The 144,179-nt window shown below is 42.9% G+C and overlaps 4 protein-coding genes across 5 annotated transcripts; 2 read left to right on the forward strand and 2 right to left on the reverse strand.

The window, feature by feature from the left end:
* Positions 1 to 12,530: 12,530 nt before the first annotated feature.
* NEK3 (NIMA related kinase 3) lies at positions 12,531 to 36,157 on the reverse strand. Its single transcript, XM_063444853.1, has 14 exons — positions 36,019 to 36,157; positions 34,441 to 34,562; positions 33,147 to 33,240; positions 31,301 to 31,398; positions 30,145 to 30,228; positions 29,388 to 29,455; positions 25,433 to 25,519; positions 23,993 to 24,047; positions 21,126 to 21,326; positions 20,167 to 20,245; positions 18,034 to 18,159; positions 17,474 to 17,608; positions 16,652 to 16,781; positions 12,531 to 13,695 (listed from the first exon to the last, which is right to left on the reverse strand). Exons 2-14 carry the CDS (start codon positions 34,555 to 34,557, stop codon positions 13,602 to 13,604), a joined length of 1,368 nt encoding a protein of 455 aa, XP_063300923.1. The 5' UTR covers positions 34,558 to 34,562; positions 36,019 to 36,157; the 3' UTR covers positions 12,531 to 13,601.
* Positions 36,158 to 70,112: 33,955 nt separating this feature from the next.
* Positions 70,113 to 84,693, reverse strand: CKAP2 (cytoskeleton associated protein 2). The gene is made up of 9 exons (XM_063444854.1): positions 84,390 to 84,693; positions 80,970 to 81,057; positions 80,368 to 80,443; positions 78,096 to 78,850; positions 76,229 to 76,478; positions 75,651 to 75,821; positions 74,501 to 74,570; positions 72,757 to 73,021; positions 70,113 to 70,683 (listed from the first exon to the last, which is right to left on the reverse strand). The coding sequence occupies exons 1-9, from the start codon at positions 84,445 to 84,447 to the stop codon at positions 70,416 to 70,418; spliced, it is 2,001 nt and encodes a 666-aa protein (XP_063300924.1). The 5' UTR covers positions 84,448 to 84,693; the 3' UTR covers positions 70,113 to 70,415.
* Positions 84,694 to 84,975: 282 nt separating this feature from the next.
* Positions 84,976 to 105,639, forward strand: VPS36 (vacuolar protein sorting 36 homolog). The gene is made up of 14 exons (XM_063428887.1): positions 84,976 to 85,122; positions 89,062 to 89,130; positions 91,168 to 91,238; positions 93,550 to 93,664; positions 94,296 to 94,385; positions 95,457 to 95,543; positions 98,401 to 98,433; positions 98,524 to 98,601; positions 100,370 to 100,504; positions 100,840 to 100,905; positions 102,707 to 102,771; positions 104,298 to 104,382; positions 105,138 to 105,214; positions 105,299 to 105,639. Exons 1-14 carry the CDS (start codon positions 85,027 to 85,029, stop codon positions 105,390 to 105,392), a joined length of 1,161 nt encoding a protein of 386 aa, XP_063284957.1. The 5' UTR covers positions 84,976 to 85,026; the 3' UTR covers positions 105,393 to 105,639.
* Positions 105,640 to 106,744: 1,105 nt separating this feature from the next.
* THSD1 (thrombospondin type 1 domain containing 1) lies at positions 106,745 to 120,971 on the forward strand. 2 transcript variants are annotated; one of them, XM_063444855.1, is made up of 5 exons: positions 106,745 to 107,071; positions 108,590 to 108,745; positions 110,297 to 111,268; positions 118,053 to 118,211; positions 119,331 to 120,971. In XM_063444855.1, exons 2-5 carry the CDS (start codon positions 108,655 to 108,657, stop codon positions 120,692 to 120,694), a joined length of 2,586 nt encoding a protein of 861 aa, XP_063300925.1. In that variant the 5' UTR covers positions 106,745 to 107,071; positions 108,590 to 108,654; the 3' UTR covers positions 120,695 to 120,971. The 2 variants fall into 2 exon arrangements, with proteins under 2 accessions (XP_063300925.1, XP_063300926.1); XM_063444856.1 differs by having other exon boundaries at positions 106,745 to 107,067.
* The last annotated feature ends 23,208 nt before the right edge of the window (positions 120,972 to 144,179 follow it).

The raw sequence follows: 144,179 nt of genomic DNA on the forward strand, positions 1-144,179 counted from the left end.
AATTGCTGGCATGAAAGCAGGAGGAAAGAAAGCCATTAACATGTCGAAGACAGTTGAGGTGATTCAGAAAAGCGATGAAGCACCCAGTGTCTTTTATGACCGATTATTGGAGGCATACCGCTTGTATACCCCCTTTAATCCGGAAGACGCAGACAATTCCCGAATGGTTAACTCCGCCTTTGTCAGCCAAGCATACGGAGATATTAAGCGCAAGCTACAAAAGTTAGAAGGGTTTGCAGGTATGTCCATCACCCAACTAATGGAGGTAGCAAATAAGGTCTATATGAACAGGGATACAGAAAGTAAGAAAGAGGAGGAGCGCAAGATGCGTAAAAAGGCTGATATGCTAGCGGTAGCGATCGCAGGCGTAGATAGACGGGGCCCAGATAGAGGCGATAGTAAGTGGAATGAGGAACCTCTAAGTAGAAATCAGTGCGCTTACTGTAGGGAAGAAGGGCATTGGAGAAATGAGTGTCCGCGAAGAGAACAGTCTGAGAAAGACAGACCTAGGACAGGTTATGGAAATTTTAGAGGCAGAGCGAGAGGTAGAGGAGGCCCCGGAGGGAGTAATGGTAATAGAGGGAGTAATGGGAACAGAGGAAGTGTTAGGGAAGATAGATATATTCCAGCAGCGCAAAGGTCCCGCGATAGAGAAGGTAGGGACTTCGTAGGATTGGCTGACACGGTCATGGAGGACTATTGATACCGACCGGGCTCCATCCCCCTTGGTCGAGCGGAGCCTATGGTCGATGTATCAATAGGGGGGAAAAGGAGTGCGTTCATGATCGACACTGGTGCCGAACATTCAGTGGTGACTAATCTAGTTGCTCCTCCATCTGGAAGGACTATTACTGTGATAGGAGCAACTGGAAGAAGTGCTGAAAAACCGGTTCTTAAAAGTCGACTCTGTACATTGGGAGGCCACGTAGTAAAACACCAATTCCTTTATATGCCTGAATGTCCAGTCCAATTGCTGGGACGTGATATGCTATCAAAATTACAAGCGCAGATTACGTTCCTACCAAATGGAACAACATCTTTAAAGTTTAATGGACCTTCAGGTATTATGACTTTATCCGTACCAAAGGAAGAAGAGTGGCGACTTTATACAGTGTTGACTAGCCAAAACCCTAGGAGTGATGAGACATTGTTTAACATACCAGGAGTTTGGGCAGAGAACAACCCACCAGGACTGGCCCGCAATATTCCACCTATAAAAATTGAACTGAAACTTGGGGTTTATCCAGTAAGCCTAAGACAATACCACATCCCACAGAAGGCTAAGAAGAACATCCAATCCTATCTGGATAAGTTCATACGGTATGGTATCCTAAAATTCTGTACTTCCCCCTGGAACACCCCATTGCTGCCTGTTCAAAAGCCCGGTACAGATGAGTATCGACCTGTACAGGACTTAAGAGCAGTCAATGATGCGGTTGTTAGTATACATCCAGTTGTACCCAATCCATATAACCTGCTTGCTTTAATTCCGGGCGGGGCTACTTACTTCACAGTCTTAGATCTCAAAGATGCCTTCTTTTGCCTCCGAATTGCCGCAGAAAGTCAATGTATTTTCGCTTTCCAATGGGAGAACGCTGTAACGGGCTCAAAACGCCAAATGACTTGGACAAGACTGCCCCAAGGGTTTAAAAATTCACCTACCCTATTTGGTTCAGCCCTAAGTCAAGATTTATTGGATTTCGAGTCTATCCCAGGAGAATGTGTATTGTTACAATATGTAGATGACTTGTTGATAGCAGCAGTTACAAAAGAAAAATGTCAGCAAGCAACGCACGATCTACTACATATTCTCTGGAAGGCAGGATACAAGGTGTCTAGAAAGAAGGCTCAGTTGTGTTTGCCAACTGTCAAGTATCTGGGATTCCATATCTCTGAAGGTCAAAGGATTATGGGGCCAGAGAGAAAAGAAGCTGTCTGCCAAATACCAATACCCAAGAATAGAAGACAAGTGCGAGAATTCTTGGGGGCAGCGGGCTTCTGTAGGATATGGATTCCCAGCTATGCGATACTAGCAAAACCTCTGTACGCAGCCATCAAAGGTACAGAGCACGACCCCTTCTTATGGACCCAAGAACAGCAAACGGCATTTGAAGATGTGAAGAAGGCTTTGATGAGTGCCCCAGCATTAGGTCTACCTGATCACACACGACCATTCTACTTATATGTACACGAGCAAAGAAGAATGGCTGTGGGAGTATTGACACAGTACTTGGGATCATGGCAAAGACCTGTTGCCTACATGTCTAAGCAATTGGATGCAGTGGCCAGCGGACTTCCACCTTGTCTAAGAGCCGTAGCTGCAGCCGCCCTGCTAGTAGCTGAAGCCGATAAACTCACTCTGGGTCAAGAACTTTATGTACGAGTTCCACATGCAGTACAGACGTTGTTGGATTACAAAGGAAATCATTGGTTTAGTAACAGCCGTATGACCAAGTATCAAGCAATGTTGTGTGAAAACCCAAGAGTGCATTTAGAGACTGTAAACACCTTAAATCCAGCTACCCTTTTGCCACAACCTGCTGAAAGTCAACATGATTGTTTGGAAGTAATGGATGAAGTATTCTCAAGTAGACCAGATCTTCGTGATTTTCCCATCCAGAACCCCGATGTTCAATATTATACCGACGGCAGTAGTTATGTGAAAGAAGGGATCCGCTATGCAGGATATGCAGTAACAACAATAGACAAGGTGATAGAAGCCCGGCCACTGGCGAAAGGAACATCAGCACAAAAGGCAGAATTAATAGCACTAACACGAGCGTTACAATTGGCTGAAGGTTTAAGAGTAAATATCTATACGGACTCTAAGTATGCGTTTTTAACCACTCATGCCCACGGAGCTCTGTATAAAGAAAGAGGACTACTGAATTCAGAAGGCAAAGAAATCAAGTACGCAGCTGAAATCCTACAACTATTGGAAGCAGTGTGGGAGCCGAAAGAAGTCGGTATTATACATTGTCGAGCGCATCTGAGAGGAGATGGTGATGTAACTAAGGGAAATCGGATGGCAGATAGTGCAGCTAAGCGTGCTGCTGAATCAGGAAGACAGGAGTATGTGGGGCATATAGCTGCTCTAATACCAACCCCACTGTCTCAATGGACTCCAGTTTATACAACTCAAGAAGAGGAGTGGTTAAAGACTGAACCGGGAAAGTATTTGGAGAACAAGTGGTATCAGCTAGAAGATGGGAGAATAGTTATACCAGCATCGCTAGCGGTAGAAATTGTCCAAAATTATCATAACGGGACACATTCTGGGAGAGACAGTACTGAAGAATCTCTCCGGAAACATTTCTACATACCAAGATTGTCCAACTTGACTCAGGCCATTGTACGCAGATGTGTAACGTGTGCTAAGAATAATGCAAGACAAGGACCAGTAAAGCCACCAGGAGTCCAGTTTATGGGGGGACTCCCCATGTCCGATCTACAAATAGACTTTACAGTGATGCCTAAATCGGGAGGACATCGTTACCTGCTGGTAATTGTGTGCACCTATTCAGGCTGGGTAGAAGCATGTCCTACTCGTACAGAGAAAGCAGGAGAAGTTGTGAGATTCCTGCTACGAGAAATAATACCCCGATATGGACTACCCTGTTCTATAGGATCGGACAATGGTCCAGCTTTTGTTCACCAGTGCCTACAACAACTGACTCATATGCTTGGTATAAAGTGGAGGCTTCATACTGCATATAGACCCCAGAGTTCTGGTAAGGTAGAGAGAATGAATAGAACTATTAAGAACCAGTTGGCTAAAATGTGTCAGGAAACCCAACTTAAGTGGAACGTTCTCTTACCTATAGCTCTATTGCGAATCCGCAGTACCCCTACCAGAAGGATGGGCCTCTCTCCTTTTGAAATTATGTATGGGCGACCACCTCCCGTACTTGGTAACTTAAGGGGGGATTTGAGTCAGTTGGGAGAAGGAATTACCCGGCAGCAGGTTGTAGAGTTGGGTAAGACTATGGAGGAGGTACAGAAATGGGTACAAGATAGATTACCTGTGAATATTTATCCCCCTGTTCATAATTATCATCCAGGAGACCAAGTGTGGATTAAAGAGTGGAATAATGTACCGTTAGGGCCCAAGTGGAGAGGTCCTTATGTTGTTCTTTTGTCTACCCCTACAGCGATAAAAGTAGCAGAAGTGACTCCGTGGATACATCACTCCAGGGTTAAACCAGCAGCAGTCGATTCTTGGCAAGTTACAGCAGATCCAGAGAATCCCTGCAAGATCCGGTTGAAACGCACTACTCAGTCGGAGTAACGAGGAATTATTGTGGATTACAAATTTTATTGTTACAGGTGTAAGTGAGAAGGCCATAATAAAGCCTGTCCTCTTACCATCACATAGTGTATAAGCCAGGAAAGTCCCGAAGGGACACCTGTGAAGACGAGCAGAACTCCATTCCCTGCAGCCCTCACATCCTGGAAGCTGAGGTTCCATCGCACGGACGAAGACTGAGGATGACGGCGAAAGATGTGCTTTTGATTGTGTTTATTTACATGTGTTTTTATATTCAGGAAGGTAGAGGTACCGACACTCCTAGCTGTGAGGTATGCATTAAGACTACGAGAACAGGTAACCATATTTCCCAAACCCTAATTTGGCATTCACAATACGAATGTAAAGGAGATGTATCAAGATGTAGATACTTAAATATAGACTATAGTGTATGCCATTTAGGAGTAGGAGAACCTAAGTGCTTCAGTCCGGAGTATCAGCCTCGTACAATTTGGTTGACTCTCAGGAATGGAGATCCTCAGGGGACCCTAATTAATAAGACGGTGTTAGAATCCGTATATTCTTCGGGTGTTCTGCTATTTGATGCATGTAAGGCGATATCAAGTGGTAGAAAGCCGTGGAATGTATGTGGGGATCTTAGATGGGAGAGGACGTATGGATCTAACGATAAATATATTTGTCCCAGTAGTAAAAATAAATATGTGAGTCCTAGATGCCCAAATAAAGACTATAACTTTTGCCCATATTGGTCTTGTGTGGGGTGGGCGACTTGGGGACAGACAGTAGATAAAGACATGATAGTGACTAAGTTGCCGACTAGCCCATATTGTAAGTCTATGGAATGCAACCCAGTCCATATACTTATTAATAACCCCGACAAGTTCCTAGATAAGTATGGCAATTTATTTGGGTTTCAGATATACGGGACGGGTTTAGATCCTGGGACATTATTGTTTATAGGGATAGAGACTGATACGGTATCCTCCCAGACTCATCAAGTATACCACTCCTTTTATGAAGAGATGAGTATAGATAATAAGATCCCCCATAGCGCTAAGAACCTGTTCATTGACCTAGCTGAAAGTATTGCCGGTAGTCTTAATGTTACCAACTGCTATGTGTGTGGAGGTACTAACATGGGAGACCAATGGCCTTGGGAAGCAAAGGAGGTAATGTCCGGTTCTGAGGCAGTTGACCAACTAATATCTGCACCAGCCGATTATCATTTGAGTGTTAGAGGTAAATCTGAGTGGAGATTAAAGACCTCCATCATAGGTTATGTTTGCATAGCAAGGAAAGGAATAATGTATAATACTTCTGTAGGAGAATTAACTTGTCTAGGGCAAAAAGCTTATGATGATGATACAAAGAATACAACTTGGTGGTCGGCTTCAAATGTCTCAGAACCATCTAACCCGTTTGCTAGATACGCCAATTTAAAGGATGTGTGGTTTGATTTATCCATCACATCTACCTGGAGAGCCCCAGCAAATTTGTACTGGATCTGTGGTAAGAAAGCCTATTCGGAGCTGCCACAGGACTGGGAAGGGGCATGTGTGTTGGGTATGCTCAAACCATCCTTCTTCTTGTTACCGATTGAAACAGGTGAGACTTTAGGTGTTAAAGTGTATGATGTGAATCATAGGAAGAAAAGGGGGCCCTTAGAGATAGGTACCTGGGAAGATAATGAATGGCCTCCCCAGCGTATCATAGATTATTATGGGCCAGCCACGTGGGCTGAGGATGGTACCTTTGGTTATAGAACCCCTATTTATATGCTCAACCGTATTATAAGATTACAGGCGGTGGTTGAGATTATCACAAATGAGACATCACAAGCGCTCAATCTTCTAGTGAAACATAATACCAGGATGAGGACAGCAGTATACCAGAATAGATTAGCCTTGGATTACCTTTTGGCAGTAGAGGGAGGTGTATGTGGGAAGTTTAACCTAAGCAATTGCTGTCTTCAAATAGATGATGAAGGGCAAGCAATAGCTGAGCTTACTAGCCATATGGTTAAACTAGCGCATGTGCCTACTCAGGTATGGAAAGGGTACAATCCAAGTAGTTGGTTTGGTAGCTGGTATGAGTGGTTTGGAGGGCTTAAGGCAGTGGTAGGTGGAGTCCTACTGATTTTACTGTTGTGTCTACTCCTGCCGTGTCTTATACCCTTAGTAGTTAGGTCTGTGCAAAGCCTGATAGGAAGTATAGCAGAGAGGAAGGCTGCTGCACAGATAATGGCGATATATAAATATAAGGCTCTAGATCAGGGAGAACCAATGCAAGAAGATGAATGTTGAAGATTCACATCATAAGATAAGTCTGGTCTGGTTCAAGGTAACTTGCGGTGTAAGCAAACTAAGGTTATGTGATGCCTCAAGTAATTGTAAAATATCAAGAGGCATCAAAGGGGGGAATGTGGTGGAATCTCGGTAAAAATAAATTTAGTAGGCCGAGATTACCACGTGGCATGTGTACGTGCATATGCTGACGTATCGATCAGTTGGTTGCACGAGGCAAGATACGATCAGTAGTGTACGGAGCATGTGCAAGAATACAGGATATAGTATTCCCCCTCCTCCATTGTGCTGGACAAGCCATGCGGTCAAACAGGAAGTTAATTCTTATTTGTATTGATTGGTTAAGAGAATGTGCGGGTGGAGCTTAATATGGGAGGAGTTATATGCCTATATAAGGAGCCTGCACTATTGTCCGGGGCTCAGAATTTGCTGTATTTTGGTGACGCTAGTCCCTCTGAGTCCCGATCGGTGATCCAATAAAGAATCTCTTCCTTCCTGAAGAAACCTGTGTCCATCTCTCTGTGCTTGGCTTCCGTCAGTTTCTCCGGTATCAATATCAAACATTAGAAAAGCATCTACAAGTATGCATACTTGCTAACACATCAAATCCAGGATTTAATGAAAATACAATAACTATTATAACCATTAACATGCCCCCCTATTCCAAATGGAGAAAGAAATACACAGAAATTTTAGGTGACATACATTTCTACAACTAACATTATTTTAGAGCAAAATTATTTCCTATTTACACTAACTGATTTTTAAATACATTTATTGTACCCCTTAAGGACACATGACATGTGTGACATGTCATGATTCCTTTTTATTCTAGAGGTTTGGTCCTTAAGGGGTTAAAGACATATTACTGTAAATCTTCTTATTGCTGTGAAGCTCTGTTATACACTCAGACACACCAATATGGATCTCGTAGAAAAGATGCACATTAAAGGAACACTTTAGACTTAGGGATACAAAGATTAAAAAAAACATTTAGTTCACTTTATAAATTTCAGAGCCAATGTTCCTAGGAGCTGGGTTGTGCTCTGCCGACATAAAAAAAAACATTAAAAAATTGGGAAAATTACTGCAAAAGGTGAGTTATGGTTTTAAAGATACAATTTTGCAAGATTTGGCATGCTGAGATTACAACATTTATATTATTATATTATTTTATTTTTTTAAAGCGGCAACAAGTAGCGCTATACGGGCAGGGCCGGATTAACATAGGGGCTGATGGAGCTGCAGCTCCAGGCCCAGGCCCATGGAATAGGCCCATTGAAAAGAATATATATATATATATATATATATATATATTATTATTTTTTTTTTTTTTTACACACTACTCTTAGATTTGCCACCTGACTGGTATTTTACTGGCACAGTCAGTATTTGAGGCTGCCTGGCAGTGCCGGTATTGCAGTAATACCGGCAATACAAATGCAGGTATTTGTCTCAGAATAAATGGAGATTACTCTGCAATACCAGCACCGGCCAGTAGGGGTCACTGTGTGTGGAGAGAGGCAGGGATAGGAAGTTACAGCATATCCCTCCCTGCCTCTCTCTACTACTCACTGATCAGTGGGGGAGCAGCTACACAGCACAGAGTCCAGATAGACAGTCCAGAGACAGACTACAGCTCAGGGAAGTGAGAGATGGGAGGAAAGGCAGCAGGGACACATGGGGACACTGAGACACTAGGGGACACATGTGGACACTGAGACACGTGGACACTGAGACACTAGGGGACATATGGGATCACTGAGACACTAGGGGACATATGGGGACACTGAGACACATGGGGACACTGAGACACATACACTAGGGGACACATGGGGACACAGAGACACTAGGACACATTGGGACACAGACACTGGGAGACCTGAAAACACTGAGACACTTGGGGACACTGGAAAACATGGGGACACTGAGACACTATGGGACACTGGGACACATGGGGATGCTGAGACACATGGGGATGCTGAGACACATGGGGATGCTGAGACACATGGGGACGCTGTGAGACATAGGGACATTGGGAGACACCGAGACATTGGGACACGGAGACACTATGTCCCCATGTGTCGCTAGTGTCTCAGTGTCCCATGTCTCTCAGTGTGCCTAGTGTCCCCATGTGTCCCAGTGTCCCTATATGTCCCAGTGTCCCCATGTCTATGTCCACAACTGTCCCCATGTCTCCCAGTGTCCCCAAGTGTCTGTCTCCCAGCCAGTGTCCCCTAGTCACCCAGTGTCCCCTAGTCTCCCAGTGTCCCCTAGTCTCCCAGTGTCTGTGTTCACATGTCTCTGTGTCCCTAGTGTCTTAGTGTCCCCAAATGTTTCAGTGTCCCCATGTCTCCCAGTGTCTGTGTTCCTAGTGTCACAGTGTGCCTAGTGTCCCAATGTCTCCCAGTGTCCCTATATGTCCCCATGTCTATGTCCACAACTGTTCCCATGTCTCCCAGCCAGTGTCCCCAGTGTCCCCTAGTCTCCCAGTGTCCCCTAGTCTCCCAGTGTCTGTGTTCCCATGTCTCTGTGTCCCTAGTGTCTTAGTGTCCCCAAATTTTTCAGTGCCCCCATGTTTCCCAGTGTATGTGTCCCTAGTGTCCCCATTTCTCCCAGTTTCCCTAAATGTCTCAGTGTCCCCATGTCTCTGTGTCCCCCTCTCAGTGTCCCCAGTATCCTAGTGACATGGGGACACAGTGAGACATGGGGACACTGAGATACATGGGGACACTGAGAGACCCGGGGACACTGAGAGACATGGGGACACTGAGAGACATGGGGACACTGAGATACTGGGAGACTAGGGGACTGGACAACATGGGGACACTGACACTGTGATACATAGGGACACTGAGACACTGGGTGACTTGCGAGACAGACACTGGGAGCAATCCATCTATACAGCAGAATCAAACTGTGAGTAGTTTGTTGGTGATTTTACAGAATTTTCTCTGATGTCACTCCTTGTGATTATACAAATGATTAAGGCTGTTATTTTTTTCCAAGAAAGGTGGCAACCCTAACTACTCTTCACTTACTCTTGCTTAAAGGAGAACTGTAGGGTCAGGAACACAATCATGTATTTCTGACCCTATTATGTTAAAACCACCACCCTGGCCCCTTCTTGCCTCCCTAAGTATAGTAAATATAACTTGTATTTAAGTCTGCAGCTGCTGGCTCTGCCTCTGAACTGACTGTCTGCTGACATCATCAGAAGTGGTGGTCTGAGCAAATTACAATACTTCCCCATAGGATTGGCTGAGACTGTCAACTAGGCAGATCAGGGGCAGAGCCAGCACAAGCCCAACATAGCCCTTGCCAATCAGCATCTCCTCATAAAGATAAATTGAATCAATTGAATCAATCTCTTTGAGGACAGTGCAGTGTCTGCATGCAGAGGGTGGAGACACTGAATGGCAGTGCTGCACACTAGGCACTACTGCCCCAGGAAGCACCGCTAGCAGCCATCTAAGGAGTGGCCAGTGGAGTCATTTTTTCTGAAAAGACAGTGTTTACTGCAAAAGGCCTGAATGGAATGATTCTACTTACCAGAACAAATACAATAAGCTGTAGTTGTTCTGGTGACTATAGTGTCCCTTTAAGTTTGGAAGCTTAAGAGGGATGTATGGGAACAAAACTTGTGTGGACTGGCTGACAATAAAATGAGTTTAGGTAATGCAGATGTTGGTCTCTCTAACACCGTGGCATGTTCCCTTTCTTCTACACTTACTACATACACCTTTTCTCTGTCTCAGACTATGTACCAGGAACTTCTGCCTGCTAGTAAGAAGGTAAGGAGACAAGTGGACCAGCGAGTGCTAGGGGACAGTCCTTAGAAAGCATGGAGTGAGCGCATCATTAGACGCATTTATGTCAAGCTCAGGGTGCTGCCTGCATAGTATGCACTTAGTTGGACAGTCTGCAGGATTGGCGGGCAGCCTAACATGCATTCATGCCAGGCTGTCCTTAAATTCTTTGGACAGACATGCCCCCTTTTTGGGCATGTTCTCCTATTTTGGCAGGTCAGGTCACGTGTTCTCCCCTTTTGGCAGGCCTGGTCATGTTCTCCCCTTTTGGCAGGTCTGGTCGCACCAGTGGCCCACCCTTTTACCCCGCCCATTGACTTCCTGCTTCACTGGACACTGCTGTTAGGGGATATGGATTTACTTGAAAGATGAAAGCATAAATTAGAGAGAGATCAGCATAGAGTATGTGTTTGCTCATAGCTGCATCCTATGAGTTTCCCTCCAGCACCATCTCCATCAGATACATGACGCTTGGGAGGTATGACTGTTTTAGTGTTTTTTGTCGATACGATTCCGTAATTAGGCCCATCATAATTGTCAGCACCAGGCCCAGTGTGCTCTTAATCCAGCCCTGTATACGGGGGGATCTGATGAAGCCGAGTGTATAGGCGAAACGCGTCATCACGCTCCGACGTGGTATTTAAGGTATTGAATTTAATTGACTATGTTCAGTGCTTACTTACAACCTCTGTGTGACTGAGAGGACCAATGCTAGGTCAGTCTTCTTTCCTGAGACAAATTTGATTGGCACTGGTTATTGTGTTGGAAACATTCTTTATTAGATCATTTATCAATACAGTAATACAAAGTTATTTATGTTATAGCTATATAATATTTCTCAACAAAAAAAAGTTAAAAATAAAAAGTGAAATAATAAAAAAAAAAAAAATAATATCTAAAATAACAGAATAGTGAAAATATGCTGGTGGCTTTTGTGGTACTAGAAGCATGAAAGAGTGTGGAAATGGTCTGTACTACTAAGCGTGTTACCCTCCTGCACAATAGTTCTCAAAAGGTACAAGTTGCCTATTCAAATTAGGTCTGGGTTGAAGTGATTCGTCAGAAGTTTCGACTCAGGAACATTGTCCTTTACAAGGTCTGTGCCTGGGAACATTTAATTAGCTCCACTGATGTGCCAGGCATACCAACTGCCCTTGGTCTAGGTAACTTAGATTAGGGGAATTAAATCCTAATTTTTCTTTTCTTTTTTTTTAAATCTAAAAGTACACTGTAGGCACCCAGACCACTTCACCTAATTGAGAAACTGCAATAATTACCCCGGAGGGTTAACTCCATCTCTAGAGGCTCTCTACCAGACAGCCCCTATAGGGACTTCCAGGTGCTTAGACCACTTTTGGTCGTCTTAATGACACTGGATGTCCTTTGGGCTTCACCAGAATCCCCATAGGACAGCATTGATTAATGCTTCCTTATGGGGAAATCCTAATGTGTGTGGCCATTGCCGAGCATACGCATTAGGTCTTCCCCGACGACGAGAGCATGGAAGGAGCCTGACCCATCTCGAGGGACATTGGTGCTGGATTCAGGTAAGTCGCAGGAGGGGGGGCACTGTCAGGCTTTGTTTCCCTGGCACTATAGAATCTCTTTAACTGTAACCCACCTGAACATTGTGTTCCCTGCTGGAGTGTGAAGGCATTGCAGTTCACTGACTTTTGAAACTAGTATCAGGATGTAAGTCAAGGATCTTGAAACCGTAGGTCTGCCTCTTCTTTTTAATAATTTAAAGGAACAATCCAAGCACCAGAATCACTACAGTCCATATTAAAACATACTAGCAATATAACATATTTACACATTTTTAATAAATTTACATGCTCCAGTTAACATAAGAATTTGTGATGCTTACAAACATGATGAATGTTACCTGTAAATAAAAAAAAAACAATATAAATAATCCTTAGAGTGTCTGTTTCTGTAAACCTGTGACGTTTTCTGTAAATCTGTAAAACTTTCTGGAAACACAAGTCTGCAAAAATCTATTTACATTTGCAATACAAATATTGAACACCCCTTTTCGAACCTATGTAAATGCATTTTAGATAACTTACCACTAATATTGCACTTTGTTTTTGGTACTCAGAATTTTAAATTGACATTTTTTTTACGGTTATCTCCAACGCTGTCAATCCAATCTCTTGCTTTAAAGATAGCACCATATTTTTTTATTTCCTCTGCCTTAAAATATTAAGCCCAGCAAAGAATCATGGGTAACGCAGATTAACTACTGGCCAACGGTGACCTAGGTCCATAAAAAGTGGAATGCTGGTTTATTCTGGATCCAAAAACATCAGCGGAGTGTATTTAGACATCCCCAGTCCCTTTACATCACTGGAAGATTGAGATATCCTGGTTCCCTATACAATATTGGAATGTTCTCAAGTTTATTCACTAAAGCATGAATTGTCCCCTTGTTTCTCTGTACATTATTACAGTGCAGTAATATTATGGTTACTGATTCATTTTGGGGTTATAGGGATATTCTCATCTTTTTGAAGGATCACTGAACATCATACAAACACTGGGACATTTCAAGTCCCTATAGATTAATGTTCTGGGATCTTTGTAGTGTTGGAATATGCTAGGTTTCTATAGATCAAATAGCTGGCATATTTTAAACCCATGTACATTAGTCAACTGTCTAGGCTGATATACATCTATATAGTGTTGGGACATTTAAAGTCCCTGTACACCAGGGTGTTGGCATAGTCTTGACCTCTGTACATAATTGTAGTGTTGATGTCTGGCCCTGTGTATGAATTGGCTGGTATTTAAGATCCTTATACATCATTGTATTGGTGGGATATTTTAGGCACCTGTACATTATTAGAGTTTTGAAATTATTTTAAATCCCTGTACACCATTAGAGTTTTCAGATATTTTATGTCCCTGTACATCATTGTAGTGCTGCTATCTTTTAGTTCCCTTAACATTAAAGGTCTGGTATTTTGGGTCCCTGTACCATATTAGAGTTTTGAGATATTTTAGGTCCATTTACATCATTGTTTTGGTGGGATTATTTAGGTCCCTGTACATCAGTGTAGTGTTGAAATATACGTGTTTCCTGCACACCATCACAATATTGTAATATTCACAGTGTCAATACAATGTAGAAGTATTTGAGTTAGCCCTGTAAAGTATTAGAGCGTATTTGATTTTTTTGGGTCCCAATACAATGTAGAAGTTTTGAGATATTTGGGGTCTTCAAAAATCATTACATTGGAGTTCTGATTTTTCTTGAAACACATTTTCCAGCTCTGACACCCAGTTAGGATCAACATCATCTTCCTCAAAGTCTCTGCAAAAAAAGTAGAGCATAAAGAATGTTATCTAATAGAACACAAATATTCTAAATAACGCTACACAATGCAAAAATGTTTAACTGTAAATGTATTCTTTAAATTGTCTGTTAAAATGGATGATTTACTATTTCAATGATCAGAGGTATTTGCACCATACATAGCAATAAATATTAATAATATGAATACCGTATTTATCGGCGTATAACACGCACTTTTTTCCCCTGAAAATAGGGGGGAAATCGTGGGTGCGTGTTATACGCCGATATCCTATAATTACTTACCTGTCTTGAAGCGCTGGCCGGTGTTCAGCGCGCACCGCGGTACTGGAACTTCAATTTCAGGTTCCGGTTTCCGGCGGGACTGAAAGGAAGTGTGCACACTATTGTGTGCACACTTCCTTTCAGTCCCGCCGGAAACCGGAACCTGAAATTTAAGTTCCTGTACCGCGGTGCGCGCTGTGAAGCCGGCCCACGCTTCAAGACAGGTAAGTAATGATGGGACAAGGGAAAGTGCATGGGAGGGGAAGGGGGGGAGAATACTATGGGAGGGGAAGGGGGGACAATACTATGGGAGGGGAAGGGGGGACAATACTATGGGAGGGGAAGGGGGGACAATACTATGGGAGGGGAAGGGGGGACAATACTATGGGAGGGGAAGGGGGGACAATACTATGGGAGGGGAAGGGGGGACAATACTATGGGAGGGGAAGGGGGGACAATACTATGGGAGGGGAAGGGGGGACAATACTATGGGAGGGGAAGGGGGGACAATATTATGGGAGGGGAAGGGGGGAGAATACTATGGGAGGGGAAGGGGGGAGAATACCATGGGAGGGGAAGGGGGGACAATACCATGGGAGGGGAAGGGGGGACAATACCATGGGAGGGGAAGGGGGGACAATACTATGGGAGGGGAAGGGGGGACAATACTATGGGAGGGGAAGGGGGGACAATACTATGGGAGGGGAAGGGGGGAGAATACTATGGGAGGGGAAGGGGGGAGAATACCATGGGAGGGGAAGGGGGGACAATACCATGGGAGGGGAAGGGGGACAATACCATGGGAGGGGAAGGGGGGACAATACCATGGGAGGGGAAGGGGGGACAATACTATGGGAGGGGAAGGGGGGACAATACTATGGGAGGGGAAGGGGGGACAATACTATGGGAGGGGAAGGGGGGAGAATACTATGGGAGGGGAAGGGGGGAGAATACTATGGGAGGGGAAGGGGGGAGAATACTATGGGAGGGGAAGGGGGGAGAATACTATGGGAGGGGAAGGGGGGAGAATACTATGGGAGGGGAAGGGGGGAGAATAACATGGGAGGGGAAGGGGGAGAATACCATGGGAGGGGAAGGGGGGAGAATACCATGGGAGGGGAAGGGGGGACAATACCATGGGAGGGGAAGGGGGACAATACCATGGGAGGGGAAGGGGGGACAATACTATGGGAGGGGAAGGGGGGACAATACTATGGGAGGGGAAGGGGGGACAATACTATGGGAGGGGAAGGGGGGACAATACTATGGGAGGGGAAGGGGGGACAATACTATGGGAGGGGAGGGGGGAGAACACTATGGGAGGGGAAGGGGGAGAACACTATGGGAGGGGAAGGGGGGAGAATACTATGGGAGGGGAAGGGGGGAGAATACTATGGGAGGGGAAGGGGGGAGAATACTATGGGAGGGGAAGGGGGGAGAATACTATGGAAGGGGGGGGCACTATGGGATGAGGGGGGAACACTATGGGAGGGGGTGGAGAATACTATGGGAGGGGGTGGAGAATACTATGGTGGGGGGGAGAATACTATGGAAAGGGGGGAGAATACTATGGAAAGGGGGGAACGACACTATGGGATGGGGGGGGGGGGTGATACTATGGGAGGGGGGTAAATTTCCTGGAATTTCCTTCTAAAAATTAGGTGCGTGTTATACGCCGGTGCGTGTTATACGCCGATAAATACGGTAACCCTTCCCTACTCCTCCCCTCTTTTTAAATTCCCCATCTTGACTTTGACCATAGCTTACAGGTCACAGTTCTCTGTTATTCTTTTGAATTAAAGGGACAGTATAGTCACCAGAACAACTACAGCTTATTGAATTTGTTCTGGTGAGTAGAATCATTACCTTCAGGCTTTCTGCTGTAAACACTGTCTTTTCAGAGAAAATGCAGTGTTTACATTACAGCCTAGTGATGATGTCACTGCCCACTCCTCACATAGCTGATCCTTCCTGGGTCACGGCTGCCTAAAATGCATCCAAACCTTCAGTATCTCCTCCCTCTGAATGCAGACACTGAACTTTCCTCATAGAGATACATTGATTCAATTCATCTCTATGAGAAGATGCTGATTGGCCAGGGCTGTGTTTGAATCATGCTGGCTCTGCCCCTGATCTGCCTCTTTGTCAGTCTCAGCCAATCCTATGGGGAAGCACTGTGATTGGATCAGGCTACCACTTCTGATGATGTCAGTAGACTGCTTGTTTTTCTGAGTCTAACAGCATGCAGATTTACAGCTTCAGGCTTGAATACAGTAAGATTTTTACTATATTTATGGAGGCATGAGAGGCCCAGGGGGGCTAGATGGTGGTTTTAACACTAAAGGGTCAGGAATACATGTTTGTGTTCCTGACACTATAGTGATCCTTTAACTTATTGGACCTTAATGTGAAAATAATGAGTTAAAAAAGGTTTGATACTATAATACAATGTTCCATGAGTCAACTTTTGTTTGTGATGGGAAATCATGTGTTGTGTTGGGATAAAACAAATGTGAGTAGAAGATGGTACAAGCATCAGAAAATACAATAAAATCAGTTGTTGCTCCATCACAATAGATTGCAGCAGCGAAGTTGTTGTCAGACTCCATTCTCAAAGCCTTCAACAACAAGCAAAGGTGATTGCTTGAGTCAGACAACAATAGCTAGAGAATTTGGTTGATCACCAACTTACGTGTCATCATCATCAGATCTGGATTCAAATCTCTCTGGATCAACAAAAACCTCTTCTTCGCTGCCATCTGTAGCATCTGAGGCTGTGACATTATTGGACAGTGGCCCTTTAAGGTGGTGTTCAGAGGATTCTAGTGGAAGTAAAATACACTGGGGTTTATATCAGACTTTTTAATATTGAGTCATTGGCACACCTCAACAAGAATGGGGAACATATTCTAACACACCAAAGTCAGAATTCCAGCTGCAATGGTAAGTGTTTTTTTTTTTCAAATAATAACACTCCTTTAGCCTTTTGTACTCTAAACATTTGAAATACTAGACAATTAAAGCTTCTTGTCTCTCCCTTTAATCTGATCCATCCATACAAGTGCACAAATATGCACAAATCCCTACAGTTATGAGACCCCTTACTCCTTGCTCAGTGGAGATATAGGGGATCTTGCAAAATCTTGCCCAAAGCTTAACTTCTATACTGCTTTTGTGTTTAGCATGCAGAACAGTTTCATATAATCTACTTCCTGGTCCGAATCTGCAGATTCAGAGGTGAGTAACCGTCTTTAAATTGTAGAACACCGGTTTTGGTAACAAATCGGAGTTGATTTGTTACCAAAACCGGTGTACTACAAATTAAAGAATAAGTATAAAAAAACAAACAAAAAGAGGTCAACCTCGAGTGTACCTGTAACAGCACACCTCAACGAACTTAGGAGGCAAGCCAGCAGTTAAATTGTTGCTTTTTTTGCAGGAACCAGAAATACCGTAGTTATAGAAAGCGGCTGAATGATATGCTGTATGTTTATGAGGGGTTCAGTAAACCTACTTGCTTTGTATATGGTGTATGTTTTAAACGCCAGGCTGAGATCAGCATTTTTCAGCATATTAAGCAATTTCTCAGGAGATTCCTTTTTCCATTGTTTCCTTTTCTCATTCTGATTGTATTTAAAAATGTGACCCCCTGTATGCGAGAGAAAACAGCGACTGCAATGAGTTTACAAAAAATAAAACATACATGGACTATGAAAGACTATTTCACAAGAGGGTGGCCATATTAATAATTATGGACTTCCCCAAAAGCCAATGACAATCACATAATTTTATGGAGATTTAGCTGTGAGTTAGCGGGGTAGAAAGATCTGTTAGCACAGATCATTTCCATTGGTAGCTTCATGGTAGGATGAATTGGGGGTTCTGGTATTTAATGTCATACACCTTTAATTTGATTTGAGAAGAGTGGATAAGAGATCTATACTGCCAGGGCACATATCTTCTGCCCCGTGGCCAGATCACTCGTTTTTGACCTCTCTAGTACACTATACGTAGGCTACTCCTGATTCAGCCATATGCATTACTTTGTTGCACTTCCTATGTGTTCTCACTCACCTTCACTGCTTCTAGATGTTACACTGGAGGTGAGAATCGAAGCCTTTTCCAGCATGGCTAGAACAGTGTTTGACGGCTCCTTTTCCCACTGCCGCCTCCTCTCTTCTATAGACGTGGGATCTATTGCTGCAAGGGACCATAAAAAATAAGTTGCAGAAACTGCATTCTCCAAAAAGAAAAGCAATAATTTTCCATCTACTTGTTTCATGACAAACATGCACAATGCAACAAAACACTTGCGTTGGACATGGATCTTCATAACGAAATAGATTTACTGAACAGTTTGAAAGTGGCCACCTGAACATTTCTGAGTTGCAGGTCATTGTATTTGTTTGCAGCTATTTACAGCTTGGTATTTGAAGACAAATTATGGGGTAAAACTGGCCCCGTTTTTAATGCACTGTGAAGATAATGCATTAGAAATAATGCAAAAAAGAAATAAAAAATGAATATGCTAATAAATAAGATACATGCCTTCAAAGTTCCCAGGAATATTACTGTTCCGTGCGTCTGCCAGACACTTCTACATCAGTTAAAGATGACTCTGTCTGGAGAGTCTCATTCTTGTCCCTGTGGACGTTTCATTTACCATAAACCCCAGTTCAGCAGGCGTTTATAGGAGAAGTAGTTATCCCCAAAGAGCAGTTCCACTCATCACACAGGACATGCAGAACAACTTTAAAACTGGATAGTGGTCGTGCTGCGACGGCTATCAAATTACACAGTGAACTAAGCTAAAAAAGCTGCATATAGCTTGAAAAGTTCCATTTGAGGAATACCCCATGTTCCCTCTCAGTAGCATTTATGAAAAGTATGGAACTGAAACAGATGAGAAAAAAAAAAGTAAAAATGAAAGTTTAAAAATGCACGCAACAAAAACCAGTTAATGCGGTTTTCAAGGGAACATTCTTCTGTGTTGGACTGCTTGGAGAGCAATGGTTGGATAGACATGCTAGAGCTTCTAAGGGTGCAGTCAGCCCACAAGCTAAGAATTAGTTCAGCCAATTCTGATGCACCCACTATTTTCAAGGAGAGTTTTGCATATTTTGTAAAATACAGCACCATATGGGTTTATGGAATATGCAGTTGAAACATTGGCAGCAGTTTCATACATCAAATAAAATAATTCATCAAAATCAGATGACATGATTGGAACTGCTGCCAAGGTGGATGGCAGATGCACTTTGGCTATTATTAGCTTACTGACTGCTCACCAGGAGTGTCACTTGCAAGTGCAAAGAGTGACCAGTCTCAGTGAAGACAGGCGCACCTATCACACAGCTAGTACTTGCTATAGCTAGCTCTCAGGAGTCCCTCCATTTCAGCACATATCAGTATGAGCTGGTATGAGAGACAGAAAGTGTAATAGATGGGTTGGTGCTGCTCTTAGGATAAACATACATATGGTCATTATTTTATTTTCCAATAATATTTATTTTTGTAACTGTAAATTATAGTTGCTACATGGAAAAGTTTTTTCACAAAATAAAGAAATGCGCTCTCTCGTATCAGAACGGTATAAATATATAACGGCAGTAATACACAGTCAGGGATACACATCATCAAGTATGCCTACAGTCTGTGTTATTATTATTATTATTGCCATTTATATAGCGCCAACAGATTCCGTAGCGCTTTACAATATTTAAGACCGCACTTTTCATATGTCACCTTAAGAGGATATTTTTCAATTGTTCAATGTCTGGGCTCCATTTTATTTTATTGGCTAAAGTACTATTAGGTGAGCTTCAAACATGTTCCATCTGTTTGGTTGATAAGAGTACATCAAGAATTTGGGCCTTACTAGGCACGGATCCATTTTTCCAGTGACATGCCAAAAGGATTTTAATAGTCATGACGTCATGTTTACATAACACACTTTCTGAACACACAGGATTATTGACTAAGGAAATATCCAGAGTATGGACATTTCTGATGTTGGTGGGAGCATCAGTCCTGTTAGCTTATCTATTGGAACGTATAGTCCCCACAGGGTCAATATGCATGTATAATGCCACCAAATATGGGTAACGAGACCCTCCATGATTTCTCCAGCATTTTGAGCTGGTCTGGTGCTTGGATATATTATTAGATAGTTTACTTGGTACTGAGTACATGTTCATTATTACTTACCATCTTCAAGATTAGAAGGATTTTCTTGAGAAAGTGGCTTTTCACTAGCTTGCTGCAGTACTGAGGTGTTTTCTGTAGGCTTTAAAGAGCAAAATACAATTACACATCCCAGGTTAAACTATGCAGAATTTTGTTTAGTGCAGTGTTTACGTGTGTATTATTGCTTACTGTTATACCAGACTTTATTATTTTTGTGCTGACAAATGCAGCTCCTATTTCTAGCTTATTTTTGTGTCACTTGAGACTCGAATAAGAAAAACTCGTAATCCTTGGCTCTTAATTAGCCCAAAGTTGATAAAAACAGTTTAACTACTTTAAAAAGTTTAGCTTATGAGCAACATTGGAAGTGAATTTGGTTGCATGTAACACAGGTGTAAGTAACCTGACACGTGACATATTCTATTAATTGTATAAGCTGCACTTCAGTTTCAGTGAAATCTAACTAGATCTGGCCTCTCAACAGTAAACAACGTAATGTTTGTGGGAAGCATCTAAGATTCACGGAAGAAAAATTAACACTGCAAAGCAATCAACTGCAAAATCTGGAAGAACAGAAACTGCACACTATGAATGAATACACACAGTACTGACAGATCAAGGAACAGAGTAGATACAAATCAAGCATTTTTTAGACAGAGTACAGGCAGATAAGCATATTTAGACAGAGTACAGGTAGACAATGGCAGATAGACAGCAGACAGTTTAAAGACAAGTAGACAGAGTATAAAGAGACAAGGGGCAGGAAGATAGACAAACACAGTTCAACAATACAGACTAGCAGTAAAGAACAAGAATGAAAGAACTTTGGAGAATAACTGTAAAAAACCAAAAACAAAAAAACAAACAAACAAACAAGCAAACAATACTTTTGATCATTCAATTCATTTGTGAAAATGTATGCATTACCATTATATCTATTTTAAATCATTAGCACATTTTAGGTGTCTAGTAAAGCTTACCTCTGTGGATTTACATGCTGTGATTAGTTTTAATAACGATCTTCTGGTAAGAATCGTCTTCACTGAAGGTCGTTGCTGAGGATCTTTCCGAAATATCTGTTTGATCAGACTGCGCAGTTCGTAGGAAAACTGAGCCGGCAGCGGGCTGTACGACCCTTGGCAGATTTTAAGGATTAGATTTTTCCAGCTGGATGCCTGAAACTTTGAGGGGAACGGACGAGATATGTATAAATATATGTGCTTACGCATAACTGACACAGTGGGTACATTATTAAGATATTGATCAGGCAATTCCAGATCATCACGTGTTTAATCAAAGCTTTGTATGACAACGAACAATGGCTGCTCCACCGTTATTACCGTGTTTCTCCGAAAATAAGACCGGGTCTTATATTAATTTTAATCACAAAAAACACACTAGGGCTTATTTTCAGGGTAGGGCTTAGAGCCAGTCTGTCAGCCGGTGTCCGCGCTGTGTAACCCCACCAGAGACCCTCACATCCCCCTCCCTGTAATATTCTCCCCTCCCTCCCTCCCTGTAATATTCTCCCCTCCCTCCCTCCCTGTAATACTCTCCCCCCTCCCTCCCTCCCTGTAATATTCTCCCCCCTCCCTCCCTGTAATATTATCCCCCCTCCCTCCCTCCCTGTAATACTCTCCCCCCTCCCTCCCTGTAATACTCCCCCCCTCCCTCCCTGTAATACTCCCCCCTCCCTGTAATACTCCCCCCTCCCTCCCTCCCTCTAATATTCTACCCACTCCCTCCCTGTAATATTATCCCCCTCCCTCCCTCCCTGTAATACTCTCCCCCCTCCCTCCCTGTAATACTCCCCCCCCCTCCCTCCCTGTAATACTCCTCCCTCCCTGTAATACTCCTCCCTCCCTCCCTGTAATACTCTCCCCCCTCCCTCCCTCCCTGTAATATTCTCCCCCCTCCCTCCCTGTAATATTATCCCCCCTCCCTCCCTCCCTGTAATACTCTCCCCCCTCCCTCCCTGTAATACTCCCCCCCCTCCCTCCCTGTAATACTCCTCCCTCCCTGTAATACTCCCCCCTCCCTCCCTGTAAAACTCCCCCCTCCTTATAATACTCCCCCCCTCCTTGTAATACTCCCCCCTCCCTCCTTGTAATACTCCTCCCCCTCCCTCCAATACTCCCCCCTCACTCCCCCCTCCTTATAATACTCCCCCCCTCCCTGTAATACTCCCCCCCTCCTTGTAATACTTCCCCCCCTCCTTGTAATACTCCCCCCCTCCCTCCGTGTAATACTCCCCCACCCTCCCTCCTTGTAATACTCCCCCACCCTCCCTCCTTGTAATACTCCCCCCTCCCTCCTTGTAATACTCCCCCCTCCCTCCTTGTAATACTCCCCCCTCCCTCCTTGTAATACTCCCCCCCTCCCTCCTTGTAATACTCCCCCACCCTCCCTCCTTGTAATACTCCCCCACCCTCCCTCCTTGTAATACTCCCCCACCCTCCCTCCTTGTAATACTCCCCCACCCTCCCTCCTTGTAATACTCCCCCACCCTCCCTCCTTGTAATACTCCCCCCCTCCCTCCTTGTAATACTCTCCCACCCTCCCTCCTTGTAATACTCTCCCACCCTCCCTCCTTGTAATACTCTCCCACCCTCCCTCCCCCCCCCTTGTAATATTACCCCACCCTCCCTCCTTGTAATACTCCCCCCTTGTAATATTCCCCCCCTCCCGCCTTGTAATACTCCCCCCTCCCTCTTCTCCTCACCTCCCCTGTAGCGTGGCCGAGCTCCTCTCCGGTCTGCGACCCGGCCGGACTGACCTGGAAGTGCACACTCAGTGTGCACTTCCTGTCAGTCCGGGCGGGTCGCGGACCGGAGAGGAGCTCGGCAACGCTACAGGGAAGGAGAGGTGAGGCAGTGCGGCAGCCGTCTGAGCGCTCTCTATAGAGCGCTCAGGCGGCTGAGGCATTTAAAGGGCCGGCGAGTGCCGGCCCTGCCTAGGTCTTATTTTCGGGGTAGGGCTTATATTGCAGCCCACCCCGAAAATTCAGCTAGGGCTTATTTTCGGGGTAGGGCGTATTTTCGGGGAAACACGGTATTATATAGAGGACTTGATTAGAAAACATGCATGTCTTTGTGAACCCTGTATATTTGGCTTAGTTTAACAGCAATAGTGGGCTTAAAATTGCTGGCCAACCAACACATTTTTTAACCATTGTACGGCCAATGTTGTTAAACTGCACACTTGTCCTGTCAGCAGGAAACCAGTACAGATTTCTATAGAACCAGATGTATCTATTTTGTGGCTCTGCCTTTCTACTGAGACAGATCGGGTAAAAAAAATCTAGAGTTAATTAAATATGTGAATCTGGTACTTTGTATAGGGATTGCATTTTTCAATCCTTTTTTTGAAACCAGACACCGGATTTTTCAGAATGAGATGCCACGATTCAATGGAAATCACGGAATTCCAAACAAATGTGTTTACATTCAATATGCAAGTCACAAATCCGGTACTAATCCAGTGCTTTTAACTAAATTATGCCAATCCAGTCCTCACTGGTGATTAATGACAATGGCTCACCTGATCTTATACTAATGTTTTCCTTGTAATTTTCTTCCGTTTCTTCCTTCTGTCATCAAGTTGCAGTTGATCAATAAGATAAAGAAATGTATTCACTAACTAGTGACTTGCTGTCATTTGACAATCAAAGTGAAAAATTTAGATCAATGGCTAATATAGCCTCGGTTTTAGGATTTGGTTTGTTATTCAACAGCAATTTTTTTTTTCTATGTTTGTCAGAGCATGCCATTCAAACCAAACTCCTGTCATATTAAAAGCTGCAAAACTGTCTTCTGTATTCCAAAAAAAATCCAAAATCTTTACTTACTGGGTGTTTGAGAGTGCAGATCTCATATAGGACACATCCCAATGACCAGACATCACTGAAATTACCAAGAAAAAAATGTTTAGTATTCGCAAGACAACATTTTCTAAATTTTATTTTAAATAAGAAGAGATGCAGACAAAAACATTTCAATTTGTTGTTTCTTCCAATAACACTGCTTGTAATTATAAAAAGAGGGGAGGAAAAAAACATTAAAAATGTACAAATGAAACAAAAGTGATAAAATAATTAAGTGATGTGTGAGCTTATTTAGGTTATTGTAATAAAGACTGTTCAGAAAAAAAGGGGGAAATCATTAGTGAAGATGAAAATGATTATAAAGGCAGTGTATTTTGTTTTAAATGTAAGTCAGTGGCGATACAATGTAGCACTGCCTTTGGCAGGGAACTGAAACTCATCAAATACAATTTGTGTTAGGAAGAACAGACGAGCGTAGCATATACGCTATTCAAAAAGGTGGCACTTATTTATTTTATTTTTTTTGCTTGAGCCATTGGTCTGTGTTTTGTGTTCATGTTTGTTATGTTTTTACGTTCGGTATTAAACATTAAGATAGCCTATATCAGATGAAGACATAGGAGCATTACTTGACTAAGGCAATGATCAAATGGTTAATGGAAAAATATTATATTTAAACATTATGGGAGATATCCTTCCTGCCAACATTTGGGGGAGAAGGTAGGAACTGACAAGTTTGCTATTTAAATGCATAATAGGATAAAATGTGGAGCAAGGTTAAAGGAAAACTCCAAAGACAATTTTGCATACGTACTATATGTGTGAAGTGTCCCATTTTTTTCATTATACAAATAGTGCAGATTTTAATATAACTTGGCACCTTTATAAATTAACATTGTTACACCCTCTTGGCTGTCAATCAGACAACCGGATCGGATACTTCCTGGCTATTTGGACTGAACTGGATTAGAATGGGATAGCTTACAAAGATCTGCAGCTTTTGCAAACTGTTTGCACATATACTCCAATAGAAAGATGCATAATTACACTGATTCATGTTTTCATTGAGGATATATCTATTACATAGTATTTTTTTAAAAGTTGTATTTTGCAGTGGAGTGTCCCTTTAATTAAATATTTAGGAATCTAAAACAGGCACTCCGTAATTAATTATTTTACTTGAAGAGTAAGTGATGGTTTTCACGAGACAGAGCAGGAAGTTAGGTTTTCTTGCAAACCCTCTTCTCAAGCACCAGACATAGGTAAAGGAGCATAAGATATCAGCCAGATCTCATGTTTAGTTCATTAAGCCATTAACCACGGACCCAGAACAAGTATTTATTCTACTGATCAAAAATCATGGAACAAAAAACAACAAAACTGGAAAGTTAAAGACATTCACTTTCATGATAGAATAACTTGTACATGGTGGAGGTTATACCTAATCATTCATTAAATACTGACCTTTTGTTATTATATGGCATATTCTCCCAGATTTCAGGAGGTACATAATAAGGGGTGCCAACATATGAACATGCATATGCCAGTGGACTAGAAAACCAAAACAAAAGAATGATGTATTACAAGGTAGTCAATTTGCTATCACAGGCAAAGTTCGGTAACAGTATATGAAGCCTTACAAGGAATACAATGCTTCATTAGGCAATAAGGTTTGTTCTTTAAAAATTGATTTGCAGAGAGTTAAAAACCGAAATTCCAGCAGCCACAGCCTCTTAACCTATATATTTAGCAGTTTTTAGTTAATTTCACTACAATTCAGTTTAATTTGCAGATATTAATTTTGTTCCAAATTGTTGCAAATAAATTTTTATTATAAGAAGCTCAGACATGTTGTCAGTGATGTATCCTGGTTTTGTGCTGCCCTAGGCAGGACAAAACTCAGGCGCCCCCCCCCCCCCCCCCCCACCCGCGCCACCCCCGCCCCACATTCTAAATACACACACACATTCACTGACATATACGCATACACTAGCTAACAGAAACACACACTCGCTAACAGAAACACACACTAACAGACACACTCACACTCAGTAACAGACAAACACACTCACTAACATACACACACACTCACAGGCAAACACACACTAACAGACACACACACTCACAGGCAAACACACACTAACAGACACACACAGTCAGACACACACACACTCACAGGCAAACACACTAACAGACACACACTAACAGACACACACTAACAGACACACTAACAGACACACTGACACACACACTAACAGACACACACACTAACAGACACACACACTAACAGACACACACACTAACAGCACTAACAGACACACACACTAACAGACACACTCACCACCCACATTAACACATTTGTAAAAATTTATTTAAACACCCACCCCCCAGCCTCCTTACCTTTGGGAATGCTGGGGGGGGAGGGGGGGGTCTCTTCCTCCCTGGTGGTCCAGTGGCTGCTGGGCGGGCGGCAGGCTGGCGAGGGAGCACTTCCCCTGAGCTCTCTGCTCAGCTCCCTCGCGCGCCTCAGAGTGAGGCTGGGAGCCGGAATATGACGTCATCTTCCGGCTCCGCCTCCCATCCTCACTCTGCGGCGCGCGAGGGAGCTGAGCAGAGAGCTCAGGGGAAGTGCTCCCTCGCCAGCCGCCCGACCGCCCAGCAGCCCGCTGGCATGTCTGTTAGCCGCAAGGCTTTTTTTGCCGCCCCCTGGAAAATGCCGCCCAAGGCAAATGCCTTGTTTGCCTCGCGGCTAATACGCCCCTGCATGTTGTAACCTCTTCACTACAAAAAAATGTGCACACATATTTATACTTTAATTTGTTAGAAAAGTAAAATATGTGGAGTATAAAATCTCACTTGCCGTCCTTTTTGAGCAAGAACAAATATCATATTGGCATAGGCAACCTTCGTCACTCCAGATGTTTTGGACTACACCTGCCATGATGCTCTGCCAAAATTATGGGTGTAAGAGCATTATGGGGGATTTAGTCCACAACATCTGGAGTGCCAAAGGTTGCCTATCCCTGGAAGACAATTCTTCAGCAAAAAACTGAGCCTCTTTATTGCTTGCCAGAGAACTGGAAATGGCAGGGCACTTTCCCCCCTCCATTACACAAATTAGAATTAAAACATATTCCAGCATTTTAGGAAAAGGAGAGACGACTCAATGATAATTAGTAAACAATATGGATTATTTGTTAAAGCAGCTTGGAAACTTCTTAGCACAGATTAGTGTAACTGTAATACTGTATACAGCAATATGCACACACAGAGTCATTATTTGTACATTCTGTTGGCATTTTTGTGATGCTGCATTACTAAAATCCATAAGCAGGATACTATTTTCATTTACTTTTGTTACAACTCCCGACATAAAATGGTATCTCGTGCTTGTATTTGTAAGAGACCAGGCCCGGTTTGAAATATTGAAAGAAAGAGGAAACTGTAATTTCTTTATTTCTGTAAAGGATGAAGAAGTAAATGCAAAACATAAAATTTACAAATCTGCATAATTTTACTTTTTATTAATATTGGAACAGGTGCTAACTAAGCATCTCACATTTCAATTAACGAATAATAGAATATATATGCAGTGTATATATATATATATATATATATATATATATATATATATATATATATATATTTTACATTTATATTAAAAAGGGCATACTTGATAGTGACTGACTTAACCGCATAAACGCTGACTAAACATCATGAAAAAAAACTGTAGTTCACAAGAATATGCAGTGCAACGAATAAGGCTGCATTATCTAGGGCAGTGATGGCGAACCTATGGCACGCGTGCCACAGGTGGTACGCCGGGCCCTTTCTGTTGGCACGCGGCCATAGGTCCGCCATTAATGCAGAGTAGGCACCTGCCTGCCCGAAACGGCAGGCGTCTACTCTGCTTCCGGGTCGGGAGGCAGGGGGAGGGATCTGTGATGCAGCTTCCCTGTCCTCCCGCGCGATGCTGTGTGGAGCGTTGCCGAGCGTTACCATGGCAACGCTCCACACAGCATCGCGCGGGACGACAGGGGAGCTGATTCACAGATCCCTCAGCCTGCAGTGCTTTCCACCACCGGACCACCAGGGATGGCTGTGGCGCCCCCCCCTCCCTACTTCATTAAAGGTAAGAAGGAGGGAGGGAGGGAGGGGGGGGGGGGGAGATACTGACAACCAGCACCCGTACCCCTACCACCCCCAGCAGTACCCCTTCCCCCCCACAACAGTACCCTACCCCCAGCACCCCTATCCCCCCAGCACCCCTATCCCCCCAGCAGTACCCCTACCCCCCCAGCAGTAACCCTACCCCCCAACAGTACCCCTACCCCCCAGCACCCCTATCCCGCCAGCATTACCCCTACCCCCCCAGCAGTGCCCCTACCACCCCCATTAAAGGTAAGAAGGAGGGGGTTAGGAGGAGGGAGGGAGGGGGGGATACTGACACCCCCCCAGCAGTACCCCTACCACCCCCAGCAGTACTCCTCCCCCCCACAGCAGTACCCCTACCACCCCCAGAACAGTACACCTACCCCCACCTCGAGTACCCCTACCCCCAGCAGTACCCCTACCCCCCCAGTAGTACCCCTACCCCGACACAGTACCCCTACCCCCCCACACAGTACCCCTACCCCCCCACACAGTACCCCTACCCCCCCAGCAGTACCCCTACCCCCCCCAGCAGTACCCCTACCCCCCAGGAGTACCCCTACCTCCCCACAGCACCCCTACCCCCCCACAGCACCCTTACCCCCGCCCAGCACCCCTACCCCCCACACAGCACCCCTACCCCCACACACATTACCCCTCATACACACACATACAGCACCCCTCTCACACACACACACAGCACCCCCCACACACACACAGCACCCCCCCAACACACACACACAGAGCACCCCCCCACACACACACAGAGCACCCCCCCACACACACACAGAGCACCCCCCCCACACACACACAACACCCCCACACACACACACACAGCACCCCCCCCCCCACACACACAGCACCCCCACACACACACGCACCCCTCCCACACACACGCACCCCTCCCACACACACGCAATTGCCGTGTTGGCACTTTAAGGAAAAAAAAGTTGCCATGTATTGCGGTTTGGGCACTCGGGCTCAAAAAGGTTCGCCATCACTGATCTAGGGAGATATAGTTCACAGACATCTGCATTACCAAGAATATTTTTCATAAGTGCTTTTGGTGTCAGTTTCAACCAAATCTAGAAACATTAACATACAAAAAGAACAGAAACCACAACACCGTGACATGGACCCTTTTCAGCTTCAGTAATGCCCAAGCATTATAGGAGTTATGGTTTTAGTCTGCTTTAAAAAAAAAAAAAAAAAACGTATCAATTATTTAAAATCACAAATCCTGTTGATCACAAATCCTGTTGATTACCTGGTTAGCAGCCGAGCAGATCCAAAGTCTCCAAGTTTTATTTGACCTTTTTGCGTCAGAAAAATATTCTTGTAAATGTTAAAAGAAAATAATATTAATATATGATGACAGCAGATTAGTCAAAAATAAAATACTAAACATCAGATTCATCCTAAACATAAACATATCAACATGACATCATTAAAGGGACTCTATAGTCACCAGAACCACTACAGTTTAATGTAGTGGTTCTGGTACCTATATCCTGTACCTGCAGGCTTTTTAATGTAAACACTGCCTTTAAGAAAAATGGCAGTGTTTACATTACTGCCTAGTAAGACCTCTAGTGGCAGTCACTCAGACGGCCATTAGATGTGCTTCCTGGATCAGTTCTGCAGCGTTTTGTTGCGCAGGCGCAAAAGCCTCTCAATGCTTACCTATGGGAAACTGATGATTTCAGCCATGGAGGCAGGCCAGCCAAGGTAGGACCGGCACGGCGTGTAAGAAAAGGCGAGTTTAAACACCTCTTCAGAGCTATCTAAAGGAGGTCGGGTACTTAAGTAATTAGATATCAATGTAGTGTCAGGAATACAAGTTAAATATTCCACAAGATGATTGGTATTTATGATGGTCTCAGAAAAGTCTGGGTAGGAATAAATGCTATTTTTGTAACAGATTAACAAAATAGATTAAGATTTAGCAAAAGCAAAAGCAAAAAAATACATACAATGGTTGTAAAAGTCATCTAGAGTGAACTAGTTGGTGTAATGTAGCTCACCTTTGACTTAATGTCCCTGTGCAACACGCGCTTTTCATGAATATACTGCACTGCCAAGCACATTTGTACAAACCACTCGAGGACCTGCACAAAAATGCAATGAATGAGAAGATTTAGAAAACAGATATGCGGTTGACAAAGGATTTTTTCGGCTAAAATTACTCATATATATATATACTGAAGTGAGCTATGAGGAGCAAAACAGCCACCTTCCCATTTTAGGTCATCAGCAATGATTCTGTAACATTGCTATACTTGAGTGAAATTAAGGGATCAGCTGCTATGGACTATACCAGTGTTTAACGCTCTTACCGGGACCGAGGCACACTTCAATAATGGACCTATTTTTTGCCTTCATCAGTGGTAATTTATAGCAGTAGCAGAGACAGGGATTCCACACGTCTAGCTAAACCGACTTACTAGTTTTAATTAGAATGGGGTTGATCATTTAAATGCAAAACAAAATAAAATACATTGAACCTATCACAGCCTGTCAATGTGTTTGTTGCACACTTTGAACTGGTTGTGGCACACCAGCATACTAGTTTCAAAATGCTTTATGTTCGGTTCTTCTGTACACATCAGTATCTGAATAAAATTATTTACAATTGTTTAAAGGATATCTTGTCAATTTTAACACAGAATATCAGGGCTGTTGACCAAGTGCTGAATTGAGTATTAGAATGGTAGAATTCCAATAGTATACCCAAATTTGATGAGAAAATCCAGTATATGGTATTAACTGAAAGCACTTTGGATATATATTCACAAATGTACCCAAAATTGGCTCTTTTCTTTTAAATCTTTGAAGCAATTCCACAGCTGCTGCAAAGTATGAATTTCTTCCAATGGATTTGGTAATTTATCAAGTATTAACCTGTACCTACATTGTCACAGAATTTGAGGGGAGATTTTGAGATCTGGTTACTTGAACACTAGTGACAAACGAAGATATGTTATTTCTCAGTTCCCAATTTGAAATGCAGATTGAAAACAAAAAAAAGAAGAACTCAATTAAATGGAAATCTGGCATTTTTATGTCTATAAAGGGTTTCTTGGGCAGGCTGATCTCTGTGGATTTTCAAGTCTGTACAGCACAAAACATTAAATCTGATTAACTGATTAATCAAATAGTATGGGTAGCTTTAACACTCACTCTCTGCTCAGGAAGCAGTTTTCCTCTCTGATGTTTAATGGTCTCCATCAAGTCCCCGCCGTCGCAATATTCCATCACTATGTACAGATGTTCATTCACTGCAAGCAGATATCACATAACAATACAGTTACTGCATAAAGGATTCTATTCATATTTGAGCTAAACACAGAATATTAAAAGATCTTGCACTCCCACCCAAGGTTGGCTGACATTCTTAATTTTGCCTTTTTGCCTAACTGGAGTGGTTTCATTGCTCTTTGTTTGTTTGCTCACAGTAACGTTTATTACAGCAATCCAATATTATTGGCCTCAAAGAGTAACTGAACTAGTATAAAACTCCTTTCCTGACCAAGAGAATATATGCCTGGTATGGCTTGTTCCTGGGTTTGGCCCTATATCCTCCCTCACATATTTTCCCTTCCCCTTTTTTGTTCTCTCTCCTGGTCTCTTACTTTTCACTGATCTCTCCAATAAATAATAACTGCAAAAAGATCTTAAACACTATTATTTTCTTAGGCAACGTGTAGATATTTGTTTGCTCCACACATGCAACTCCTCCTGGGGTTAACATGCCATTGTATTTGATTTAATATTATCCTGCTTCTGACTACCACCATCTCTTTCTGTACACTCGATGCATCTTACAACATTGACGTGCATCGGAATGTCTCTAAACTTGACTTTCATTAGAGCCTGTTGGAACTTATATATTGTAGCCCACTTCAAGGGCATCACAGCAGTAATGATTCCTGTTGCCAAAGACTACACTTTTTATGTTTGTTACAACTTACCTTTAGGAATAGCATCTCTGTAAGCCTGGCCAGCAATTGTCACCTCTGAGATATTTTCATTCCATACTTTAGCAGGATATATTTATCAATAATTTTTATCATTATCTGCACTGATTTTTCTAGATGTGTATTTTCTCCCCTTTTTTTCACTTAAATGTGTATTTTTTCATAGATGTACACTCTTTTCTTTTTTTTCTTCTTTTTTGTGACATTTGTGACAATGTTTTTCATACACGGTTTTAACTAACAATTATTAAACGCTAAGTTTTATATGTACGTAATTATTATTTTTCCTATGTTTACAATTTGGGCAAGTTCATTGTTTTCTTACACATTCTACTAAGGGTTAGCCCCTATTAAGCTCAACTACCTTTAGATCCAAACAGCTCCTTCTCAGCCTATATACTATTATTTTCTGAGTACATAAAACAAAACAGCTAAAAGAACACTTCGGGTACCATGATAAATTAAGTTGTTATGGTGCCAGATAGTCCCCTGCGCCAGCTTACCTTCAGGGGTTAAACTGTTAACAAATGGTTTAACCCCAAAGCCTTCTGGCGTTGTTCAGGTCTGCCCCCTCCACACACGCTTGAATCGAAGGCTTATAAGCCTCTGAATGGGTGCCACTGAGAGACCAAGTGCATTAGCAGACACTCTGAGCCTATCAGTAGCTACTGCTTCATGGTGGTGCCCACTATTTGTGAAAGACTTGGTAATGGAAGAGGCTGGGATATAAAATCATACTCTCACACACTCCACCTATTGATGCTTCACTCAGTATATACGACAGTGAGAAAGCTGTAGCAGACCTGTCCCTAGAGACTTGTTAACTAATACCAAAAAGGTCATCAGGGGGTATTTTATCCCCATAACACTATTCAATAACAAAATTCTTCTCATCTGGCACAAAAGATAGCAATAGATGGAGAGGTTCTATTCAAGGGTTGTGATGGTAAATATCTCTAACTGTTTTCAAACTAAGTTTCAGCCATTATAAACCAACTCATGATAATTAAATTATTGGAATATTTATAAAAAGATTGCAAGAAAAATACCTTCAAACGACTCTAAGAATGCAACTATATTTGGATGTTTCATTCTAGCCAATAGAACAGCTTCTTGCCTGGAATCTTTAATGGCATCCAATGGCTACAATAAAGCATTGTAATTAGAACAATTAGACAAATCAAACATGCAGAATAGATCATTTGTAACATTAAAATATGGTAATATTTCATTTAACCCTTCAGTGGAGCAAGGACTATTAAAAAGCTAATTTCATTAATTATTTATTCGTTAATTCTAATGATACTGTTTGAGTATGCTAATTAAAGATGACACTGAAACAGAACGGAATACTTACAGGGTAATTTACTGAAGTGTGTACAGTCAGACATTCAAAGTGTATTTCATATTATACACCAAAACAGCTGAATTTGAACATTTTTAGTCGCATCAACATAAAATATGAAATTCACTTTGGATTCATGTTAATTCACACTTTTGTGAAGAACCCCATAAAGTGTGAAGTGTTACGAATTCAAAGTAAATTTGACATTTCAGTCTAAAATTGCCAAATTGAAACATAATTCACTGCTGGTATTTTATAGTTTGGCAACTTCGACCTATAGTTTGAAATTTAATTGGAATGCCTGACAATCTAAAATCTTTAATCATTTCACTTAAAACTAAACCAGAGAAAATTGGACTCTTATTTACAATACAATACAGTAAATGTGTGTACAAAACTCAGTAGCAGTATTTTCTTGCTCAACAAGTTCTCATCACTGGAGATATTATTTATGTAGTTATAAAATATTTTAGCAGGAAAGATACATTGAGATTTCTCTCGTTTACAAGTATATCCTGGGTCCACAAAACATTGCATTGATACAATAGGGTACAATAAAATACAAAAACAATATTAATACACAATATATACAAAATTTAACGTATAACAGGTAGGAAATATATAATCAACCATAACACGTGCATTCTGTTTTGAGGTCTGTAGAGAGGGATCTCTTAAAGGTCTTTAGGCTTGGGGAAGATTTGAGAGTGTGCGGGAGGTCGTTCCATAATTGTGGCGCTCTGTAGGAAAAGAGGATCGGGCTGCTTTACTGCATAGTAGTTAGAGGGTTTACCAAACTTTGCCCACTGTATGGCCATATAGCCATATTTAATGGTATATATACACCATACCTCCTGAATTGTATACTGAGAGGACAGTCAATCAATATGTTGTTTATATCATGTTTACATCATGTGAACACTGGATACACCAGTCTGTAAAGAAAATCATACATTTCCTACACTGTGGGTATATTCTTAATTCAGATTGTGGCTTACCTTCGGTAGTCGTATCTCTTTCATCACATATTTTTGATTGCTATTCTGACGACAAACTAAAAGCGCCCTCCCAAAAGAGCCCTCTCCAATGACTTTCAGGATATCGTAGTGTTCCATGGCAGCTACCCAGGAAAGAGAAACAAGGGGTGATTGATTTACCTGTGTAATATGTAAACGTTTATACTCCAGTCTGGAATTATCTGAGCAGAGACCTTATGGTTAATAGCACAATCAGGGCTGATCATATGCATGGCTTAAATGACAGAGGCATCAGGAAAAAAAACGCACATGGCAGAACTGAAGTATTTCTGTCAACTGAGAGACGCATTTCTCTTTAACCCACGAACCACCCGTATAGCAAGCAGCATATAGAGAACGATAAACAATGACATTGGCTCTGAATGTCACCAGCATGATCTGGGGTACTGAAAATTGGATGTTAATTGATTATCGAGAGCAATCTCTTTGCTCTTTCAAACACTATTTTGGATTATGTCAGGGTTGTTTACTTAACTGAATGTTCATAAAATTAAATCGGAATGGAAAAACAGAGGGAACAAAAAAACAGCGATGTTGTGACTATAGCGGAGTTATGAGAAGCTGAGAGAATTATTTCAGACCAGCTAATGTTTCCTCTGGGTTTGTTTTTTGTTTTTTCATTCAAATTTAATTAGGAAAAAGTCAGTTTAGTGAATAATCTTGTTAAAATACCACCGCCTTACGTGACTTTATTCACAGTCTCTGTGTATACATTTTAAATAGTTCTTATCTTGGGAAAAAAAATAAATAAAAATTAAATGTTAATTCACATTATTCTCATTTGTTTAAGTAAACATATCCAGCATAATGACATCTTCCAATATATCAGGGGTGCCCAGAAGGTAGATCCCCAGATGTTTTAAAACTACAGCTTCCATGATACTTTGTCATTCTAAAGGCATGCAAAGCATCATGGGTGTTGTAGTTCTACAACATTTGGGAATCTACCTTTTGGGCGCCCCTGCAATATATGATCACTTAGTAATGACCCATCATCGGTCACAAGTAGATTTTGCTACCCATGGTGACAGTTCTAGAACTGAAACAAACCCAACACCTTTTCTATGGAAAGGTGACAAGCTGCACATATGACATATGTAAAGCTGTATAACAGCGAAAACACAGCAGCATTTTACTCTGTTCTATTGTACAGCGCTACAGAATCTGATGGCACAATATGAATAATGAAATACATAATAATAATAATAATAATTCTACAATGTAACAAGTGCTTTTGATTGCTGAAGCTGGAAAAAGGCAGAAACCCAGCTGTCATAAAACTACAACTCCTACAATTTCTTGCCAGGCTAAGGATGGCAAGGCATAATGGGAGTTGTAGTTTTAAAACAGCTGATGATCTACTTTTTTTTCTGTGGTCTATTTTATTGAAAATCGCTGTCCTGGCATTTATTCTTAGCCTCTTTGGTGTCAGAGGGCTGAGAAATGTTACAATCTAGCAATATATCCTGTATCTGCCTGCATTCTTCCATGTAATGTAGTAATCTCCAATATCCATACACCTGCAGCAGCTCTCATTACCTGATGATGGCACAGTGCTGCCTGTCTGTAGCACCTATTGATCAGTGAGCCCAGTCCCAGCCAGGGTCCAGGGGGTCATGCAGAGTGAGTGTTTCCGGGTTAGGCCTGTCCCATGCTCACATGTTTTCACACAGTTACCAAAGAGACCTTCAGTGTTTGGATAGCTCCTCCCCCAGTCCTGATAAACAGCTCACTGGTAGCAGACAGCCATGCAGCATGACTGTGAATGTGGCTCTGAGCTACAGCCTGTGGGGTTGGTGTGCCTTCCAGCCCTCTCAGATCTAAAGTCTAAATGTGGATAAATCATATGGTTCTGTGGGCTATTCACAATGCAAAATCCAGATAGTGTTCACACTATATAACAATGGATGTTTTTTGTTATAGTGGTTTCAAATAAGCCTGAATCTGATCCAAATCTTAGCATTGTAGCGGTTTTTGGGTGGAGTTAATTCTGTTACCTTCTCTATTAACCCCTTAAGGACACATGACATGTGTGACATGTCATGATTCCATTTTATTCCAGAAGTTTGGTCCTTAAGGGGTTAAACAAGATCCTTCTTCCTGGAGAAATGTCACGAGTGAGCTTGGGCAAATTTGTTTGGAAGGCTTGCATACTATCTAGAATTTATACAGCCCTTTTCTTGTTATAGCACCTTACTTATAACCCTATTAGCACAAGATGCTAAAAATTTACAGTTCCAAACCTTACAGTGGAGTAGTAGAAAATAAATGTATTCAGTAAGATTATAGGGCAAGTATTTATTTTAAAATTTGGCTGCCTGCAGTTCACTCTAAGTAGATGCCAATGTACCATATTACATTATTATTTATATAGCACCATCAGATTCCGTAGCACTGTAAAGTCTGTGTCTTCTAATGTTGGGCAGCAGTCTTCAGATAGATTTTCATTGGTTCCTTCCAAATCAGTTTAGTAGTGTGGTGGAATCTCGGTAAAAATAAATTTAGTAGGCCGAGATTACCACGTGGCATGTGTACGTGCATATGCTGACGTATCGATCAGTTGGTTGCACGAGGCAAGATACGATCAGTAGTGTACGGAGCATGTGCAAGAATACAGGATGTAGTATTCCCCTCCTCCATTGTGCTGGACAGGTCATGCGGTCAAGCAGGAAGTTAATTCTTATTTGTATTGATTGGTCAAGAGAATGTGCGGGTGGAGCTTAATATGGGAGGAGTTATGTGCCTATATAAGGAGCCTGCACTATTGTCCGGGGCTCAGAACTTGCTGTATTATGGTGACATTAGTCCCTCTGAGTCCCGATCGGTGATCCAATAAAGAATCTCTTCCTTCCTGAAGAAACCTGTGTCCATCTCTCTGTGCTTTGCTTCCGTCAGTTTCTCCGGTATCATTTGGTGCATTGGCCGGGAAGCTCATCGTTCAACGGTAGCTGAGAGGCAGAGGCGTGAGACGGTCTATCTTTGCCCACGTTCTCTACGGCTGCACCCCTGAACTTCTGCGTGGACCTCCCTTCGTCTCGGCGCCACTGGTCTGTTGTCCAGGAGATCATCGGCCTCTACGTAATAAGTGTTGGGGTGTCCCCGTCGATGAGTGTGAACTCAGGTTCAGGAACGAGGAGGTAAGACAACTGCTGTTTTAGACGGCAGACCCACTAGGGGTATACCGATTGTGCGGTAGGCCCAAAAGGGGTTTAAATCTGTGTATGGAATCTGCCCCCTCTGTCGGAGGGAAGGAGCGAAGGCGCACCGCTCAATCGAACGCTCTTTAGTAGGACCGTTTGATTTGGTTAGTCAGGCGGGGTTCTGTGTAAATAGCCCTAGCCGGACACCGGTGTCTTGTCTAGACTAGCGTTCTAGGGTGTATATTTTTGTTCGCTAGGTCGGAGGGACCGGGAGACTAAGCGGCGTCTGTGTAAATTCGGTTCGCTAGCTCTCAACCTATCTTGGCTAAGTGGGAAGGCGTGTAAATTTGGAACCCACGAGATTTTTGATAGTAATCGACTAAGAGGCGTCTGTGTAAATTCGGTCCTCTAGCTCGCTATATGTGGTGCTTGGGCAGTGTGGCTAACCAAAACGGATGTATATAGTTTTAGGTAGTCCATTCAAGGTACTGGCCAATAGTTTAGTTGGGATTGTAAATGTGTTAAAGATTGTTAGTAAAGTGTATATCTTGTTAGATAGCGCGAGCTCAGCCGTCTAGCGAGAGTGTTAATAGTGTGTTGCTGTATTATAGTGCACGGTACCATAACCCTGTATATTTACTGACACTGTATATAAGTACTAATCATTGTCGTCTAATGCATGTTTAACACCATAACCACTAATAATTGTGTTATGGTACTTTTTAGCAGTAAACCAAAATGTTTAAATGTCTATCTGTTCCTGTCCAAATTAAGAAAATTGAATTGCGTATATACGCTGAAGTAATTAAGTCTGACACACGGAGTTCAGGTTAAAATAACTTCGAGAAAATGTATTGGCAAGTGAAGCAAAGCGGGCGCGCAGGCCCTTTTAAGAGGCATTTTACGTCATCATTGATTATCAATATATTAGTGAATAAACATCATTAATTGGGTTAATTGTTAAGTGTCTGAATTAGTGTCCACCTATCAGTATAATTAATTGGCTCAAAAACTAAGTGGTTAGTCCCGTGTCCACCCACCAAGAGGTGGTATTCTTTTGGACACGGGTGGGGACAAGGGGGTCTGGAGCGTCATTTTACACGGTCAGTGATCTCAGATCTCGTGGCCAGGTGCAAGGTCTCTTATGAATAGAACATTTCATTACTACTGTGTTCTCATGGCCTTCAAATTATACTATGTTGCGAGTTAGGGGAAAGTCAGCAGTTCCTGAGTTAGTCATGTCTTTATAGAAAATACAGTCTTTGTCCATTGTTAGATGTGCTGGGAAATTCTGTCATGTAATGTAGTTTTAAAATGAAGAAGTTAGGTTATGAGGACAAAATGGAGGAATGAAGAAGTCAGGTTAGGAGGACAAAATGGAGGATTTGTCACAGTATGAAGTTAAAATGGAGTTAGTACAATAATTCAATACAAGTACAATAAAGATTTTTAATAATTCTACATCAGTCCCCCCTATGAAATGTTTCTGATTCTAAGAGATAAAACTTTATTTGTTAGTACCAGAAGACGTGTTAACCCAAAGGCACAGAAACCCCGTGGCCGCTAGCTAGGTGTTAATGCAAAGTGCAAGTCTGTCCCTAGAGCTGACCCTAATAGGCTAACTCATCGTCAGCATGGCTCTCGAACACTTCACTCCCATGGGTGGCCCATGATGGCTTGCCCACCACTTCTCCACACAGGGTCTTTACCATTCACTGACAGATGCTGTCCCTAAGCTGGTCCCTTCCTAGAATTCTCGCACTTTATCAACAAAAGGGATAGTTTGCAGCGGTAAACAGGGTGAGTTGAGATCTTGGAAATCTTGGTCATCAACTTCGAGATGTGTGAAAGTGGGTGCCGCTTGGTCAACAGTCTTCATGAGGGATTTTCTCAGGCAAGGGAGGACACAACAAAAGAGAAGAGCAAAGATACAAAGAAAAATTAGTATTGCCATACCAATATGCATTAAGGCCTTTTGCCATCCTGTCATCCAACCAAACCATCTTTCCCAGGGATCTTTTATCCCAGAATTCCTTTTTAACTCTTCAGAAAGGTCATTTAATTTTTCTATGGCTAATGTAACTTTACCATTAGGGCCTGTGTTTTCTGGAATGTAAGTACAACATGTCATGGTGTCTGGCAGAATTTTACATACCCCTCCTTTTTCGGCTAGGATCATATCTAGGGCCATTCTATTCTGAAAGGCCATTTGGGATGTGGCCTGCAACTGTTCGGCCAATCCCTGGAGGGCATCTCTGGTATAATTAACAAAACGCTGTTGATTATAATAAATGTAATTTATCCAATTTAAATTCTTATTTGTGGTAACTATAGCAAAAAGTGATTCAAATCCTGCAGCAACTTCATCTCTTGCTTTAAACTCATTGGGCACCCCCCTGGGCACCCCAATGGCATCAATATAAACATGAGGGTCAAAACTTCCCTTCACTGGGGCTTCGCGCTTAACCTTAGTGTGTCTGGACTCATGGGTAATGAGGTGTGTGTCAGAGATGATGTGTATGGGCATAATAGCTTTAGCCAAAGTACACTCCCCCCACCATTCCTTGTCCATCCTGGATCTTAACTGTAAATCCCCACACAACCAGTAAATATCCCCCAATGACCTAGTGTGAAACTGCAACAAGTTCATGGAGACATTTCTGTAGGTAGCACAATACCCCTTGGAGAAGTTACCTAAGAATTTACCAATTCCATCATAATTAGCATAACAAGTGTAATTACCTTTATATACTGTAATACCATCTGGGGGTTTGACATCCTTGGTTAGGAGAGGATACTCCTTTGTCCATGCTATACATATGGACCTGTTGAAATCATAGTGATAGGCAAAAAGGCTCAAAACACATGCTTCTATATCTACTGGCAGGGTTAAAGGCACAGTGCCCAGGTGAGGCCGGGCACCGCCACACACATAACATGCGGTCTTATTATGCTTATTAGCATTATATTTCATCCATTCTAACCATAGATTTACATCATTAAAACCTGTTTCTGCGGCCATGGTATCTTCAAAGGTGGGGTTAGCAATGGCCATCATATCTTGAAAAGTCTGGATGTGTGGTTTTAATGGATTAGGGACCATATGGGTGGCCCCTTGCCACTCAGAAGAGTTGCACATATCTTTGAGGTAGAAATGCCCTAACTTGCGGTAGGAACCCTTTTTCCAATACATTCCCATCACATATTGGTCTGCATCTGTTGGACTTGGATGCTCAATATTAAGAATTAATTTCATTGGTGTACCTCCCCCAGGCTTTCTCAAAGACATTCTCTGGAGAAGGGATCTACCTTGATCATCTACTTTAGATAAGGCACTTTTTGGTTTGTAACCCCAGGCAGGCCCGGCATTCCATCCCGCCGCCCCCCAATGGTCACAATTGTGCCCCCATTGTCTGTCCACTACACAAACATATGGGTCCTTTGAATGAGGGATATCTCTATAGATACTCTGAATTTGTGATGTAGGGAACGGGCATTCTACAATATCACAATAATCAAAGGTATAGGTAGCCACATGGGTACATGATGAATTATACCAAAAGGTGTACCCACTAATATCCTTACTAATGGCTACCTGCTGGGCTTTAATTGAGCTAATTAAGGAGATTATGTACCAGAGGTACATGCTTGTGCGGTATCTGCTTCCTCTGGGGCAGGAGACTTCTTGCAGTGGGAAGCGTGGATCCAATTTGGCCTACCGGCCACTTTGACGGAGGTTGCGGTGATCAGGAGAACTTGGAATGGACCGTCAAATCTTGGTTCCAGGGTATTTTTCCGCACAAATTTCTTAACCAGAACCCAATCTCCGGGAAGCAGGCTGTGGGCACCTGTATCCAAATCGGGATCTGGAATTGAAGAGAAAACTTGGGCATGTATTTTGTTTAAGGCACTTGCAAGTTCAGTTACATAGTCTACTAAAACATCTGATTGGAGCTGTAACTGTTGCGGGAAATAACAACCTAGTCTGGGTGCTGTCCCAAATAGAATCTCATATGGGGATAGTGAGTGCTTCCCTCTAGGTGTGTGCCTAACGCTGAATAAAGCTATTGACAGGCTTTCTGGCCAGGGCATCTTTGTTTCTTGTGACATTTTTTTTTTTTGTAAATATCTTTTTTTATTCGTATTTTGGGGTTGCATGTAGTTTCATGAAACGTAAATAACAGTGTGGACACGCAGGTCCAGGTATCAGGATCTCAAGATTCAGCAATGTTGGACTCGCAGGTCCAGTCTGTAAAGAAAACAAAAAATATGCAACGTATATATATGCTGGGGGTACAAATTACCCCTATCAACTATACTTGTTTCTACATAAGTGGACTCGCAGGTCCCTTTAGTTTGCCTGGGAACAGGGCTGAGCGTGTCTCCGGCTTCCCCTTGCATGTGCCGTGATTATGGTTTTGGCCGACTCTGGGGTTTCAGGGGTGTGTAGCCGGGGTCTCCCGGTTCATGGGTGGGAGCCCTTCTCTTTGTGGTATGAGGGAGAGGGGGTCGAGGGGGTTCTGTTCGTCGGGCTCGGCTGATGACTAAAGGTATCTCGGGGTGTCGTCCCTGACTTACTTCTTCAGTCAGTCCCCCTTCCCCATTATCTCTCTGCTATGTGGGCTTAGTGTATCTCTTCGGTGTGTCCGCCTCCCCCTATACCGATTTGGTACATAGCACTTTTCCCCATTTGGTAGTCAACCACTGCCTGGAGAGCCTGATTTCTTATGCTTGTCCCTGTCTGGCCTTGCAATCTCGCATATTTCTTTTACTTAGTTAGTGCACGCATCTCCGCTCCCCGGTTCCCGGGAGGGGGAGGGGGGGGGGGGGGGAGGAGGGGGGGCAGGGGGGTCAGGTATGTAGGAGGGGGGAGGGGGGGGGGTCGTGTCTCCAGGTGTGTGTCGGAAGTGTCGTCCGTGTCTATGACTGTTAGTGTATCAAGTCTTGGAAGTCTGGTTTACCGGTCGTTAGGATCCAATGGGTCCAGATGGTCTGGTACGTTCGTGATTTCCCCTCTGCCTGTAGGGTGAGCTCCTCAAGCGTTCTGAGTTCCTCCATACGTTGGAACCAGTGTGCCATCGGGGGAGCGTATTGTTTTTTCCAGAATACTGGAATCAGGCTTTTAGCCACATTGAGGATTCTGACCGTAAGGGATTTCTTGTATACGGAAGCTTTGGTTTTGGTGTGGTGTAGTAGGAGTGCTGCAGGGTCCTTCGGTGGTGGGGTGTCTGTAAATCTCTGAATGATTTTGTGTATGTGTTCCCAATAGGGTTGGATAATTGGGCATTCCCACCAGATGTGGATGTAGGTTCCTGTGTGGCTTGTGCACCTCCAGCATGTATCGTCTGTTGTGGGGTCGTAAGTGTGTGTTTGGAGCGGGGTGCGGTACCATAGGCTCAATGTTTTGTAGGCTGTCTCCTGTGTCCCGCTCGACGGAGAGCAGTGGAGTGTGAGTGTGCAAATCTTGTCCCATTGGGCTGTTGTGAATGTGGTGTTAAGTGCTGCTTCCCATTTTCCCATGAAACTTGGGGGTGGCCTCCTCCTCAGTTGCATAAGCATACCATAGAGAACGGAGATGCCCTTCGCTAGGGGATCTGGGTCCATGCAGATGTCTTCGAATTCCGTCAATGATCTGGTGGCGTTATGTGTATGGAATAGTGTGTGCGTGAACATGTGTAGTTGGCGGTACCTAAACTGTAACATGAATGAGTTATGTGTATTCCCTGTCATTGCTTCGAGGGTTTTAAGTCGTCCATTGGTGGTCGCGTGGTGGAGTCTCGGAGTCTCCTGTGTCAAGAGTCTAGTTAGCGTCTTTGGTTCCATCCCCGGAGGGAAGTTCTCATTGTGGGTCAGTGGAAGTAGTGGGGATGGAGTGGTGGTGAGTGTTAGTGGGATGGCTATTCTGTGCCAGACTTGCATTGTGGCCTTAATTAGGGGGTGTGGAGCCGCCAGTCGTCTGCCCTGTGGATGGTCTAGCCAGGGGAGGATCGAGATGGGTTTGCCTATCAGTGCCGATTCTATGTCTTTCCAGGGTTTGGGTACACCTGTTTTGGTCCATTCCACTACTCGTTGAATATGCGAGGCATAATAGTATCTTTTAAAGTCAGGGGAGGCTAGCCCCCCCTTCTCTTTCGGTAGCGTAAGTGTGTCATGTTTTATCCTTGCCTTAAGTTTGTGCCAGGCGAATTTGAGGGCCATGGACCTGAGGGAATTAAAAAAGGCTTCCGGGATGGCGCACGGGACCGCCTGGAACAGGTACAGCACCCGTGGCAGGATGTTCATCTTGAGTACCCCTATTCTCCCGAACCATGAGAGCCGCACCTGCTCCCAGTCCCGAAAGTCCTTTCGGAAGATGTCTAGTAGCGGTTGGAAATTAGCTGCGTAGAGCTGGGTGAGATCTCTTGTGATGTTCGTCCCTAAGTATCGCAGGGTTGTGCCTGACCACTGGAACGGGAGTTCCCGCTTCAGGGTTGTGGCCGTGTGTGATGGTATTGAGATATTGAGTATGGTAGATTTGGAGTAATTGGTCTTGAAATTCGACAGTACCCCGTACGTGTCGAATTCCTGTAGTATTGCTGGCATTGTGGTTTCTGGTTCGGTGACAAAGAATAGCAAGTCATCAGCGTATGCTGCTACTGAGTGTCGTTTCCTCCCTACCACTAGACCTGGTATTAGAGGGTTGTTGCGGATTGAGGTCAAGAATGGTTCCAGGGCTAGTATAAATAGGAGGGGTGAGAGGGGGCAGCCCTGTCTAGTCCCGTTCATTATCGAGAAGGGGTCGGTGAAGGCTCCGTTGACGCATACTCGCGCCGTTGGTGTGGAGTAGATGGCTCTAATCCAAGACATCATGTATGGGCCCATCCCCAGCCGCTCTAGCACTTGGAACATAAAGTCCCATGATATTCTGTCAAAGGCCTTCTCTGCATCTGTTGAGAGCAGGAGAAGGCCCGTGTTGCTGATTGTAGCAGCATGGATCAGGGCCAGTGTCCTGGTCGTGTTGTCTCTCGCTTCCCGATGTGGGGTGAAACCTACTTGATCCTCGTGGATCAGGTCCGGGAGGTAGGCCTGCAGTCTCTGCGATAGTACTTTGGTGAAAAGTTTGATATCGCAATTGAGCAGAGATATAGGCCGGTAACTGGCACATAATTCAGGGTCTTTCCCCTCTTTAGGGATTAAACTAATGTTCGCCGCCAGGGACTGCGGCGGAATGTGGATCTCGTCGCGAATCGCGTTGAGGGCTACCAGAAGGCGTGGGAGAAGGAGTTCGGGGAAAGATTTGTAGTACCTAATCGGGAGCCCATCCGGGCCTGGGCTCTTGCCCTGTTTGGTTTGTTTAAGGGCCCCTGTTAGTTCTTGAAGTGTGATGGGTTCGTCTAGTTCCGTGCTCGCCTCTTGTGTCAAACTGGTGCCTATACGTGATTGTAGGTAGTGTGTTATGCGGGCTTTCTTTTCTGTTAGTTCCCTCTCTGTCAGGTGTGATTCTAGTGAGTATAGGTCCGCGTAATAGGTCCGTATGGTGTCGGCCATGTCTCGTGGCATGTTCTGGAGGTGACCCCGTTTGTCCCTGATTTTGGGGATGTATGCTGTCGATCTCTTCTTGGCAATCATGCGGGCAAGGAGGGCTCCACATTTGTTGGCGTTAGTATGGAAGAACGCCTTGGAGTGAGTGTATGCTCTATGGTAATTGGTGTTGAGGAGGGAAGAAAGTTCCCTGCGTAGGGCTGTCAGTTGTGCCCCGTCTGATGGAAGGTGGGATTGCTTGTGGGTGTCCTCTAATTTGCGAATGTCATTCAGTAGGGTGGTGAGTCTGGCGGTTTTTGCTCGTTTGAGGGCAGCACCTTTAGCTATAAAATGTCCCCTCATCACGCATTTGTGGGCTTCCCACAGGCAGAAGGGAGTGGTGTCAGGGGTGTCGTTCTCTGCGAAGTATTGTGTCAGTCGTGTTTTCGCTTCTGTCTGGGCTACTGGGTCGTTTAGGAGGTAGTCGTTTAGTCTCCAGTTATTGCATGTGGGTCTGAATAGCGGGGATGTCAGTGTCAGTTGGATTGGGGCATGGTCCGACCAGGTGGCCGTACCTATTGTGGATCGTCGGATTTCTGTCAGGTAGTAGTGTGGTATTAAAAAGTAATCTATTCTTGAGTAGGTGCCATTGGGGGTCGAGTAGAAACTGTAATCACGGTCGCCTGGATGAGTCGCTCTCCAGCAGTCTACTAGTCGGTGGACGTGAAGGGTTTTGTCAATGTCCTTCAGTATGTGTCGGGGTATCGAGGAGGTGCCTGTGGATGTGTCGAGGTGTGGATTCAGGGCTACGTTTAGGTCACCCCCTATAACCAGACAACCCGTGGCGAAGTTTGTTATAGTTCTGGTCACGGAGCCTAGGAAACGGTGTTGGCGTCTGTTAGGGGCGTAGAGGCATGCGAACGTGTAGGGTCGGTCTGCTACCATTCCCTTGACACAGACGTAGCGCCCCTGTGTGTCACTTAGGACGTCGGTGGGGTCGAAATGTAGGGATTTGTGTATTAGAATCGCCGTGCCTTTAGTTTTCCCTTCCGGGTTGTTGCTGAGGAAACATTGTGTGTATCTATGGTCTGTGAGTTTAGGGGCTTGTCCCTCCTTAAAATGTGTTTCCTGGATTAGGACAACCTGTGCCCTTTGGCTGTGAAAGTGTCGGAGTGCTGTGGAGCGCTTTTCCGGCACATTCAGGCCTTTTGCATTTATGGAGAGGAGGTTAATCTCCGCTCTCTTGTGGGTGGTATATGAGTGCGAGGTCATGTCGTCTCCAGATTGTCTGTACGTGGGGAGGGGTAGGTAGGTGTGGTTGGGGGTGAGGGGGGGGTGGGTGACGGGAAGGGTACGCTATCAGCGTTAGCCTGTAGCTGCCTCTCTCCCTCTCGGGTCCCCGGGACGGGAGCTGCGCGCTCACAAAAGCAACAAAATAAAACCGTGAACAATCAACAGTTTAACTAACTATACAACCTACTAAGGTAAAGGTGTGGGCTAGGTGGGAGCCGACTCGGCCGAACCAGTCGGTCCAGTCGGGTCCCCCCGCCTTGAACTGTACACCCCTGTCCGATGGGAACGTGGCCTATCTCTTTCCTTCCCCTCTGGTCGGTCTCCGTCTGGGGGTCGGAAGTCTAGGTGGTATTTGAGCGTGTCCTTCCAGAGGACTATGTATGGGAGGCCTCTGTCTGTCCTGTGTCCTCCTTCCTTGCCCTTCTAAAGATTGTCTTGCCAGCCTCAGCGGTCATTATCGTGTGGGAGACCCCTCCCTCGGGATACCCGTTACTACTAGGGTGACCGGCCTGTTCTGCGTAGCCATGGCGGTCTCGGATAATCTGTGAATTTCTAATGTCCCTCATCGCATGTCCCCACTCTGGCCCGGGGGTCTGGAAATTGTGTAGTTTTGGTCTAGGAGTTCGGGTGGGGAGCCCGTAGGTATACCGTGGCATGTGTCCGGGTAGTGGAGGCCCTGGGGGAGGGGGGGGAAGGGGGGAAAGAGGGCCAAAGCAGGAGTAGGGGGATGGGGCCCAGTAGCTCAGGTAATGGAGGTGGCCTCTCTGGGTTATGAATTCAGGGGGGGGGGGGGGGGGGGAAACCAACAATCCCTTCCCTGACCACCCTCCAAATCCCCCTCCCCAAACAGCCAAAGTGTCCCATTGGTCAGTCCAGGCCCCGGTAGTCCCACTTCAAGAAGAGTCCCTGGTGTATATCAAGTCCCCAGCCCGCTCCCTCTCCCCCCCCCCCACCCCAGCAATGCAGCAAGAAACACAAAGAACAGTGTCCCTATGTATTGTCTGTGTGTTTGTGTGGCCAAGGGCCTAGGTGGATGTAGTTATAGTTACGTGTTCCGCCGGCCCCTCTTCGTCTTCGTGGTCTCTTGGCGCGGCTAGTGGATTGCTCCGGCCGGTCTCGCAGTTTCCGTCCGGGTCCTCTGTCGGCGCTGTGATTGTGGCTGTCCCCGTGGTGGTGGCGGAGGGCCGTTATAGTAGTCGAGTGGGTCCGGCCAGTTCATCTGGAGCGGGGGCAGGTGGAGTTCGTCTGTGAGATCTTCCAGATCTTGTGCAGTACGGATCTGCCGAGGGCCGCCGGTAGTGCTGGCAACAAGGCCTGTCGGGAATGTCCATCTGTACCTGATGTTCTGGTTGGCCAGAGCTCTGGTCAGCGGTTTCAGAGCTCTGCGGTATCCCAAGGTGGCAGGGCAGAGGTCTGGAAACAATTGAAGCTGTTGTCCGTTGTGTGTGACCTCCTTTCGGTTGCGGGCCTCGTGTAGGATCTCTTCTTTCAGGGCATAGACTTCCAGGCAGCAGATCACATCTCTTGGCGGGGCCTCTGGTGGGCCTCTGGGTCTAAGTGCCCTATGTGCCCTAACAAATGTTATGGAGGTCTCTTCAGGGCGGTTCAGGAGGCCATTAAATATAGTCGTGAGCAGGCCCGTTAGCTGCGCGGGGGTCTCTTCCCCTTCCTGTAGGCCCCTTATCCGTATATTATTTCTGCGACCCCTATTGTCTAGGTCCTCTATATGTCGTGCCATGGCCTGCATTTGGGTCAATTGTATAGCTTGGGTCCGTGTCTGGGAGGTTTGTGCTTCTGCCAGTTTATCGTGGTCTGCCTCTATTCGGGCCATGCGGTCCGCCATACCTTGTATGTCTTCTCTCATTAGTTGAAGGTCTGCCCTGATGGATACTTGAAGGGCCGTGTTAGCGGTCGCCAGGTCTGCCCGGGTGGGTAGTTCTTTCAGGAGGCTTAGCCAGTCCGGTGGTGGGGCTGCCATGTGGTCTCCTCTCTCTGGGGAGTGCGAGGTGGGAGTAGAGGCTTCAGACTGAAAGTGGGCCTCCGAGTCCGCCTGGGAGGTCGGGTCTGGTGTCGCGGTCAGGAACTGCCGCATGGAGGCATTCATCTGAGCTTGGCGGGTCCCCGAGGGTCTGGGGGTACTCCCTGGTTTAGAGTGTTTTCCCATAACGGGGTGAGGCGGCAGATATTAGGCTGTTTTCGGGCTTGGTCGGAGGAGCTCGAGGTTTATGCGACCATTCCGTTCCGCTGCCAGGCCACGCCCCTTCTCTTGTGACATTTTTAACATTCTGGCCTTTAAGGTGCCATTCATGCGCTCTACTTTACCACTACTTTGCGGGTGGTAAGGGGCATTGGCGGATCCAGGGGGGGGGCAACGGGGCAATTGCCCCCCCCGAGAAAATATTGCTGCCTGAGGCTCTCCCCTGCCGGCCCACGTAGGGCTGGTGCTATCCAAGCACCAGCCCTGCTGATTGCCTGAACGGACCGGAGATCAGTGATCTCCCTCCCCGGCCCACACAGGCAGATTGCTGGGCGGCCGGCAGGGGAGGGAGTGAGAGAGAGAACCCGGGGGAGCTCTTACCTGCAGCTCCGCCGGGTTCTCCTCTCGCGAGCACGGAGCGTTACCATGGCAACGCTCCGTTCTCGCGAGAGTGAACTCTAGCCTGAGCTGCAGGTTAGAGTTCACTCCCCCACTAGAACCACCAGGGAATGGAAGAGAAAGCAATGTCTCCCCCTCCCTCAGCAAAGGTAAGAAGGGAGGGGGGACATTAGCTTTATTTATTTAATTATTATTTAATAATGAAAACAAAAATATATATATTTTATCTGCCCCCCTATCCCCTCACACACTGCACCACACAGCCCCCCTTACCTACACAGCCCCCCCTTACCTACACAGCCCCCCCTTACCTACACAGCCCCCCCCTTACCTACACAGCCCCCCCCTTACCTACACAGCCCCCCCTTACCTACATAGCCCCCCTCTTACATACATAGCCCCCCTCTTACATACACAGCCCCCCCTTACCTACACAGCCCCCCCTTACCTACACAGCCCCCCTTACCTACACAGCCCCCCCTTACCTACACAGCCCCCCCTTACCTACACAGCCCCCCCTTACCTACACAGCCCCCCCCTTACCTACACAGCCCCCCCCTTACATACACAGTCCCCCCTTACCTACACAGCCCCCCCTTACCTACACAGCCCCCCCTTACCTACATAGCCCCCCCCTTACCTACACAGCCCCCCCTTACCTACACAGTCCCCCCTTACATACACAGCCCCCCCTTACCTACACAGCCCCCCCTTACCTACACAGCCCCCCTCTTACATACACAGCCCCCCCTTACCTACACAGCCACCCTCTTACATACACAGCCCCCCTTACCTACACAGCCCCCCCTTACCTACACAGCCCCCCCTTACCTACACAGCCCCCTCTTACATACACAGCCCCCCTTACCTACACAGCCCCCTCTTACATACACAGCCCCCTCTTACATACACAGCCCCCTCTTACATACACAGCCCCCCCTTACCTACACAGCCCCCCCTTACATACACAGCCCCCCTCTTACATACACAGCCCCCCTCTTACATACACAGCCTCCCTCTTACATACACAGCCCCCCTCTTACCTACACAGCACCCCCTTACCTACACAGCCCCCCCTTACCTACACAGCCCCCCCCCTTACATACACAGCCCCCCTCTTACATACACAGCCCCCCCTTACATACACAGTCCCCCTTACATACACAGTCCCCCCTTACCTACACAGCCCCCCCTTACCTACACAGCCCCCCTTACCTACACAGCCCCCCCTTACCTACACAGCCCCCCCTTACCTACACAGCCCCCCCTTACATACACAGCCCCCCTTACCTACACAGTCCCCCCTTACCTACACAGTCCCCCCTACATACACAGTCCCCCCTTACATAAACAGTCCCCCCCCTTACCCACACCCCCCTTACATACACAGCCCCCTCTTACATACACAGCCCCCCTTACACACACAGCCCCCCCTTACACACACAGCCCCCCCTTACACACACAGCCCCCCCTCTTACACACACAGCCCCCCCTTACACACACAGCTCCCCCTTACATACATAGCCCCCCTTACACACACACACAGCCCCCCTTACACATAGCCCCCAATACACTCACTGCCCCCCATACACACACACAGCACCCCTCACACAAAAACACACTGCGCCACTCACGCACAAACACACTGCTCCCAATACACACACTGCACCATTTACACACAAACACACTGCTCCCAATATACATATTGCTACCCCATACATACACTGCACCCCTCTCACACACGCACTACCCCTTCATACACATACTGCGACCATCACACACACTGCACCCCTCACACACATACACACTACAACCCCTATCCCGGCAGACATGGGTAAGTTATGAAAAAAAATTTAAACAGTTTGACTACTTACTCTGGTAGGGCGCCACAGCAACTCCTGGCACCAAAACCACTACAGAGAGCTGTAGTGGTTATTGTGCCTGGATTGTTTCTTAAAATAATCTGCCAGTGCCCCTCCCGAGATTAGCTTCTGGATCCGCCACTGGTAAGGGGTGTGGAAGGCTAGGGTCACCCCTAGAGCAGTCCAAATTTCTTTAGTCACTGTTGCTGTAAAGGCTGGGCCTTGATCACTTTCAATGACTTCTGGAAGTCCGAATCTACATACAATATCTGTAAGTAGACGTTTTGCAGTTGTTTTCGCAGTGATATTGGCCACTGGGTAGGCTTCTGGCCAGCCTGAGAACATGTCCACTATTACTAGTGCATATTCATGAGGCCCACTCTTGGGCATTTGAATGTGATCAATCTGAATTCTCTGGAATGGGTACATGGGTTTCGCCAGGTGCTTTGAAGGTACTTTGATTGGTTTCCCTGGATTGCATCTTGCACAAATGACACAGGCCCTACAGAAGCTGTTGATCAATGTTGTGATTCCAGGTGCTTCATAATACTTCTGTATGAGGGCCGCCATTAAATCTTTTGACAGGTGTGCAGGCCCATGTGCCCATTGGACAACTGCTGGATATAAATTTCTTGGAAGGCAGAATTTGAAGTTGTTGTAATATATTCCGTCCTTTAGGATAGCTCCTTTCTTCTTCCATTTCTGGATTTCTTCAGGGGTAATTGCAGCTTGCTGTTCTCGCAAAATTCTTAAATCAGTAGGAAGGGTTTGCAGGGCAAAAACAGGAACTTCTTCTTCTTGTCCGGACACTTCTTCATCCACTTCCTGCAAATCTCTGGCTGCTTGCTTAGCGGCCTGATCAGCCAAATGGTTGCCCTTTGCTTCATCTGTATCCAACTTCCCATGTGCCTTAACTTTCAAAACGGCCACTTCTTCAGGGAGTAGGAGGGCATCCATTAGATCCTTAATTGCAGAGCTATGTTTAACTGGTGTACCGGCGGTGGTAAGAAATCCTCTTGTCTTCCAAATAAGGCCGAAGTCATGTGCCACACCCAGAGCATATCTTGAATCTGTATAGATGTTGGCACGTTTTCCTTCGGAAATTTTGCATGCTGAAGTCAGAGCTTGTAATTCAGCTTCTTGTGCAGACATTGCTGGCGGTAAAGATGATGATTTGATAGCTTCATCTGTTGTGGTTACGGCATATCCTGTATGGTATCTTCCTTCTTCATCAGCATATCTTGAGCCATCCACAAACAGGGTAAAATCTGGATCTGGTAATGGGTTCTCGTGCACAGTTGGTAAGTGCACTGTCTCCATTTTCATCTGTTCAAAACAGTCATGAGGTGTTTCTGGGTCATAATCATTCACTATGACCAGATCTTGGAATTCCTTTTCCAGGAAATGGCGTGGCCATGCTTCCAGAAGGTCAGTTGTTGGGTATTTGACAATACCATTTTCCTGTAGCTGTGTTTCATCCATGGTGGCCCATAACTTTGCCATGGGCCCAAGATCATTCCATGACCTTGTTTTCAATTTGGTAACAGGAATATGTGGGATAGCAGTATCCCAATGGCGGTAGAGGTAGTTGAGTTCTTGAGGTAGTTGGATCAGAACCATGCTATTGCCTTCAGAGTCACAATAGAAATCTTGAGCAGTGAGCTTCACATCAATCCAGTGGTAAAGCTCATCTTCATAGCAAGGTTCAGGAGTAATGTTCGGCTTGTACCACATGGTACAGAAGGCGTAATCCGGGCCTTCACAAAGAGGTGTCTCATCTTCGTAAAATGTCAAATGTGGATGCATGACTTTCTTGATACATCCACAGAGCAGATAGATGTAGGTCTCATCCGTGATAAATCCATAGTAGATACCCCCCTCAGGGAGTGGAAGAAGAGTGGATGTTGTGATCCATCAGATCCATCAGAATTCAGGACCTATTGCTGACTGAACCTTGGGGATAGACATCCCCTGGGCGCCATTTTGGGGCGCTGGCTGAGGAAACACCCCAGCAACACAATTATTATGATACACAAACAATTTCACACCTTTGTGATTTATTTCTTCCTCAACCCAACCTTCTTGCTGAATAGCCTTCGCTACTCTGTACCATGCTTCAGCAGTCTTTAATAAATCATTATCTGTAAGCTTGCCTTTCTTCTCTGTCAGTAATCTACGCCAGCTTTCTGGTTGTAATCTACCACATGAAGGCACAGCAATTTTACACACTTTAGCAATTCTTTTAACACCTTTAACCATTTCCTCTCCCTCTCTGTCTTCAACTAAATCACATGCGAGCCAGCCCCTACCGGGCTTACCCAATTCCTGCCCCATATTCCCCCTCCCCCCTATACCAGCGTCCTAGATATAGGGATAGAAAAGGAAAAAGGAACAAGAGCGTCTACAATGCTCGACTGCCACTCAAGGAGAAGGGTGGGTCCCTCCCCCACTCAAGGAGAAGGGTGGGTCTGGGTCCCTCCCCCCTCCCCCACTCAAGGAGAAGGGTGGGTCCCTCCCCCACTCAAGGAGAAGGGTGGGTCCCTCCCCCTCCCCCACTCAAGGAGAAGGGTGGGTCCCTCCCTCCCTCAAGTGCGTCTTCCCAAAACGTAGACTAGTCACTGAATCCGCCTACCCGAGGTGGTAGACACGGATTGGAGCGAGGTGAGAAGTGTGTGACCAATCACTTCTCTATCAAGAGGAATAGGAGTGGATAGAATAATAATATAGGAAGTATAGAAAAGGGAAAAGGCAAGGAAAAAAATCCTTAGAGACAGACACAGGAGTTTAAATAACTCCTAATTGGGGGGCGGAGCCAGCAGCCGACAGAAGCAGACGTGCACTGGGAGAGCTCCGCAAAAATAAGCCTATTAACCGCTAAATAATCGCTAAAATACTGCACAAAAGCTCTATAACCTTACCCTGCAACACTATACCACAAGATGGGGAAGAAATCCAAGCACCAGGGGGCCTTGAAACCGTCTGGAGCCCGAGATATAGGAGATCTTCTCCTCCGTCCCGCAAAGGCCGCAGAAGTTTACGCGCCAAAACATAATGGCGACACCACGTCGGCCTCCTCGGGGGAACAGGCACTGGACGAGCTGGACGAATTCCCCAGCACAGGGGGATTACACAACGATTCCTCGGACGAGGATAATGACCTACCCTCCACTAAAGGTGATATCAAAGCCTTACTCCGCCACATCCGCACGCTATTCGCGGCGGACATAGCCACGCTGCGGGAAGAGATACACACAGTGGAGAGACGAGTCCAGAAAACAGAAGGGGACACGCATGGCCTTACTGCACGGTGCACCCAGCTAGAGGCCCAAAACGCAGAGTTGCAACGCAGCCAGACACTACTCACCGGACGCCTGGACGCAATGGAGGATCAGCACAGGAGTCGGAATATTAAGATACGTGGTATCCCAGAGACCGTATCCCAAGATGATCTCCCACGATTCACCGAAAGACTCCTCACCACCTTTCTCACGCCACAGCAGGTGAGGGCAGCTACAATTGACGGAGTTTACCGCATCCCGAGAGCAGCCAAAGCCCCGGCGAGCACCCCGAGAGATGTAATATTGCAACTCCAAACAAGGTCAGCCCAGCTACACTTCATGGCAGCGGTGAGGGGAAAAGCTACACACCCCTTCGAAACGGCCACTTTGTCGTTCTACCAAGACCTGTCCAGACCTACTTTGATATGGAGAGGCCTATTCAAACCCTTAACGGCAACCCTCCGCCAACACTCAATACCATACCGCTGGGCACTCCCCAGAAGCCTAATCATCACACACGGGGGAGCGACGACCCGCGTAGCCGACCCATCTGAAATAGACCAGGTGTTGGCAGCACTGGATCTATCTCCGCGTCAGGAACAAAATAACCCGATCCAAGAACCAGCAGCACCCCACGTCTGGGACATGGATACAGTCAGGCCGTTGCCGTTCCATCCGGCCACTGCCAGTGCCTCGCCCTCCACCGCCTACAAGGCGCAACTCTTGCCACTGTCTAACATGTACTGATTTTGTTATACGCTGTTGTGGCGTTCGTTGACACCATGTACCCACCTGCACAACCAAAATAAAGAATAAAAAAAAACAAAAAAAAAAAACTCCTAATTACACAAACAAGATAACAGTACAATTGAAATACAGTGCATGCATCACAGTTCAAATAAAATCAGTAAACCTTTCCTTTACTCGTGTGCTTACTCCAAAGTCACCTCCCTCAACCCCGTAGTGTCCCCGCTCGGAGAACGACTTCCTTAAGTCTCACTACCAAAGGCCACGGAAAACAACTGACACCGGTCCGAGATCCGTTAGCCTCCCTTGTTACAGCAGCCCACTAAAAGTGGCCACCTCTATCCTCACTCTCGTAGTGCCCCTATGAAACCCACTCATAAGTCCCACTACCCCGTGGTGATGAAGACAGCAATGCCTGCCCGAATTCACACACCACAAATAAAAAAATTGGAATGACTCCAGCTCAGCGCTCAAAGCTGGAGGGTACCACCTCTCTGCAAGCAGAGTAATGTGCACAATGAAGCTAGCTAGGCTACCAAAGTGACACAAAGAAGGATCCCCAGGAAACTATGAGTCTACACAATCTCCACAGACCCAACTCGCCTCTTTTTCCATACAGCCACAGCCACGAGGCTCCTAAAAGAGGTAAACAGGCAAAGAAGACCCCCAGGAACACTTCCACAGGTCAACCCCCCTTTTTCCCTACAGCCACAGACCCGTGGCCCCTAAAAGGAGTAAAACAGGCAACAGGACTCCAGGCAAATCCCCCGGGTCCACCCCCCCCCCCCTTTAACCCAAAAAAAGGGGTAAGCAAACACTCACTCAAACAGAAGACCCAGGCAAATCCCCTCAGGTCCACCCCCCTTTATCCCAAAAAGGGGAAAACAAGCAAAACAGAGAACCCCAGGCAAAACCCCCGCAGGTCCACCCCCCTTTATCTCAAAAAGGGGAAACAGGCAAAACAGAGAACCCCAGGCAAAACCCCCGCAGGTCCACCCCCCTTTATCTCAAAAAGGGGAAACAAGCAAACAATTCAAACACACCCAGGCAACAGATAGACTAAATGCAGGTAAACAAGTGAGTAACGAGGCACCGGGCAAGATTTTTACCTGTCTTTGATGTCCTCCCGGGAAGCAGTCACAGACACGTGGACGGGTCAATCAAAGGGGCCAGAACATACCGGTGGCTCTGCAGAAGTCTCTACCGTGTACCTGGAGGTGATCAATCTCCTTTCCTTCCCCCCGGATTCCTCCGTCCAACTGCGTCTTCCTTAGGACGGCTCACCGGCCGGACATAGCCCGATGCCCCACGTTGGGCGCCAAGTTTGTTATGGTACTTTTTAGCAGTAAACCAAAATGTTTAAATGTCTATCTGTTCCTGTCCAAATTAAGAAAATTGAATTGCGTATATACGCTGAAGTAATTAAGTCTGACACACGGAGTTCAGGTTAAAATAACTTCGAGAAAATTTATTGGCAAGTGAAGCAAAGCGGGCGCGCAGGCCCTTTTAAGAGGCATTTTACGTCATCATTGATTATCAATATATTAGTGAATAAACATCATTAATTGGGTTAATTGTTAAGTGTCTGAATTAGTGTCCACCTATCAGTATAATTAATTGGCTCAAAAACTAAGTGGTTAGTCCCGTGTCCACCCACCAAGAGGTGGTATTCTTTTGGACACGGGTGGGGACAAGGGGGTCTGGAGCGTCATTTTACACGGTCAGTGATCTCAGATCTCGTGGCCAGGTGCAAGGTCTCTTGTGAATAGAACATTTCATTACTACTGTGTTCTCATGGCCTTCAAATTATACTATGTTGTGAGTTAGGGGAAAGTCAGCAGTTCCTGAGTTAGTCATGTCTTTATAGAAAATACAGTCTTTGTCCATTGTTAGATGTGCTGGGAAATTCTGTCATGTAATGTAGTTTTAAAATGAAGAAGTTAGGTTATGAGGACAAAATGGAGGAATGAAGAAGTCAGGTTAGGAGGACAAAATGGAGGATTTGTCACAGTATGAAGTTAAAATGGAGTTAGTACAATAATTCAATACAAGTACAATAAAGATTTTTAATAATTCTACATCAATTGTATTGTGACCTTAAATTGTGCTTTGACCTATGCTAACCGTACTGTAACCGCTATTTGTAAAAGACGATGTTACTGGGGTGTGTTATAGACGGGTAATTCATATATAGAGAATTATAGCGTGGGTGACTGTATAGTTTCGCCAAAGGGCATAATATTGATTATTTAGTGACTGGTGTAACAGCTGTGTGTGCACGGGAATTCCCTGAGTGTTTATTGTGTTATTGTGTACGTTTCACTTGGTAACCGTACCACGTGGTGCTGTTGCCAGAGGAAACGGGTGTGACTGTTGAATAGAACGCGTGCATAGTATTCGTTGTCAACGACGTTCCATTGATAAGTATGGGCGCGTCGGAGTCAACGATTCCGGATCCCTTAGGTTGTATGGTGAAGCATTTTAAAAAGGGATTTAAAACATGTGATTTTGGGGTTAAAATGTCTCCTGTACGTTTGGTCACTTTGTGCACTAGGGAGTGGCCTACTTTGGTTGCGGCATGGCCGCCACGTGTCAGTTTGGATCCAACTCTGGTACAGCGTGTACACGTGGCTGTATCAGGTAGGCCTGAACTTTACGGGCAGTTTCCTTATATTGATTGTTGGAGACAGGCCGTAAATGACTCGCCAAAATGGATTCAGACATGCCACGAGGAGCAATGTCGCCTCATGGTGGCCAGAACTTGTTTGTCCACTAGGACTGGTGTTAGGCCCATTTTGGACACGCCCCCTGAGTCCGAGATCCCTTTGCCGCCCCCTTACTTTCCTTTAAGAGGAAGTGACGTGAATGCAGGAAGTTCTGCACCCATTCCCCCATTGCCCCCATCCACTTCCGCTTCCTCCTCTAGTACAGAATCCACTCCCTCTCGTACTAAATCTCCCCTTCCGGAACCAGAACCAACCCCCGTTAGATCTGAATATCCTGATTTGGCGCCATTTCAAACTTCCGGTCAAGCTTCTTCTAGCTCGGCTCGAAGTGTTCTATTTACTAACTTTTCCCAAAACCAAGCTCCCACATCCTCATGTTTTATTACCCCCCGACTGGAACCTCTAACTGACGCCCCTCCACGTAGCCCCATACTAACCCGACAACTGACCGGTACCCAACAATTAAAACATTATCAGATGCCTCTTCGTCTGAATCCTGGGTCAGCCTATATCGATGCCGCAGGTCAAATGGCACATGCTGACCCAGTCTTCGTATATGTCCCGTTCACGACTACCGATCTCTTGAATTGGAAGACCCACAACTCCTCGTACACTGAGAAACCACAAGCTATGACCGATCTGTTCACCTCGATAGTGCAGACACATAACCCGACATGGGCTGATTGCCAGCAATTATTAATGACATTGTTCAATAATGAGGAAAGGACAAGGATTAATCAAGCGGCCATTAAAGCGCTAGAGGATAGAGCCCGTGCTTTGAATCAAGCCAATCCGGCAGCATGGGCCGCAACACATTACCCTAACACCGATCCCGACTGGAATGTAAATGGCGCAGATATGGTTCAACTTAGAGCCTATAGAGACGCTATAATTGCTGGCATGAAAGCCGGAGGGAAGAAAGCCATTAACATGTCGAAGACAGTTGAGGTGATTCAGAAAAGTGATGAAGCGCCCAGTGTCTTTTATGACCGATTATTGGAGGCATACCGCTTGTATACCCCCTTTAATCCGGAAGACGCTGATAATTCCCGAATGGTAAACTCCGCCTTTGTCAGCCAAGCTTACGGAGATATTAAGCGCAAGCTACAGAAGTTAGAAGGGTTTGCAGGTATGTCTATCACCCAACTAATGGAGGTAGCGAACAAAGTGTATATGAACAGGGAAACAGAAAGTAAGAAAGAGGAAGAGCGCAAGATGCGTAGAAAGGCAGATATGCTAGCGGTAGCGATCGCAGGCGTAGATAGACGGGGCCCAGATAGAGGCGATAGTAAGTGGAATGAGGAACCCCTGAGTAGAAATCAGTGCGCATACTGTAGGGAAGAAGGGCATTGGAGAAGTGAGTGTCCGCGAAGAGAACAGTATGAGAGAGACAGACCCAGGGCAGGTTACGGAAACTTTAGAGGCAGAGCGAGAGGTAGAGGAGGCCCCGGAGGGAGTAATGGTAATAGAGGGAGCAATGGGAACAGAGGAAGTGTTAGGGAAGATAGGTATTATCCCGCAGCGCAAAGGACCCGCGATAGAGAAGGTAGGGACTTTGTAGGATTGGCTGACACGGTCATGGAGGACTATTGATACCGACCGGGCTCCATCCCCTTGGTTGAGCGGAGCCTATGGTCGATGTATCAATAGGGGGAAAAAGGAGTGCGTTCATGATCGACACTGGTGCTGAACATTCGGTGGTGACTAATCTAGTTGCTCCTCCATCTGGAAGAACTATTACTGTAATAGGAGCAACTGGAAGAAGTGCTGAAAAAACGGTTCTTAAAAGTCGACTCTGTACATTGGGAGGCCACGTAGTAAAACATCAATTCCTTTATATGCCTGAATGTCCAGTCCAATTGCTGGGACGTGATATGCTATCTAAATTACAAGCGCAGATTACGTTCCTCCCAAATGGAACAACATCCCTAAAGTTTAATGGACCTTCAGGTATTATGACATTATCCGTACCAAAGGAAGAAGAGTGGCGACTTTATACAGCGTTGACTAGCCAAAACCCTAGGAGTGATGAATCCTTATTCAACATACCAGGAGTTTGGGCAGAGAACAACCCACCAGGACTGGCCCGCAATATTCCACCTATTAAAATCGAACTAAAACTTGGGGTTTATCCAGTGAGCCTAAGACAATATCATATTCCGCAGAAGGCTAAGAAGAACATCCAATCCTATCTGGATAAGTTCATACGGTATGGTATCCTAAAATTCTGTACTTCCCCCTGGAACACCCCATTGCTGCCTGTTCAAAAGCCCGGTACAGATGAGTATCGACCTGTACAGGACTTGAGAGCAGACAATGATGCGGTTGTTAGTATACATCCAGTTGTGCCCAATCCATATAACCTGCTTGCTTTAATTCCGGGCGGGGCTACTTACTTTACAGTCCTAGATCTCAAAGATGCCTTCTTTTGCCTCCGAATTGCCGCAGAAAGCCAATGTATCTTCGCTTTCCAATGGGAAAACGCTGTGACGGGCTCAAAACGCCAAATGACTTGGACAAGACTGCCCCAAGGGTTTAAAAATTCACCTACCCTATTTGGTTCAGCTCTAAGTCAAGATCTACTGGATTTCGAGTCTATCCCAGGAGAGTGTGTATTGTTACAATATGTAGATGACTTGTTGATAGCAGCAGTTACAAAGGAAATATGTCAGCAAGCAACGCACGATCTACTACACATTCTCTGGAAGGCAGGATACAAGGTGTCCAGAAAGAAGGCTCAGTTGTGTTTGCCAACTGTCAAATATCTGGGATTCCATATCTCTGAAGGTCAAAGAATTATGGGGCCAGAGAGAAAAGAAGCTGTGTGCCAAATACCGATACCCAAGAATAGAAGACAAGTGCGAGAATTCTTGGGGGCAGCAGGCTTCTGTAGGATATGGATTCCCAGCTACGCGATACTGGCAAAACCTCTGTATGCAGCTATCAAAGGTACAGAGCACGACCCCTTCTTATGGACTCAAGAACAGCAAACGGCATTTGAAGATGTGAAGAAGGCTTTGATGAGTGCCCCAGCATTAGGTCTACCTGATCACACACGACCATTCTACCTGTATGTACATGAGCAAAGAAGAATGGCTGTGGGAGTATTGACACAGTACTTGGGATCATGGCAAAGACCTGTTGCCTACATGTCTAAGCAATTGGATGCAGTGGCCAGCGGACTTCCACCTTGTCTAAGAGCCGTAGCTGCAGCCGCCCTGCTAGTAGCTGAAGCCGATAAACTCACTCTGGGTCAAGAACTTTATGTACGAGTTCCACATGCAGTACAGATGTTGTTGGATTACAAAGGAAATCATTGGTTTAGTAACAGCCGTATGTCCAAGTATCAAGCAATGTTGTGTGAAAACCCCAGAGTGCATTTGGAGACTGTAAACACCTTAAATCCAGCTACCCTTTTGCCACAACCTACTGAAAGTCAACATGATTGTTTGGAAGTGATGGATGAAGTATTTTCAAGTAGACCAGATCTTCGTGATTTCCCCATCCAGAACCCCGATGTTCAATATTACACCGACGGCAGTAGTTATGTGAAAGAAGGGATCCGCTATGCAGGATATGCAGTAACAACGATAGACAAGGTGATAGAAGCTCGGCCACTGGCAAAAGGAACATCAGCACAAAAGGCAGAATTGATAGCACTGACACGAGCGTTACAATTGGCTGAAGGTTTAAGAGTGAACATCTACACGGACTCCAAGTATGCGTTTTTAACCACTCATGCCCACAGAGCTTTGTATAAAGAAAGAGGACTATTGAATTCAGAAGGCAAAGAAATCAAGTACGCAGCTGAAATCCTACAACTATTGGAAGCAGTGTGGGAGCCGAAAGAAGTCGGTATTATTCATTGTCGAGCGCATCTGAGAGGAGATGGTGATGTAACCAAAGGAAATCGGATGGCAGATAGTGCAGCTAAGCGTGCCGCTGAATCGGGAAGACAGGAGTATGTGGGGCATATAGCTGCTCTTATACCAACTCCACTGTCTCAATGGACTCCAGTTTATACAGCTCAAGAAGAGGAGTGGTTAAAGACTGAATCTGGAAAGTATTTGGAGAACAAATGGTATCAGTTAGAAGATGGAAGAATAGTCATTCCAGCATCACTAGCGGTAGAAATTGTCCAGAACTATCATAACGGGACACATTCTGGGAGAGACAGCACAGAAGAATCTCTCAGAAAACATTTCTACATACCAAGATTGTCCAACTTGACTCAGGCCATTGTACGAAGATGTGTAACGTGTGCTAAAAATAATGCAAGACAAGGACCAGTAAAGCCACCAGGAGTCCAGTTTATAGGGGGACTCCCCATGTCCGATTTACAAATTGACTATACAGTGATGCCTAAATCGGGTGGACATCGCTACCTGCTGGTGGTTGTGTGCACCTATTCAGGCTGGGTAGAAGCATGTCCTACTCGTACAGAGAAAGCAGGAGAAGTTGTGAGATTCCTGCTACGAGAAATAATACCCCGATATGGACTACCCTGCTCTATAGGATCGGACAATGGTCCAGCTTTTGTTCATCAGTGCCTACAACAACTGACTCATATGCTTGGTATAAAGTGGAGGCTTCATACGGCATATAGACCCCAAAGTTCTGGTAAGGTAGAGAGAATGAATAGAACTATTAAGAATCAGTTGGCCAAAATGTGTCAGGAAACCCAACTAAAGTGGAACGTTCTCTTGCCCATAGCTCTATTGCGAATCCGCAGTACACCTACCAGAAGGATGGGCCTCTCTCCTTTTGAAATCATGTATGGGCGACCACCTCCCGTACTTGGTAACTTAAGGGGGGATTTGAGTCAGTTGGGAGAAGGAATTACCCGGCAGCAGGTTGTAGAGTTGGGTAAGACTATGGAGGAGGTACAGAAATGGGTACAAGATAGATTACCTGTGAATATTTATCCCCCAGTTCATAGTTACCACCCAGGAGATCAAGTGTGGATTAAAGAGTGGAATAATGTACCGTTAGGGCCCAAGTGGAGAGGTCCTTATGTTGTTCTTTTGTCTACCCCTACAGCGATAAAAGTAGCCGAAGTGACTCCGTGGATACATCAATCCAGGGTTAAACCAGCAGCAGTCGATTCTTGGCAAGTTACAGCAGATCCAGAGAATCCCTGCAAGATCCGGTTAAAACGCACGGCTCAGTCGGAGTGACGAGGAACCTTGTGGATTATAAATTTTATTGTTTCAGAGATTTGGTAAAGTGAGTGTTTAGACGGCCATAATAAAGCCTGTCCGCTCACCAACGTGTGATTTAAAAGCCAGGAAAGTCTCGAAGGGACCCCTGTGAAGACGAGCAGAACTCTATTCCCTGCAGCCCTTACATCCTGGAAGCTGAGGTGCCTTCGCACGGACGAAGACTGAGGATGACGACGAAAGATGTGCTTATAATAATGTTTATTTATGTGTATTTTTATATTCAGGAAGGTAGAGGTACCGACACTCCTAGCTGTGAGGTATGCATTAAGACTACAAGAACAGGTAATCATATATCCCAGACCCTAATTTGGCATTCGCAATATGAGTGTAAAGGAGATGTATCAAGATGTAGATACTTAAATATAGAATATAGTGTGTGCCATTTAGGAGTAGGAGAACCTAAGTGCTTCAGTCCAGAGTATCAACCCCGTACAATTTGGTTGACTCTCAGGAATGGAGATCCTCAGGGGACCCTAATTAACAAGACAGTATTAGAATCCGTATATTCTTCAGGTGTTCTGCTATTTGATGCGTGTAAAGCGATATCAAGTGGTAGAAAGCCGTGGAATATATGTGGGGATCTTAGATGGGAGAGAACGTATGGGTCTAATGATAAATATATTTGTCCCAGTAGTAAAAATAAATATATGAGTCCTAGATGCCCAAATAGAGATTATAACTTTTGCCCATATTGGTCTTGTGTGTGGTGGGCAACTTGGGGACAGACAGCAGACAAGGACATGATTGTGACTAAGTTGCCTACCAGTCCATATTGTAAGTCTATGGAATGCAATCCAATCCATATACTTATAAATAACCCCGACAAGTTCTTAGATAAATATGGTAATTTATTTGGGTTTCAAATATATGGGACGGGTTTAGACCCTGGGACAATATTGTTTATAGGGATAGAGACAGATACGGTAACCTCCCAAACTCATCAAGTATACCATTCCTTTTATGAAGAGATGAGTATAGATAATAAGATCCCCCATAATGCTAAAAACCTGTTCATTGATTTAGCCGAAAGTATTGCCGGTAGTCTTAATGTTACCAACTGCTATGTGTGTGGAGGTACTAACATGGGAGACCAATGGCCTTGGGAAGCAAAGAAGGTAATGTCAGGTTCTGAGGCAGTTGACCAATTAATATCTACACAAGCCGATTATCATATGAGTGTTAGAGGTAAATCTGAGTGGAGATTAAAGACCTCCATCATAGGTTATGTTTGCATAGCAAGGAAAGGAATGATGTATAATACTTCTGTAGGAGAATTAACTTGTCTAGGGCAAAAAGCTTATGATGATGATACAAAGAATACAACTTGGTGGTCGGCTTCAAATGTCTCAGAACCATCTAACCCGTTTGCTAGATACGCCAATTTAAAGGATGTGTGGTTTGATTTATCCATCACATCTAACTGGAGAGCCCCAGCAAATTTGTACTGGATCTGTGGTAAGAAAGCCTATTCGGAGTTGCCACAGGACTGGGAAGGGGCATGTGTGTTGGGTATGCTCAAGCCATCCTTCTTCTTGTTACCTATTGAAACAGGTGAGACTTTAGGTGTTAAAGTGTATGATGTGAATCATAGGAAGAAAAGGGGACCCATAGAGATAGGCGCCTGGGAAGATAATGAATGGCCTCCCCAGTGTATTATAGATTATTATGGGCCAGCCACGTGGGCAGAAGATGGTACCTTTGGTTATAGAACCCCTATTTATATGCTCAACCGTATTATAAGATTACAAGCAGTGGTTGAGATCATTACTAACGAGACATCACAAGCGTTCAATCTTCTAGCGAAGCACAATACTAGGATGAGGACAGCAGTCTACCAAAATAGATTAGCGTTGGATTACCTTTTGGCAGTAGAGGGAGGTGTATGTGGGAAGTTTAACCTGAGCAATTGCTGTCTTCAAATAGATGACGAAGGGCAAGCAATAGCTGAGCTTACTAGCCATATGGTTAAACTAGCGCATGTGCCTACTCAGGTATGGAAAGGGTACAATCCAAGTAGTTGGTTTGGTAGCTGGTATGAGTGGTTTGGAGGGCTTAAGGCAGTGGTAGGTGGAGTCCTTCTGATTTTAATGTTGTGTCTACTCCTGCCGTGTCTTATACCCTTAGTAGTTAGGTCTGTGCAAAGCCTGATAGAAAATATAGCAGAGAGGAAGGCTGCGGCACAGATAATGGCAATTTATAAATATAAGGCTCTAGATCAGGGAGAACCAGTGCAGGAAGATGAGTGTTGAAGATTCACATCATAGATAAGTCTGGTCTGGTTCATGGTAACTTGCGGTGTATGCAAACCAAGGTTAAGTGATGCCTCAAGTAATTGTGAAATATCAAGAGGCATCAAAGGGGGGAATGTGGTGGAATCTCGGTAAAAATAAATTTAGTAGGCCGAGATTACCACGTGGCATGTGTACGTGCATATGCTGACGTATCGATCAGTTGGTTGCACGAGGCAAGATACGATCAGTAGTGTACGGAGCATGTGCAAGAATACAGGATGTAGTATTCCCCTCCTCCATTGTGCTGGACAGGCCATGCGGTCAAGCAGGAAGTTAATTCTTATTTGTATTGATTGGTCAAGAGAATGTGCGGGTGGAGCTTAATATGGGAGGAGTTATGTGCCTATATAAGGAGCCTGCACTATTGTCCGGGGCTCAGAACTTGCTGTATTATGGTGACATTAGTCCCTCTGAGTCCCGATCGGTGATCCAATAAAGAATCTCTTCCTTCCTGAAGAAACCTGTGTCCATCTCTCTGTGCTTTGCTTCCGTCAGTTTCTCCGGTATCAGTAGCAAAAGTCTTAGTCATATGTAAAACCAGTATTACGCTAGGTTTTGTTTTATTTCTAGCGGTGTACCCATGGCTATGTTTGCTACTAAGAGTTATTGAGAAGGTGTCTGGGGAAGCTGCCACCATGTTTGGTCCATCAGTCAAGCATATATCAGGTGAAGTGTTTCAATAGTAAGTATTAACAATAAAACAGGGCACAAGAGAAGAGCACAAGAGTGGTGGGTCCCCGCTCAGATCTCTAGCTGGTTTTAGCTCATCTTGTGCCATTACAGAGAGAACATCTCTGAAACTCATCAGACTGGTCCCACCCATACGGGCAGTCCAGATCCGAAATGCCAGCAAGTTCCCTCTGCACAAGAGACACAGCAACCCCAGACGATCGTCTCAGCCTTGCCAGGCATCATCTCTCTAGGCACCGCGAGAAATGGGTCCACATCTAGATTACCCCTTTAAACCACCTTGAGAACTGAGCGGGAACCCACCGAAGGGCAGGCTATTTCAGCTGCTGCCTGTTCTCAGTATTCTCTTGTGCCCTGTTTTTTTTGCTAATTATTAAACAATACTTGCTTTGGTGGGGGAGGAACTTTGATAAACAATTTGATTTAAGAAATGTTGGCAGGTCTACCTAAACTACTTCTGAACTGGAACCCTGGCTTCATTGTCTGGCACTCCCACTTTTGCAACAAAATTTCTGCAGATCTTGTACCTTCCTGCACACAAGGCATGTTTAATAATGTGGATGAGTTTTAGCCAGAGATTGGCTAACTCTGTAGAAGTCTATATAGAATATAAAGGGAATGTGCTCCAAAACCGTGCTGACCTCAGCCAACTTATTTAAAGGCTTACTCCAAGCACCATGACCACTTACATTGATATGAAGTGATCATGTGGTCTGAAGTCTATGTGCAGAGAAATTAGAATTGCTGTCCATTTAAATAGACCATTTAGAGTCCCTATGTACCATCATACCTTAATGTTAAATTGTTCAAAGCTGTATCCTTTGGTGCATGTCTTGTCACCTGCTCAGTCTTCCTATTTGGCACCTGTGGTAAGAGGGAAGCATTTCTTGGGCATCAGTTGACCCCTAGCCTGTCACTGGCCACTCATTGTAACAGTGTTTCACGTTACAACTGGTGGCCAGTGAGCAGCTGGAGTGTCAGCTGACAGTCACAGGACACCCAGACAATGCTTCCCTTTACCGCACCAGCTAAGGGGAGAGGGGAGACAGGAGGCGATGTGACTGGGGCATAGGGGCACAACTTCAGTGTTACAGTTTACAACCATAAAGATAAGCAAGTGCCCAAATACTGTAGCCAACATCTCAACTTCATTGATCTGGGGATTTTAAGGGGAGGAATAGCCTTTTAAGCAATCCACCATGATTATTCTCCCATAAAGAGTAAACCATGTATAGATATACCCCCACCCCCTCCCTGAATATGGGTGTCTAAATGAGGTGGGCCCACTACAGCTCCACAAATATAAAACCAAAACAGTTCTACACAAACAGTGTTCCCCAACCACGTGAAAAATGACCCAGAGTCTCAGGAAGAGAATACAGAATATGTACGATCATTTCTTTGACTACTACTTTCCACTCAACTCCCATCACCAGTATTAAAAAAAAAAAAAAATTAGTTTTTCCAGCTTCACATCTTAAATTGATGATATAACACACGTAACAGAAACATTACAGAATAGTTTTATTTACATAGATAAAATACAATACATTTATATTTTAGTGTGCAGTTCTTCGCATGTATGCAAAGCTTAGATACACAATAAACAAGCAGTAACTGAACTGTTCGGGTACCAGCATTTAAAGGGATACTTTAAGGATCATAACCAGTACAGCCCACTGTAGCAGTTATGATGTGAGTAGTACCCTGGGCTCCATTCCCCCGGTAATGGGGCAAAATGTTTTTCAATTGTTTGCCCTCTTACCTGGTTCCTTGCCAGGCTCCAAGAATCCTTGCAGACCTGACCCTTGTAAATCACCTTTAAAAGTTCTGTGCACATGACATCTAAAAGAAGACACTGTTCTGTAAAGTGGCTTAAGTCCAGTCTCCATTAAAACAATAGGGAGTCATTTTTAGGAAGAATCTATGGGTTCATTTTAAAGTTGCACTACCATATAAACTCCCATTGTACAGCGCTACGGAATTTGTTGGCGCTATATAAATAATAATAATAAACAACTGCATCAGTTGTGCTTTGTTTAGGCACCAAAACCTAGAGAGTCAAATATTTAAGTATTTCATAGCGATTGGACCACATTACAGTTCTATATTATAGGCATCAGGGCTCAAAATTACAAATCCTATACTACAGGCCTAAACAATGCTACTGCGAGGCTGAGAGGGGAGGGAGATTCATAGATAATACATATGGGGGAGTTTCTTCTTGCCTCAATTTAAGTTTTCACTTGACAATAGCTATTAGGCAAGTGAAAAAAATAAGCCCTGCTCAATTCATTCCCCTTTATGCATTGGCCTGGAACATTTGGTAATTCAATTAAGGGATACCATAAATGGAACTGGTCTTTTGTACTGACCCAATTTTCTAAAAAAAAAATTTGCACAAAGTTTATATTTACTTCTTTAAAAAGCAACTTTTAATTTTGAAAGTAAAAAGCTACCACAACTTGATCTATCCCCATATGTGGGCTTGTAAACTACTGGGGCTCTGCACAATCTGTTTAAAATCCAAGTTTGGAAATGGACACTGGCAGGGACACTTCTGAGAAAACATTATTGGAAAGAAGTTAACCTTCTCAACAGTGACATCACAGCTGGGGGTCCGGTGGCTGGGTGGCACGTGAGTACAGCACTGAGATCTATGGAGAATCCTGTGAGATCCTCCATAGACAAAGACAATTCCCTGAAGCCATCACGATTGGCACTGTACACCCGCCCAAAGTGTAAAAAAGTCAGGCAAAGGAAGTCTACAGAGACAAAACGTAGTCCTTACTTTGTAGAAGGATCTATTTTGACTGGGTTGGAATTTCAGTGAAATTTCAAACAGTCAAACTGAGAATTTCATAAAGATTGCTTTAAGCAGGAAGAGAATCCTATTTTATCTACTATACTTCAGCTTAAAAACATACATTGTTCAAATCTCAGACAGACACGTGCCAAGGTTATAGGATCAGTGACCAATAATAAAAACACAACCAAATCTAAACTGGAGAGGAAAAGAAATGATTAGCAAATAAATTGCTTGCAGGAGTAAGATACATTAGCAGAGTTTCAGTTGTGTCTTAAAGGAACACTAGAGTGTTAGGCATACAGTTTTGTATCTCTAACACTATAGTGCCCCTCTGCCACCCCAACCTCTTTTGCAGCAGTTAAATGATAAAATAATGTGAACACTAGGTCTCTGTCAACATCTGTCAATGTTCAGGTCATTGGGTTTAACCCCTTAAGGGCCTATAAAATATAACAATCAATCTTTAAAGATTCTAGTTCAAAGTGGAACGTCTGATTCACATTTAAGGTGTAAGGGCTGTATAGAGCTGGAAATTATATATCCAGCAGATTCCATACTGCCATTGGGTTTTGTGCAGATTTTGACTGCCGTGAAATATTGGTCCTGAAATGATTAAATGTACCTTGTTAACTTCCACTTACCCTAGTGAGAGTATGTATAGTTTATTTTTATTTCCCCTGCCTTTTTACAGATTTAGTTAATCCCCTGGGATATCACTGAGCCACAAACCGGATACAAATAAGGAAAGCAGAGGATAGCCTCAAACAAACATTACTCAGGGGACTTTGCAATAACACCAAGCCTCACATTGCTACTGAGGGAGCATTTGATGCCAATCTTTATTTGGAACATTGAATGAGTCTTATACTAATCTATATCAAGTGTGCAGGATTTGCCAGCCAGAGAGTCAGGCACTGCTAACCAGGACAATGGAAAACTGAAAGGGAGAACTACAAGCAGAATGGATACATTAACCCTGTACAGCAAGGTCTTCATTAGTAGTTAAACAGTAGCAGAACAAAAAAAAAAAAGTCTATTAGGATAGTGACTTAATTGCATGCATCAAACCGGTCTTTATGGATATCATGTTCTGAGGCATATACACACAAAGCTGTTAAACAGTTTAGAGTTAGGTTTCTAATGGATGACGTTCCCTAAAATGTTGAAATCCTGTATACACACACTTTATTGCCAATGTGTGGTATGTATATACTCCCTTGTGGAGGCAGCCATTGTTTAAGTACCGTTGGTTCCAGACAAGAAGCATATAAAACACAGACTGACAAACATTTATGTAAGAGTAAAATGCAAGTTTAGATTATTTGATTACCCTACAGATCAAAAAAAAAAAAAAAAAAAAAAAAAGGCACATCGTTCTCAATTTGTGGAGAAACAAGTTGCATGATGCTGATCAATAAACGTAAAAATGTTCATTGGTCCTGCCAAGTTGTGTTTTCACAAACAAGCCAACGATTTGATCCTATAAAGATCTTTACTTTATCATGGCAAAGTTCAGCAAGTAAACAAAACTATCACCTCGAGTGAGAGTAAATCGAATCACAAAGCAGGGCTTTAGTAGTAGCCAAACTTGCTGTACAGTCAGTCTAAGGCTTTCATTTTGCCATGTCTGACCTGGACTAATGTAATCCCCTATAGATTTGCAGTTCTGCAACTGGAAAAATAGGTTCCTTTACCACAGATCTGTAGAATATTCAATTAATTTAAGCTTGCAGCCCAAACATTAATATTTAACTTAAAGACAGATTGCGCAAGTCCATGCCTTTATGTACGTTTTGTTTGTCTTTTGAGAGGAACACTTTTGACTGTAATTTCAGTGAGCGCTTGGTTTTTCCTGAATATATAGGCACTAGGACAGGACTCCAAGTCAGCCAGTTCAGAAATACCAGAAACACATGGGTCATGGTCTTTCAACATATCTGGAAGGTGATGCGAATTGCGTTCAATCCGGTGAGAGCGTCTTACTGGAGTTATGAACTTAAAGTCCTTAAAAGCGGAATCACATTCATCCACATGAATTCTAGTCTTCATTCTGCAGGGAGAAAACATTCCGTTAAAAAAAAAAAACAAAAAAAAAAAACAGGACTCCAATTCATAGAACTAATGGAGTAAAATATTACACCTACTGTAGAGGACATGTAGCACATGTGGTAAGAACAATAGGGATGTGGAATCCTCTGCCTCAAGAGGTGATTTAAACGGCAACTGGTTGAATACTTGCAAAAAAATATGCAGGGATAGAGTGATCGAGATTGAGACAAATATATTTTTTTTAAATTGTATTTATTTATAGGTGGGTTATAAGCTACTTGATCCAATGAGAGATCTGACTGCCATTCTGGGGTCGATAAAAGATTTTTTTCCTAGTTAGTTGCAAAATTTGAAAGCAAAAACAGTGAGAATGCAAGTCTCTTTTCAGCCTATGTAACTATGTACATAGAAGTGGGTATTGTATGTAATAATCAGGTATTAAAATTTTATATATATATATATATATATATATATATATAAAAAAAAATATTATTTATAGAGAGATCAAAGCAAGAGTAGGTGCTACTTTGGGGCAAAGTGCTACATAACCATTTAATCTGACTGAATTTGGTTATAGTGCCTTGAATCCACTGGCACTCTTTTTGCCAACCTTTCTTTTATTGAGGCATTGGTAGATATGGTACAGAAAAAAGAAACTCATAACAGATGATTAGATAGCAATACAATAAAATGCTTATTGATATAAGCTCCAGATTGACAGTCTTTTTTGTTAATATTTTTCGAGTAAACAGGCAGAACAGTGAAAAAGACTAATTATATATGTCTGAACTAACAGGCTATAACATTCAAGGTCACTATACAGTGTTCTAAAGAATAGTCATCAGGAATCAGGCTAGGATAGGTTGGTCTAGTTAGCAAATTTGATGCAACTGCAGCCTAAGCCGACTAGATTGGGGGTAGCTTATCATGAGACAGAACTTGTGTGTGAGTTGAGTGATGAGCTAGCCATATGCAGCTCAATTAAGTGACACACGCTTTAACCTTTAAACAGTATAAATTACGGTCAGCTTTGGATGTTAGGTAAGAGATTTAGCATTACAGCCTGATAGTCAAGCAATGATTACAGGACAAGTGATCTGTTTGCTTAATGGCAGTACTACTTGGTAAGAGAACTACCCCCCCTGACCGCTAGTGCAGGGTTGCATTGACATGAGAAGCAGGTTCAAAGCCAACAAAATCAGGCTGGTACATAAGGGTTATACCCTTATATAGGGAACAGTGTTTCCGACTGAGCGAGTATTTGCCAGCAGGTCAGGTAGCAGGGAGAGCGGCAGTTTCTCCCATGCTCGCCTCCTAAATACCAGGGTGACACCGGTTTCTTCCCCTTAGTAAAACAGCGGATTTGCCAGAGAAAATTATTAGTTTATCTACTCTTTAAGGGTCTCTCGCACGGTGCACTCGTTTCATGCGGCCAGGCAGCTTAGTCAGGCCCAGTCCTCCTTCACCTGGCACTTTCCCACCATTTCATGTCAAAAAATTGAGAAGTTTATCACCGAATGAGTGTCCTTTGTTTCCCAAAGCAAGGACCCCCCAGTAAAGTTGTAGCTAAATTAGAGAGACAATATACACACCTAGTCACGCCAATTCATACTGGAGGGAGCTTTTGGTAATTCTCATATAGTATTAAAATACGAAAAACGGTCTAAAACTGAAAGGAAGGATGGTTCCAGGGGTAGCCACTTTAATGAGATTTAGTTGTTACAGTGACTAGTGTCTCTTTAAGGGTTCGGAAAGAAACTCAATGGCAATTACAGCTCCTCCCAGTGTCCACTACTTCCTATGGTGAGAGAAACTGTACCTGAACGAAGCCTTGCAGTGCAGAGCAAGGGATGGGGGAGGAGAGAGGATAATAGCAGGGCACTACCACTACAGCAAGCTCATTACTCTAAGGTTTTCCTTAAACTAGAGAAATGGGTAGCAGGTGTCCTCTGGCACTATTGCTTCTGACGACTTTATGATAATCAGAAGTGACAGAATTAAAAAAAAAAAAAAAAAAAAAAAAAAAAAATTGTTATATATATATATATATATTTATTTTTTTTTAAAGACTTACTTCTCTAGATGTGGAGTTGATCGAACATTAAATCTTATAACCGTAGCATTCTCTTTTTCTGGGGTCACCAGCATAGCCGGTTGATTTTTCTCTGGTGGCTCATCTCTGTCTTCTTCCTTAACAGGCCTTCCCTTCTTTCCTCTTTTGCCTTTGACTCGGACAGTGACGCCTCTCTGTTCAACAGGTTCAGATTTAACTTCACGCTCAGATTCCTCTGCTTTTGCAGTGTCTTCATTGGTCGTGACTTCATCTTTGAGATCCTTCCCTGGAAACATTGTATTTAGAATTATTCTGATTATTTTAGAACTTATAAAATAAAAACCAAACGGCAGATGAAAAAACAAAAAAAAAAAAAACAGACTACTCAATTGAAGGAAGAGAACCCGGAGAAAATGACTTCATATTCTTAATGCATACCTCTCAAAACAGGTCTACTCGATCTATAAAGGGACAAATTCCATCTCATCACACAGACTTGGGCTCTCTGAATCATTTGAAAAGCTCGTTAGAGACTGAATTCGAAAGGCGTAACCAATGTTCAATGTGGTTAGAAAAAGCTTTCCGGACATAAATCGTTTGGAAAAAGTTTTTTTCTAGACGTATTGAATCATTTAGAAAGCTTAAAGGGACACTCCAGGGACCCAGACCACTTCTCCCCATTGGAGTGGTCTGGGTGCCAACTCCTACTACCCATAACCCTGCAAGTGTAATTATTCCAGTTTTCATAAAACTGCAATAATTACATTGCAGGGTTAACTCCTCTTCTAGTGGCTGTCTACTAGACAGCCACTAGAGGGCACTTCCGGGATTCTAGCACAGGTTTTGTGAGGACCTCCAGCGTAGCTAAAATCCCCATAGGAAAGCATTTTCAATGCTTTCCTATGGAGAGGTCTAATGTGTGTGCGCAGCCTTGCCGCGCGTGCGCATTAGGTCTCCCCCTGCCGGCGGGCATGATCGGTCACCGGATGACATGGTGACGGGGAGGAGCATGGGTGGACCCAGAAGCAGCGCCAAGGGACATCGGCACTGCCTCAGGTAAGTCACTGAAGGGGTTTTGACCCCTTCAGCAACCAGGCATGGGAGGTGGGATGGAGAGGGGACCTGCAGTGCCAGGAAAACTATTTGTTTTCCTGGCACTGAAGAGTCCCTTTAACCCCTTAAGGACACATGACATGTGTGACATGTCATGATTCCCTTTTATTCCAGAAGTTTGGTCCTTAAGGGGTTAATAAATTGAGGCCATAGATTGAGAACCAAATCAACATAAGATTGATACAATTGCCTAGAGAATGTTGTATTCACTTTAACGGACCCTTAGTTTAATGAAATTAACCAATCTAGCTATACCAGCTTGCAGGTAGTCATGTATATCTTCATTTTTCAGAACCAGTACACCTGTAAATGAGCATTCCAATAGGGATCACCTGATTAGAACTAGTGGAATTGAAGTACAGAAAGATACATGGGGCGCAAAAAAAAATTAAATAATAATAAAAAAATAAAAATAAACACACAACCAAACACTTACAGCTTTCCAAACACTTATTTGCATTTCAGGCTCTCTGTGTTGAAAAACTACCGTAGTTTCCATTTCCACCACAGTCTACTGGCAACTTTGTTTACCAAAGTAAACCAAAAAGTCTTTCAACGTGCCACAGTTCTGTTATTTTATTGCAAGCTGGTTACTGATGAAAGGCTGGATGATGGGAAGATCACATGCACAACCAACAATTAAGTCACATACCGCAATCCAAAGACGCAGCTTTCAATTTTTCCACAACATCAGCAAGAATGCTTCTTAGTTCATCAAATGGCTTCACAAACAAAAAGGGAAAAAAAAACCAACAAAACGATCGATTACAAATTGATAATATACTAAATGTTAAAAGCATTGGATTTAATAATCCACAAAGTTGAATAATACAGAACTGCAATCTCCAGTTTTCACCAGGGATCATGATTTCCAGAATAACCAGGCATGGTCGGGAATGTTGAAGTTTCAGTGTACAGTGGAATGCTACTATGCAGACATTCATTAAAAGCTAACCATTGTTAACTACCCGCAAAAGAAATGAGATCCAGGTCTTCCGTGCAATTAACTGCTATAACAAAGTTATGAAGACTAGTCCTTACAGCTGGAGTCATGGCTCCCTTCTCAAGTAGTGCATTGATTACTAGACATTCTCGAACAGGGGTAGGCAATCTTTGTAGTACTGTGCCAAAACAAGATCTTTTTGCTTTGCAGTGTTGTATTTGTGTGCATTTTGGCTGTTATTTGGTTTAGGTTTATGAGTAGTTTGTGGTATTGTGTATGTCACATTGTGTGTATATGTGTGATGTTGTTGTGGTATTGCATGTGAGAAGCAGCTAGTGGTGTGCAGATTACCAGTAGTATTGTGTTTGTGGGCACTGTACGTGTGTTTGTATTATTTGTATGAGGGGGAAGGCTTAATCTGTGTATATCTAGCAGTGTGTTTGGCACCCCTAGAGTACAGTGGAATCCAGGTATAGGTTAAAAGCAGAAGCTGCGATAGCTGCTGCAGGCCGCTATACTTCAGTGCAGATTTTTGTTCACAATTACTGGGAGGAAGTGAAAGATCACTTCCTCTAAGTGCTGCATTGCATAAATTGAGAATCGTCCCTCACCACCTGCAATCACCGCTTGGTTTGCACTAGCAGACATTAATTCCCACTAGGACGTCTGATAGGCCAGAGACTGTTTTTCTCTGGCAGCCTTGAGTGCCGTGCAAAAGCACCTCGAGTGCTAACCATGGCACATGTGCCATAGGTTGCTGACCCCTGCTCTAGATTGTCAACTTCAAGAGCTCATCACATGCCTATGCAGCATTCCTTGCAAGAGAGAACATACATACTAAACAAGGGGTCAAACTAACCTGTGCTCCAGCTTTCGCGGCTTCCTCACAGATTGCAATAACTTTTTCATGCTGCCCCTCTCGCTGCTCAAGACGTGCAAGACAGATCCAATACTTTGAAAGCTTTTTTGCTTCCGGAAGGCTCTGGACTTGAGTCTCCAGTAGTTCAAGAACATCCTCCTTTGGACAGTCCTTTTGAATTGATAAGGGAATAAGAGGGAACATGATTCTTGTAAGTTAGAAGATATTACTTGTTCAATATCATACTTCTGGTATACGGATATAGTCATCCAGCAAAGGAGCAGTTTTAACAGTGATTGTCTACTGGAGTTTTTACTTTAAAGTTTAAATAAAAGTAATCTGAAATAGGTTACTTAGAAGAGGACTAGGTTACTTTGAGGTTTAAATAAAATATTTGTGAAGTCTGATGAATGAGCATTAGCGGAATGTTTGGTTTAAAAAAAACAAAACAAAAGGTAAAATGAACAAAGTGGATTTAGATACATAAACGTGCGCTATATATATATATATATATATATATATATATATATATATATATATGACATACATACATTGCACTGAATAGGAATTTAAAATACCTCATCAATTAACTTTTGGCATTCTTCAAACATTTGGTTAACCTTCTGTGTAAACAGTTCCTGCTCATCTTCTTCTGCCATGGTCGCCCAGAACAATTGGCGAGGTTCTTCGATCTCTCTTGGTGGCTCGGACTCACTCTTCAACTCTTTTTCTTCCGGCACTTTGCTTGTAGTACAAGACTTTGGTACTGCAGTTGGGGGCCTTTTTATTACCTTCCCTTTAGCAGCTCTCCACTCTGCCAGACGGGCCCTGGACAGAATATAGAAACTGGTTATGTCCCAGCAGGCATGTGTTTAGTTGCCAACAGAGTGATGTTGTACATCAAAGATTGGTAATTTTATTCTAAACCTAAAAGCCCAGTCCCAAGACCCTCATGCATATTATTTGCCAATACCCATGTCATTTCCACAGTATCAGTCTGATCTATGGATGCTCGAGAGCCCCAGTTTGTCAAACTGCTCCACAATGGTTAGACAGAAAAGCCATACATGCTTATTAACCGAGAACCTAGCCTGCATCAGCAAAATTCAGTTAAAATAATGGAACATAATCTGAAATGCTCATATTTACTAAAAGGCAGATTCATAATTTACCAGCAGTTTGATTTGGACAATTCATTTGCAAACAATATAAAGAGTGAAATCTCGAGCCGAATTTATAGTGTTCAGACACAAAACCACAAAGATTTTGTAAATACAGCATACGTTACTCAAGTTACTTTGCTTAAAGGAACACTATAGTCACCTAAATTACTTTAGCTAAATAAAGCAGTTTTAGTGTATAGATCATTCCACTGCAATTTCACTGCCATTTAGGAGTTAAATCACTTTGTTTCTGTTTATGCAGCCCTAGCCACACCTCCCCTGGCTATGATTGACAGTGCCTGCATGAAAAAAACTGGTTTCACTTTCAAACAGATGTAATTTACCTTAAATAATTGTATCTCAATCTCTAAATTGAACTTTAATCACATACAGGAGGCTCTTGCAGGGTCTAGCAAGCTATTAACATAGCAGGGGATAAGAAAATCCTTATTAAACAGAACTTGCAATAAAGAAAGCCTAAATAGGGCTCTCTTTACAGGAAGTGTTTATGGAAGGCTGTGCAAGTCACATGCAGGGAGGTGTGACTAGGGTTCATAAACAAAGGGATTTAACTCCTAAATGGCAGAGGATTGAGCAGTGAGGCTGCAGGGGCATGTTCTATACACCAAAACTGCTTCATTAAGCTAAAGTTGTTCAGGTGACTATAGTGTCCCTTTAATTGCACCTATATGCTATTTGTTATTCTTCTTTTCTTTATAATTCATGTATAGGGCCTACGACCATCCTCTGCAGATCACTTTTATAAACCAATGCAAGTTCCAAGAGAACTTCAGCCAGAATTACAACATGTGAACAGAGCTCCACAAAACCAACACCAACACGAGAAAAATGAAGAGCAGGTATTTCAAACCACTAGATGTGAATTATTATTTAATGAGTACATTTGATTGGTGCTATTTTAGAATAGTGGTGGACGGGGCTTTTAAAAGCTTTTTGAGATGAGTCACAACAACCAAATGGAATGATATACTATTTCAGGTTAGGTACTGAGTATAGAAATAGAATACAACATATTTTTTTACACCAAAACTGCTTCATTAAGCTAAAGTTGTTCAGGTGACTATAATGTCCCTTTAAGTATGTTAACATGCTACTTATGCAATCTATTCCACACACACACACACACACACACACACACACTCACTCATGTACCAGGGATGAACAAAATGCTGAGTTACACTAAGCTTTGTGTCTCTCTGGCAATGGAATAAACATATGTTTTATACTATTAGACAGCATGAATATGTGCATAAGAACATACCTCCTTTGCTCTGCAGTTTCTATTGGTCTGGAATATTTGTTCCCAGTAGTTGGTTGTTGAGCAGGTTTATTTTTTTGAGGTACAGAAACGGGCTTCAAATGAGCTGTCCGATCACTTTTGTTTACCATCTTTCCTTGTTGTGCCACAGGATTTGGTCTCTGTAGCAAAGTTTGGATCTTTGGCTTTGAATGGATTGAAGATGTTGTGTGCCTGTGTGTTACCACTGGTTCAGTCTTGCTCTTAGTGATAATGGCAGAAGGTCTCACCTGTGCTCTGACCTTAGAAGCAGGTGGTCTTTTCTGTTCTGTGCTACTGGCGGGAGCTGGCTTTGCCATTTGTTTCACGGGTGCACTTGACTTTTTTGTTGCCGCTACCTTCAGAGCAGTTGCACCAAGTTTGACCTCATCTGTCAGGTTGTGTTCGTTTGCTCTTTCAGAAGAATTTCTAAAGGAGTTAATTTTGGACTGAACAACTTTTCCACGATAAACGCCAAGTGCAGGTTTTGATGGTTTCTCCAGAATATCTTTGCGTAACTCCACTTTTAACTTTTCATCCTTTAGTTGTGGCTCGTTAAAGAATTTGGTTTTTAAGAAAGGCTGACCAATTGTCATGCCGCGACCCTCTTTTCGCCGGTTATGTTTTGGTAACACAGCCACACTTGCAGGAATAGCTTTTGGTGCATCGGTTTTCTTGACAGCAGTGGTTAGACTTATGCCCTCTCTTTTATTGCAAATTACAACATTCTCTTTATTAGCCTGTCAAGAGAAACGAGTCATAGGGGGTGATTGTAGTTAATCATAAAATATACAATATAAGTATTATGTGGGGGAATATGAATTCCCGTGGAAGATAACATTTGCCAAAGCCCTTGCCATGAAAGATTATATAGTTTTATGGCTTATTGAACAGCAGGTCTTAATTCTACCAAAACAGGACATTTATATGTTACAGTTTCTTTAAATAATGAAATCATGCAGATAAAAGGTTGTCAGTAAGTGAATAAGTAGTAAAAGCAGTATTTTAGAAGACACTTGGAGCTAAAGAGAACTTTGTCCCGTTAACGATGCTGCATCATTTTGATTACTTTAAATAGATCGCATTTCTGCACTGAAAGACAAAGTCATTATTTTAGAGTAAAAAAAAATAATAAATGATAAATTAAGTTCACACTTCGAAGAGGACTAGTCAGCCACAAAACTGGTGGAAAATACATACGCCTTTAGTCAAAGCGACTCAGCACCCCTCCCTCCTCTGATCCCCATATGAGCATTCCATGACGATAAAAATCTTTATAAAATGCTTAGACTGTTGGAATTTCAATGAAAAATGTTCAATGAAAACGTAGGCCACATTACTAACTAGCAGTCTCTATTTAGAGTCTTTGCAAAGACCCTTAGAAGGTGACATAAGGTGACATAACCGCTTTAAAGGAACATTATAGGATAAGGAACACAAGCATGTATTCCTAACCATAGTGTTTAAAACACTATGTAGCCCCCTGGTCCTCCCATGCCTGCCCGCCCTCCAATAAATAAAATAATTAAATAAATAGAAGACTCACCTTATTTCCAGCACCGTGTGGGTCTGCAGGCACTGGCCCCGCCCCCTATGGCTGACATCAAGAGTAACGATCTCAGCCAAGGAGGCGAAGCTGAGCCAAACACCCCACTGAGATGCATTGAATCAATGCATCTCTAGTCGGAAGGTTAAACGTCTATGCAGAACATCTGGGTGACTGCCACTGGAGGTGTCCCGAGGGAGCAATGTAAACACTGTCTTTCCTCTGAAAAGGGAGTGTTTATAGTCAGTCCCTGCAGACCTTTTTATGTACTCACCAGATCAATTACACTAAGCTGTAGTTGTTCTGGTGACAGTGTCCCTTTAAGTATACATTTAATTTATAGAGTGCATAGGGCATTTAACCGGCAAATTGCCTACATTTTCAAGTTCTTTGCCACTGCAAGCTTGTAGGGTCCATGCCATCCCAATCATGTGACAACATGCTAGGAATTTTGAGATAATGCATTAGAAGGCAACTGGACATACAGCCACCGGAGAATTCCTTATTTGAAAATTTGTCTTCAATTGCCAAAACAAAATAAGGTACAGGCAAAATTAAACTAGGCATTTCATAGGAATTTGAGAAGATTGTATTCTCTGTGCAATGCCATAACATTAAAAAAAAAAACAAAAAAAACACAGAACTCAAAGAATGACACCACACAAGGGGAATACAACATTCACACAATGTATTGTAAGAGTTATGACATACCATTTTCTGCATGGCAGGTTTAAGGATTTCCATTCTTTGAAGGAGAGTTTTATTACCAGTCTCTGTTAAAGGTGACCTGGGGAGGGGGAAAAAATTACACATCTTTAAAAATTGCCCAAAGAATGGTTAAATGGTAAAAAGGCTGAGAAACTTCACAGAGTGCAGGCAGTTTCATTAAATGGGGCACATTAGAAACATTTTATTTAAAGGGACACTGTAGGCACCCAGACATCTTCAGCTAATTGAAGTGGTCTGGGTGTGGTGTCCCTTTTGCACTTAGTTCCAGAGAAACTGCAATGTTTACATTGCAGCTCCAAGTCTGCCCTCAGTGGCTGTCTACCAAACAGCAACTAGAGGCATGCACTGGATTTAAATAAAGCATGCGCTGGATTCAGGTAAATGACTGAAGGGGTTTTAACCCCTTGGGACGCGAGGGAGGGGGGCACTGTAGGGTTATATAATGTCAGGAAAACAACGTTAAAAGGCTATTTAACCCTTTGTTGGGGAGGGGGAATATCTTTGCTTAAATTGTTTTTGCTTTCTTTGCTGCTGGAAGATCCTGAGAGCCAAGTCTCACGGTACTACCAGATTGCAATACTAACCGGATTGCTGGCTGCTCAGTTGGCTGTGAAGGCTTTGGGATGGACAACTTTCTGGATAATATTTCCTCAACTTTCTTTCGCCTTTGTTCTAATACAGGAGAAAAACAAGTTAAAGTTACTAGTTTAGCATACTGCATATTTTAGATACATCTTGGGCTATAATATAACTAATGAAAAAAATGTTACACATATTAGCAATGCCATTTGTCCCTAGTTGGATGGTATTTATTGATTCATTGGCTGAATTTGTTGCACTGCATGGTGACCAAACTTGGAAACAGACACAGCTGAAGTGCTTTCTGTGTGAATAGTGCGTCTTTCATTTTACCAAACGTTTACATTTCTATTGCAAGTGGCACTTTAAAGGAACACTATAGTCACCTAAAGAACTTTAGCTTAATGAAGCAGTTTGTGTGTGTAGATCATGCCTCTCAGGTTTCACTGCTCAATTCACTGCCATTTAGGAGTTAAATCACTTTGTTTCTGTTTATGCAGCCCTTGTCTGGAAATTTCAAATAGGCATTCTAATCATCATAATCATTATGTATGGCCTCTCTTTGGAGAGAATGAGGAAGTTCAGTATTAGTAATATCAGTTCCATTTGTGTGTGGACAGAATTCATTTGAGAAAAACTGATTGCTTATGCTGTATGGGAGCTTTAGAGATAACACTAATGAGGGGCCCCACGTCAGAGGCCTTAGTGCTTAGAGAACAACTTTAAGGTTTAGAGTCCCTTTAAAGTGGACCTTTCACCAGGAAACATTAAAGGGACACTATAAGCACCAAAACAATTTAAGCTTAATGAAGCAGTTTTGGTGTACAGATCATAAACAGAAACCCCTAAACGGGTTTAAAACTCCTATGCACGAGGACATTCAGCATCAGCTGAAACCCCACAGGAAAGCATTGATTCAATGCTTTTGATGTCAGGTTGTTCTAATGCGATTGCGTTATAGATCCCCAACGTCGGCCGAGGAGGAGCAAAAGTAGAGCAACATCAGTTCTGAATTCAGGTTTATGCGCTGTGGGGTGGGGGTAGAGGTGCGCACAAGTGAGAGTGACAACATAGTTTTAAGTTCAGAAAGTCTTAGTCATGCCTGTTATGTATTCAAATTATTTATAAGATATTTTACTAGGATGGATACATTGAGATTTCTCATGTTTTCAAGTATGTCCTGGGTCTTTGTCCACAAAACATTGCATTGTTACAATAGGATACAATATTACAAAAATACAACACACACACACCCCCACTGTGCTGAGGTATATTGCAATAGATCTCTTAAAAGATTTTAGATTGAATGACGATTCAAAGTTTAGTTTTTTTTTTTTTTTAAATGTCACAGTGGTGGGTAAAGTAATTACATTCTAGTACAAAGCGGCAGAACGAATTATACAACGTATTAATTTTATTAAGGTGGGTTTGCAGTGCGGGTGCATACACTACATCCCCATAATCAATGACCGGCATTAGCATTTGTTGCACTGTTTCCTTACTGTAGGGATTAGGCAGGATTTGTTTCTGTACAGGGCACCTAGTTTTGGTAACGTTTTGAAGAGATTTTTTTCAATGTGAAGGCCAAAGGATAAATTGGGGTCTAGTAACATACCTAGATATTTAAAAGAGCAGACTGCTGTCAGTGTGCTATTTGAATTTGTTCTGATACACAATTGTTGATTTTGTAGTCTATGTAATTTAGGTACACTTCCAAAGATCATTGTAACAGTTTTGCCAGTGTTCAGGAAGAGTTTGTTATCCGCTTTCCACTTTTCTACCTCTGAATTGGTTTTGGAGCACAGCCTCAAGCTCCGGTAGCTTGGGTTTACTAGCTTAGATTACAGTGTCGTCTGCATACATGTATACAGTTGTGTATTTGCAGACGTTAGGCAGATCATTTATAAATAATGCGAATAGCAGGGGGCAGAGTAAGGAGCCTTGGGGAACACCACACATGACTGCAAGAGGGAGGAAAGAGCTATCATAAATGGCCACATATTGCAATCGGTCTTAAACATACGATCAAAACTAGGTTAGCGGAAGATCACCAACGCCTGAGTTTATACGTTTTTGCAAAAGAATGTGGTGGTCTACTGTGTCAAAGGCCTTGGCAAATTCAAGGAAAATAGCTCCAGTTAAGTCTCCTTGTTCCATGCCAATTCGGATGTCATTGCAAACTTTTACAAAGGGCAGGCGAAGTTGAGTGATTTGGACGAAAGCCTGACTGATTGACATAGAACTAGTGTAAAAGAAAGAAAGTGTAAAACCAGCTTTGGGGGCAGCAAGGAATATAAATCCAGAGATATCAACGTTATTGGTATTGGCAGACAGAGAAAGCAGTGCCATGTGCCAGTGAAGGAGGACAAACAACAAAAATACTAGGGGTCTCAGAAAGTATACTCTGGCAGTCCCATACAGTGCTGGATGGTAGCCATAAGGTAACATCAGATTAGTGATAACCTTGGCCACTCCAGCTGTTTGGCGTATGGCGCTCATCATGCTCAGTTAGGCATGTCGGTGGCATAATTGTACGCAGTGAAGCTAGTCTAGAAGACGGCTCTCAGTGCTAAAGGTGGGATTGGAGGTTCATGCATTATAAAGGAGCTAAAAGAAATAATGTGTAAGGTGCCAGCACACATCAGGTTATGGCCTGAGGATAGTGCTGCTCATGGAGGAAGGCAGAAGGATGCCATCAGGTTGTTATAAAAACAAAACTAAACACCCTGAAATAACAGTGCCACCTGAATTGGCAAAGGGAAGCCAGTATGGCCCACAGCCTGGGTGAATTGAGGTAATAAGCACAATAAATAGGAGCTCCACAATAACAGGGAGTCAGTTATCAATCAGCGCTGGCTGCTGTCGCCGGGGCTGGGAGTGATGGGCGCCTGGCTCCTGTCGCTGGGAGTGATGGGTGTGTGTCTCCTGTAGCCGAGGCTGGGAGTGATGGGTGTGTGGCTGGGAGTGATGGGTGTGTGTCTCCTGTCGCTGGGAATAAAGTGTCGATGCCATGTCCGGGGCTGGGAGTGATGGGTGTGTGTCTCCTGTAGCCGAAGCTGGTAGTGATGGGCGTGTGGCTGGGAGTGATGGGTGTGTGTCTCCTGTCGCTGGGAATAAAGTGTCGATGCCATGTCCGGGAGTGATTGGTGTGTGGCTGGGAGTGATGGGTGTGTGTCTCCTGTCGCTGGGAATAAAGTCTCGATGCCATGTCCGGGGCTGGGAGTGATGGGCGTGTGGCTGGGAGTGAGTCTCCTGTAGCCGAGGCTGGTAGTGATGGGCGTGTGGCTGGGAGTGATGGGTGTGTGTCTCCTGTCGCTGGGAATAAAGTGTCGATGCTGTGTCCGGGGCTGGGAGTGATGGATGTGTGTCTCCTGTGGCTGGGAGTGATATGTCGATGCTGTGTCCGGGGCTAGGCTGGTGGTTACCTCGGTATTGCGGCATTTGTCTCCTGCTGGCTGCCAGAGGCTGCACTATACCGGCCATGGCTGCTGCCCGCTGCCTTATAATGTCTCAGTCAGGCTTTGAATGTCGCGCTCCACAGCGATCGGTCCCAGCTTCCCCGCTCCTGATTGGATACAGTCCGTACAGTTCAGCCAATCGTGTCGGGTTGCATTCCCCCTATTGAACGAGGAAGGAGGAGGAGAGAGACAGCCCGTGTTGTCCTTTGAGATGGAATCATTTGAATTGGTTCGTCACGTGACCAAATAACGCCTTTCCATAACAGCTGCATTCACTCAGGGGGCGGGGCTTTGTGCTGAGAGTGGGCGTTTCCATGCGCGGGGACACTCGGAGCGTTACTACTGTGTACACAGGAGGGAGGGTGGAACTTTAGTTCTTGGTCTTCGGTAAAATGGCTTCCTCGTTGCTTGGTCTCCGGAAAAATGGCCTCGTTGTTGCTTCCTGGTCTCCGGAAAAATGGCTTCCTCGATGCGTTCGATCGGTGTACCGCAAGCTTCCACCAGTGCACCTGCGCTGTCTGCAGCGTTTAGACTGGTGTCGTAATCAGGGGGCGTGGCCTTGCGGGGTCTCAGTTCCGGTTGGAAGTTTTGCCTGTAGCTGTCCATGGACCGCTTCTCGTGGTGCTCCGGGCTGCTGGACATTGATGAGACCCTGGTGATCCAGCAGCGCGGGGTCCGGCTCTCTGATGGGGAGGAAAAGGTGGGAGAATGATAGGATTGGAGATTTATTCCCTCAGTGATGGACTGAGACCATGACACACAATACAAGTCACATCAGGTTTATCGGTCCAGACCTGTATATTGCTATTCTATTAAAACATTGTCATTATTGCTGGAAAACTGATAAACTATGGTCACACTAATTATATGTTCATTAACAAAGCTCTGTGGGGTGCTTATCAATACCCAATTAATATCTATTATTTATTAAAGGATTCAATACATTTTCAGCTACAAGAGATGTGGATACAGTATTATTATCCTTTATTACACAATGGACTCGGGTTAAGATTGGCCAGAGCCTAGACAGGATATACAGCCCCCTCCTAGTGGTCTGTGTGTACTGTCACTGTCCCCCTTAGTCCTGCAACGTAAAACTTTTGCCGTTTTTGAGAACACAACCAGTGGAGTCTCTTCGTGAAGTTTCGTGGAGTTTGGCACTGGGAAACAGTGCTGCACGTCCTCACGCTCTGCATGAGGACATCCAGCATTCAAGAAAACCCCATAGGAAAGCAATGAGGACTAATGAGCACGGCAATTGAGCCCATGCACATTAGGTCCCTTCCCCCACCCCCCAAATTGGCTGACGTTGTAGCGCAAACCAGTGCCGAGAGAGATTGGAATCACGTAAGTGAATAAAGGGTTTATTTTAACCCTTTATGTGCCACAGTGGTGGTGGCGGGGGCAGAGGGCACTATAACGTTAGGAATAAAACTTTGCATTCCTAACACTGTAGTTTTCCTTTAAGAGCTCACTTGTGCTCTCAACACTGAGTGTTGAGGAGCGCCCTGGGACTGCGAGGAAGCTATTAACGTTAAAGGGACACTATAGTCACCAGAACAAGTCCAGCTTATTGAATTTGTTCTGGTGAGTAGAATCCTTACCTTCCTGCAGTGTTTACATTACAGCCTTGTGATAACTTCACTGGCCACTCCTCAGATAGCTGTTAGAGATACTTCCTGGGTCATGGCTTCCTAAAATGCATCCAAACATTCAGTATCTCCTCCCTCTCTCTGCATGCAGACACTGAACATTCCTCATAGAGATTCATTGATTCAATTCATCTCTATGAGGAGATGCTGATTGGCCAGGGCTGTGTTTGAATCATGCTTGCTTTGCCCCTGATCTGCCTCTTTCAGTCTTAGCCAATCCTATGGGGAAGAACTGTGATTGGATCAGGCTACCACTTCTGATGATGTCAGCAGACTGCTTGATTTTTTTTTATGCAAACAGCATGCAGATCTACAGCTTCAGGCTTGAATACAGTAAGATCTTGCTATATTTATGGAGGCATGAGAGGCCCAGAGGGGCTAGATGGTGGTTTTAACCCTATAGGGTCAGTAATACATGTTTGTGTTCCTGACCCTATAGTGATCCTTTAAATGCACCTTTGTTAAAAAATACAGGATGACGATAAAATTAATTGTACTCTCAAAAATATGCTATTTTCTCCAGTGATAGTTACCAGTACTCCAATGTGAAGCATGTACTGGTCACCGGCAATCAGTCAAACACCTGCAGTAAGCAATTCAGACTTTATCACCCTTACTGGTTTACTGCCAATGCTAGTTTGGGTTAAAATTCTTTCCATAGCAAAGCACTGAAATATGCTGGGTACTAGGGCACTTGAGGTATTACACATGGATGATTTGACACACTCATGCTCTGCCATTATTATAAATTTGTAAATTATAATAATGTGATTGGCTGGAAATTAGGTATGCTCTTCCTTTTTGTTGCAATGTGAGCAGTTGAAACTGACCACTTAGCTACGATTCCCTGAAATGATAAATACAACTATATGAATGAACTCCTGTACTGCTGTATTTGTAGAGGAAAAAGGAAACACTTCAGATTGCAGGGTAGGATTTTAGAGCTAAGCAAGAAAACAAATCCAACTTAAATGGTTACTTCAAGCACCATAACTACGTTACTGAAGTGGTCATGGTGCCTGGAGTCTAATAGCGTAGAGTTTGGCTTTGAAATACCACACATACAGAGATTAAACCTTCTAATGCTGGTGTTGTAACTTTGTCTCTGATAGTGTCTTTGGGGCATCGTTAGCCAGCCCGGAGCAAGAGGTCTGGGTGGCTAATGTGAATTCTGGGCATTTGTCGTATCTGGCACCACTCAGCCAATGATGGCATGCCACTTTCGTGCTGCCCACGCCCTCCCCGGCCATCCACTTTTTTTTTTATTAGTTCCATTAAATTTTAGATGGTAAGGATTCCTCACTTCTTAATTTTTTATAGAAAACATGTGAATGCCCATATAGGAAATCTGTATGCATGCTGTACTTTCCACATAGTATTACCTTTCTTATCAAAACTGTGAATTAGAAACAGTGGTCCTTGCCCATATATGTAGCAGTTTCTGTATAGTTTCAATTCAGTCATACAATTCCACCTTGTATCATGTTTAAAGAAACAGACTGGATTCAGAGTGCTGCCAATTTTAGGCTATTTTGTAATAATTGCAGATTAAATTTTGGTTTGGGATTTCACTACATGTATGTTTTAGATATCTGTAGAATACCTGATCATCCTAAGGTGTCCAAATAAGCATTATGAGACAATGTTCTTGTAACACACAGACATTATAAATTGTTGCTTGGTAAACTACCTCTAGGTGGTGGTGTATGTCTGCAGCACGTTTTTATTTTTAATATTTTAACTACCAGTTTCATGAGAAGTCAGCATTTTTATTATTATTATTATAAAGTATCTGCGTTGCACCCTCACATCTGTCAATCAGACAGCAAAAAGGGTGCTCCTCACTCACTTTGTGATGCACCGCAAACCGTTATAAGGGCTTTATGTTTTAATGCTTCTCTAGGAGAGTGGTCCACCTTAACCCCATAGAGATGCTGTGGAATGATCTTAAGAGCGCTGTTCACACCAAACATTCTAAAAATATGACTGAGCTGAAGAAACTCTCTAAGGAAAAGTAGTGTCCAAAATTCTTCCTGAACGTTGTGCAGATCTAATCCGCAGCCACTGGAAACGCTTCATTTAGGTTATTAACTAGCTATTAAATCCAAGTGTTCACTTACTTTTTCCACAGCACTGTGAATGTTTAGTGGGATGTGTTTAATAAAGACAAGAAATATAATTGTTTTTTGTTTTGTTAGCTTAAAGGAACACTATAGGGTAGGCAACCTTCGGCACGCCAGATGTTTTGGACTACACCTCCCAGGATGCTTTGCCAGCATTATCGATGTAAGAATGTTGTGGGGGATGTAGTCCACAACATCTGGAGTGCCGAAGGTTTCCTACCCCTGCCCTATAGTGTTAAAAAGCTGTTCTCACGCTCTGCATTAGGACCTCCAGCGTCATATTTTTCCCCATAGGAAAGCATTGATTAATCTCCCTTAAACTAAAGAAAACTTTATTTTTAGTCAATGCTTTCCCATGGGGTTTAGAAGACACTGGACGTCTTCATGCAAAGTGAGTGGATGTCCAGCGTTGCTTCACGAGGTCAAACTCTGTGAAAGGCCAGGAAGCGCCTCTAGTGGCTGTCTGGGAAACCGCTACTAGAGGCTGTCTTAACCTTGCAATGTAAACATTGCAGTAAACTGCAATATTTGCAGCCTCAGGGCTAGGGGAAAGTTCAACCAGACCACTTCAATAAGTTGAAGTGGTCTGGGTGCCTATATTGTCCCTTTGTGCCCATTGTGCTTGTCTATACTTGTGACTTTTATGAGAGAAATAAAGATGAGATGACATTTTATAACCAATTATGCAGAAAACAAACTAATATCAGAGAGTTAACATACATTTTGTTGCCACTGTATTAAGTAGTGGCATTTGTTTATGTGTAACTATCCTTTCTTTTGTTTTCTATGATTATGTATATGTTAGCACAGTTCATGCTAAATGTCTCCTAGTTGTCTTTAACATTATATTTATATTCTTATTAGACGAAATTTGATTCTGGAGCACTCCTTCTAACAACACACAGACTTCTTTGGAGAGACCAGAAAAATCATGTAAGTAGTTGGCCTGTTTTTGCTAACTGTATTGAAATGAAGTCAAGTTTCATTAAAGGGACACTGTAGGCACCCGGACCACTTCAGCTCATTAAAGTGGTCTGGGTGCTGTGTCCCTATTGCACTTAGTGCTGCAATGTAAAACATTGCAGTTCCATAGAACTGAAATGTTTACATTGCAGCTCTAAGTCTGCCCTAAGTCTACGTCTACCAGACAGCCACTAGAGACTTTTGGTCCGTTATCTGACGCTGGACGTTCTCACGCTCTACATGAGGATTCCAGCGTCATATTTTTCCCCATAGGAAAGCATTGATTCATTTGCCGTGCATGCGCATTTGACTCCGCTCGTCGCGGGACAGAAGTGGGTGCGAAGCTTCGACCCAGTGCCGAGGGACATCGGTGCTGGGATAAGGTAAGTAAATAAAGGATTCCTTTACTATAGATCAATATATAGAGGGGAAAGCATTTGATTGGCAAAAAACAGCCATTTTGATGATGTCACAAAGGGGGCGGAGCCAGCACGGACAGACCCGTGCGGCACTGGAAATAAGGTGAGTTTTAAACTATTATAGGGGGACAAGCCACCTAAATGGTGGGTTAAACACTATATGATTAGGAATACATGTTTGTGTTCCTGACCCTACAGTGTTCCTTTAATGTAATGTTATTTTCCTGGCTATTTGCCTTGGCAGTATAACAATTGATGGGAAATTAATCAATGGGATATTTAATTATAGCACATGTAAATTCTGGTCCCTTTTTGGGATCTGTCATCTGTTTACAAGCAGCAAGAACGATCAAACGGTAATCAATGAGAGAATAAAATAGCAAAGAAAAGAAAATTGCGATAATTAATACAGCTTTCACTATGGCAGCATCATCCATGGGTAATACCCAAGCTACGAATAATATGGGGAAAGGGTACTTTAAGAATATCACTAGGAGAGCAATTTCTAAAACAATTCTAGATATTTAATTAGAATGAATAGACACGTCACTTTTAACAAAGTCATTCACTCCTGAAGCTGACACATGTAGCCAGCACTGCTTACCAAAGATATTATGGGATGACCATGTAACTGCAGTGCAATTGGCCTCTGAATGGACTTCGACTATTGATAGCACCACTCTTGTACAGAAACTCTGGAATATACCTTTCTTATAGTTTATTGAACTCAATCCTTTATGTATGCAGTCCAGACCCCTTCCCGTTTTCACTTTTCCCTCTGCTACCTATAGAAGAGGATGTCTGTTAATTAGTCCAGATCTTGCGTCTCAAATGGTCTGCAAATTTTAGCTTCCTCTTCTATCATACCAGGAACCTTGAAATCATCTTCTATCTTGTTAAAGCATTCTTTTCTTTCCTGCTCCTGCCCTCTTAACTCCTCTTGAATGAACAACCTTTTATGAGTTACCCTCTGAAGGCTTTTATGAATGGCTGCCAGATCTATTCCATGAGAGATGATGATATAAAAGGTCTTTCATCTGCATACAGTAAGCAGTCCTAGTTTAGTTATGTTAGTTTTTTCCTTTCTATTTCTTCCTACAGCCCAATCATTCTTTAGATTTGTCCTTTTCACGGAGTCATTATCCCTTCGTTATTCAGGCTGTAGTGATTCATAGGGCCACAAACCGTAAGGCACTCTTTTGGTAATAATAATATGCAAGGCTTACCTCTTTATTGCATGAAATGATGGGTGGAGGAAGAGAAGGTCATTCTAAAATAAATGAAACAAAAAATAAGAAATGTGTTCTATTATTAAGTAATTTACTATTGATTTCCTGCCCTGTTGACTGAGAGGAGATACATCAGTGGTGATGCTGCTGTGGTTTTATAGGAAACACCTTTTTATAATGTTTGTTAAAATCATTAACGTAGCACTCAAACGTTAAAAATAAATATATTGTTAATGTTGGAGTGTTCCTTTTATGGAATATATTTATTATTTTGTGTTATGTGCCACGTTTTACCTCTGTTTATTTTGTAACATTAAGTCAAGAATTGTTTGCATTTACTTCCCGCTCATGTCTTGTAGGAATTCTGCATTGCGATTCCTCTTTCTCAGATTGTTTTCACAGAGGAACAGGCAGGGGGCATTGGAAAAAGGTACCGTTGTTTTATTTAAGTTTGTATTCATTGGTAATTTTTCCTATATACATTTGTCTGGCTTATCCACTAAAGCATGTGCAGTAATGCAGATACACCTATATGTTCAATATACAGTTTATCACCAATATGCATCATAAAACAGGGCTTGAGAAATCCCAGGTCTCCATGACGACTAGAATTTTGTCCTAGCTGTCTGAGAGTGTCTGTCAGTGACTGGGTGTCAGAGATTGTCTGTCAGGGAGTCTGTGTATCTGTCTGAGATTGTGTATTTCAGTGAGTATGCGTGCGTCAAATCAGCAAGTGTTTCTGTCAGTGAGTGTTTTTCTCTGTTCTGTCAGTTAGTGTCTTATTAGGTGACCGGCTGACCTCGCCTCCATGGGTGAGTTAATCCAACTCACCCATGGAAGTGGAATCTCAGCCAAGCCAGTGCTTTCCCATAGGAAACCATTGGGAGGCTATTGGGCAAGCACTAATCAGCATCTCCTCATAGAGATGTGTTGCATCAATGCATCTCTTTGGGGATTATTCAGTGCCTCAAGGCAGAGCGTGGAGATGCTGAATATAGGTGCTGCTTACTGTGCAGCACTAGACTAGGAATCACCTCTGGTGGCCGACTGAGTGACTTTTACTAGAGGTGGTACTATGCAGCAATGTCAACACTGTCTTTGAAAATGAGGGTCCAAAATAGCCATATTACCAGACCTTAGAGTGGCAAAACAGATTTAAAGATAGAAACAAAGTCCGGAATAGCCAAAGTCAGGAATACAGAAATACGTAAATACGAATAAACAAGCCGGGTCAGGATAATAGAACTACTCAAAGTCCAAACGAAGCCAAGGTCAATAACAGAAATCACAAGAGAGTCATTGTAAGCACTAAATGTGTAAGCAGAAACCACAATAGGGCAATGAATAAGGGCCAGAACAAACTTTTTATATGTAATGTGTACGGACTGGTGCACATCATCTCTGCAAATCCAAAAGTATGAGCATGGGGTCACTTAGATGACGTTGTCAGTTTACGAGCAGGCGTGACATCACTATCTTTAGAGCGGGCAGCGTCCGCATTTCTACCAGCAGAGGCTATTAGACGGAAATTGCAGTGGAGGCATACGCCGAATAGGGTAAGTATAATTTCTCTTACAGGCCTCAAGCCGCATGGCCGCGTGACCTGAGAGGTGCTGCTCGGCGTGGAGCAGGTAATTATCACCACAGACGCATTGTGGCTACATTTTACTTTCTACTCGCTCCATAAATAAATAGCCATCTCCGGATTTATTGGCTGACAGTCACATAGTAGATTACTAGACCTGACAAACTGACACACTGCACAGGTTGGATGCTGGCCACTACCAGTATATTGTAATTGAGTTATGTTTTAGGGTGTGTGTATTACTGGATTCCAGTTTTTTCCCATATGTGTTGATTTTGGAAAGCGATCAAAGTCTTGTTTTAATCTTTTCTCTTTGTACCCATTTCTGCTTTCATTTCATTAATGTACTTGTTTCCATGATCTCATTTTTGCAGCACAAATATTCGTACATTCATTGTAAATAAATGTATGCTGGTTACCAGTGAAAGTAAGACTTAAATGATCTAATTTTGAACTATGCAAACAGTAAGATAAAGCTCCTGTGGGCCACAGGATACCTTATGTTTTTGTGTTTTTTTTTTTTTATCTTAAAAGTACATGAATGGTGTTGAAATAGGACACTTTAAATAATCCACTATTTTCCCCCAAAAAACAAAACAAAAACATAACGCTTTTTTTTTTTTTTTTTGCTTACTTTTGATCCTGGGTCTTATTTCATTGCATGGCAATCAAGCCAAAAAAATGCAAAATTGTCACTGATGTCTAATTCAGTTTAATACAATAAGGAGAGATGAACAGCGCTTGGAATAAATTAAATATTCATACGAAAGAAGAGCCAACGTCTAGTTCATAAATCTTGAGTACAAAACAAGAGACAAATAATGGTGCAATACAGTTATTCCACATCCGTATATTTAATTTACACCCTCACAAGGGTGAGGGAACCCCTTGTTGGTGAATTGCTGCTGTTTTTAATGATGGTGAGTGCCTATCAAATCCCCTTTTTTACTTCATTTTAATACAAGTTTACACATAAACTTTTATTAGAAAAAATATTGCGTATTGGTGGTGACAGTTTGTCTTTTCATATGTTCCACAGTAATTCAAAAGCTTTATCAGGTTTTTTTCGTGTTTGAATGCAAAAAGTGCACATTCGTTTTTGTACTTTTCTAAAGTATCATTGTTTGCATCAATTACATTTATTCTTCTCCTTTAGTGCAAAAATTGTTGTCCATCTACATCCTCCCACCCCGAACAAAGAACCAGGTCCCTACCAGAACAGCCGCTTCTCCTATGTCAAGATGTCCTTTAGAGAACACGGTCAAATAGAGGTAAACTGAAACCCCTTTATTTTGCATTTCATCACAAACTGGTAATACAGTAGAGCACAAACAAATGGAAGGCATTGTTTCTTCTCCTTATAAACTATTATTTATTCATCACTGATTTCCACGCATTAGACACATATATCCTTATTGGGGGATTATACTACTGCATGATATTAAGACTGGAACTGGTGTGAAGCTCTACGTCAGGTGAGTGGGCGTTCTCCACTTTCTGAATCATACTGAACCACTGATAAAGTAGAGCCAAATATTTTTTCCAACCCTGCTATTTTGGCCTCAGGTACTCCGTTAGACTTTCAGTTCACAACAATTCACGTTTCAGGGAATAAACTCACCCTTATAATAATTTTCCAGAAGAACCAACCAATTCCTCCTGTAGTGTTATGTACTCTTCCTGTTTGATCATATTTGTTACACTTAGCAAGCTAAGTGGGTTAATCGAAAATGCTTATTATATCACAATATATTGGTCATTTAACTTGCAGTAAAGACATTTTGGTGTAATTGCAACCGAGTGTAGCCAAGCCTTCTGAAAATGAAGAGTTGACCAATACAGTTATTCAGTGAATGCATTTCATCTCCTTATTCTTTCTCCCACCTCTGTGATTGTGTTCAGTTTCATAGGCGTTTGTCAGAAGAGCTAACACAACGAAGATGGGAGAGGTTATCTGCATCCCCTTCAATCCAGCCAAACAAAGGTTCTCAGGTAAAGGCTGACACTGACATGGTTCTCACAAAAAACCCATTACAGTTGTTTACGATGTTGCAGTTGACATCACAGCATGCATTTTGATACGTAAATGTGCTGCCTTATACAGAACCAGTTCAGACTGTTCTGTGAGGATTGACGTCACTGCTTCTCATAGAGAAGCATTTGATTGGAGCAGCGTGGCGCTTTCCACTGATACGCTCCTTGTCCTCAGTGCTTTTATATAAGGAGCATTGGATTGGACAAGACTGGAGGCAGAACAGGTAGCTGCAAGGAGAGAGTCTTGGAGCCCAAACAAGGTGAGTAAATCCATTTTTTTTTATTTTCTATTTGATTTATTGGAACCCAGAAATTAAAATCTTTCTCGAACATTATAACGTTAGGAATGTTTGTATTCCTAACAATATAGTGTTCCTTTCACTTACTTACTCCTCTCTGTTGGAACAGGACCCAGGATCCTTTTTAATTACAGTATGAAAAGAAGCTAGGGTTGCCATATTCGCCATGTTTTCCTTGACGTGTATCACTTTTCATTGCTGATGGACAGTGAATGAAAGCTGCTGCCTTGCAGAATGCTGAATTCATATGTCACATAAAGAGCTGATTTCTAAAACATTATTTCAGATGTGTAGCTTTCTTTTATGTTATACACTGTGCATGTGTCAAACACTATTAATTTAAAAAAATACCTTGCCATTAACTTTAACCTCTTAAGGACACATGACATGTTATTCCAGAAGTTTGGTCCTTAAGGGGTTAAACAAATAATGCATGTTTTTTTTATTTCTCTCTAGACTTCTTGTTTCCCATCTTTATTTGCATCTAAAATAAATACATTCTGGTTACAAAACAGTAAATGTATAGATTTTCCTCCTATTTTGTCTGCTGTTTATATATTCATGTGCAACTGATAAGGTTGTGGTTTTTAATAATAATGTCAATGTATATATCAGTAGTTACTGATGTTATTAATGTTAAACAATTCATATTTACATCCTGCGAGGTATTATAATACAATTCACAAGCAGCAGCTCCCCTGTGAGAAAACTCAATTGTTTCCTTCCTCAGGGTGGACGAATTAAAGCCGTCGGCATTGTTGGCATTGAGAGGAAACTGGAAGAAAAAAGAAAAGAGACTGACAAAAACATTTCCGAGGTTAGTGCACAACAGTGTGTGTGTCAGGGTCAGACACGCGTTCATAACTCAGTGTGCAAGGTTTATTGTCTGTCACTAGATTGGTGAAGTATTATGGAGCCTACGAAATTTGCTGGTGCTTTAGAAATGTGAATTCAGTGGAGAACGCTGTTTAAAGTTTACTTATAATAAATAAATGCAATGTGGTAGACCACTCTTAAAATTGCAAATATAGCAATTTAACACATTTACATCATAGAAATATGATATAAGAAATATTTGGCGGCATTGCAAGTAGTGCTTGTCACCTTGAATCTGTTACAGCGACCATCTTGGGGTAAGTTGCGAAAATATACCCAACCAGAGATATTAAAAGTTGTCAATGGGGAAGCTTGTCTAGTGGCTGTCATTAATATGAAGTGGTTGTGGTGTTTAGCGTGTCCTTTTAATATGCATTAAAGTTAAACATAATGCAAGTGGAAAGCGTTCTCGCGGGATAATTGTGGGAACATGTTTATCCATAAATTATGTGGATGGCAAGTTCATCTTGAGGTAGGCATAGATTGGATAGGGATGGGTACAGGGTGACAAGGAAAAGTAAATGCAGTTATATTGAAAGTTTATTGTTCAAAACAATAGAAAAGAGTAGCATTAGAAATTGATGTGTGTTACACAATTGCATTGTTTTTAAATAGGACCAAGAGTAAACAAAATCCCAGTCAATTTTCCTTAAACACGTAAAGTTTGAGATGAATGTTTCAAGGGGGCATTCAAAAGCAACACTACAGTTCAATATAGTGAATATATTGCTCAAATTCTCTGAACTCAGTCCCCAGGTTTTATGTCAAGCGTAATAGAGGAGCACTATAATGTTATTTCTAAACGTGTATTCTTAATGGTATAGTATCCATGTCCTTACTTGTATTAAGATCCCCTCTACATGCAATAAAAATTAAAAAAAAAAAGTTTTACTTTTTTTACAGTGCCGAAGCTCCCTCTCGGTTCTGCTGACCTCTCCACCTCCTGTGACGCCACAGAGAAGGCATGGCCTCCTCCGCAATGGTTCAGTCCAACGAATAGAGGATATAAGGGCAAGGCACGCATGCAAACTTCCCCATAGGAAAGCAATGAATACATGCTCTCCTGTGGGGGCTTCTGTGTCACGTGACAAAGTTTTACTCAGTCAGTACCGCAGAAGCGCCTCTAGTGGCTGCGAGTATTTCATCCACTAGAAGTGGGCTTAACCCTGAAATGTAAACATTGCATTTTCTAAAAAAAACTGCTGTTTTATATTGCAGAGTTGTAAGGACAGGACCACTTCACTGAGATTTCACCATAGTGTCCCTTTAACAAAGCCCAGTGCCTTCCACAGCAACTGAAGGCCTTTCCCATCCTCAGCCATATTATTATTTTTTCAGAATGAACACTTCTACAATTTTGTTTAGTTTTGACGAAGGTAATTGATTGAGAATGGGGCATACGGTTCAGATGTAGAAAACCCTACTTCCTGCATCAGAAAAGACTGAATCCATGTTGTATAGGCCAAACATATTGAAAGCTAATGATACGGTGGGTAGAAAACACAATAGTCTGTTGATATGCAGGATACCCAGGAGCTGGCTGTGCTATAATTAATGATTGAATTTAAAATGGCTCTTCCAGTTTCCTGCATGTGCTGCCTGTTACTGATAAGGATGTAGTCCTGCCACATTGTGTTTATCTACGGAAATTCCTGTTAGGTGTGTGCTTGTATTCCTTTGTCCTTACTGCTCTGTTTCAGTCAGCGATGAGTTGAGGCATGCTATTAATTAGCTATAACAATGTGCAGAAGTTTATTTGAAGTGAGAGACCGAACTTTAATGTCATACACAAGCACTTTCTTTTAACTGTGAAGTATCTTGCACTGGGGAGCCTATTCTGTAAACACCCAGTTGTAAGGGAATGAAAACTAAAATGAAACATTTAGCTTGATTTCATCAAATTCTCCAGCTGCTCTTTGCTTACATGTATTTATAAATCAGTTTGACAAAAGAAAAAACATGTCTCTGGTAACGGTCAAAAACAATCATGATTTGCAAAATCATCACAAGCGTATACTACACCCAGTCCATTTTTATTTTATTTTATTTATACAATATTTTACCAGGAAGGATACATTGAGATTTCTCTTGTTTTTAAGTATTTTCTGGGCCCACAAACACTGCATTGTTACAATAGGTTACAATATAATATTACAAAAAATAATACAATATACAATTTATATATACTTATACACATATATAAATGTAACACATAACAGGTAATAAATATAGCCAACCATGACAGGTGCATTCTGTGCTGAGATATTTTGCCATAGATATCTTACAACGATTTTAGATTGAATGAAGATTTGACTGTTCCCTGAGGTTATCCCAAAATTGTGGTGCTCTGTAGGAAAAGGAGGATTGAGACACTTTATTTTTGTATTGCTGTATGCTAAATAAAGTGCTAGTACTGGATCGGAGGTTATAGGAGGTGGGAACAGATGGGGTGAAAATTCTCCTAGTAATGCAGACATTATACATGCCGTATCCAGCTAATATCCCAAAAGTGCAGACTACAAATGGCCCATATATATTGACAACATGATGCCTGAGATAGGTCACTTTGTTTTTGAAATCCATCTGTCATTGAATAATGCTAAGTTTCTAAACTTACGCTAACGACTGGGTCCCACTACCTAGTACCGATAGGTTTTGTAATCTTTACCTTGCCGGTCTCATTAGTTGCTGTTTTCTTTTACATCATTAATGCTGCTGCTGCTACTACTAATTGCTCCATACTTGTATCAATCACACATTGCTACAGCACTAATACTGCCAGCATTTTTATTTTCCAGGCTTTTGAAGATCTTAGCAAGTTGATGGAAAAGGTACGTGGAAGCCCTAATGCTTATCAGACCGCAGAGGTGCTGTTTCCTGTCCACTGTCGTTATAATAGTTTACCTTGATTATTTTTGCAGGCCAAGGAAATGGTGGAGCTGTCTAAATCAATAGCTAACAAAATCAAAGATAAACAGGGGGACATCACAGAGGACGAGGTAAATAAAGATATATGTCTACCTGAGAAAATATTTCTCTGCATTGGCTGCCAGTGTAAACGGTGAAGAATAACATTACACTATTTATATCAGACCCAAATCCAAAACTAACATTTGTATAAAAGAGTGGTTGGGAAAAATACTTGGTAATAGTTGGTTACTTTCTATTTTTATTTTTTTACACTTTCTTTATAGAATTGTCAGAAATAAAACTTCTAAGTAACAGTTCTCATAATACAAGTTAGCTATAGAATCCATGATTTTAGTACAAAATCTTGGAAACTTTAATATAGAAAGGATTTATACTTGATATTTTAAGATTTAGTAACTTTTAAATATATTGGGGGGTGGGGGGAGGGGGGAGGTGAGGGAACCATACCTTTAGTTAGTCACTTATGTTCTTTTTAATATATAGATAAAAAACAACGTGTAGTTTGCTTAAATGGAATATATATGAAATTATTTAACTGTTCTGCACTGAAATTACACAATAATTGTAAAAAACTAAAGGAAGATACTTGCCTTCAGAGTTACTTACACAGATAATCACACTTACAGTGAGAGGACCATAGTACCCACCATGTTGAAAGGGTTAAATACCCTTTAAGCACTTATTTCCATCCTAAAGGTCCCTTAAAACTGACTCCTTCCCTTTCAACATCACAGTGATGGGGAACCTATTGCCCAAGGGCGGCGAGCGCCGTGCCCATGTTAGGCCTTCCTCATAGGAAAGTATCCAATTTGTGCTTTCCTATGGGTGATTTGAAAATGCTGATGCAAAGTGTCAGGGTGTCCAACATAATTTCACGGCATTAAACTCCATGAAAAGTCAGGAAGTGCCTCTTGTGGCTTTCTGGAAGATAACCACTAGAGGTGCAGTTAAATCTGAAACTGCAATGTTCTATGGACACTGCACTCAGACAGCTTCAATGAGATGAACTGGTCTGGGTGCCTGGAGTGTCCCGATAAACAGCTTCCAGAGACTCTCCACAAATTTAGGCTTTTCTGCATGTCACCTCCAAAGGGTCCTGTACTAATTCTATTGTTGGGTCCTGTGCTAATTCTAACAGGGGAGATAAACATTTTAACCCCTTAAGGACCAAACTTCTGGAATAAAAGGGAATCATGACGTGTCAGACACGTCATGTGTCCTTAAGGGGTTAAATGAGGTAATTATTACTTATACAGATCCAAAGACTCCCCTCTTTAGAGCGTCCCTTTAATATAATGTTTATCTCCCATGTTAAAATTAATATAGGACCCACTAAAAGTGTTGGGTGATGTAGTGGTGGGTTTAACACCATATGGCCATATAGTGTAACCAAATCCACATATTTGTTTGCTACTTTTTGTGTGTATGCGGTTTGCTAATTTGTATTTTGTATATGTTCCATCTCCGTTATAAAAAGCATAACATTGGTACTTTGCCATTTTTCTAGCACCTGTGGGATGGAGTTTACCTCCTACCTCTCCCCCCACCCCCTCATGACACATCTAGTTTGATTTACTATTACCATTTTTTTATTTTTCCACTTCTAACATGTCTTAGCTGATATTTTGGGGTGTTGTTTAATTGAAGGAGCATTGTTTAGTAGAAGGGTCACCTGATAATTGTGTGCTTACTTTAACCCATAAGTAAATTTGTCTCAGAATCCTGCAAACAATGTCCGTGATCTCTTCACGCTCTAAATCAAATCCCTAGTAAGGACACGGTCTTTAAATTAAGTTCTGTAAATATCGCATTGTTTTTATACCCCAACTTTCCTAGACCATCCGCTTTAAATCCTACCTACTGAGCATGGGAATAGTGAATCCAGTTACCCGGGAAACGCACGGATCTGGGACACACTATCACATGCAACTGGCTAAACAGCTGGCGACGATGCTACAGACACCTCTGGAGGTAATCTCATACTACAACATATGTAACATATAATACACCACTAGATTGCTGTAGTGAAACTCTATAAATAGTGCCTCATCTGTGTCATAAAACTATACTGGCAGTGGCAAACATTTACTATAGCTATTCTGTATCTTATGACACTCAGCCTGTTGACTGCCTGAGAACTATGGAATGTCCAAAATTAAGCCTTAACTAAACTAAGCAGTTTTCTTAATTCTTTTTTTTGTTTGTTTTAATAATTTATTTTCTCTTAAAACAGATTAGGAATGTCATTTCATTAGTATGCATTTTTATAGTTTTCTGAGTTTTTTTTTTTTTTTGTTGTTGTTCAGGAGCGAGGTGGCATAATGTCTCTTACTGAAGCTTACTGTCTAGTAAACCGAGCTCGGGGCATGGAGGTAAATCATAATTCATAACCTTTATATTAATTTCAGCGGGTAAAGACACAAGTAAGATTGTGTCCTAAAGAGGCGAAGAAATACCGGTAGATAACTTGTGTATGTCTCATCATCCAAGCTTGTATAGGTACATAATTTGCACTCTCCAGACTTCCTGGATGCTCTCAGTTGCATATGCTTTGTTGTATGCTATTTGTAGCCTGAACCCATCAATCTGTTGTTCTTAAAGGAACATGCTAGCTTTAAAGTTATTTTTAATTTTAAAGTTATTGTTCCCATTTCAGATTACTGGGCGCTCCATCTTTTAAATAAAAAAATTTAAAAAAAGAAGGAAGGCAGTTTCTCTGTGTATTTTCTGTGCCTGTTCCTAAATCATCAATCCTGATAATCAGAATCCAATCCAACCTAAAGCACATGCTCAGGAGTAAACACAGTCTGCCAATTAGATGCTTCTCATAGAAAATCTGAGAAGCATTAACAATGTTCAGTGTCATCTTGATTCCTGCTCTGCATGATGACGCTGAAGGTGAAGAACTTTGATTTTCTAGGAAGCACCTCTCGTGGATCTCAGTCTGATAGCTACTAGAGAATTGGTTTTGAGCAAATCTAAACATTGTCCAAACCATAAAATGGAGGTCACAAGGTCTTTGCATCAAATCCCTTCATTAAAATAAAGTGATTTTGAAACTTAGAGTGTTCCTTTAATATCTTTTTAGATGTTTTCATGGTGCCTACCCAGTGACTGGTACTGTCAGTATTTACAGTGCAGCTCCAGGTCAGGATGCCTCCTGCATTCTATTCTATTTGATCTGTCCTTGCAGCCGATCACTGCTTCTTCCAATGTGCCCTTCCCTTCCACTTCCTCTACATACTCCTTACACAGCAGATTCTGCGCTAATGAGATAGTAACTGGCTCACATGGAACTGCATTGAAATTACTGAACTTTAGGCCGGCACCATGGTAATACCATATTTACTCTAATCTAATGCACACCTTATTCGCAAAATAAAAATGTCGCATTTGCATCACTGCAGCAGAGATGTGAGACTTGGTTTCTGTGTACAGTAAACATTTACATTGCATCCTTGTCACAATGCAAATTTCGCCCCGATCAAAGGGAGGTCCTCGCTTGTTGACCTATATTTTGTATAGTAGTATCTTATACAAAGGCGCATTACATTTGCCAGCGAAAATATTTTTCAGCTTCCAGGTTTCAAAATTTGAATGCACATTAGATCCGAGTAAAAATGGTATATATGTATTCAAAACAAATGATTCCTTCGAAACTGGATAAAAACAACAGCACAACTTAACAAGTTCTGGCACATAGCTGTTGACCTATAATGTGCAAGACACTACAGGTTAGATAATAGTCACCGAGAGAAGAGATTACATATAAAAATCAATGTTGTTACCTTAACGAATATATAGCTTTATGCTGTGATTTTGGAGTTACCCTGTGTCTTTATGAAGAGACATGTTTGTAATTGGATATTATGGTTAGCCACATAGATCATATGTTAAATATATACTATTTAACTGGAACAAGCTGACACTGTGGAATGTGACTGACATCGTAGCAATTGTGGAACCTGTAGTTAAACATGGAAAAGCGTTACAACTTTGTGGTATAAGCCTTTTTCTCCTGGTGTGAGTGTTAAAGCATAACATGTCATTATTGTACACTGGACGCATTCCTGGATTACTTGCATGTGTGAAGGTTTTTTTTTGCAACACCTATCCCTATGTCATATCCACCCTACAGCACCTATTATGGCTCTCTTTTATGTTCTTTAACAGTTGCTGTCACCAGAGGATTTGGTAAATGCTTGCAGAGTGCTTGAAACCCTGAAACTCCCTCTGAGGTAAGAAACACACACAGCTCACCCTGAGACGTTTACTACTGCTTTTGTTTAGCGAGGGCAAAAACACTGACTGTGATTCTCTATGAGTCAGAAAACACTTTCCTTCCCAGCGTCAAAACAAATATGGACTTGGCAGGCCCCTCTGAGAAATGGAGAATTAAGGTCTCCTCAATGACTTGCTTCCTGCCCAGCTTCCCCTGCAAAGGCCTGTTTTTCCCGAACAATAAGACAAATACAAATGGCCAAATCTACAGACCGTAAAGACTTTTTTTATATGTAACAATCGCTACTTTGTGTTTTGTTTATCTTGTTTCCAGCCACTTTCGTACTTTCCTAATACTTATTGTTCGGGGGTCTCTAATATATTGGAGTGTTGACTTTTTTTGAGCGTTTTTAATAAAAGAATACTAAATGAATCATTAATATAAGCAATAATATTGATTTTGTACATATTTACTTCATACAACATTACAACACAATTCAGTGCACGATGATGTAGCATTTTACATCCTATTCGGTTCAATAAAAATGTGTGTTTGTATTGTCCTTTAGTTTAATTTATGTTTTGTGTCAAACTGTGTATTGCTTGTTATTCCACCAGGAATTGCACCTGTCAGACAAGTAGGACATGTTATGCAAGACAAGTTACTGGCCAGTTTATTTATGTCAAGAATATGTTTTTAGCGATCATTTTTAGCTATCATTAGCTGTCATTATACAGGTATTTTGTTTAGTGTGACTACTGGCGATAACGCATTACTCCCACATTGCTGACACCCCAAATAACCTTGTGTGCGGCTGTGTGCTAGGCATTGTTTGTCGAAATAGTTACACCTATCCCTCTTTAAACCTATCCTAAGTGTATAGAGTTCAATGGAGCAGTCCTGATTTGGGACACGTCCTGTAACCCCATCTAATTTCTCTGTGACTCCTGAAAAAAAACCCCACCAAAACATGCATGTGTGAGCTTCTCAAAGAACTTGCACTCCATGCACTATGCCATCTTGAGAACTTTATACATGCCAAAGCTCTCTCGCAGAGCTCTTTGTGTCTGCTGGGTGGGGAAATGTGTCTCTGCTCCATAGTTGTGCAGGCTGTGTTTAACAATCAAATGGGTAAGAAACGTCTCAAAGGTACACTTTAACCCAGTAGATATTTTTTCATATTGTTGGCTTTTATCAGTTTTATGTCGAGCGTTCTCATTGTTACTTGAACAGAGGCAATAAGTACAAAGATGGTGAGCTCCAATGAATGACCTGATGTATTGAAGTTATGAAGGAAATTTGATGTCCTATAAAAAAAAATCTTGTATCCATTAATAGGACTGAAACATTTGTAAATAGGGAAGTGTATTTTATGCATATTTTTAGTTGTGTTCTGCGTTACTGTCCTGTTAACATGTTGTAAGCCTGTTACTTGGATACCGGGAAAAACCACAACCGGAAGTATATTTTCTCTCATATATATGATCTACAAACATCTACCATCTAATCACACCAGTTTAATCAAGATATTTTCCTTTTTAGGCTTCGAATTTTTGACAGTGGTGTCATGGTGATTGAACTTCAATCTCATAATGAAGAGGAAATGGTTGCTTCTGCTTTAGAAACGGTTTGTAAATTCTAAAAGGTTATTATTCTTAACGTGTCACTGTAATGCCCCCCTTCTCCCCAATGAGTATGCATAAGATAAAACTCCTATGACATACTCACATTGACTGTGTTAGAATTTCACTAAAATTCCAATTCAGTCAAAAGATATACTAAGACAAAGTAGTGACTATTGTGTCTTCCTATTTTTCCTACACTTGACAACCTTACTTATAACTCACCTTGCCCTGCACCCCTCGACCACCGCACTGCCGGAAGAGCAGATACCATCTACACTCTTTGCAAATTATGCAAAGACTTCAGATGGTGACAGAGCTGCTTTAAGCCCATCACCTTACAGACCACGTACATTGCTGATGGCATCCATTTTGTCTTGATTTGCATGGTTTCCCCATCTCCATTAATTAATTTGTGTAAGTAAGAAATGAATGACTAAATAATAATGTCTTCACAATAACACGCCCAAAACAAAACAGGGTTCAAAAGTAAATTTGAATTATCAAACTATACAGTGCTAATATCTTTATAGTCTTGCCTGTTTAATCCTTTCTTTATTGATCTTCATTGGCAGTATTGAGATTTTTAGTGTAATAATGGAAATGGCATAAAGGTATACATTCTAATCAAACAATAATATAGTATAAATTCCAGCACAGATCCTTTTAAAATAATAACAACAACTTTCAGAGTCATTAAAGAATGATCTGTTGGTTTATATTGTGACACTCTTAACGTGTAGCATTGTGTTCCCACCAGGTATCTGAGAAAGGCTCGTTGACATCTGAAGAGTTTGCCAAGATTGTAGGAATGTCAGTTCTCCTAGCTAAAGAAAGGTATTTGAATTTGCATAACTTTTTTGCTGCGTACTTCATTCTGGGTCATTACCATTTGACATGTTCATGTTTTCCCTTGGGCAGGTTGTTACTGGCTGAAAGCATGGGACACCTCTGCAGGGATGACTCCGTAGAAGGCTTGCGTTTTTATCCAAACCTCTTTTTGACCCAGGCTTAATGACTTGCCAGACATATGCACAGACTGGAAAACAAATGACACCATGCTGTCAGTGTGAATTATCATGATGATGATTGTCCTAATTGAGCATTACAGTTTCTTACGGGAGTTCTCCAGAAAGAAGGATGCCAACACAAGAATGGATTTTCTTATACTGTATACCTGGGAGCACTGTGTTGGGATTGATATGAATGCAATTATGTTTCATATTTGGGTGTAAGATGTATTTTCTATGTGATTATCAATAAAAAAACAATATCTGAAATACAATCCTGCTTTAATGTTCTGTATTTAATAAACAGATATTTTAATAATGTCAGTTGTTTATCCAGATGAAGATTGGATGGAGATGTGGTGCTTCATTTTGAATAAGAATGTGGTTTTTACTTTCAAATTGATGTTTAAGGAGTTACCCTTTGGATGATTGCTGCTTCTTTGAGTCAACTTTATTTTTGAAGCATTTCTCTAAATTAGATCTTGAGGAATTCCAGGAGAAACTGACTGCTCCACAAGTGGTTGAGGCAAAATGTAATATCACCCAGGTCTGGGAAGTAGGGCACCATCTAAAATGTTCACAAAATTTACCTTGGACCATCATGGTTGTCTCTTTGCACCTATACTGCCAAACTTAATGCCATTTGTGTGGTCACTTTTTTTAGCTGAGTTTAGTGGAGTTTTCAGGGAAGTTAAGCCGAATGGGGGCTCAGATCTTGAAGGAAATAGAGCAGACACAGTGATTAACAACCCCGTCCTTAAGTCACACGAACAGTCCAGGATTTAGGCAATTCCCAATTATAGGGATATTGAGAAAAGCTGGACTGTTGGTGTGCCTTGAGGACCTGGTTGGGAATGACAGAAGCAGGGGGCAAATAGTACATTTTAATCTTCTATGGCCATATTAGAACCAGATGCAGCATACAGAATAATTCAAATGATTGTAAGCACATTATTAGGATAGTGTCTGTATAGACTCTAATTGTGATTTATATACATTACATAACAAGCTGATAATACTGCTGCAACCGATTTACTATTTACTTCTCACATGATCGTTTTGTAATTTCAAGTGTCTCTTGTGTCTAAGTAATTATTTTTCTGTTTCTACAAGCTGTCTGTGACCTAAACATTCATTTTCCAACTCAAAGCTTGTTAAAACTGTTGTTCTCATGTGCTTCCTTCCTAAATTTCCTGGTGGGACAAACGAAAAAAAACCTATTTAAATGAAATGCAAACCAGTCAATCCCAGCACAAATGCCTGCTTAAGGTGCAGCTTGCTGGGGATCAGAGTGAGCATTTCAATGTATAACTTTCTGCTCAGTCTGTCATAGGGTTAAACATACATCCCTTTTCCACTTCACCATAGCCTTTAACAGAGGCAGAGAGGGGAGTTGAACATCCTTTCTCTCCCCACCCTTCCGTCAGGGTGGAGATTGTGTTAGCATCAGCGTGTCTGATGAAACTTGTGAACTATATACTTCAATCCACTACAAGGAAATGAGTTAAAAGCTCAACTAATGCCGTACGGACATGTCTTCGTTGCTCTACTGCTGCTTAGAGATTACACTGGTACGTCAAGTGAGGATCAAGGACCATCTCCAACCTGATTGCTGTGTCAGGAGGAGAGCCAGTGGGGTGTAGATGGACCTTCTCATTGGCTAAGACTGCTTCTTTGTATGTAGGTAAGATTTGTGCTGGTATTAATTCCCATTATTTTGTGTTTTACAAGGAGAGACTTGCTCGCTGTCATTATTACAGGCTTTAACATCATACTTTTCAAAAGTATGTTTCTTTTTTTTTTTATGTAGTGCTTGTGCATTCCTTTTTTATATAACAAGCCAGTAATTATAAATGCGTTTATGCATATCTGTTTCTCTACGTCTCTCTTTTTCAGTCTGTCTCTATCTCTGTGTTAGTCTGTCAATTTACCAGTGCGTCTCTCTTTTTCTGTGTGTGTATGTAGAGGAACTATTTACATGTGTGTGCATGTGTTAGCCCTTGGGCACCAGAAATGCAAGCCAACTATTTCTCGTCCTATCTGTACTGTTAAAAAGTTTAGTAGTGCCTAGATCTATATAGCTTTCATATAAAAAAAAAACACAGAGACAAGCTCAGATAGCAGACATTTGTAAAAAATACTGGATTTGCCTGTAATTCATTGTAGTGAAATCCTGGAGAATTAGGGATTGACCACTTGAAAGCAATGTTGTATTCTTATTGGCTGGAATCCAACCTGTGGGCATTGACAATAAACTTAACATAGGATATAAACTGATCGCAGCACTTACTGCAAAACAAAATGACATTGTCTGTGGCATTTGCATACCTTTTGAAACTTCTAAATAATCTCGGTAATGTAACCATGTAATTGCTTTATTTGTCGAGGACAAGTTCTCCAATTTGTGTATATTGGGTGGGGAATAATGTATGAGTAATTGTAGTGAGAGATTTGTCATTCTAAAGTTATTACTGCTTAAAAGTGTTTGTTTGTTTAAGGGAAATCTGTTTTGGAGATATTGCTGTTTTCTACCAAGTTAATTGTAGGTAAGAAATGATACACTGATACAAGTAGGCAGCACTCAGAATTCTTCAATCATATTTGACATATATTAACCAGGGGCACCTCCAAGTGTATGGGCGTCACTGTTTTAGTCAGTTGGACAGTTAAATCTATTTGTATTTTTATGGTTGTGCATGCTTTCAATATATAACAACCCTATATATTATATATTAAGTAAACACCCTACAATCAACATACAATATCAGATCTAGAGTACATACTTATCTTGTTTGATCACTTGGATGCTTGTTTTAGTGAAAGTGGCCACTCCACCCACCTAGTTATACATTAGTTTAGTAGTGTAAACGTGAACAAAACATTACATATTGCACTCCTATAGGATAAGTTCACGATTCCTTAAATGGAATAAGAACCTCCTAATTGGCTGGATCAGTTCGTGATCTCAACAGGGCCATGTGCAGAAGCTGGAAACCTTGCAAATGCAAGGTCTTTAAAGTTGGGTGTGTGCGCGTATGTATCTCTTGATTTCATTGCATTATCTATGGTATTCATAAATAAAACTAAAGGTCTTTTCTAACCTAGGATGTGTTCTTAACATAAATAAAAACATTTTTTTTAAAAGTATGCACAAAATATGTACTTCAAAATTAAAACATTTCTTCTTTCCCTCTATCTTCAGGTGACATGGCTACTGCAGTGACAGTGCTATGAGAGCCATGATGTTTGAGTGACGATAGGCATGGAATGTGGCACATGGTGGGACGCTGCAATCGAAAAATGAGACAAACTCTGCATAGCTTCATAACTATGTCACTAGTTCTATTTTGGGATAGTGGTATGTCCAGCTTAATACTTTACTGTTCCAAACTTCTTTGACCTGCCTGCCTGTCTACCTGCCTGTCTGTCTATCCATCTATCCTTGCCCTTATGTCCATGCTAGTTACTGCCTCCTTCATTAGTGTTTTGTCCACTTTATCATTCCATAACTCCTGTGTCCCCCCCCCCCCTCTCAATGTGTGTGTACATTTTCTAGGGCACTGGAGGACCAAAGATTGCATGAGGTGAAGTCTGTTCCGCTGGACATAGAGAATAAGATCCAGAAATGTTATTTATTGACACTGCAATACAAAAATACTCATGTGGGCCATTATTGATACTCAAGGTTGTTCACTATCGTTTGAATTAGCGATTTTGTTGTTTTATTAGGGGCCACATTTCTCCTTTTCATAAAAGACAAATCCATTTGAAATCTGATTACTTCATCTGAATGAATGTAATTTAGGACAATATGGTATCTGTTTTAAATTCATTTAGTCTTATATGTGAATTCTATTCAAAGTAATACAAATCCTATAGAGATGGCACCTCTCATTTTATTGGCTGATTCTTCAAGCCAAGTTCCAGCAAATCTGAAAGGAACATGTTACTGTATCAAGGCCCATTTATTGAAAGCTACGGGTTTGTTTTTTAATCAGTATTGTGGTCTTGGCCCACTTAGATCCTTTTTTTAATGCCCTCTTTATTTAAATTTCTGTTATTAATTTGCCTGTTCATTGTTTAGTAGATGTACCTCCACCTGTGGCTTATGAGGTGGGAGTGAAGGGAAGACTTTGTTGTCCCAATATGCTTTATTTTACTTCTTAATATGGTGGCCAGCTAGCAAAAGCATCCATTAACACAGATAAGGCTAATAGTTTGGGTTTTTAGCATCTGAAAGTCCGTCGTCCAGTAGTATCAAGAAACGTTGAAATCCAGTAGACATTGACGATTGTGAATTGGAAAACTGAAAACCAAAATCTGGACATTAATAAATCTACAGTGATCAGTGTCTGGAATTTGACTTCCGAATCCCCGGATTGGTACTGGATTAAGTTTAGTAATCTGGATTGGGAGAATTTGGGCTTTAGTGAATAACCCTGAATGTTGCAATTAGTGAATATTCATGTAGACCATTAGACTGCTGGTATGTGGTTGAAAATTCTTGAAAACCATTACGTTTCTACAGCTTGAACAAATGATCAATTTCAGCTTATGAGCGAATAAATTCCAAAACTGATGGACCAACTGTGCATGCATTGAAATACCTGTCATAAGAAGAATATTTAAGCTTTTTCCAAATCTACCCTTTTGTCCATACTTCCTTTCTCTACCAGTTGTTTATTTTTTTTTCACTTGTTGTTTTTTCTATTCCTTAATACTTTTCTAGTCCTTATTCTGCATTCTGCTTGCTGCTTTCATTCTTTCAACATAAATAATTTTCTTTTCATGTAAAGCGGTGTATATCATACACATCCCGCAGTAAGTTACCTTCATATGATAGAGTGGTGGTCAATTGTTAATTAAAACAAAGCATGTACTAGTTCTAACTATTTCATGTCTTTAACAGTTTTTGGTGACCCTGGTTATCTTCTTCTTCGAAAATCTCATCACATAGCTTTGAGCAGAGATCCTGTGTTTGTGGATTTCTTCCTTCCAGATAATGATACCATAACTTCAAGTAATATTTCAATCTCTCTGCTGAACACTGGCAATAATCATAAAATAACTAGCAAAGAGCTTCCTGCTAACATAACGCAAGGCAGCCTCGTATTTGAATGCTTCTATTTCATTCAAAATGGCCTCTACCAATTTCAAATGAGCTTACAGAAAAAAAACAGTAGCCATATCTGTGGGTCGAGCAGTATATTGAATGTCACCTGGCCTTTGTTTCACATAGACCTGAACAGGACATCAAAAGACAACGTGAGATCATTTCAGATTGGAGTCTTCACCAATGAACTTCTTTGCTCAATTTATACTGACAAAGAACCAGCAATGTTATTGGAAGTAGAGCATACTCACAGCTTCCAAGAATTGGAGGAACCAAGCAGCGATAGGTTCATGTTGTACAAAACCTACAAGGAAATCCCATTATCCTCCACACAGTGGGTTGAGTTTGAATGTGCGTCTGTACGGTCAGAGACTTTCATTACTGTGTCTTTGAAACCCATGGATTCACAATATGATTCAGTCATTGCTTTCCTCGGACCCATTGACCTTGTGAAGACCTTCAAATATAAGCTGGTCACATCTCCAGATGAAAAATGTGATGGTTCCATGAAGATATATGTCATACCTCCCCCATGTAATTATGTTGAGGGGAACCTAGTTGTATATAAAAAAGCTCCAAGACATTTGTCGGAAAGTCCCCCAGTCATAGCAGAGCATGCCATGCGTACAGGAGACAAAATGACTATATTCAACTGTTCCCTATTTGACATTGGAAGAAATACATATTGCTTTGAGTTGTTGATGCGTAGCAGCAACAGTTACTCATTTCCAAAGATCAACGAATGTGTGGAAATAAGAAGAGAAATAGGTGTGTATTAAAATCATTTCTACTAACATTTATCACAAAGAGGGGTAAAATTGGTCTTCTACAGTAGAACTTTTACTAAAATATTTTAATAAATATTATTATGTAATGAGTTCCATCTGCAGAGTTGCTGTAGCTGTGAGACCAATTGCCAATGTCTAACATTTGACAAGTTGTTACTTTCTGTATATTGCCACAGTCTTCATAATCAATTGCCGGGTTCTAGCTTATAGTCACCCATCGGTTCTTACAATCATGGTCACCATCTGTAACCCCCAACATCCACAATAAACACATACATTCCCTTGTACTTCATTGGCTTTTATTTTCCTTTTCATGTTCCATTCTTAAATCACATCTTCACTTTTTATTTGTATTGTTTCTTCCCAGTTTATCTCAAATATGCAGTTGTCACCTATATCTAAAATAAAACCTCTGTTGACCCAAATTCTCTAACTACATTTCATATTCTTACCTAATTTCACCTCAAAGCTTCTTGAACAGCTTGTTAATACCTGCCTGTCTAAACTTCTCAATTTAGGCTTTCCATTTTAAATCTAATTTCCAATCTCCTTACTCTGCTAAAACTGACCTAATTAAGATGATCCGTGATCTATGATTTATTTGCTGCTAAATTCAAAGAAAATTACTTTCTATTAACCCCTTAGTGACCAGACCGTTTTTCAATTTTCTTACAGTTAAGGACCAGGGCTTTTCCTCTTACTCATTTAGTGTACCCACACATATTACATACTGTTTTTCTCGCCATTAAATGGTGTTTCTAAAGACACCATTATGTTCATCATATCATATAATTTACTATAAATTTTTTATAAAATATGATGAAAAATTTAAAAAAACACACTTTTTCTAACTTTAGCCCCCAAAATCTGTTACACATCTACAAATCGCCCCCAAACACCCATGCTAAATAGTCTCTAAATGTTGTCCTGAGTTTAGGAATGTTAACATGTTTAGCTTAGCTTTTTTTTTTTTTTTTTTTAAGTTATGGGGCTATAAGTACAAGTAAGCTTTTTTTTTTTTTTCTTTAAATTAATGCAAATTACATTGTAACACTGATATCTGTCAGGAATCCCTGAATAACCCTTCACATGTATATATTTTTTAAAAGAAGACAACCTAAGGTATTAAACTTGGGGTATTTTGACTCTTTTCATGCAAACATTTTTACCACCAATCTATGCCAAATTTTAAAAAATAAATAAATAATTGGTGATTTTTTTGACACACATAGCAATTTAAGAATACATGTACGGAGAACTTTAAGGGTTACTGCCAAAAAACACCCCAATATGTGTTCAGCAACATGTCCTGAGTACAATGAGATGTGTCGGGCTCTCTAGGGGCTACACAAACTTATTTGGAGGCTGCACATTCCAGTTTTACAACTTTTTCACAGCTGGTCATCATGCACCCATGTCCTATTTGGGAAATTTTTGAAGCCGGCCAATGTAATTTACCCCCATCAAACCATATATTTTTGGAAACTAGATACCCTAGGACAGGGACTCCCAATTAATTTTTCCCGTGGAACCCATTAACATAGTGTATCAACATCGTGGAACACACAGTGTGTATCTGTGTGTGTGTGTATGTATCTGTGTATCTGTGTTTGTATGTGCCGGTGTGTGTCAAGGTGTGTATATCTGTGTTTGTATGTGCCGGTGTGTGTATCTCTGTGTCAGTGTGTATCTGTGTTTGTGTGTGTATGTATCTGACACACAGATACACACACCTTGACACACACTGACACACAGACACACATCTTGACTCACAAATACACACACACTCAGATACACACCGTGACATATACATACACTTGCACCCACAGATACACACACAGGCACATACACACACTCAGATACACACATTGACACATACACACAGTGTCATATACACACACACTGACAAACTCAGATACACACACACTGACATACACACACACGCATAGGCATATAAAAACACACTGATGTACACTGGCACATACACACACATACCGACATACACACACACACACACACACACTCAGATACACAGTGACACATACACAAACCTTGACACACAGATACACACACTGACACACTCAGACATACATACCCTTTGACAGACACACATACACTCTCACTGACAAACACACATATAATCTTTGACAGACACACAAACCTATACAAACTCCCTAACAGACACACATACAATTAATTATTTTTAAAAAAAATTTACTTCACCCATCCCCCCTACCTTTGGGAGTGCTGACATGGAGTCTCTATGTCCCTGGGGTCCAGTGGGGCTGCTGAGCGACTTTCATGCAGTCCCTGGGGTTCAGTGGGAACCCTAATTGTGTTCTCGCGGAACACCAATTGGGAAACGCTGCCCTAGGGTATTTCAAATGGTGGTATTTTAGCCCTTTCCATGCACTAATTTCACCACCAGTCTTTTTCAAAATAATATTTTGTATAGAGGGTGTTTCCCCACCAAGCTTTTCATCCATTATGGAGATAAAATTTTAACTATAAATGACCCTTCAAAAGATCTCGTCATACTGGGCATTCCTACAGGAAAATAACGTAATTGTTCAAAGACAGTATGAGAGTATTACTCTAGCCCACCTCATATTTATGTGATTCCAGTCTCATGCCTACTCTATCTTGTCTGTAGAATTGGATTCCATCTCATTTGAATATAAGATCAAACCCCTCTTACTTTGGCATATCCTCGGGGACAGATTGCAGGTTTTTTAAAAGGGGAAGAAAAGGAAGGGAAAGGATGGAAGGGAAAAAAGGGAATAATGGTTTTTGAGATCCCAAAAATGTTTAAATGGAAACTGCCTGTTTAGGCCAAGTGAAAAAAAATAAAAATCTAATGTGTATAACCACTGGATTCTAGGGATATTTTGAGACAAGAAATCAGTTTATTATAAATTGGAGAGAAAGTCATTAAGCAGAGATAGTGGAAACGACATCTTCATAATAAAAGGAAACTCTTATTTTATCACAAGAAGATAAAAAAATGAGAGTATATTCTAACATATATTATACATTTTCACTTATTCTAAACTTGCATTTGGATCGAAGAGACCCTGAAGCACTCTAATAAGATCTTAGCCAAATTCTAATTAAAGGAAAATCATTAGGATTATAATTAATAAATGTAGATGATAATCGCAGATAGATGCAAAGCGTTTTACGAGATATTCTAATATAGTAATCTAAATCTAAAAATGAAATGTTTGATTTTTTAAAAGCTTTATGACACTATCACGATAAAGGAAAAATAGTAAATGGAAAATTTTAAAACATCCTACACATTAAAGGGAAACTCCAGTGCCAGGAAAACAATCAGTTTTCCTGGCTCTGCAGGTCCCCTCTCCCTCCCACCCCCCAATCCCCGGTTACTGAAGGGGTGAAAACCCCTTCAGTCACTTACCTGAGGCAGCGGCGATGTCCCTCGTCACTGCCTCCTCCTCCGCGCCGCTCCTCCCTCTTATTCCGTCGGCCGGTGGTTTGCAATGCTTTCCTATGGGGAAATGAGCGACGCTGGAGGTCCTCACACAGCGTGAGGACGTCCAGCGACGCTCTAGCAAGGAAAATCCTTGCTAGAAATCAGGTAGTGACCTCTAGTGGCTGTCTAGTAGACAGCCACTAGAGGTGGAGTTAACCCTGCAAGGTAATTATTGCAGTTTATAGAAAACTGCAATAATTACACTTGCAGGGTTAGAAGTAGTTGGAGTTGGCACCCAGACCACTCCAATGAGCAGAAGTGGTCTGGGTGCCTGCAGTGTCCCTTTAATATCAGTAGCTAATTGGGACACCAAGATTTCAGGTGCAAACACTACAACAAATAAATATTTAAAATTTTGATTAAAATATAAGATACTTTCCTAACTATACTAAGAGTAAATCACTTTAAAGCTAATTATATAATATAATGACACGTATATATCACATTTATGCAAATATTTAAGGAGTCATTTTGGAATATATAGAAACAATATAAGTTTAAATATAATTTAAAAAAAGGAAGGGAAGAGGGAAAAGGGGAAGGGAAAGGAAAAAGAAAAAGAAAAAGGAAGGAAAACACTTTTGATTCAATGAGGAAATTTATACCCTTATAATATTACAACACAATCAATATAAGAAAACAATTCACAGTACTTTTATAGATTAATTCAGGATTTAAAGAACTGAATCATAGAGTGTCTCTGAGGAAGCGCGTTATTAATTTAAATTAAAATATTTGGAATCTTCTGATATAATCAGGGCCGGATTTAGATGAAAAGAGGCCCTAGGCTATTCCACTTATGAGGCCCTTTCACCTCCCATTTTTAAGTTTGTAAATTACATGAGAGACAATAAAATACATCATTACTGTGATATATATCAATATGTTAAATTAAACATGTTGTGATTGGTACTAACCTTTATAAAAAATGTGGCACGGATAATAAATAAAAAAAAAAGTCGAGATGAGGAGGGGGGGGGGGTGATTGTGAGAGGGAGGGGGGTGATGAGGAGAGGGGGGGTGATTGTGAGAGGAAAGGGTGATTGTGAGAGGGAGGGGGGTGATGAGGAGAGGGGGGTGATTGTGAGAGGGAGGGGGGTGATGAGGAGAGGGGGGTGATTGTAAGAGGGAGGGGGGTGATGAGGAGAGGGGGGTGATTGATTGTGAGAGGGAGGGGGTGATGAGAGGGAGGGGGTGATGAGAGGGAGGGGGTGATGAGGAGAGGGGGGTGATTGTAAGAGGGAGTGGGGTGATGAGGAGAGGGGGGTGATTGTGAGAGGGAGGGGGGTGATGAGGAGAGGGGGTGATTGTAAGAGGGAGGGGGTGGTGAGGAGAGGGGGGTGATTGTGAGAGGGAGGGGGGTGATGAGGAGAGGGGGGGTGATTGTAAGAGGAAGGGGGTGATTGTAAGAGGGAGGGGGGTGATTGTAAGAGGGAGGGGGTGGTGGTAAGAGGGAGGGGGTGATTGTGAGAGGGAGGGGGGTGGTGGTAAGAGGGAGGGGGTGATTGTGAGAGGGAGGGGGGTGATGAGGAGAGGGGGGGTGATTGTAAAAGGAAGGGGGTGATTGTAAGAGGGAGGGGGTGATGGGGAGGGGGGGGGTGATTGTGAGAGGGAGGGGGGTGATGAGGAGAGGGGGGGTGATTGTGAGAGGGAGGGGGGTGATGAGGAGAGAGGGGGTGACTAAAAAAATTAGTCCAGTGGTCCAGTGGGGGCTGCCTGGTGGTCCGGCGGGGTCCCTGGTGGTCTGGTGGCCCTCATTTCCTGTCTGCAGCTCCGCAGAGCTGCAGACCATGGATCTCGCGAGACCCAATCAGAGCGTTGCCGTGGCCGCGGCAGGAGGGGCATTGCAGTCGGCGATCGCGGCAGGAGGGGCATTGCAGTCTGCCATAGTAAGTGGCACTCGGGGCGGACCGTCCCCCCCTTAGTACGCCACTGGTCATATCATATGCGTAGAATTTCTCCTTATTTTCGGTTCAGTGTTCACTGTTTTTAGAATAGTGTAATTTTAATTTTGCTAACAATTTGAATGTAGGCCCCTCTTGATCTTGAGGCCCTAGGCTGAAGCCTAGTTAGCCTATAGGAAAATCCGGCCCTGGATATAATCAACCTAAGGGAAAGACTTTTAAGACCCCTCCTCCTTCAGCTTGTCTAGTAAACTTTAATTATTGCTAATAACAGGATATTGTATAATGTAAATTGAGTAATGTACGAAACTTAAAGATAAAATGGAACAAAAAAAAAAACAAATGATGATTTGGTATTTGACAACAATGTTCATAAAGACTAAGAAAACATGAATTCAAAATACCAATTTCTGATGTTATAAAAGAACAACAAAAAAAGAACACTGTAGGGTCAGGAACACAAACATGTATTCCTGACTCTACAGTGCTAATCTAGCCCTCTTGTCCCCCTAAATATAGTAAAATCTTACCATTATTCCAATCTGCTGGTGCTGGCTCTGCCCCTGACCTGCATGCTTGACTAACATCAAAAGTGGTGATCTCAGCCAATCACAATGCTTTCCCTTGGAAAGCATTGGATTGGTTGTAACTGTCAAGGAGGCAGATCAGGGGCAGAGCCAGCACAAGCGAAACACAACTCTGGCCAATCAGCATCTCCTCATCGAGATGCATTGCATCATATATTGCTAGTCTTGCAACTTATTAAATAACTGTTAAAGTTCACGAGGGACCACCTGGAGAATGAGTCAGAGTTACTGTGGCAATACTCTGGCTCAGTCAAGCGCCAGACCGAAAGAGCATGTGACAAATGTCCGCCAAGCATGCAGCCAGAGCACCTCCAGGCCACAATGTGTTAGTTAGGAAGAGGGTAAAAAAAAAATAGCATTGTTTTAATGTTACATATTACATCCACAACCCTCACATTCAGGGGGGTCCTTCTTTGAATCTATCCATTCTGCCCAACGGTTTCTAGTTACACCCCTGAAACTGTAGGAGATTTTAGGCACCTGATATATTTTTTAAATTTGTTCCCTATTTTTGTTTTTAAGTAGGCCTGAAATGTCTCAATTAAATATTAAATTTTGGGTACAATAAACACATTGCTGCAGATTTGCTCTTAGTATACTCGTAAAATTTGTTTCATTTTTCATAAAAAATGCTAATTTTACCCATGTTTTTCGTCTTAGTAAATAATGAATAATCATCTAAAATAATTCTGCCAGTAAATGGATACACATACTCAGATTAATGTATTTTCTGGCTGTGATCAAGATGGTTAGGTATTTTGTGTTTACCATTTACAGAGACGTGGAGCCTGTGGCAATCATGGAGTCCCTGCAGCACTACATGTGGAGATGGTCAAAGACAGCGACACAGGGAATGTCTTTCAACGTCACCTTTAAATCCTTCTTGCAATGGAAGCCCAAGGGAGATCTCCATTTGCTCTCTAGAAGACTGCTCAAGTAGGTTAATGGTCTCTCTAACAATTTTCTATAGAGATCAAGATGAACGCTACTCTTGCTAAAAAAAAATAACAAAAAAACAATTGAAGAAAAAAGAGACTACAAATGCGTGATATAGATTTCTTTTACACTCTCACTACCACCTTCAAAATTCTGTGGAGGATTTCTGCCACCCCTTCTTTTTACTGTCTTCTGAAACACTTTCCTCATGCTGCACCTATGCTCTGAATTCTAACCCTTGCTTTAACCCTCAGAATTAAGCATTCTCGCACCATAATAGTCTGCATAGTGATTCAGGAAAAATCTCCCTTTCACTCTCCACCTTAACCATCTATTTTCCCTAGGATTCTTCTCTCACTATGGGATCTTCTTCCCAAGAGCAGGGTCCTCCATCTTTCTGTACCTATAATGGTCAAAAGTTTCTTACATTTTTTTTCAATAAGAAATTCTAATTTCTAAATGTAATAAGTAGAGTAGAATATAACCTAGCTCAGGTCCCTTCATTTTATTTTAGGTACAAGTGGGGGTTTATCATAGAGTTAATGCAGCCTACGTATCTCACAATAACGTATTAAGCCTGCTTAGCATAACATAATGTATGGAGCCTGCTTAGCATAAGATTATATAACATAAAACACTTAGCACCACTTAAAGTGTTTATTTGAAACCAATGAGATTCAGAGAGGGCAAATGCATTGATCCCCAAGAGCCTTTGATTTTCTTATAATATATAATAAGGAAACTATAATAATTGCCACTGCTGGTGTGGTAGATAATGGATGCAGGGATGACTGGTTCCTTTTAATGCAGACCAGCAATGTGACTAATTTTAAGTACTGTGATAATACAATCCAATAGAATTATAGCCACAAATTAATATAAGATATATTGTACCAATTGGTCCTTGCATCTGGTCCTTGGAAATAAACATTGTATACTAGCTTTAGGACTATATATATATATATATATATATATATATATATATATATATATATATTTATTTATTTGCATAATCGTTACTCTAAAAAAGGATGTACAATGTGTAATCCAATACATCTACAAATCTTTGTATAATTTCTATTTGGATATATCTGATTTATTATTCTTTTTATATTATAGCAATAAAGCCTCCAATCAAATCTACGAAAAATTCCAATGGTGATAGTAAAACAACAAGTAACACTGTAACTATAACCGGAATTTCTTTATGTCTGTTCATCATCGTCATCACCATTGTTATCACTGTCTGGAGGAAGCTCAGCAAAGCTCAGACATGCAGTTCCACTGTTAGACATAACTCTAATCATTCAGTCAGCTGTCGAAAGAACTCAGATGAGGAGAATATCTACCAGTTGAGGGAGAGTTTTTCTGATACAGGGGAAATTCTTATGGACAGCACAGACGATGCTGTTCATATACCTTTAAATTACAGACAAAGTTCCCCTGTTTCCCAAGAGCAAGCAATCAAAGAAATTGACGATTCACCAAACGTTCAGAAGATAATTCCACCCATTTTCAGTTATCGTCTTGCACAGCAGCAGCTTAAAGAGATGAGACAAAAGGGACTTTCTGAGGCCACCAAAGTGTATCATGTTTCTCAGAATCCTATGGCGGACACCGCAGTAGATATCTCATTAAATCCACCTCCTATCAATGATAATTCAGATGAAACCAACACAAACAAATTCAGGATACAGTCTCCGTTTTTAGTGCCAAAGAACACTCATGGTCGTGAGGAAAGACCCAACTCAAAGTCTGTTTTCTCACCATCACACGGAGTGACTCCTTGTCAAACTCTCCCCAGGTTATCCCACTTAAAGAATCAAGACACAAAATCAAGACACTATGAGAGAGGTTGTCAAAAAAATAACTTCAGGAGAACATCTAGTTTTCATGACACTAAACACAACAAGCCCTATAGGGAAAGAAGTCTAACAACACTTTCTCCAAGACATTCTATGGCTTATAATGCCAAGACAAGGACATGGGAATGTTCTACAGTAGAACGATCAAAATATAAACCAACAAGGACTGATAAGAGCACTGACAATATTACAAGGGGCACTAATTTCAAAGATTCAACTGGCTATCTTACAAAGAGTTCCTATATGAGACCAATGGGGAGTAAGCCTGATTTAATCTGTAGTAGGCAGCTGTCGGCAAGAACATCAAATGAAGAGAGGCCCGAGCAAAATCGACCCAGAAAAGGCCCCTCTCCAGTGAATACAACTTGGAATAGAGTACACCGGGACCTCTCTTCTTCACCCAAAGATAGTTATAACAAAAATAGTTCTCTGATTTCTGTGCAAAACAGAAAAGAAAAGTGTCAGAGTTTCCCATGGGGAACAGAGTATTCGTTTTATGACAATTCAACATTTGGACTCACAGAGGCAGAGCAGCAAATGATTGATCTTCCAGGATATTTTGCTTCCAATGAAGAGGATGAAACTAGTACATTAAGCATGGAGAGACTGGTAATTTGACCCTGTTGTCATTGCCTCTTGAATTATTTATATTTGGTTAAAAAAAATCCTTATTTCTCTTTCAAATGATTGGGCGGTGGGGAATTTCGACCACTTGCTTTAAACTAGGGAACATTTAGGAATAAAAAAGCACTTGTCAAATTTTTACACACACACGTTTTTTTTGTTTGTTTTTTTACTTGAACACTGTTAAAAATCACAGTAACTACTACTGAATCTATCAAATATATCCAGTTTTACAATGAATACTTGAAAAAAGACTTATGTTTCAGCTTTAATAAATATAACAAACTAATGGAAAAAAATATTGATTTTGCATAACTGTTCACCCATTGTCTATAAATTAGCACATTATCTGCTTTTTCTGAATGAATAGCATGTCATGATTCATTAGCATTGACCACATAAGCTGATCAGCATAGAATAGCAAGATTTCAGGAGACACTTGGTTACTGGGAAATCTCATTACAACATGCCACTTGGGGATGTTTACACCATTCTTTTTTTTTTATTAGTCTTTATTTTTGCAATGCATAAAGAGGAGTACAGACAAGCCCAGAAAGCCCCAACAGCTATAGCAGGCACTTCAAAACACATATCAGGATGGATGTGTGGCATTTCAAGATAACAGCACTATTTTTATGGTGTAATAGATTCAGGCTAGCTACATATGTCTAAAACATTGGCTTAAACTAGGCGGGTAGACACAAGAGGCAAGTTAGACATAGTGATTAATATCAGGAAAGAAATAATATGATAAAACATGCTTATATCAGTAGCCTGGTACATTTTGCTAAACTGCACATTTTGAACTATTGGATGTCATATTAGGTAAACGTGTCTACAAAGTTAGAAAATGCTTGGAAAAACACGCAAAAAATATGTCTGGAACACTAGTTAGACAATTAGGATGAACTAGACACGTAGAGTTATGTAGATGCAATGAAACATGCTTAAAGAGTAAAAGAAAATTAAAGTAAGTTGCTTGTTAACAACTAAGCTTGCTGTAGGCAACAAAATTACCACTGTGACTGCACTCAGAAGCAATTTGGCTCACTAAACAATATAGAATAAAAGGCAATGGAGTAACATAAACATAATAGAATAAAACAATACGATGAGTTCAATGGTCTCAGTAGATAGTCTCTGTGTGGACCCTCTGGTTTCTCAGGTCGGAGCTTCAACCGACTTCAGCGCTTGCTAGGCATAACACATGATCTGGATGGGCAGCATAGAGTTATGCCCCAGGCATGCTCATGAGCCAGCATCTTCTGTCCATGGACCCAGGGTGTCAGAGAAGCCCAGTTCTGCCAGCATCTTCTGTCCATGGACCCAGGGTGTCAGAGAAGCCCAGTTCTCCCCGTGTGACAAACAGCAGATGGTCCCGGTCTTGCTTGAATCGGACCCTTGCTGGTGTGGTGGATGCGTGGGAGTCATGGCCCCTGTAGACCTCCGCCTAGGTGGGACAGAGAGGAGGGGTGTCAGTCCTGTCGGAGGAGGCTCATCTGCCATTTTAGCTTTGTCCAAGTAAGTATAGTGAGTCGCTTTCGTGGTACAGAGGATTGAGATGAGTCAGTCCAGCGGTGACCGGCATAACCCCCAGCGGTCAAGGCCGTATGGCAACCAAAGGAGCAGAAGAATCGGCTGCCTTCCCCCAGTCTGATCATTTGTAGGCCTCAGTGTGCCTCCACCAAGTCACGATGACTTGGAAGCTCAAGTTACAACAGGTTTAGCATTCCCAAGCAAAGCAGAGTGTAGTAGTGCCTGGGTTGAGGCATTAACTGTAGATAAACCCAGAAATCAAAGCTAATACAAAGTGAATTTTTTAATTTAAGGCCTAAATAGCCAAAGTAAGCCCAGCAGACATGGAGATTGTGTCCAATTCAGCTATTTTGACTATACATTTGAAATTCACTTTAAAAAATAAATAAATAGAGTCTCATTTAAACCCCCTCGATTTCAGCATAGCAATGTTTGCCCTTTTAACCACTTCACTCAGGGCCGGTGCTTCCTACAGGCGACATAGGCAGTCACCTTAGGCACACCTTAGGAAGGGGCGCCGCCAGGAGCGCTTGCCCCCTCATGCTGCAGCCGCCTGAGCGCTCTATAGAGAGCCTCAGGCGGCTGCAGCACTGCCCAGGCCAGCGAGTCCATGAGGGCGCACTGGCCCGGGGGCGCAAAATATGAGGGATCAGCAGGAGGGAAGCGCACAGCGCTCCCTCCTGCCAGTCCCTCAGTGTAGCGTGGCCGAGCTGGTAGGTGCTGGTAGGGGAGAAAGAGACACACAGAGGGGCTCAAAAGGGATAAACACAAAGAGGCTAGGGGGAGTAAGACACACAAAGACGTTGGGAGGATGTAGGAGACATACAAAAAGGGGGGGTACGAGACAAACAAGGGGCTTGCAAGAGATACACTAAAGGGGGATTTAAAAAAAAAATATATTATATTTATTCTGCTCCCCTCTCAGCCCCTATCCTACTCCACAAACTCTCTTTCACAATACACACCCACACACACATACAATGCATCCCTATACATACTCAGAAACACACAACGCATGCCTACACACACACAGAAACTGTCACGTATTCATCTGCTTATAAAAATGTGGTTAATGACATTTACTGTCCACACAGGAAAAGTTGTGCCGAGCAGCAACCTAATCCACAGAAGGGTTAATGCTGAGCAGCAATTATGCAAATGAAACCTGGCAACTGAATTTGAGCTCAAATTCAGAACTAAACTAAACTAAAGGGGTATTTAGGCTCAGTTCTCATCCTGCTCAGTGCCCTGTCGTGGTTTCCCTTGTGGTTGTCCGAGAGCGCGTTCCTGTTTATAGTTTTCTACCTGTTTTTTTACTTTGACTTTGGCTTTGTTTGTGGACTTCTCTATATTCTGGTATCCTGACTCCTGGCTTTCCTCATCGCTGCGTCCCTTTCTGTGTTCCCTGACCTCGGCTAGTATTTTTGACTATTCTTTGTATGTTAAATCCGGCCATTCTAAGGACCGGTAATACGTTACTTATTTGTCATCCGTGCTATACAGTTCTACGTGCTGGATCAAACAGTAATCCTGACATTACGACATGGCCATAGATCCTGTAGAACTGTGTCAGCACATAGCTGCTTGCGAGAGGAAATTAGAGGAGAATGATCAGCGCATGGATCAATTCGCTCAGGCTTTCAGTACGCTTCTCGCTAGAACGGCGCATCTGCAGCCTGCAGCGTCTCCTCCTATAGCACCTCTACCCTGTGTACCTCCACCCACTGTTAATAGGACTCCTAGCATCTCCTTATCGCCATCCCTACAGTTTGATGGCAATATCCAGGAATGCAGGGGTTTTCTTAATCAGGTGGAGTACCATTTTGAGGCCTCACCAGGGTCGTTCCCCACGGACAGAGCAAAAATTGGTTATCTAATGAATCAATTAAAGGGCAAGGCCCTTGCCTGGGCTAATCCGTTGTGGGAGAGTAATTGGAGCATTGCTCATAATTACCAGGAGTTCCTTGCCGAATTTAAGATCACGTTTGAGCCATTGGGTAGAGAGGATGACGCCTCCACTGCCCTAATGCACATCAGACAAGGTAACCGGTCTATCTCGGATTATGCTATTGAATTCCGTACCTTAGCTTCCGAGGTAGACTGGACTAACAATGGGTTAATCTCAGCATTCAAAAAGGGTCTCTCAGAGACTATACTAGATGAGATAGCCGCTAAAGAATTACCTAAGAGTCTTAACGAATTTATTACGTTTGTCATGCATATTGATAATAGGTTAAGACTCAGAGAAGTCACCAGAAGCAAGACCAGACGTTCGGCTATGTCCCTAGCACCTCAATTCTCTAAACCTGTTTTGTCTAACCTCCCTGTACAGTCCGAACCCGAACCTATGCAGTTGGGGGTCACTAGACTGTCGGAGGCCGAAAGACAGTATAGGAGAAGGGAGGGGTTATGCCTATATTACGGTACAAAGGGACATATGATAACTAATTGCTCAGTGCGTCCGGAAAACTTCCGCACCTAAGAACCTTAAGGGGACAGATCTTAGGTGTGATGGAGTTGTCCTCTAACAAAAACAAAAGTAGATTCCTCCTTGAGGTATCTATTTCCCTTGACAACAAGAAGTTTTCTTGCAGTGCCTTGATGGACTCAGGTGCTGCTGGAAATTTTATTGATGTCCAGTTTATTAGGGGTAATGAGATACCGGTCAGGGAGAGACCTACGCTGCTAGCTGTAGAGGCTATTGATGGTAGACCACTCACACAACCGCTTATAACCCACAAAACTGTCTCTATTACGATCGCTATTGGGGCCTCCCGTAGGGAGGAGATGACGTTTCAGGTTATTACTTCTCCATCATGTCCTATCATATTAGGGTTTCCGTGGCTAAGTAAGCACAATCCCTATATTGACTGGGCTAATGGGGAGATATTAGAATGGGGTAAAGAGTGTATGGGGAGATGTATAAAACCAGTACTAAAGAGACTGGATACTATTGACCTTCCCACTACCACTCCCCAAACTCCTGGAGTTCCCAAACAATACCGAGAACTTCAGGAGGTGTTTAACAAGGCTCAATCTGATGTATTGCCTCCCCACAGAGCATATGACTGTGCCATTAACCTGTTTCCAGGCGCTATGCCACAGAAGGGGGCAGTTTATGCCTTATCTCCCCAGGAGAGTACAATAATGGAGGAATACATCAAAGAATCCTTGAGCAAAGGGCACATAAGAAAGTCATCCTCACCAGCTGGTGCAGGATTCTTTTTTGTTGAGAAAAAGGGTGGTGAGTTACGCCCTTGCATAGACTACAGGGCACTTAATAAAATCACTGTAAAAAATGCATACCCTATCCCACTCATTTCCGAATTGTTCGATAGACTTCAGGGAGCTAAAGTATTTACTAAGCTTGACCTTAGGAGCGCTTACAATTTGGTTAGAATTAAAGAGAATCATGAGTGGAAGACGGCATTTAATACCCGGAGTGGACACTATGAATATCTGGTAATGCCATTTGGGTTATGCAATGCCCCAGCCGTATTCCAAGACTTTAAAAATGATGTACTCAGGGAATTCATTTACTAATTTGTCTTGGTTTATTTGGACGATATTTTGGTGTATTCCCCTGATCTTCAAACTCACCACTCCCATGTGAAACAGGTTCTGCAGACGTTGTTGAAAAATAAACTTTATTGTAAATTAGAAAAGTGCATATTTGACCAGCCTGAAGTCCACTTTTTGGGTTACAACATCTCTGCATCGGGATTTCAAATGGATCCTAAAAAACTAGAGGCTGTACTACACTGGCCATTACCCTCTGGTTAAAAAGCCATTCAAAGGTTTATTGGTTTTTCCAACTATTACAGAAGATTCATCAAGGGATTTTCTTCTGTAATAGCCCCCATCACTAATATGACTCGCAAAGGGGTTAGTAGCACGGTATGGTCCAAAGAGGCTGTGAATGCTTTTGAGACTCTTAAACAAAGATTTGCCTCTGCGGACATACTAAAACATCCCGACACCAGTAAACCTTTTATATTGGAGGTTGATGCATCCGAGACAGGGGTAGGGGCTGTTCTCTCTCAGAGAGAAAGCCAGGGAACACATTGCATCCTTGTGGCTACTTCTCCAGAAAGATGTCTCCTGCTGAGCGCAACTACGATATTGGCAATAGAGAACTGTTGGCCATTATTCTTGCTCTCAAGGAGTGGCGACATCTTTTGGAGGGTTCCAAGGACCCCCTGTTGATCATAACCGACCACAAAAATCTGGGATATATAGGGGAGGCCAAACGTTTGTCTTCCAGACAGGCTAGATGGTCACTGTTCCTTTCACGTTTTAACTTCCCCATTACTTATAGACCTGGTTCTAAAAATACCAAGGCTGATGCCTTGTCCAGGCAATTTGATAATGAGTCAGCTCCGGAACAGGTGACATCTCCTATTATTCTACCAGAGTGTATTATTGCTACTACTATCCTCTCACTGTCTTCTCCACTGCTTGGCACCATACTGGAGGCCCAGCCTCAGGCGCTCAGTGGTAAACCGTGTGATAAACTGTTCGTTCCCCTATGTGAAAGTGTTAATATCATGAAAGTGTTCCATGACAATATAACTGCTGGACACCCGGGCATCAATAAGTCCACTGCCGCGATCACTAGATCATTTTGGTGGGATTCACTCAGGAAAGATGTAAAGGAGTATGTGCAGGCATGTTCTGTGTGTGCAGTTTCTAAGGTGACTCATGCACTTCCTTGTGGCCTGTTGCAACCTCTTCCTGTTCCTGAGATTCCATGGTCCCATTTATCCATGGACTTTATTGTTGAGCTTCCTAGCTCTGCTGGGTTCACTACTATTCTCATGGTTGTAGACCGATTTTCTAAGATGGCTCACTTCATTCCTCTCAAGAAGTTGCCATCTTCGCAAGAATTGGTCCTAATTTTCATACGTGAAATTGTCCGTTTGCATGGCATCCCTCACAATATTGTGTCTGATAGGGGCTCTCAGTTTGTGTCCAGGTTCTGGAGGGCGTTCAGTAAACAATTGGGGATTGATCTCTCCTTCTCCTCCTCCTACCATCCACAGACCAATGGTACAGCTGAGAGGGCTAACCAGTCATTAGAAGTTTATTTGCGTTGTTTTATTAATAGCACACAGGACAATTGGTCCGAACTACTCCCGTGGGCCGAGTTCGCTAGAAACAATGCTGTTCATGACTCCTCTGGGCACAGTCCATTTTTTGTCAATAATGGTAGGCATCCTACGGTTCTCCCTGCGGTATTTTCTGATACTGCCATTCCTGCTCTGGATGAGCGTCTGGCCTCCATTCGGGATACCTGGGTTAAGGTTCAAACTGCTCTAGGGGCTGCTGCTGAACGCTTCAAACATTTTGCTGATAAGCGTAGGAGTGCCAACCCGGTGTACCAAGTGGGGGACCGGGTTTGGTTGTCATCTCGCAACATCAAGCTTAAGGTTTGCCCCCAGATTCCTTGGTCCCTATAGAGTGCTTCATAGGATCAATCCAGTGTCTTACTCTCTGGCCCTTCCTGCATCTTTAGGGGTTCCCAACACTTTTCATGTGTCCTTACTCAAACCTCTTGTCTGCAATAGATATACTGTTACTTGTGTTCCTTCCCCTCCGGTGGTGGTGGGTGGTCAGGAGGAGTATGAGGTATCTTCTATCGTGGATTCTAGGTTTTCTCGGGGCACTTTACAGTACTTGGTTGTTTGGAAAGGTTACGGTCCTGCTGATCGTTCTTGGGTTTCGGCTCCTGACCTGCATGCGGGCCGTAAGATCCGCGCTTTTCACGCCAAATTTCCTCTCAAGGCTGGTCCTGCCCGCCTGGTGGGCGTTCTTCAGGTGGGCGGTAATGTCACGTATTCATCTCCTTATAAAAATGTGGTTAATGACATTTACTGTCCACACAGGAAAAGTTGTGCCGAGCAGCAACCTAATCCACAGAAGGGTTAATGCTGAGCAGCAATTATGCAAATGAAACCTGGCAACTGAATTTGAGCTCAAATTCAGAACTAAACTAAACTAAAGGGGTATTTAGGCTCAGTTCTCATCCTGCTCAGTGCCCTGTCGTGGTTTCCCTTGTGGTTGTCCGAGAGCGCGTTCCTGTTTATAGTTTTCTACCTGTTTTTTTATTTTGACTTTGGCTTTGTGTATGGACTTCTCTATATACACACAATGCATCCATTACACACACACTGCATCCCTTACACACAGAAACACTCAATGCATCCCTTACACACACACACACACACACACACACACACACACACACACACACACAGCTTCTCTTGCACACACTCAATTCATCCCTTAGAGACATCAATGCACCCCTTACAGACACACACACTGCATCCCTTACATACACATAAACACACCTTGCATCCGTTACACATACAAACACAGATTCACACAATGCATCCCTTACACATAATACATCCTTACACACAAACACACACTGCTTTCTATCCTTTAAACAAAAACACACTGCATCCACTACACACACAGACACTGCATTGCCTACACAATGTCACGATTACTATGTGACCCAACATGCAAAACTATATTAACACAAACAACGTATACCAGATCTTAGAACGGCCAGACTTAACGTAAAAGAGAATGGTCAAAGAACAAGCCATGGTCGGGAATACCAAATAAGACAATACAAATAAACTAGCCAAGGGTCAGGATACCAGAAGTAGGGAAAGTCAAAAACAAAAGCCAAAGTCAAAAAACAGAAATACAATACCAAGAACGCGCTCTCTGACAACCAACAAGTGGAAACCACGACAGGGCACTGAGAAAAGGCATTACATGGTTTAAATATACCGCTCCATGCTGTGATTGGTTATTACATGGCCCTTGACCCCAAAACGTGCATGCGCGTCGATATCGTGACGTCACACGCACACTGGCACCATCTTTAATGTGGGCAGTGCGCCCTTTAACTTTGAGAACGGGACCGCAGCGGCCGGCGTCCCTTTGAATGCCACACTAGCCGGGACCCGTCTTTATTGAGGATCGGGCGGCATTCTGCCGTGATCTAGGTAAGTTATTTTTTCCCTTTTCGATCAGGGTCTTACTTTTATTAGAAGTATCGGTGCGGCTGCTTCGATCATAGCCCTTTGTTCCGTGACACACAAACTGGTATCCCTATACTCTACATTCCATAAGCACACACATTAGATCCTCTATGGATGAGCCTTATGGGCATACTCACTGTCAGGCCATGGGGGCCAGACCTTGAGCTATGTAAAGGGCCCCAAAAAATTGAGCTGCTTCCCGTTCCCCCTGAACATTGATTTTTGTGACTACAGTTACAAACAGCCTCCAGAAAGCCTGTTCTACCCAGACTGCAGCCAGAGCCCATCACCATCCTCATCTGGTTGTAAGTAGGCCATCTAGTATATTATTAGTGACACTAATCTCTAATTTACCTCTGTAGCGGAGAGCTGATATCCCACAGCTATTCTCCACTTAAGATCCCAGTGAGGCTCAGGAACAAGGCAATAGTAAATCCACAAGCAGAGTTTCCAGCAGGTAAAATAACACAGCAGTATCCCAACAGCAATCCCAATAACTGGACGACACACAGTTTCAGGAGCAGAACTGACAAGCTTTATTCCAGGGTGCCTTATAAAGCATGCTCCCATGCAAGGGAGGGATTCACATCAATTAGGACAGTAACCAATACTGTACATGTGTCAGGGTACCTGTGGTCTCTACCTCCAAAAGAGGTAGAGACTTAGCTGTTCCACCATCCAGACGGTCTGATGACTCCCTTCCCCGCGGTCTATCCGGTCATGCAAGGCCGGCCGCGAGGGAGTGACTGCCTTTTACACCATCTAGGCAGGAAGTCATCATCAGGACACTCCCCCGGATCGACCTGTCAGTCAATTGCTGCAGGACCAATCAGGACGTCTTGGAGGTGTGGTTACTGCTCTGAACAGGGTATTTAACAGAGCTTCTTTCATTAGCTCATTGCCCTGTCGTGGTTCTAGCTTGTTCTAGTCACTCAGTGCTTGTGTATTCTATTATCCCTTTTGGTTTTGACCCGGCTTGTTTACCTTACTCTGCTTATCTCTGTTACCCTTGATTCGGCTTGTCTCTCGCTTACCTGTCTTCTCTTACCCTCGACCTCGGCTTGTCTTTGACCATTCTATACTGTTCTACTTACGTTAGTCCGGCCATTCTAAGGTCCGGTATACGTATCTGGCTACTGTTTGTACTCTGCGTGTTGGATCCCTGTCCCGATCCTGACATTACGACAGGGCCAATGGATCCTGCAAGTACAAACAGTCAGCTGGCTTCTCCTGATCCTAGGTTTGAAGCCATGGATCACAGAATGGATCAGATGGCGCTTGCGCTACAGGCTCTATTATCTCATGCCAATAACCCACCAGAGGAGATACGTACGTTTCTCCTGTCAGTTTAGGTCTAGAGGTAGCCACAGTACGCTATGGTGGGGCTCCTGAGAAGTGTCGTGGTTTTTTAAACCAAATTAGTATCCACTTTGAATTGCAACCCCGCTCTTATCCTACAGATAGGGCAAAGGTAGGATTTATTATCACCCTACTTATTGAGAAAGCTCTGAGATGGGCCAACCCACTATGGGAGAACGATAACCCATTAGTGTATAACTATAACGCATTTGTAGCTGCTTTTAGAAGAGCATTTGATCCTCCAGGTAGAAAGGTTAATGCAGCCAGATTACTGTTGCGCCTGAGACAGGAGAACCGAACACTGGTGGATTATGCACTAGAGTTCAGGTCTCTGGCGTCAGAAGTCAAGTGGAATGAGCAGGCGTATATGGATGTATTTTTGAATGGCCTATCTGAAGTAATCCTTGATGAGGTTGCTACCAGAGAACTCCCTGAGAATTTAGAAGATTTAATTTCGTTCATCTCTCGTATAGATGAACGTTTAAGAGAGAGACAGAACACTCGAGAGAGGAACCAGAGACCTTCTTTTAGGTTAGCCCCCGCTTTTCCAAGTCCTGACTCCACGGTATCTTTGCTTCCTGAACCTATGCAGATAGGTTATACCCGCCTCTCTGAGGAGGAAAGACAGTACAGGAGAAGAGAGGGTTTGTGTATGTATTGTGGAGCCAAGGGTCATTTACTCTCGAACTGTCCTAACCGTCCGGGAAACGCTCGCACCTAAGTCTCTCTAGAGGACAAGCCTTGGGTGTTTCTATTTTGTCCTCTACTCCTAATTATAAAGATCACAGGCTTCTGCTACCAGTTTCCTTAACTTGGGAGAAGGAAGTAGTAAGGGCTATGGCATTGAGAATTTTATCGACCAAGCCTTTGCTATTAAGAACAATTTCCCATCCCAGCTAAGGGAGACACCCTTGGCCGTTGAGGCCATAGATGGTAGACCACTACTAGACCCTGTTATCTTTCGTGAAACCATACCCATTAGTTTAAATGTTGGTATCCTACACGTGGAGAATTTATCTCTTTTGCTCATTTCATCCCCTTCCGTTCCCATAGTTCTGGGGTACCCATGGTTGAAGAAACATAACCCTATTATCGATTGGGAGTTAGGGGAGATACTCTCGTGGGGCCAGGGTTGCCAGGATAGGTGTTTATGCAAGGTTTCTCCATTAGCTAATGTTAACATACCTGAGACTCCTATTCAGTCCACAGAAAGACAGATACCAGACCTTTACCTAGACTTAAAGGCAGTATTTGACAAGAAGAATGCCGATTCTTTGCCGCCACACAGGCCATTTGATTGTAAAATTAAGCTTCTACCTGGGACTATGCCTCCGAGGGGCCATGTATATCCTTTGTCTGTTCAGGAAAACTTGGTTCTAGAGGAGTATATTCGGGAGAATTTAGAAAAGGGATTCATTAGGAGGTCTTCTTCCCCGGCCGGGGCGGGGTTCTTTTTCGTTAAGAAAAAGGATGGCGGGGGCGTGGCCAGCAGAGCAGCACACCAGACGTGTTTCTTTGGAGCTCCTGCTTCACCGATACAAAACCGACCCAAAAGCCACGAAAAAGCCGAACCGAGACCCACAAGGCAAACAGCAACAACCACCAAACCCCTTGCAGAGATATGGGGGAAAAAAATAAGAAAAACACCCGCCCAGAGAGCTCCCAACAGCCCGACATTAGGCGCTCCTTTGCAAGGCCGCAACCAACTATGCAGGCCAAAATGGCGCCGAGCAGGCCCCAAAGTGACAGTGATTCCGACTCTTCGGTGGAGAGGGGGGAATCCCAGACCGCAACCCCGACACCCGCGTTATACGGGTCGGAGACCTCGGACTCTGATGACTCACCCTCCACTAAGGGTGACATTAAGAAACTCCTCATCGATCTCCGAGAGATGTGGAAATCTGACCTGGCCGGCGTAAAGACTGAGGTCGCTGGACTGAAAGGGCGCCTGGACGCAATTGAAACCCGAGAGGGTAACAGAGACAACTCCCTGACAGACACCAAAAGGCAGGTAGAAGCACTGACACTTCAGCTGCAGGGGCTCACGCGCACGGTTACAATGATGGACACACGCCATCGTAAACGGAATGTCCGCATACGTGGAGCCCCCGAGGATATAGACTCAGAGGCCCTACTGGATTACTCAAACCAAGTGGCAGCGGCTATGGGAGCAAAACCTGACGGAGACACAAGGCCGATAACGGCCGCGTTCCGAATCCGGAAATCCCCGACCGCCCCAGCGGATGCCTCAAGAGATATAATAGCTGTAACCCGAACCATAGCAGTTAAAATGGCGATGATGGCCTACTCCAGGAAAACCCCCACCGTTACTGTGGACAACCACCAAGTAAGAGTCTTTGCAGACATCCCATTTGCAACACTGCTCGAGCGGAGAAAACTCTCGCCGATCACCCAACAACTGCGAGACAAGGGAATCCGGTACCGGTGGGGCGCAACAGGCACATTGGTGGTCCCACAAAAAGACTCGATACTCACGTTGTCCGCAGACGAGGACCCTGCAAGATTTCTCCTGACCCTCCAGTTACAGCAGCAGACACCCACGGAGGGAGAATCAGAGAACCGGGAGGATAAGAACAGAAGAAGCGTCGGCAAGGCAGAGAGGAAACGGAGCGGAAAGCACCCATACAACTCCCCACAGACCTAAACGAGCAGGGAACTTATGTCTCCTACCGCAAACCTGCTGCACGGCTGCAAAAGACCTATGAGGAATTTAAAGCAAAGATAGAGACTCTGAGCCAGAACTTTATACTCTATATTTTTGCATTCATTACTTTACAATTTATTATGATTTCCTATATGATGTTTCCTTTATTTGCACTTTACTTTACTGTTATAATTACACGGGGCACACAGCTAAGGGAGGGGAGTCTTGGTGCGAAAGATATAGGCGATTCTTTCCCGGGCACTAGAGACCTCCAGCCTGACCCAATAGGCCACCGCCAGCGGATACACGCACCCATCAGGCTATTATCCCTCGTTAAGAAACTTCAATGGGAGCTAGCCAACGGCACTACTTGATCCACTAAAAACTTGATCCACTAAACCACAGTATCTCATTTTATCTGGAGCACCCCGTTATAAGATGGCCCGACTCTAGCGGTGCTATATTGTAAGTTAGCCAGGTGTCATCAGATCAGTGGTAATCCATGATTTATGTCTTCCACCGTGGCTTGGATGCCGCACAGTTACCAGACGTGCTGACACGTAAACGTAGCTACTTGTATTCTGATCCCAATAGTTACTAGTCTCGCAACAGATAGGCCCTCAGCACAACCTTTCCCTTGGTTATACTGGCTATCAAGCCCTTTAATTTTCAGTGCAATGGGCCGGCGGCACCAGGCTGGGGATTCACCACGCATGCCTACCCTGCTAGAATTAAAAGATCCGACACCCGCATAGTACCCGCTACTCATCCAGCTTAGTAAATATGGCCGGGCAGACAGTTTAAATGTATAACGCCTTGATGTCTATGCCTTGCCTGATGTACCTAGACGCGCCACAACAGATACGCCGTATCCGAACAAATTTGCCCCCTTGCATACCCTACCCTTTATTAATACTAAATACGCACAACTAAGAATGTCTCACACCTATTTCTTTGTTATTAATTATTAATTTTTATGTCTAGATAGACTCGCTTCTATGCCAATTTAGTTGTCACTAACCGCTTAAAGGACCACTCTAGGCACCCGGACCACTTCAGCTTAATGAGGTGGTCTGGGTGCCAGGTCCTTCTAGGGTTAACCCATTTTTTCATAAACATAGCAGTTTCAGAGAAACTGCTATGTTTATGAATGGGTTAAGCCTTCCCCCTATGTCCTCTAGTGGCTGTCTCATTGACAGCCACTAGAGGCGCTTGCGTGCTTCTCACTGTGATTTTCATTATGAATGCTTTCCTATGTGACCGGCTGAATGCGCGCGCAGCTCTTGCCGCGCGTGCGCATTCAGCCGACGGGGAGGAGAAGAGGAGGATCGGAGGAGGAGAGCAGGAGGAGATCTCTCCGCCCAGCGCTGGAAAAAGGTAAGATTTAACCCCTTTCCCCTTTCCAGAGCCGGGCGGGAGGGGGTCCCTGAGGGTGGGGGCACCCTCAGGGCACTCTAGTGCCAGGAAAACGAGTATGCTTTCCTGGCACTAGAGTGGTCCTTTAAGCAGTACGATATATGATTGTCTTTCTTACAAAAATATGCAGTTTCTCTTTTAGACATGTAAAACTGGATACTTCTGTCACTAAGCAATGTCATGATTACTGATATCCTTTGTATTACCTTGAAACACAACAAAAATAAAGAATTAAAAAAAAAAAAAAAAGAAAAAGGATGGCACGCTGAGACCTTGTATCGATTACCGAGGCTTGAATAAAATAACTGTCAGAAATGCCTATCCTATCCCACTGATTACCGAGTTATTTGATCGTCTTAAGGGCTCCAAAATCTTCACCAAGTTAGATCTCAGAGGGGCATATAATTTGGTGAGAGTCCAGCAGGGACATGAGTGGATGACGGCGTTCAATACTCGGTACGGTCACTATGAATACACAGTTATGCCGTTTGGACTTTGCAATGCTCCTGCAGTATTTCAGGATCTGATTAATGAGGTACTTAGGGAGTTTCAACATGATTGTGTCATTGTCTACCTAGACGACATACTGATACACTCTAGGGAGATTGAAACTCACCATAGACAGGTCAGAGCGGTATTACAGAAACTTCTGCAACATGGTCTATACTGTAAATTGGAAAAATGCAGCTTTGATCAGTCTCAAAACTTGTCATATATTGGGGAGGCTAAGCGTTTATCCTCTAGACAAGCTCGTTGGTCCTTATTCCTGACTCACTTCAATTATGTACTGACTTACAGACCTGGTTCTAAAAACTCTAAAGCCGATGCATTATCTCGCCAATATGAACCTTCTACTGTACCTGAACCAGTTCTTTCTTCTATAGTTCCGAAGTGCAATATCATTGCTAATACGAATCTCAGGATTCATTCTCCATTACTGGCCGAGATCATTAAGTTGCAACATCTCGCACCTAAACAGACCCCTGCGGGTCGTCATTTCGTTCCTCCTGCTTTTCAACTGGAACTTTTACAGTGTTTACATAATAGCAAGATGGCGGGACATCCTGGTATTCGCAAAACTTACGCCTTGATCTCTAAGGACTTCTGGTGGTCTACTTTACGGAGGGATGTTGAGGAGTTCATCGCTGCATGTGAAGTTTGTACTAAAACCAAACAACCCCATACGCTTCCATGTGGACTCCTGCAACCCTTGGAGGTTCCAGAGAAACCATGGTCCTGTTTGGCCATGGACTTTATTGTCGATCTACCTATCTCTAAAAGACAGACTGTTATCCTCACCGTGGTTGACAGGTTTACTAGGATGGCACACTTCATTCCCCTGCCTAAACTTCCGTCTTCTCCCGAATTGGCAGAGATATTCGCCAAGGAGATTTTTCGCCTACATGGGATACCCTCTCAAATTGTATCGGACAGAGGCTCCCAATTTGTTTCCCGCTTTTGGAGGTCCTTCTGCTCTCAACTTGGTATTAAATTAAACTTTTCTTCTGCCTATCATCCTCAGTCTAACGGAGCTGCTGAACGTACCAACCAGAAAATTGAACAATATTTACGATGCTTTGTTTCTGAACACCAGGATGATTGGGTCGGTTTGATTCCTTGGGCGGAGTTTGCACACAACAATCTCGTTTGCGATTCTACTCATTCAAGCCCCTTCTTCATGAATTATGGTTTTCATCCGTCTATTCTTCCTTCGGATTCTCCTTCCCAGGGGGTGCCGTCGGTTGATGTTCATGTTGCCAATTTGAGGAAGTTGTGGGATCAAACTCGACAAATCCTTGTGCACAACTCTATGTTGGTCAAGAAACACGCTGATAAACGTAGAAGGGCGGCTCCGGTCTTTGTTCCAGGTGATAGGGTATGGCTGAGCACGAGGAACATCCGTTTAAAAGTGCCCTCCATGAAGTTCGCTCCTCGTTATATTGGACCCTACAGGGTGCTGACCCGTATCAATCCGGTTGCGTATCGTTTAGCTCTTCCTAATACCTTACGCATTCCGAACTCGTTTCACGTTTCATTACTGAAACCACTCATATTTAACAGATTTTCCTCCACAATAGCCCCTCCTCGCTCCGTTCAGGTGGAGGGTCAGGAGGAGTATGAGGTCAACTCTATTATTGATTCTCGAATCTCCCGGGGGAGAGTACAATATCTGGTTGATTGGAAGGGATATGGTCCTGAGGAGAGGAGTTGGGTATCTCAGGAGGATGTTCATGCTCCCCGTCTCCGCAGGGCGTATCACTCTCGCTTCCCATCTCGTCCCGGTTCATTCCGCCCGGTGGGCGTATCTGAGAGGGGGGGTACTGTCAGGGTACCTGTGGTCTCTACCTCCAAAAGAGGTAGAGACTTAGCTGTTCCACCATCCAGACGGTCTGATGACTCCCTTCCCCGCGGTCTATCCGGTCATGCAAGGCCGGCCGCGAGGGAGTGACTGCCTTTTACACCATCTAGGCAGGAAGTCATCATCAGGACACTCCCCCGGATCGACCTGTCAGTCAATTGCTGCAGGACCAATCAGGACGTCTCGGAGTTGTGGTTACTGCTCTGAACAGGGTATTTAACAGAGCTTCTTTCATTAGCTCATTGCCCTGTCGTGGTTCTAGCTTGTTCTAGTCACTCAGTGCTTGTGTATTCTATTATCCCTTTTGGTTTTGACCCGGCTTGTTTACCTTACTCTGCTTATCTCTGTTACCCTTGATTCGGCTTGTCTCTCGCTTACCTGTCTTCTCTTACCCTCGACCTCGGCTTGTCTTTGACCATTCTATACTGTTCTACTTACGTTAGTCCGGCCATTCTAAGGTCCGGTATACGTATCTGGCTACTGTTTGTACTCTGCGTGTTGGATCCCTGTCCCGATCCTGACAACATGTTACCTCCCACACATCTCCTCCCCTCTGGGTGACTCATAATCCCCTTAACTTACACAGTGTTTTACCCCAAACATGGATGTACCCCTAAACCACACATAACATGAATATTAGGGTACCCCTGATCTGGGTGAACAATATATCCAAAATTCACCCAGATCGGACCAGGGGTTCGGTAGTTAGGTGGAGGGTAAAGTTTGACCGACCGCACACGAGGTGGTATCCGAAAAGGGTTCCATGTGTTTGGGCCCTGTGGTCGGTCTCCGTTCGGCAGTAAAAACATACAGTTATATTAGCCATCCACACTCCAATTCACCTGGATATTGGTTCCCTCGTTCGGTACTTTGTTTCTACCAAATGGGGATTCGTTAAGACTCTCCGTTCGGTAGTTACGGAGCTCTGGAGGTCTCAGCGGTGTTCGGTTGTTTGAGTGTCCGATTTGAGTTCCAGACACTCGACGACCAAACACCGCTGAGATTTTCATGCGTAAGATGGCCGCCGCCACGTGTACACATACCGAATGGCGGCCACCCAGATACATCCATAACGAGCTTGTTAACCTGCGGTTAGAGAGAACTGTGAACCTTAATAGCTGAAACACTTCTCTCTGGGGTGGTAAGCCTGTCCTGTAATATGCCTATGTGACTGTGTTCAGTATGTCATGCCTATGTTAATTTTCACATTGTTATAATTCTATGTATTAATCGTATGTTATTCGGTAGTTTCCATTCGGTGGGTACCAGTTCGGTAGTTTCCATATGCATAGTGTACGGATGGAAACTACCGAATAACATACGATTAATACATAGAATTATAACAATGTGAAAATTAACATAGGCATGACATACTGAACACAGTCACATAGGCATATTACAGGACAGGCTTACTGTATTCCGCTACAACCTCACATTAAAGGAACACTATTGTCCCCAGAACCAGTGCAGCTTAATGTAGTGGTTCTGGTGTCTATAGCCTGTCCCTGCAGGCTTTTTTATGTAAACACACACTGTGTGCAGCACTGGCGTTTGTTCATATGACAGATCATATGGGTTGGGCATTGTGATGTCACATGGTGGGCAGCGCATATGGGGGGAGGCAGAAATCCTTGCACCGGCCCTGACTTCACTACCAGAATCAAGTATAAATGTTTCTACTTTAATGTATTTTGCAAAACGAAATTTAGTCCACTCACTCACACTCATTTAGCCTCACTCACACTCATTTATACTCTAGGAATGATTACCAGCCCATCGAGGAACACATTTCTCTGCCAGAAGCCACTGCTTTAATAACTGCAAGTGTGACGAAAATGTCTGCTCCCCTGCTTCCAAAAAGTAAAGGAAGTTTCAATGGGTTTACTCATTCCTATTGTCATGGAGATGAGAGAATTGAATGTATTCTACTACTTCACTCTTAGCATTACATTAGCAGTCTAGAGATTGATAAAGACTTTTTTTAAAAATATGTTATTTTAATTGTAGTTTCTGTATGTGTGAATTTTACTTATATGCAGACATGTTTACATTCTGTTGCCACTTTCAGTAAGCTGTACTGCTAGTAATGCCTTTATGAGTTCCTGGGGGGAATATTGCATGATAAAGGACACTGTATACTTGTCAGGGTACCTGTAGTCTCTACCCCTGAGACGGGTAGAGACTTAGACGTTTTTCCATCCAGACGGCATGATTCTCCCGTTCCTCGCGGTCCCCTCGCGCATGTAAACGCCGGCCGCGAGAGAACTATGCCTTTTGTAACGTGACGCTCAATAGTCGACGTCATGACGCTATTCTAGCCCGACCTGTCAGTCAAATCCCGGACACGAATCAGGTCTCGGCGGAGGCGTGATTAGTCTCTAGAACCAGGGTATTTAAGGGAGCTCTCAGCATTTGCTCATTGCCCTGTCGTGGTTCTAGCCAGCCTAGTCACACAGTGCTCTTGTATTCTCTTGTCTTTTGGTTCTGACCCGGCTTTGTTATCACTTACCTGTCTTCTCTGTTATCCTTGACCCGGCTTGTCTCGCGCTTACCTGTCTTCTCGTTCCCTCGACCTCGGCTTGTCCCTGACCATTCTATATGTAGTATTACGTTAAGTCCGGCCATTCTAAGGTCCGGTATACGTATCTGCTACCCTTTGTACTCTGCGTGTTGGATCCCTGTCCCGATCCTGACATTACGACAGGGCCAATGGATCCTGCAGGTACAAACTGTCAGCTTGGTTCTCCTGATCCTAGGTTTGACGCCATGGAGCATAGAATGGATCAGATGGCACTAGCACTACAGGCGTTACTATCACGTCCTAATAATCCACCTGAGGAGATGCGTAATACTTCTATTCCTCCTGTGAGTTCAGGGCTAGAGGTAGCCACTGTAGGTGCTTCTTCCCGAGTTACCCCACCTGTACGTTATGCTGGTTCTCCTGAAAGGTGTCGTGGCTTTTTGAACCAGATCAGTATCCATTTCGAGCTACAACCCCGTTCCTACCCTACTGATAGGGCAAAGGTGGGATTTATTATCACCTTACTCATTGAGAAGGCTCTGAGATGGGCTAATCCGTTGTGGGAGAATGATAATCCATTAGTCTATAACTATAATGCCTTTGTAGCTGCTTTTAAAAGAACTTTTGACCCCCCTGGCAGAAAGGTCAATGCAGCTAGGTCACTGTTGCGCATTAGACACGAGAACCGAACACTTGTGGATTACGCACTAGAGTTCAGGTCTTTGGCGGCAGAGGTTAAGTGGAAGACTGCGTTCAATACTCGTTATGGGCACTATGAGTATACAGTAATGCCTTTTGGTCTCTGTAATGCCCCGGCGGTATTTCAGGATCTAATTAATGAAGTTCTTAGGGAGTTTCAACATGACTGTGTTATTGTATACCTCGATGATATACTTATACATTCCAGGGATATTGAGACTCACCACGGACAGGTCAGAAGGGTTTTGCACAAACTTCTTCAACATGGCTTGTACTGCAAATTAGAGAAATGTAGCTTTGACCAATCCCAGACTATCTTTCTTGGTTACGTGATTTCTGGAGAGGGGTTTGAAATGGATCCGGAGAAACTCCAATCCATTTTAGATTGGCCTTTACCTAAGGGTCTCAAGGCCATTCAGAGATTTATTGGTTTCTCTAATTATTACAGACGTTTCATTAAGGGTTACTCCTCTATTATTGCTCCTATCACCAATATGACCAGACAAGGGGCTGACACTAAGAATTGGTCTACTGAAGCACTTCTGGCTTTTAAGACTCTCAAGGAGCTGTTTGCTTCCGCACCAATTTTAGTTCACCCTGATACTACTCTGCCTTTCCTACTCGAAGTTGACGCTTCTGAGACGGGTATAGGTGCTATCCTGTCCCAAAGGTTGGGTGTGGATAAACCATTACATCCATGTGGGTATTTTTCCAAAAAATTATCGGGTACTGAGAGCAGATATGACATTGGTGACAGGGAACTCCTAGCGGTTATCATGGCTTTAAAGGAGTGGAGACATCTATTAGAGGGGACTTTGCATCCTGTTACCATTTTGACGGATCATAAAAACTTATCCTATATTGGGGAGGCTAAACGATTATCATCGAGACAGGCCCGTTGGTCTATATTCCTCACTCACTTCAATTACATACTCACATATAGGCCTGGTTCTAAGAATTCTAAAGCTGATGCCTTGTCTCGCTAACATGAACCTTCTGCCATATCTGAGCCGGTTTTATCCTCTATAGTACCTAAGTGTAATATTATCGCTAACACAACTCTCAAAATCCATTCTCCGCTTCTTGATCAGATCAGGAGCTTGCAGCATCTGGCACCTAGACTGACTCCTGCGTCTAGACACTTCGTTCCTCCTGAACTCCAACTGGAGCTCTTACAGTGTCTTCACGAGAGTAAGGTGGCTGGTCATCCGGGCGTTCGCAAAACATATTCCTTGATCTCTAAGGATTTCTGGTGGCCTTCTTTACGGAGGGATATTAAGGATTTTATCGGAGCCTGTGCGGTCTGTACTAAGACTAAACTACCTCATTCGCTTCCTTGTGGTCTCTTACATCCCCTGGAAGTTCCAGAAAAACCTTGGTCCTGTTTGGCGATGGATTTTATTGTGGATTTGCCTGTTTCGAAAAAGCACACTGTTATTCTCACAGTGGTGGATAGGTTTACCAGGATGGCTCATTTCGTGCCTTTACCTAAACTTCCGACTTCACCTGAATTAGCGGAGATTTTTGCTAAAGAGATCTTTCGCTTACATGGGATACCTTCCGAGATTACTTCTGATAGAGGTTCCCAGTTTGTTTTACGTTTCTGGAGATCATTCTGTTCTCAACTAGGCATTAAATTGAATTTTTCTTCTGCTTATCACCCTCAGTCTAACGGAGCCGCTGAACGTACCAATCAAAAGATTGAACAATATCTGCGTTGTTTTGTTTCTGAACACCAGGACGATTGGGTCGGTCTGATTCCTTGGGCAGAGTTCGCACACAATAATCTTGTTTGCGATTCAACTCGCTCTAGCCCCTTTTTCATGAATTATGGTTTTCATCCTTCCATTCTTCCCTCGGTTCAGACCAGACTCGACAAATTCTCCTACATAATTCTATACTGTATAAAAAACACGCTGACAAACGCAGAAGGCCGGCTCCTAGTTTTGTACCTGGTGATAGGGTATGGTTGAGTACTAGAAACATTCGTTTGAAAGTACCGTCTATGAAATTCGCTCCTCGCTACATTGGACCCTATAGGATTCTGAATCGAATTAATCCTGTTGCGTATCGCCTAGCGCTCCCCTCTGCCTTACGTATTCCTAATTCCTTTCATGTTTCCTTGCTAAAACCCCTGATCTGTAACAGATTCTCCTCCAAGGTCTCTTCTCCTCACTCTGTTCAGGTTGAGGGTCAGGAGGAGTACGAAATCAACTCCATCATCGATTCTCGAATCTCCCGGGGGAAAATCCAATACCTGGTTGGCTGGAAGGGATATGGTCCAGAAGAGAGGACCTGGGTACCACAGGAGGATGTCCATGCTCCTCGTCTTCGCAGGGCTTTTCATTCCCGCTTTCCATCTCGTCCCGGTTCCTTCCGCCCGGTGGGCGTTTCTGAGAGGGGGGGTACTGTCAGGGTACCTGTAGTCTCTACCCCTGAGACGGGTAGAGACTTAGACGTTTTTCCATCCAGACGGCATGATTCTCCCGTTCCTCGCGGTCCCCTCGCGCATGTAAACGCCGGCCGCGAGAGAACTATGCCTTTTTGTAACGTGACGCTCAATAGTCGACGTCATGACGCTATTCTAGCCCGACCTGTCAGTCAAATCCCGGACACGAATCAGGTCTCGGCGGAGGCGTGATTAGTCTCTAGAACCAGGGTATTTAAGGGAGCTCTCAGCATTTGCTCATTGCCCTGTCGTGGTTCTAGCCAGCCTAGTCACACAGTGCTCTTGTATTCTCTTGTCTTTTGGTTCTGACCCGGCTTTGTTATTACTTACCTGTCTTCTCTGTTATCCTTGACCCGGCTTGTCTCGCGCTTACCTGTCTTCTCGTTCCCTCGACCTCGGCTTGTCCCTGACCATTCTATATGTAGTATTACGTTAAGTCCGGCCATTCTAAGGTCCGGTATACGTACCTGCTACCCTTTGTACTCTGCGTGTTGGATCCCTGTCCCGATCCTGACAATACTGACTAAATCTTTTCAATCCCCAAATATTTTCTATAAAGGATAAACAAATAAGCGGAAAAAAAAGAAAATTGTTACGTTTGTCTGAAAAAGCAATCTGTACACAAAATGGCAGTGTTTTGCTTTATGCTAGCTGTGCATCCCTGGCTTCAAATAAATCTTATACTAATATTTTTTTCTGTTTAAAAGTGCTCAGTAGTGAAGGTGTTAATGCAGGGGTAGGCAGCCTTTCAGTAGCACCATGCCAAAACAAGATCTTGAAGTCCCTTGGCGGGCCAGTCTTATTCTTTTGAATTGAGGCTTTATACAGTATTGCCGTATTGTGCTTGTGTCATTTATGGTTTCTGCAGTTGCTTTGTAACATTGTATTTGTGCGTATTTGGGCTGTTATGTTGTATATTTTCATGAGTACTTGGTGGTATTGTGTATGATACCAATGAATGTGGGCTCTGTATGGGGGCTGCTTATGGAATTGTGTGTGTATATGATATGTCACATTGTGTGTTTGGTGGTGTTTGTATGTGTGGGACTGCTTGTGTTATTGCATGTGAGAGGCTGCTTGTGTGGTTGTGTGCATGCATGTGGATTGTCAGTGGTGTGTGTGTGTGTGTGTGTGTGTGTATGTGTGTATTATTTGTATGATGGGAAGGATTCTTCTGCAGCTCTGTATAGCTAGCAGTGTGTGGCTTCCCTGGGGTCCAGTGGGAACCGGGATGGCCAGTTACAGGTCTAGGGGAGGAGCTGCGATAGCTGCTGTGGGCTGCTTTACTCCAGTGTGGTTTCCCGTTCACAAGTCAGGAGAGGAAGTGCTGCAATGCGTAAAGCTAAAATGTAAAAATAGCCGACTTGGAGAATTTTGCCACCTCAGCTTTTTTGGCCTTAAATGTAAAATTCACTGT

This window comes from Pelobates fuscus, chromosome 1 (assembly GCF_036172605.1).
Source record: "Pelobates fuscus isolate aPelFus1 chromosome 1, aPelFus1.pri, whole genome shotgun sequence".
Taxonomy (NCBI): Eukaryota; Metazoa; Chordata; class Amphibia; order Anura; family Pelobatidae; genus Pelobates; species Pelobates fuscus.

Coding starts and splice junctions, on each gene's coding strand:
- NEK3 (XM_063444853.1), bottom strand. CDS start 34,557: ATGGAACACTACGATATCCTGAAAGTCATTGGAGAGGGCTCTTTTGGG. Junction 31,399..33,146: donor ATTCTTAGAGTCGTTTGAAG/GTATTTTTCTTG, acceptor ATCTGCTTGCAG/TGAATGAACATCTGTACATA. Junction 20,246..21,125: donor CAGCATGTAAATCCACAGAG/GTAAGCTTTACT, acceptor TGCTCTTTAAAG/CCTACAGAAAACACCTCAGT.
- CKAP2 (XM_063444854.1), bottom strand. CDS start 84,447: ATGGCCGGTATAGTGCAGCCTCTGGCAGCCAGCAGGAGACAAATGCCG. Junction 80,444..80,969: donor ACTGAGCAGCCAGCAATCCG/GTTAGTATTGCA, acceptor CCCCCTCCCCAG/GTCACCTTTAACAGAGACTG. Junction 73,022..74,500: donor AGCTGCGTCTTTGGATTGCG/GTATGTGACTTA, acceptor CAATGTTTCCAG/GGAAGGATCTCAAAGATGAA.
- VPS36 (XM_063428887.1), top strand. CDS start 85,027: ATGGACCGCTTCTCGTGGTGCTCCGGGCTGCTGGACATTGATGAGACC. Junction 94,386..95,456: donor AGCCAAACAAAGGTTCTCAG/GTAAAGGCTGAC, acceptor TTCCTTCCTCAG/GGTGGACGAATTAAAGCCGT. Junction 102,772..104,297: donor ACCCTGAAACTCCCTCTGAG/GTAAGAAACACA, acceptor TTTCCTTTTTAG/GCTTCGAATTTTTGACAGTG.
- THSD1 (XM_063444855.1), top strand. CDS start 108,655: ATGTGGCACATGGTGGGACGCTGCAATCGAAAAATGAGACAAACTCTG. Junction 111,269..118,052: donor GGAAATAAGAAGAGAAATAG/GTGTGTATTAAA, acceptor TACCATTTACAG/AGACGTGGAGCCTGTGGCAA. Junction 118,212..119,330: donor CTCTCTAGAAGACTGCTCAA/GTAGGTTAATGG, acceptor TTTATATTATAG/CAATAAAGCCTCCAATCAAA.